The sequence below is a fragment of the Apus apus genome, chromosome 3 (genome assembly GCF_020740795.1).
Source record: "Apus apus isolate bApuApu2 chromosome 3, bApuApu2.pri.cur, whole genome shotgun sequence".
Lineage (NCBI taxonomy): Eukaryota > Metazoa > Chordata > Aves > Apodiformes > Apodidae > Apus > Apus apus.
Window position 1 is genome coordinate 64,369,123 of NC_067284.1, and position 144,179 is coordinate 64,513,301.

The window sequence follows — 144,179 nt, forward strand, 5'->3', positions numbered from 1 at the left end:
ATCACCTTTATCTTCTGCAAGATTCTTGGATACGTGTACTTCAGTATTCACATCAAAATCTGCATGTTATGACAAAATATATAACAACTTAAAAAGCCAGTCTTAATAGGCCTTTCTATGTGATCATTAAAATACAAAGTACAGAACCTGCTGTTAGTAATTGTCTCTATTATCTTTATTTTCATCTGAAACTTGCTGTGTTTGAAAACTGCCTCAGCATAAGCCCCTTCCTAATTCTGCTGTAGTTTATCTCTCTGCTCATTTACAGTTACCTCAGTGGCAGCAGAACACACACAGCATACACCCACTTCTGCCCGACACGTAGAGACACCTACGTATGGAACCACATTCCATGCTTACAGAAACTGGGAAACTGCTAACACGGGAAAATATAAAGGAAAGTTGAAATAAAATACAGCAGCAGTGAAAGAGAAAGGCTAGCAGGGAAGGTGCAGTCACGCTCTGGCTGTGCTGCTGTGCCCACTGCGCGGAACAGCACTGCTCCACCAATCCAGCAGCTGAGAATTTCCCTGCTAGCACATCGGGTGCTCTAGTACCATCTATAAAATTGACTGGAGGTGGGGAAACCACTACAGTGACGCTGCATTGTCCTTGCAACAATGTGAACTTGAAGCCTGACTCCTGCGAAGATCTGCTGACGCAGTTATTTTCGTAGTTCATTCCAGTGTCAGTTCGGTTCGCTGCAAAATCCCGCACGGCTGCGAGGAACAAGTAATAGCCTACAAAAAGCGATGGGTGAAACCACCGTGCCCCGATGTGTCGGCACAGGTCGCACCGCCTGAACGGCCTGTCTCGTTGTTTGCAGAAAAGGGAGGGAAGCTGCACGGCTGCTGCCAGGCACACAGCCCAGGAGCCGAGGCCTGCAGAGCTCCCGGGAAGGCTCTGCCTCATCGCCGGAGCAGACGGGGAAGAAGCCGCATCAGCAGCCGGCCCCTCCGAGGCCACGGGGCACCGAGCGGCGGGGCACCCCCGCGCAGCCGCCGGCCCCTGCTCAGCGCCCGTTCGGGGCGGGTTCCCCGCTGCTCCACCGAGCGCGGCCGGGCGAGCCCCGCGCACCATTCCGTCCTGCTCCTCCTCCTCCAGCCACCGCCCCCGCAGCTCCTCCCGGCCGGCCTCGGGCCGCACCAACCGCCGCCCTCACCGGCCGCCTCGCCCCGCCCACCCCCGCCGGAAGCCGCGGCCCCGCGGCGGCAGGCGGGGCGAGGGGCGGGTTCCGCCCAGCGGGCCCTTGCCGAGCTGGCGCCGCCGCCCGCCCCGCCCGCCACCCCCTCTGCCTCGGTTCCGGCGCGGCGCGGCGCGGGCGGCATGGCGGCGCTCAGCCTCACTGTCAACCCGGGGAGCCCCCCGCTCGGTAAGTGCGGGCCGGGCCGGGCCGGGCCTGCCCTCCCCTCCCCTCCCCTCCCCTCCTTCCCGTCCCCCCGGGGGACCCGGCGCGTTGCTCTCCCCGCCCTGCCCGGTGGGCCGCGCCCGGGGGGCCGCCGTGTTGCATCATGCGTCTCGGCCGGCCCCGCTCCGGCGTGCTGCGGCCTGGGCACGGGCGGCTGGGGCGGCCGGAGGGTCCCCGGGGCACGGGGCCAGCCCTCTCTGGCGGGGCCGGTCCCCGGCGGGCAGGCCGGCGGAGCGGGGGCCGCGTGTCTGCGGAGCAGCGGGCAGCGCTGGTCTCCAGCAGGTTTCTCGTCGGGGGGGTGGGTGGGTGGGTGTTGGGGCGGCGGGGGCAGCTGCCGGTGGCTGGCATTAAGCGACGCTGAGGAAACCCGAGCCGTAGGTCGGCTCCTCGGGTGGCTGACGGTGTCGAGGCGAAGTTTTCAAGGCAGCCCCGGTTCGGGTGGCTTGTCTGTGGGCTCAGCCTCGTTGCTGGTCTCTTTCTGTGTCAGTACGAACCTGCTCCTGAAATCCGGGTCGTCTGGGGAACTGGTTCAGAGTTAGTGCTGCGAAATCATTTGATGCTGTTTTGCTTTTAGAAGTACGAAAATCTCCTTCGTTATACTTTGACAGAATCACAGAAATCTGAAAGCAGCCGTTTGTTTATATGTATACTGTTCCGTTTTGTTACAATATTAAAAATACATTTTTTCCCTATTCTTCATGTTAGTTTATCACATTCTCTTTTATGCTGTTATTCCTAAATGCATTTCAGAGCTCAGTACAGCTTGTGTGATTCCTGATGTAACATATAAAAACATTTTAGATAACATTTCTCCTGGTAGTTGTTTATACTGATTTGCCAGATGTATGTTACAATCTGGGCTATGATTATCATGGGTTAGGGGCTTTGAAGGTCTTTTTTCTTTTGACAGCTGAGGATTGCATAACTGTGTCAGAAATAGTACATATTACAGGTGAAACACTGTAGTAAACGTTTGCATCAAGGAGACGAGTGCACTCGTCTTGCTCATTCCTACTTCATACTATCATCATGGCTGTGCACTGGGAAAAGTGTAGTAGCCTTTAATGTCTTTAGTATTAATCACATAGCTTGGTGTGCACAATACTAGTCATCTTCAAAGCGTTTCCATGCACATTATTAACATACTTAAACGTCTTACAAACATATTGCATAAGGGCTGTCATCCTGACTTTCACAGATGGATGGCTGAGGGATGGGGAGAACCTTGACTTACTGCTGATAAAAGCTTAATGCCACAAGAAGGGTTTACAGCTCAGCAGAGGTGAGAGCTAGGGAATTCCTAGCTCCAGTGCTTTGTATATGGGCCAGTGTATTAATAGCTTACACCATCATCATCTTTGGTAGTCTGGGAATTGTTCTAGGGAAGATAAAGTCCATGGCACTCTATGAAGACTGTAACAGGTTAGATGCCATTTCAAGACCCAGAGTATAGTCCTTTGGCTAGTTTCACTTAAATAATATTTGTCTATGCAAAAGCTTGCTGTCTTTGTTCTGAGCAAAGCAAAAGAACACAAGCTCCTCCACGTAGGCTCAGCAGGCTGAGTCTGGACCAGAGCCAACCCAGAAATACAGCCAAGTTAGCTCAGTGCTTTGAGCTGCTGTCCTGCTAGAGTGCATTAAGATCAGAGCAGGTTTGCATCAAGCTGCTTTTAATATGGACAGAGCTGCATTCCAGTGGATGATGTAGACTAAAAACTTCAATAATTCTTATATTCCTAAAGGTCATCCTGTACTGTTATTGTTGAACTACTTATTCTGAAAACCCTGTGCAAATTTTGTGCACTTTTTCACTGATAGAGTTTCTGGGTTTTAAATGGCTAGTCTTTTCATAAACATTAAATCAGGTTAAAAATAGCCTCATCCCTGTTCAGAAAGTACTGGTATAGTCAGTCATTGATCTCCTTTGAGGCGTATGTCAGGGCTTGGATGGAGAATGTTACTATACTGTTCAGTAATCAAAAGCAATTTGAATATGTTCTCTCTGTATATTAGGAACAGTACTAATTTTTGCAGTACTCTTAGGAAGCAAAATGTTCTGCTGCTGACACTTGCTGAGCTCACTGCAGGTTACTGTATGCTGGACATTATCAGTTTGAAGCTCTAAGGATTGCCAAATTTAAGAAGCCTCTTGCATATGAGCATTGATTTATTCTCTGGGCAGTCAGTCTAACTTGAAGGAGCCAGTTCAGTCTCCTGCTCCTATTTGGAAAGAAAATGTAATTGTTTTGTTGCTACTGTGAAAGATACTGTTCCTGAAAGGAAGTTCAGTCTCTTTTTCTTTTCTTTTTTTTTTTTAAAGGAGCTCTGCTGACAGTGGAGCATGTGAAGAATGATGTTGAAATTTCAGTGGAAGAAGGCAAAGAAACCATCCTCCGTGTGTCTGAGTAAGTGACTTTGCATCTCTCCTTCTAGCTTTGGGTCAGCAGTTTTGAAAATCACATGGCTGTAACATTGACAGTAACCTTTTCAGGTAGGAGGAAGAGAAGAATACAGTTTTATTCATCACTGCATTACTGATGTCTCTATACCACAGACAAAACATTTGCAATATATTCTAGACTTGATCTTTGTGGAAAGAGCTCTGGTATTCTTCCTTGTATGCATGTATGTCTAATTATTCATGCTGTACCAGTCCCTTTATTGTTTAGGTATTTGCCTGTTTGAGGTGCCATGGATTATCAAAAGCAAGGCCATTTGATATTAGGCAAGATTAGTACACAAGATTCCTTGGACTTGTACATATGAAGTGGAATTAATGTAAAGGTTTATGTGGCATCATTTTGTGCTATTTCTTTAGAGTTCCCTTCCAACCCCTAGCATTCTGTGATTCTGTGGGCTCACTCCTGCATATAAGTGAAGGCATGATGTTACCTGACAAAAGGGCTAGTTAACTACGACATACTATCCAGTGTATCCATGTGCATCTTGTAGAAAGCATCTTGGAAATATTTGTAGAAATCTATTGTCTATCCTTGTGAACATGTGCTGCCATTGGGATAAATATTTTTAAGTTTGTGGCACAAAGGTGGCTTTTGTGATCTGAGTAGGGTAGTATATATATCAGAAATGTGGGACTAATGCTCTTGGTTTTTTGGAAGCTGCATTGTCATCTTAGATTCCTTATCAGGTGAGACACCAGGACATCAAGAGGAGATATCCTGATTGGTATCTTAAGTACCACTGACATATCAATGGAAGTCTCTGATGTCTCTTATCTAAAAATAAGGAATGTATTTTCACCCATAAACATTGCAATCCTAAGTTAAAGTACATTAAGACTATAATGAGTTTGAAATTAGTGGTTGTAAGTGTAATTTTTGAATACAAACTTTTTTGAAAGAACAGGGAAAAATGTATTGATAATTGACTTGCTGAGAAACTTGTGTTATATGAGCTATTTTAGTAGAAGATGCTGGTAAAGCCATGAATTCTACAGACATAGTATTCCTCCATGTCTGTAGAATGCTTCTAAAAATAACTGTGTTTTGATGTTGTTTTATGGAGATCTTGACTTGTTCCTCATAAACTAACACCAGTGGAGGTTTTCCACTGTCTTCTAACCTTAGGGAAAGCACTTGTCACTGCGTCCATATTTCTGCAAAAAATCAAAGCATAGGATAATTCACAGTCTTCAATCATAATGATTGTTTTACTGGTTGCAAATACTGCTTTCTGTTTAAAGTGTTAGACTTCAGCTCAGATATGAACTCTTTCCTTACTATGTCTAATTTACATGTTGTCTTTTGCTGTGCCTAATGGTGGCATTGAATTTGCCATTTTTACTTGAAGCAAGGGAAATGTGTCAGATTGCATTGAGACTCATTTGGTAAAGCATTAATAATTTTCAGTGTGTGTTATGCTGATGTGGGATACAGCATACATAACAGGGAGTTAATTGGATGTTTTTGAGTTGCATGAATTTTCCTCTGAAGTAGTCAGATTTTTATTTCATTTTCCTTTTTCACTTTAGGCAGTGTGTGTGTCTGTAAATACTAAAAGATACACATGCACATGTACACTCTCGTGACACGTGGTGATGATCTTGGAATAATATCAGTGTATATTCTTGGCATTGAAGTAACATTTTATTCTTTTAAATAATTGTGTATTACCGTGTTTTCTTCCCACTGCATTGCAGAAGCACTCAGTTGTAATGGCAAATGTCAGAAATATGAAGTCACAGCTTTTCTTCTGCACTTTGGCCATATATGGGTAACTTCTAGATTCATGGTTCCATCAGAGGCAATTTTTTTGTTAGTGTCTTCTCATCTCTGGCATTGGATTGTGTGTGAGAATTTATTCCAAACCTCAATATTGCATTAATTTTCTTTTGCTTGGTTGTACAATAATTTAAAAAATTGATTCTCTATTTTAAAGTATGTTAAAAGCGTATCCGTAACTTGAGTAGCATCAACTAAACTTGTATCTCACCTAATGCTTTCAGTAAATGGATTTCATGGCATAAATTCTGCTGAAGCTATCTTATTTTGACATGACTTGAAATTCACTTGGGATATTTCAGGCTTTGACTTTTTTAATTCTTTTTTTTTTTCAGAAAAGCATTAGTTCTAATGACTTGAATAAGAGAGAATATTTTATTTGCTATTTTTCTAAGTTATATTTTGAAGTGTAGTTAAAATCTGGTGATAAACTTTTCAGCTGACTAGCTGAAACTTAACTCTCAGCTAGTTTTTCTGAAACTTTTATCACTAATTTGACATGCTGAAATTTATTTTAGAGGTTATTTTTGAAGCCTTAGCTTCAAAACTTCATGTCATGAAGCTCATAAAGAAACCACTCTGCTAAATGCTGATGGCTTTACAAAGTGTTTTAGTGTACCTGCATCTTAATAGGTAACAAACCACAGCACAGCTTTCTGTTTGGTGTTGTGAGCACGCATGTGACTCTTAGGTAGGTGTATCTAGCCTCTGCACAGAATCATTCTGGAATTTTTTTTTACAAATTAGTTCAAATAATTATTTATTACTTTTTGGAGATTCTCTGTGTTTCTTCTCCCATTTTGACTTCTGCTTCTTGAATATTTGTCCTTGTATTTAATTATGTGGCATTTTATGTCACTTTCAACAGACACTTCTTGCCTGTAGCATTGCATTGTCCCTGGTTGCTCTTCCTTAGTTCCTGGAGTTAGCAAGCACCAGTTGCCGAGAATAGCCTTAAAGGTTTTTAACTTTTTGAAAGAAAGGAGGTCAATTAGCGCTATGTTTGGATGGAAATAAATATTTTTTTCACAAAAAAACCCCTCTGCTTTTTAAGCACAAGTAAGATTTTACTCAGAGTAACATTGTCATGTTTCATATATGCAGTTTTGCTCGATTAGTCAAGGGTATTTGGTTTAGTATGAACTACTGAAAACAATAAAAACAGATTTCACAGACTTTCTGTGGATGCAGATGTATTAGAAATGTTTTCTTTTTCTTAGCTTGAAAAAGCTTTATTAAAATCGATAGCAGTGTGAAATTATAATAGAACATATGTTAAGCCCTCCAGTGGCTTTTGCTTTTAGTTATATTTTAAGGATCTTCTGTTTACTGTATCCTAGAAGCTTGAAAAGCTAGAAGCAAAAAACCAACAAATTAACGATGTTCTTTAGGTTTTAGGGCTCTTAACCTAATGATACTGGCTGATCCAATTGTGCTAAAAATGGGACTCATTAGAATTTTTGATACATCAAAAACCTTTTGTATCTTTTTCAGAACTTCCATTGATTTTTGCAAGGCTTTTTGAGGGCTATCAAAAATTCTTTTAATTTTATAATGTGTGAAAGGAGGCATAGAACAATGGCAGAACAGAAATGAAACCTTGTTTGAACAAACAAATGTGGCATGCAGTCCATTAAATTGAGTGGAACTTACAGGAACTCTTTGTCAATGCTTGCTTAGAAGCAATTGGAGCTCTGATTTTTGTAATCTACACTCATGTGGGGTTGTGGAGATGAGTATTATCTGGAGACCTGATGCTTGTGATGTATCTTTCTTCCAAAGCTCTCTTGTAAATATTGATGAACACATTTACATTTATTTTAGATTAATTCAAAGCTAGATTTCTGACAGAATGCAGCCCTTTGTAATACTCTATGTGAAGTAGAAAAGGGAGATAATGTGAAGTAGAAAAGGGAGATAGAACCATAGAATAATTTTAGTTGGAAAAGACCTTGAAGATCATCAAGTCCCACCATTAATCCAGCACACTGCCAAGTCCACCACAAAACCACATCCATAAACACCACATCTATGCATCTTGTAAATACCTCCAGGGATGGTGACTCCACCACTTCCCTGGGTAGCCTGTTCTAGTGCCTGACAGCTCTTTCAGTAAAGACATTTTGTCTAACATTCGGTCTAAACCTCCCCTGGCACAGCTTAAGGCCACTTCCTCATGTTCTGTCACTTGTAACTTAAAACACAAAAAGATGCTCTTGGGAGAAGTTTTAATCTCCAGATCTATCGAGAATTTTCGACAACGGAATGGGAAAAACAAACTCAAATTAGTCTTTTACCTGGAGCAAACTGGGCACAAAACAGAAACTCAGGCAGCCAAGTTTGTTCAACACAGCCTCTCTGAAGTGTAAACTGAGAAGAGTGAGTAACAAATGAACAGGTTTTTTTCCTCTGATGCTAGCCCTTAAAGCCAGAGTGGACACCTCATGATTTCTCTGTAGATTCTCTAGGAATCCTTCAAAGTTATCCTTCTTGTATGAAAAGACAACAAATGGTTGATTTCGTTCCTTCTATTCTGGAAGATACGTAGCCTGGGTTAAACTTGCACATTCTGTCAGTTGTGGAGAGAGAGTTTTGTTATTTGAAATAATAATCAAAGTTTAATTTTGTTAATTTCTGTCTATCCAAACAATTATTTTTTTTTTCATGCTTAGAAGCTTATTGTTCCATCCGGTGATGGAAAAAAAAGGACTGATGTATTCTTTTACTAGATATATATATATATTTTTTTTTTTATTATGGTGACCTGGTACCTGTTGCTTCACCCAGAAATTATCTCATGTCTGATTTACATGGTTTGACCATGTGTGTACAATTGAAATTGAACCAGAGGTAGTAATTACTTAGTATACCTTTGTCTTGCATCTTTCTTTTTTTAGGCATGTTTCCTTTACTGATGTGAATTCAATAGCTCGTTATCTGGCTAGAGTTGCTGTTTCTGCTGGGTTGTATGGTTCAAATCTGTTGGAACACACTGAGGTGAGAAGGAATCATGCCTTTTTTTTTCCTTTTCTTCTTCTGGCATGTGATGAAAGTTTTTGGATTTTAGTTTTTAGAATTTGTCTTTTGTTCTGCGTTTTGTTGTTAGACTGAGGTTTCAATTGTGTGGGATGCTGAGGGTTTTGTTTTCTTAATCTTGCTCCTTCTTATAAAGAAGAGTGATAAATCTGAGCTCTGAAATGGTTACTCTTTTCCACTCCTTCAACAGCATCTCCTAATCTGATAGTTCACTAATTCAGTTCTCTTTGGGAAGTGGTACCTGCACTTTGCCCTTCTTAACTTTTTGCAATTCTGTTTCCATCAGTTGCTACCTTGTAATGCTTTGGTATAACATCAAGGAACACCGTAGGACATTGAAATGCAGAATTAGTTTTCACTCTTGTATGATGGACAAAACCCTGACTCTGATTTCAGTCAGTGAAATGTGGCATGACTTTGCCACATAGATGAACTGTTCCCTCATGCAACGTCGTGTATTCTGTAACGCTTCCCTAGTGCTTCCATGAGGGCACCAGAATTTTTGTGGCAAAGAGGGAACTTTTTGGTCTTTGGTCCTTACACAGATTACTAAAAGTGATTAGAAACTGTGGATGTGATAGAAAATGAGAGGGAATTCTTCCTGAGTCTAGCTCAGAATAGTCATATGCTGAATTTTATGTTGGTAGCTGAAACTAACAGATGAATTGAAATTTAATTCCTCTGAAGTTTTGAGGAGGGAAGTGAAGGACTTGATTCAACTCTTTATTACTACTAGTTGCAAGTAGTTGTAGAAATGTTTTGGCCCCTATAGCTGGACTCAAAGCAAGTGTTGCCTTAGTATATTGCTCATAAGGAATTTAAGAAGTTGTAGGTTATCCTGTGGCTATTTAACTTTCTGAACAAAGACCTTGTTTTTAAGTTAAGCCCTGAGACCTTTGCAAACACATTCTCAAATTTAGTTATTTTCTGACAAAAATACTTCTTTTCACTTCTGCATCTTTAAAAAATAAAGTTGTACTTCTGAGAAGTACAGTGGCAGCTGAATTTGTCATGCAAGTATTTTGCAGTGTAACTGCAAATGACTGAACTGAATTCTGTGGTGCTGTAATTACATCTGTGCCTGCCACGTTGGCTTTGGATTGGCTTTGGAAATATTGGAAGGATTCCTGGTGCAGTTTACAGAACACTTGTGCATGAAATAGGGACAGAGTAGAAAAGACAGTCTCTTGCAGGGTTGAGGGATTTAGTTTATAGGCAGGGCTATATTATTAACCAAGAGCCTGATTCCTATTTATTTATTTATTTAATGTACATTTTTAATTTTATATACATTTCCTTTATGGGTGGAAACTTTTGCAGGAGATAGGGGAGGGAAATGAGATGGGAAGGGGTTTGATTACTTCAAATCTTAAAGGAGGTAATGCAGAGGAAATAAGGAGGGGAAAAAAAAATAGTGTGGTTGTCCAGTAGCAGCACCAGGAAGATAAAATAGTCACAATTGTGCTATCTGAATAAATGAAGGATAATGAGGGTTATTATATACTGTGTATGATAAATAAGTATCTAAGAACTCCTGATTACTTTTAACAATGAGAACACCTTCAGTAAAGTCAGGGTTTGTAACAGTTTGACTACATCCTGAAGGAAGCAATGAGATTTAATAATTTAGTATAGTTTTGGGTGAATGTATTTTATTTTAGTTGCTCTTTGAGCATATATTGTGATTTATTGTCCAATATATGTAATGCTAATGTTCCAGTTAATATTTTCTGTTCAGCTATTAAATGGATTGTGTATTACTCGAGATTTTTAACAAGCTTTTTGGTAATTTTTTTAGTAACCCTGACTGTCTTCTGTCTCTTTAAACTAGATTGATCACTGGCTGGAGTTTAGTGCTACAAAACTATCTACTGCCAGCCACTTTCTTTCAGCAGTCCAAGAGCTCAATCACTGTCTGTCTCTGAGAACGTACCTGGTTGGAAACTCTCTGAGTCTCGCAGACTTGTGTGTCTGGGCTGTACTAAAAGGTATCAGGATATGTTCCTGCTTTCTTTGGCTTGTCATCAGTTTCTACCAGGAGCCCTCAAATTTCCTTTTCTGTGCTAGTAGACATTGCATACTATTGTGCATACTGCTTTGCCCTGCACATTGCTAGTGATGGGAACAGTATAGCTTAGGAAACCCTAGAATTTTTAAAAATTATCTTTATATTTAGAAATTTATAGGATGTAATCATAGATGGGATTTTTTAAACTTACTTTGTGTTAATTATGAGTGTCTTTTTAGTACCCGTTTCTTAAATATATAAAAATTTGCTGTGGCCCAAAATTTTTCATTAAATACTGAAATTGTTTTGTAATACAGTGTAAAATTTTATGTCCAAACTTTTCAATTACATCATCTTAGTAGAGGAAATTTATTGGGTTCTTGGTTTGATTTATTGAAAGAGATATATATTACCCTATGAAATACCCTTCAGAGGTTAAAAGAAGCTTTGATTAATTGTTTTTATGGTGTGTTTTTTTTAATTCTCTAAGATGTATGTCTGAAGTTGATAGGTGTCAATCTACTATTCAATATGACCAAATTGATCTTACAAGTAAAATACCTATTCAAGATTGAAGACTAAATCTTTCTGAATTTTTTCGAAGTTGCTGCTCTTAAAAGAAATCTGAAAGGAGTATATTTCTTTCATTTTTTTTCTACTTTCCCCATCAAAATTTTTCTAGTGAAGATGAGTTCCTTGAAAAGTAGATTGTGGGAATACAGCCCCTCAAAAATAAAGGGTACTATTGATGCATGCTTCACTTCTAGTAAAGATAAGAAAACATCAGATGTAGTAGACACACTAGAGGGATATCCTGTATTTCGGTCTTGAAAAAAAAGTTATTAATTTTGAGGTGGGTGATACAATGAAAAATTTATGTTCCCCAGTCACACCCCCCCTTTCATTTTTGATGAATGCAAGAAAGAATTCAGTCTATTTTGGGTTTGAAGAGAGCTTGTTTATTCAATTTGCTTTAGCATGACTTACATCCCTCTGGCTAAATGTCTTTTCAGAAGAGAGCAACAGTAGGTTTTTAAAAATCATAATATTGTTTTAGCCTTAAAAATTGCTGTTGGTAATAATTCCATTTTAATAATTGAATAGCTTGAAAAAATATTTGTTTTCTAACAGATAATAACACATGGCAAGAGCAATTACAGCAAAACAAGGCTCCTGTCCATACAAAGCGATGGTATGGCTTTCTTGAGGTACAGCATGCTTTTCAGTCAGTAGGTGCCAAGTGGGCTTCTGGTACACCAAAGGTTAAAATGGTAAGACTTACTCGGATCTTCTGGAGAGATTAGAATTATTAGTGTAAATGCACAAAAAGATAATTTTTAATTATTATTTTTTTAAGTTAGAGAGTTAAAAGGAATCAGTTTTACCGTATATTTAAGTTTTGTAAATGCTTGGTTAAAAATAAAGCTCTGACTTTCATGTTTAGAAAGGTGTGAGTGATGTAGTCCAGTGCTGAAAGGGAATAATATAAAAATGACATTTCTTATTCAGCACTGCTCTTTGGATATATTGTTTGATTTTTTTAAAGAGGGTTTTGAGATTGCAGTCTTTGGTTATTTGAACTTGTTAATCACATTCAGGTTAAGAACACTAAAATACAAAAAGCTTGGCTAGCAACTCTTGTGTGGAACAAATCAAACAACTTGATGGGACTTTTCAGCCCTGGGTCAAATTTGAAGATACAATAACTTTGAACTGCAGAATTCAACTTGTTTTGTTGTACTTCAAGTAATGTGAAAGTTATAAAGAGGTGAATTTGGAGTAAAACATGGAAGCTATTTGTTGTCTGATTTGAAAGGAGACCTTGGAGCAGAAGCTGTTGTCTAGAGTTTTATACGGGATTATACAACTAATGTCATCTATGATTATATCTCTGTTAATTTTAAGGCAACAGAAAAGAAAGCTGATGTTGGCAAGTTTGTTGAGCTTCCTGGTGCAGAGATGGGAAAGGTCATTGTAAGGTTTCCTCCTGAAGCAAGTGGGTAAGAAATGTAAATACATTGAGAAGGCTCTATTTGTGTTTTTTTAAGAAAAAAAAAAATGCACTTTATTGAGGGTGTTAATCAGCTTATGAGACAAGAGTTTTAAGCCAAAAGAGCATTTAAAGCTTTTGTCCAAATTTATGTTAGAACTGCTTGTTGACTTCTCCTCCGTACCTCATTGCACTGTTGCCTGAACCTGGAATAGGGAGCTTAGTTGCCAGCATGTGACATGGTGCTCCTCAGCAGTGGGATGACAAGATGCAGAAGGACCTCATTTACATGAATAAGGGAGGCATGTGCACTGGGAGGAACTGTGATGTGTAAATACAATCTTTATGAGTTGGGTGAAAAAAACCTCATAGTGCTTCTCAAGATTTGAGAAGGGAAAGATTTTAGATTTGAGAAGGAAAAGATGTATGTATTAGCCTCCCTCCAGGAAGCTTGACACCAAATGTGTTACCAGGGCCTTTGGCCCAGGGGTTCAGACTGTATTTAGTCCCAAAACACAAACTCCTTAAAGACCATGCAGTAGAAATGTCATGAGTCAATTTAATAAATAAAATTTTCAGCTAGCTTTTAATTTTCTGTTTCTTTTTATTGCCCCATGAGCTGTAACATTTCCATGATGGCTTTTCTACATTAAGTTGGCTATTCAGCAGCATATGGCTTCTGTACTAGTGTTTCTTACTCTATTTGTCCAGTATAAACTGTTGCTCAAATATCATGAGCTTTGTATTATGTGCATTTATGTGTGTAACATATATTGTTCTCACATTACTTTAGTAACTTGTAGTGTCTTATGTCTGGCGTTTCACTTAAAAGGCTATTCTTTGGGGACATACATGTTTTTAATTTATTTTGGAAGTGACCTTCATTTGGTGATTTTGGGTTTTATATTTAGTTTAAATTGACAACAGATTTTTAGCTCATGTTAAAAACACACAGCAACCACCATTTCAGAAAATTCCATTCTTCTGAATGTGGTAGGTTCAGATTATCTGGTAGCTACTACTGAGTATCATCAACAGATGGTTTAAATTAGTCTGCAAAACTAAAGATAATTGCAGTCCTATCTTTATATCCATAGTAACACTCTAATTTACAGATTCAGATATTTTTAACAGTTAACTACTACATTTATGGTAGAAAAAAATAAAATCTACTTTAATAAATATATAGTATATCCACTAATGTCCTGGGTTGGTTTTTGTTGTTAGACTTGTGTATTGCTTTCTGTTTTCTTCTTCCCTCACAAAAAAAAAGAGTTGCATATATTTGGTTTTTATTTCCTTTTTAGATATCTGCATATTGGTCATGCCAAAGCTGCCCTGCTAAATCAGCACTACCAAGTTAATTTTAAAGGAAAACTTATTATGAGATTTGATGACACAAATCCAGAAAAAGAGAAAGAAGACTTTGAAAAGGTATGAAATGAGAGCAGGGAAATCCACTTACTGTATAGCTAATTCAAAGGTAAATGACAGATAGATCAGCTCCTGTAAACTGATTTTGCACCAGATTTTTACGGTAGCAGTATTACACTTAAGACTAATGCTTGGAAAAAAATTCTGTCATCTTTACCCTAAGAGGCTTGAAGACCTTTTACTGGTAGCTTATTTCTTCCCTTTCTCCAGTGTTTATTTAGCTGTATGTAGATATGCAACTCTTCCAATACACTGTTGTTTCCATTGTATAAATACTGCTTAGTTCGTAATAAGTAATTTGTTTCAGCTTTCATGTCCTTTCTTTGTCTTTTTTTTGAAGTTGTTTTGAAGTCTGATCTGATATAATTTTAGGCTGCGAATGAAAGAATTAAGTGCCTGCCTCTCTTTTTTTTCATGCATGTCATATTAGTTTTTATGGCTTATCCTTCCTGGACATATCTGGCACAAAGAGGATAGAGGTTTAAGACAACTAGCTTTCCTGAATATTACAGTATACAATTTCACAATTTGCAGGTTATTCTTGAAGATGTTGCAATGCTGCATATCAAACCAGATCAATTTACATATACTTCAGATCACTTTGAAACAATAATGAAATATGCTGAAAAGCTTATTCAAGAAGGGAAGGCGTATGTGGATGATACTCCTGCAGAACAAATGAAAGCAGAGCGTGAGCAAAGAGTGGAATCGAAACACAGAAATAACTGTAAGATATTATAAGCTTCTGTCTTTCTTGCTTATCTTTTTATTGGCATAAAAACTTGATTTTTTTTTTTTTTTTTTTTTTTTTTTAACAAAGATGGATGAAATGACTACTTGCATGTCTCTAAGGTCCTTATAGGAGCATGGAAGTGTTTCATGCTCTGTTCTGCAAGGCTGGGATAAGTGTATATTTAGGCAGGTGCAGTGAACTTGCATAGGTATGAATTCATCACCATTCTTTACCACTTCTAAAAAATGAATAATGTAAAATGTGTGAAAAAAATGAATTCCAGTATCTAAAAAGGGGATATTGCTGTGTTTTGTTACTGTGGAAATAAAGTGTCTGTCTGTATCAACTTTGTAATACCTTAGAATATTATTTCATTGTTTTTAGGTGTTAATAAGAATCTGCAGATGTGGGAAGAAATGAAAAAGGGAACAGAATATGGACAAACTTGTTGCCTACGAGCAAAAATAGATATGAGTAGTAACAATGGATGTATGAGGGATCCAACTCTTTATCGGTGTAAAAACCAGCCTCACCCACGTACTGGAAATACCTACAAGTATGTTTACTTCCTCTCTGTGTGGCCTGTGATTTTTGCACTTTTCAGTGTATTTTCCATTCCCTAGTAAACTTTTAATACTTGGAGCCTGCTAGCATTCTTCAGTCAGAATATATAATGACAGTCTTGACTTTCTGAAACTTCTGCAGGTTACTTTTAAAACCTGTGACCTGGCCGTCATGATCATCAGTGAATATTTTTTCAGTTTTGGTCCATTGTATGTCAGTGAAGAGCTTTGAGTCAAAACATGAATTAAGACTTAGTGGCTGTATCTTGGACAGCAAAACTGTTTGCTTTAGCTCTTGAAGTTTAAAGAGAACTATGGCAATTTTACATTGGTACAATTATATATTTCTGCAAAACGTCCTTGATCTACTGACCTGAGTAGCTGCTTCCATTTTCACAGTAACTGCTCTGTTTCTCTACAATGAAGAGTTACTACATTGTGCATTGAAGTAAGCCTACCCAATTGTTCCAGGCTATGGTTCAGTGCTTATTTGAAACCAATGTTTCCAGCTATACAACTCCCTTTTTGGAAACATTGATTAAGTGTGTGTTTAATAGTAAAGCTATTTCTATGGGTAGGGGTTTGTTTTTAAATGTGAAAGGCTTTGCTCATTATTCAGTCAACCCAAGGGGGTTTTTTTATGTTTAAGGAAAAGAAACTCTGTAAGTCAGCATTTTATGTGGTTGAAAAGCACAGTAGTGGTATAGGGTTTTTTTTTGGTCTTGAATATTAAGCCTATGATCAATCAATTTCTTGAAGACTTTCTTTGTTTTAGAAATGTATTGCCCTCAGGAGCTTTTTATGGACAAGTTGTTGTGTATATGCTGTCTTGATCTGAAAGTTTTCAGGATGATAGATTATAAATATTAGAAAAATATAAATCTAAATTACTCTTAATTTAAATGTTCATATGTGAGAAAAAATGTTTTTGTTTTCTGCCCTGCTAATTGAAGGTCTTTATTCTCAGGGTTTATCCCACATATGACTTTGCCTGCCCCATTGTTGACAGTATTGAAGGTGTCACACATGCATTGAGAACAACTGAATACCATGACAGGGATGAACAATTCTACTGGATCATTGAGGCACTGGGCATAAGGAAACCCTATATATGGGAGTATAGCCGGCTAAACCTCAACAACACTGTGCTGTCGAAGAGAAAGCTTACGTGGTTTGTCAACGAAGGGCTTGTGGATGGATGGTATGTCGTATACTTATAGTTCAGCACTGTTCCTTCAGATACTCATTACTGATGCATGCATCCTCTGTTTTGGACAGTGCTTAGACATCAGAGCAGCATGAATGAAGATTTAAAGCATATTTAAGAACATAAATTAATTACAGTGGCTTCTGTACATAAACCGTGTCTGTTTACTATTGTATAGTAACTGGATACATATGTATTCATATCCCATACTAAACATGAGGTAGCTTATTTTTGGACTCTGACTCTTGCTACAGGTGCTAATTACAAATTTTCCACTCTGAGTCATCAGATACATTCCAGAGCAATGCCAGAAAGGGGCTGGAAATAAGAGCTTCTGGTCCTATCCATCTAGTTAAATCCATCCTATTTCTCTCCCGCCTGTCCTAGCCCTCTTCTTTCTGTTCTTTTTTTCATGTTAACTGGATTTCTACAGACAGTGCTTGGTGGCCTAGTAGCCTAAGTATTTTCCTAGAAAGGGTGAGCTGTGCCTTTATACTTCTGCAAGCAGTTCAGAGCCTAGGGAAGCTCCTTTTTTGTTCCCATAGTGGGCTAGCTGTGGGAGCACAGCATCTGAATTACTTTCCTCATAGTACAGAAGTCCAGTGATGGATGATGCTAAGTCAGAAAACTGTAGGGTTTTTCCTGGGCTTTTTTTAGGTAATTGTGTGCTCAGCCTATGAGAGCATCATTTTACACAAGTTCTTAAGCTGCCTGCTTGTCTTGCTTAGGTGTGCAAAGTATGCTTTTTTTGTTTTTATTTTTCAGTTTTATTGGAAACTTAGATTCCTAGCTTATGCATGGAGCCATTCTGCTAGAGTAATTTTTTTTTTTTTTAATTTTAAATTATTTTTTTTCCCAAAGGTGTAGGTGGTCTTATCGTGACCTCTCCTTCCATAGGCCTCCCTGTTAGGTCCTAAGCAAAGTTTGAGACACTGGTCTCTTTCTGTTTTCTCTTGAGTGGGAAAGAATGAAGCCCTGTTGTTTCAGGTTCTATTATTGAGGTTCCATTATTAAGGAAGTAATGTGATAGGGAAAATACTTTTGCCTTGCCAGTTTTTGAGGGACTTAAGATTTTGTAGTTACAGGTGAAGAGGTACTTCACCAAGAGATGGCTTCTCTCCCTGGGCTGAAGTAGAAAATCTGAATCGTACATTTATATGAGTCAGAGCTTTAGTTTTTTAGTGGAGTCGTCTTATCTAGCTCTTAATTCACACAAGAAAAATACATTGAAGCTGAGCTTTTCATGTGTGGCAGTATTAATAAAGGTTTTGATCGGTCTGACTAATAGGTAGAACTTAGTGTGTGGTACTGATGAAACATCTCTTTCTACTAGGGATGACCCACGATTTCCCACAGTGCGTGGTGTCCTAAGAAGAGGCATGACAGTTGAAGGGCTTAAACAGTTTATTGCTGCTCAGGTAGGTGTTTTCTTCTCTCCTGATTCTTTGAATCTCACTTGGTAAGGACAAGCTTTTGTGAAACTTCAGTTGAAGTACTTGCCACTAGGAGGTTTCTTTTGAAGGTTTGCTGCTTTCATGTGCACTGCTTCAAAAACATTAACATATGTTAGCAGGTTCTGGCAAAATGGGTAGCAGTTTTCTTACTTTAAAAAGTGTTTATTTTGCAAGCTCAGGATGCCTCTCTAAGCTGTTTTAATTAATCTGAACAGTAGAGGATTTGTAGACTTTAAAGGACTTAGTCTAATAGCTGGAATATTTATATTAATGTGCTTTTTTTCCCCCAGGGCTCCTCTCGATCTGTTGTGAATATGGAGTGGGATAAAATTTGGTCCTTTAACAAAAAGGTATGTGCTTATTTGATTCTGATGCTACTCCTGCAGTCCTCTTTCTGGGATATGTAGAGAATCCAGTGTTCATTGGAGTGCTTATCACAAGAAGTAGCAGTTGCAATATGTCGCATCATTTGGCACATTTTCAGGAAAATGGAATGTCCCCTCCTTTCTAACCTGAACTAGCACTAATCCTATTGATTCTCCTATACCAATACTTATTTGCCTTACTTAGTTGTATGGGGAAAGATAATGATATTTGCTGTAAAGTCTGATATGAAAACTGCATTTCATTTTTCTGCTTTCAAGCTGCGAGCTATCTGTAAGAAGGTATTACTTAATGCTTTTTACCTTAGCATATAGCTTACAGTGCTGTAAGCATACATAGCATAAGCTATTGTTTTGCAGCTTCATAGCACAGTCACATTTGCTTATATAACAGGAGCTCTACAAACCCACCGAAAATGCATTATTCCTAGTTCTAAAAGGCTGCCAGTTCCCGGTTTGGCTTGTTTGTTAACATCAACACAAATCTTATCCATTTTGATTCACATTGGCCGCTTTTCCTTTCTGTGGCAAAAGGAGTAACACACTGGGTATACTGCCTACGTAGATCAAGGCAGCGCTGCTGATGTTTCTGACTGAAAGTCAAATAAGGAATATTGCATCTTGACATGGTTAGTGGCTTTTTTGGCAGCGGATGCTTGGACACTATAATAAGGCGAATTGTTACAATGCTGATTGCATATTTTGTGTGATTGTGGAAACACCTGTTATTTTGCATTGGGATTCCTGCTTGGTTTTGCTTAGATAGTACCCAGATCTGATCATTTAAGTAGTTTTTGCTTGTCTGGCATGTGTCTTGCATTTCTTCATGTATTTTGCATTTGGCCTGCTACATACACGAAGGTTTATGAATTGGTTCTTTCTGTTGCTGCATAAATATATTTATGCCTAGGAAATGGACTTTGGGAAAAAATCCACAGTGGATTTTCAGGGCTCATTTTTAATTGGATTTTAAATGGAGTTTCTTAGACCTCTGGCTCAACTCCTAGGACACCACTATATTTATTAGCCAATTTTATTTAAATGTGTCTGTGCAGATAGTTTTCAATCTGCAATATAAGCAAAAACTGTTACATGCAGGCAGTTCTGAGCTCTATGACTTAATCAGTATGAGAACTCATATATTATCCTATAGTTACGCTACTGACGTTTTACCATGTGTTGTCTGAGGAAGGATTGTGAGTTTTAATGAGTAAAATTGAGTAATTTAGCTATCAAAATTATGACATTAAATCACATAATAAGCCTATATTTTGAGATAAAAACACAAATTCTTTTTTAAAGGGTGTGTCTAGCATTTAGGAGTCTGACTTCAGGGATTATGAACTTAGAAATGTGCAACTTCTTAAAACTATATAATTGTATGACCTTATTTGCTAATGTCAGATAATTAGATTCTAAATAGTTTTTTTCTAAAATTGTTTTGTAGTTTTTCACTTGAGCAGGAATAAAATAAGGAGAAAAAAGTCACTATATATTAATAAAAACAGGTGGTTTCCTTTTTTTAAGTTTCCAGTTAAACTGGTATATTCATTTGTTTTGGACCTGGACAGCTGTTTTACTTGAATTACGTTTTTAAGTGCCTCTGAACAGTTTGTCAAATCAGTATTTTGGCTATGAAAAATGCTGTGAAAATCTGTCAGTTGAGTTTGAAAATGGACAATAAAAATGCAGGGAGACATTGTAGCTGTTTCTGGCCAAAATCATGTAGAAATCCTGATGAAGTCAATGTCATGATGTTGCCTTATTATAGTATCTAATGTGTCTGCATTAAAATTGCAGACTTCATTGGTGCTTCCTCTATAGCTAGTTCTGTCCCTGATTCTGCTGGAGTATTGACATGGAAAATGAGTATGGGGTCAGATTTTGTGCTGCTTGAAAAAGAATGAACTGCACTGATAAATTAACACTAAGTTCAACTGCCTAGAGATAGTGGTCCAGATGTAATAGCCGATGTGCGTAGTAAAATTGTATCATAATACATCTCACTGTGTGAGGTATTGGCTCATAATTTTGGTTACTTCTAGTGTCAGTAGTACCCAGTTCATAGTTTGTACTCCAAATATTTCAGTAAAGATGGGAAATAGTGAAGTATTACCGCTGTTTTCTCACTTTTCCCTTCTAGAGTTTTGAAGTAACATAAAGCAAGCACACAAAAATGCAGTAACATGAAGAATACCACTTCGTATTCCTTCTTGGTGGTTTTTGTTTTATACAACATCATATTTCTCTGTCAATGTCGTGTTCATCATCTACCTCATTTGTTTTCTCTAGGTTATAGATCCAGTAGCACCTCGGTACACTGCTTTGCTGAAAGATGCAGTGGTCCCAGTAAATATTCCAGAAGCTCAAGAGGAGATGAAAGAAGTAGCTAAACATCCAAAGGTTCTCACTTTACTCTCTTAATATTCTTGTATGGAAGATCAGTAAGCTTGGAAGTGCTTTGGCTTGTTGCAGTCAGTAAGGAGAGTTCTGATTTTAACTTGCTCGGGCAGCATGAGATAAAACCAAGGTGTACTTTTTTTTTTCCAGAATTGTCAAAAACTGAGAAACTACTGGCAGTGTTTGCTCTGTTAAGATGATGTAGGAAACTGCTTTTGTAAATGTGTAGAGTGTGTTTAGGCAGTGCATTGAAAGGCCTCTTTGGGAGTTTTCAGAGAGATGTTACGAGGATGGAGTGATGCTCAGACTGTTTTTATTATTGTTTGATACTAACTTTCACAGAGAATTTTAAATATAATCTTATATTCCAACTTTATGGGTATAATACAGTAGATACTGCTTATCCATAAGAATGAGGAATGCAGGAGATCTTTTAAAAATAGTTTAGAAAACTAGACTATATAGAGAAGTGTTATATTAACCTATTAATTCTACCAATCTCTGGATTTTTTAATATTACTTTTAGATTCAGACAGGAAATAGTTATTATCAAAAGTTTAGAACTTGCTAAGTCAATACTGTTACTATCCAGTAAACAGAATAATATCCCTTAAGAAGCGGAATGTGTTACTGGTACAGTTATTTTTAGCACTACAATTAGGAGAGATGCTTTCCTTTGACTGTGGCATGTCAAATTGTATTTAAGCTTTACTGAAAGCATACCTTAGATATCATACGTATACTGAAAAACAAGTGAATGTTATTGAGGTTTTGCTTAATTTAATAATTTTTCTTTTGTTGCTCTGAGTGTTCCTGTAGCCATTTTCTGTAACTGAGAGGTGAACATTTAGTTTGCCCTCTTCCCTAAGGCAGATAAACAAGGAAACAGGTTTTGAGCAGAAGCAAGCGAGAATGGTGAATTCTTAAGAGTTAGGAAGTCTGAAGTTTGGTCAGATGCAAGCCAGTGTATTGAAACCTTGATATTAAAAATGCTGCCTCCAATACATGAAATAAATACTGACCAGAAGAAACAAATTTCAAACTCATCAGTTGAAAAAGTCTGAACTCCCAGCTGTCTGCCTTTAAAAAAAAATAATTAAAATACAAAAAATAATAATTTCTATTTTTGAGATGGTTTAAAGCTGATTATTTTTTGTGCTATAAGTGAAGTTTTTCCAATTTCTATCTTTAAGATCTATGGAGCTGAGAGAAGCTCTTTATTTTTTTCTATATTAACTATACTGAAAAGCTAAAATGAGAGTTATGAAATTATTTTTTAAGGGAATGTGCATAGCAAAATGGAAACTTGAGAAAAACTTAATTTAGTTTTTACCTGTAAGATTTTAAAGGTGTATGGACCTTAAGGAAACAAAATATGCTATCAGTTGTGTTGGAACTAGTATTTGATAGAAGAGAGGGTTTTTTGAGTATACTGCCAGAGTATGCAACACTTGTGAATGAGAAACCCAAAAGAATTGTGGAAGAATACTATAGCTTTGCATTTCTGTTATTGTTCATCTTCTATCTTTATCTGTCTTATAAATAAGCAGTGTTTTGGCACTGCGTTAACTTTATTCAGCTTATGTAATAACAGTCTCTCCTTTGACATGAAAATCATTATCCACAGAATGCTGATGTGGGGTTGAAACCTGTGTGGTATGGCTCCAGAGTCCTGATCGAGGGTGCAGATGCAGAGACCTTGACAGAGGGAGAGGTGGTTACATTCATAAATTGGGGCAATATTATCATCACCAAATTAAACAGGTAAGCTGTTTACTGGAAGATAAAATTATTTATTGCCTTTCAGCTTTTTGTTGATATTAGGTAGCTTGTGACACTAAAATATTAATGGTTGTCCATGTTTGTCCATTTTATTATTCATATATAGTACCTACTCTGAAATAGGCCACAAAACTGCATTTTAGCTTAGAGCATATTTGACTGTAGATTCAGGTCTGAAATCGCCCATCAGTTCTGATATTGCATGTCCCTCTTTTCCAGTGTTCTCCATATTCCTCTGGTAATATATCTACTGTGAAAGAGCTTTTTCAGAGGAAAAAACCCATCTGGAATTAGAACTTCCACCCTGTAACAAATACTATTTGCATACTAAAAACCTAAACCTTTCACAGTTTCATTTATAGAACTGTTGAGGTGGGAAAGGAGACCACTAATGTAATCATAGTATTTTTTAAATTATTGTGTTGAGACAGTGGCAGAATGGGGGGAGCTGAGCTAGAGGACATAAATATGTAGAGATTTTTTTTTTTCCCATGTCCTTCATTGTGTCTTGATATTTAAGAAGATCAAATTAAAGGAGCATTTCAACAGGAGTTAATTTACTCTTTATTTCCTTCTTCTCCCACACTTCAAAACTGAACTCTGAACAGTTGTTTTTCAGTTAATCTGTTGGTAGTCTGTAGTATCAAAATGGAACTAACCATTCAGGCTTCACTCTTACAATTTTTGTTTTTCTGTAGAAATTCAAGTGGAAAAATCGTGTCAATTGATGCTAAGTTGAACTTAGAGAATAAGGACTTCAAAAAAACAACTAAGATCACTTGGTTAGCAGAAACTCCACGTGCACCACTCATCCCAACTGTCTGTGTTAATTATGACCATCTGATCACTAAGCCAGTTCTAGGTAAAGATGAAGATTTCAAGCAATATATAAACCGAAATAGCAAGGTAAGTTATCTTTTTATCCCCTTTATTCCCTAAAGTTTAATTTTGGGTTGATTTTTTTTGGTTGGTTGGTTTGGTTCCCCACCCCCCCCATCTTTATTTCTAGTCACTCTTTTTTCTTTTTTTCTTTTTTTCTTTTTTTTTTTTAATTTAAAAATTTAATTTGTCAAAGTAACTAGATGCTGGTGCATCTAGTTTCCGTATTTTCATTTAATATCTTAAAATATTCAAAATTAAAAGTTGACTCATGCTTTTTTCTCATATGTTACCTGGCTTTTACACATCTGGGACCAACAGTTTGAGTTTTTGTCTTGATACTTTCTTATGATATGGCATCTTCTGGCTAGTAGTTGTTCTGCTGTTGCTGGAATTAATTAACATTTCAATACTTCCAAAATAAGAAAGTTACCATTATTTTTCTACAGCTCTACTGCATTTCTTACTATTTCTTGTGCTTTGCTAGATTTGGACTGATTTCTTTTAACACTTACAGCAAGAAGAACTGATGTTAGGTGATCCTTGCCTTAAGGAGTTAAAAAAAGGTGACATCGTACAACTTCAGAGGAGAGGATTCTTTATTTGTGATCAACCCTATGAGCCAGTGAGGTAAGCTATCTGAGAATGGCCTAAGTAGACCTGACAGAATTTTCATTAGCTTTCTGTGTTTTAATGTTTTCAGGTGGATTGGCAAGAGTAATGTTGCCTGCAGATATTTCCCCTTTGCCATGACCTTACTGTGAAATATTCTGTGGACTGGCATGGCTTTTAGCTGGTACATTCCTAATACAAGCTCTAAACCAAGCACTTCTGGTGCAACCCAACTAACATGGATTTAGTAAAGAGGTCATGGTTTCCTTGTGATTTTAAGTATATATATTGAGGGACAATGTTACATTATTTAGTTTTATTTGGGGCTGTTTCCCACAAGAATAAATCAGTCATTTGCCCTATTCAGGTGCACACATACTATTTGATTGTTACAGTTCTTTAGCAAAATATTACACTTCTAAGTTACAGTGCCTTTCAGCATAACATTATAAAGACAACTTGTATGTAACACAGGAATCAATGTAGATCCCAGTTGAGTAAATTTGGGTAACTGCGTCGTGTTCAAAGCTAAACTTGCAGTTGTGCCCGAGCATCTTGTAGAAAAAGTAGATCTGCTACAATGATAATTTCATATGTATCTTGTATTTCCTTTATTATTGTGTTTTCTATAAATCGTTTTGTAGTCCTTACAGCTGTAAAGATGCCCCATGTATTTTGATTTACATCCCTGATGGACACACTAAGGAAATGCCAACATCTGGGTCGAAAGAGAAGACAAAAGCTGAAACCGCAAAGAAAGAGGTGAAGTTGTTATAGAAAAGTGTCATAAAATATATTACTGTACAGATTATCATGCTGAATATTTTAATATGTTTTTTAATTATTATTTTTAAGGCTAGTACAGCTGTAAAAGGAAAATCTGCTTCACTTGTTGGTGATAACTCCACTCCAACCTGTACTGAATCTGAAGATCATCTGGTCATTTACAACAGAGTATCTGCACAGGGTGACATAGTTCGTGACTTGAAAGCTAAGAAGGCAGCAAAGGAAGATATTGATAAAGCTGTGAAACAGTTGCTGGCCTTGAAAGCGGAATACAAAGAGAAGACAGGCCAAGAGTATAAGCCTGGAAAACCTCCAGTACCTGCCACTCAACAGTCTTCAAAGCTTGAGACCTCTGGTACCCTGGACAGTAAAGCTCTGTATGATAAAGTGGCAGAGCAAGGAGAAGTGGTCCGAAAACTAAAAGCTAAGAAAGCACCTAAGGTGGCTGATGAAACTAGTATTTTTTTTTGTTTGGGTTTGCATAGCTCATGGTCCTCTGTCTGTAGAAGTAAATGGGTGCTGTCGATTATAGTGATCATCATCATATGAACTGGGCTCTATTCTGTCAAGACTTATGTTTTCCATACTTACCTTTTAGCTAGATATGTATGACGAAGTTTGTGTTAATATTCATTAAGATGTAAGTAAATTACAGTGTTTCTTAGACTGCTCTTCTGAAATGTTGACAGGATTCATCCCACAGTTTGAGTTCATTGAGTATCCAAATCTGATCCTTGGGGTTGAAATGTCCTGCAGTATTTATTTGATGAAATATGATCTAATTATTCAACTTAATAGGATCAACTCATTATTTAGACCTTTAAAACAAAACAAAAACACCATGCAGAAAGGAAAAAAGAAAGTAAAGATCCAAATAAATAGATATTTTGAAACCTTTTCCTGTGTGGAGCTGAACATAGAAAACATAGCTACTTAGTAGCTGTTTTCTTTCTGTTCTTTCTAATGCAGAGCAAGAAAATTGAAATAACACAGTTTACCTGGTGGCTAAATACTGTTCATAATAGTGTCTTGGCACCATAAAATTAAATGGGAAGGTCTAAACTAATTAACCGTTCTAATTTTATTTAGGACTGTTAAGGTTGTAAATGCGTTAACAGGAGGTACTTTCTTAAGGTAGGAAAGTGGTAGAGAAAACTTACCCGAACAACTCCACTAAATAGATCAGAAAATTGAATAGGTGTGGATAAACTGTAGGTCTTTTGGTGAAAGTACTTAAGGTGCACTTCAGAGTCTTATGTCTCTGTCTTTTTTCCTTCCTTTTTCTGCCCCTTCCTTTCTCTTTCAGGATGAGATAGGTGCTGCCGTGGAAGTCCTTTTATCCCTAAAGGCAGAATATAAACAACAGACAGGCCAAGAGTACAAACCGGGGAGCCCACCTGTGGTCTTTGTCCTTCCTCAGTCTTCTCCTGTTTCTAATCTTCCATCCTCATGTCCAGTAGACAGTAAATCTCTATACAACAAAGTAGCTGAACATGGCGAAGTGGTCCGCAAACTTAAATCGGAGAAAGCTTCAAAGGTGTATTAGCCTTTCCTGTTCTACCTTTGAGAGGCACAATGTTTTCATTTTAGACTAAAGCTTAATTACAGGTTTTGTGAAACTTGAGGAACAAAGTATAAGCAAGTGCTTTCAAATTCCATGAAGTGCTTTCCCAAATTCTCTTAAGCTGCTGATATGACTGACTTTGTGAGTTCCAGGAGATCCTGGAAAATAAACAAGTTCCTTTTTGTAGTGACACAAGATAGTGACAGAATATAGGCAGTAACTTGAAAAAAAGGCTGTAGCTTGAAAAGTAGAATGTCAATAATAGATTTGATAGTAACTTGTTAGTGGCCTGAGAACCGTTCTTAATTCAGAGTCTGAGTATTTGCTGCCATTCTCCAGTGTACAAAGTTACAGACTGCTGTAACTGAAGGGAACTATGCTGCCTAAAAGGGGGGCTTCAGTGGCACAGAAATCAGCCTTTCCATATTCTACCTGACTCAGTCCTTTGATGTGCAACTCGTAGATATTCTGGCTAAAATGTTTTATCACAGAACTCAGTAACGACAACTTATACTAACAAGTTAGCTCTAGAAGTGTTACTACAATAGCTATTTTAGTGCAATTCAAGTAAAGGTTATGTTATCTTACCTACTGTATTGCATCTGTTATTTCTGTCTTTATCTGCAACTGGTGTTTTTCCTTTCTTGCTTCAGGAACAAATAGATGAGGCTGTGAAAATTCTTTTAAATCTAAAAGCTGAATATAAACAAAAGACAGGTCAAGAGTACAAGCCTGGAAATCCACCTTCAGCTTCTCCTTGTATACCCTCTACTACACTTCTGTCTTCTGTATGCTGCAGTAACTTGGCATCCTGTAGCTTAGTGGATGGCAAAGCTCTTTATGATAATGTAGCTGAACAAGGGGAAGTGGTACGCAGACTCAAAGCAGAGAAAGCTTCCAAGGTATAATAGTAGAGTAAGCAATTGTACTTACCGCATTTTGCCACGTGGGGGAAATCTTTCACCAAGTAATGCTCAAACACCCTTGTATCCTGGTCATAGCTTAGCCATCAAACTTGCATGGTCTCACACAAGGCTGCTCTAATCCTGGGTATTTTCTTCACTTCTGAGATGTACATTCTAAATTCAACTGGTGTAGAAAGTCAGACTTCTTACATCTAGATGAATAGGCACAAGCATGGCAGTTGTCAACCTTGCAGAAGTTATTAATGTATTTTACTTTTTCTTGCTGCATTTGGGACAAGTGAAGATAAAACTATCTAGTGTGCTGCAATGATAGCAAGACTTTCAAAACTTGACAAGTTGGGTGATAGTTGTGGAAAAGAACAAAAGATAATAGCCTGTATGTTTTCAGGAGCTGCTGCTTTTTTCCACCTGTATTTCTATCTTGCAGAATTTTTTTTGGTGTTGCATTCTTGGGTTCTTTTTTGTGGTTTTAGTTGGGTTTTTGTTGGTTGGGTTTTTGTTTGTTTCGGGGGGTTTTTTTGGGTTTTTTGTTTGGCTTTTGTGGTGTGTTGTTTTTGTTTTTTTAAAAAGGTCTTTTCTAAAACAGTGTATTGTGTTTTTCAGTGTAGGAGGTGTAATTGCAATTATTAACAGGTTATAGCTGTCCAGGTGGGCTAGGGGAATATTCTGGTACAATGTGACAACTCTCAAACATACTTAGGTTGCCTGGGGAAGAGCTATTACTTGGGTCCTCCCCTAATTATGAAGCACTGTTTACAGCTAGATGGAAATTTTGTTTTCTTAGCCTGAAAATCCATGCTGCTTGTCAGTTTTCTCTTTAATTCTCACCAGTACATCTTGGTATTTGTCCTCCATTTAGGATGAAATAGACGAAGCAGTAAAACTCCTTCTTTCTCTAAAAGCTGACTACAAGGAAAAGACTGGGCAGGACTACAAGCCAGGACATCCACCAGTAACTCAAAGTCCTTTGCCTCAGGCATCAAACACAATATCCAGCGGTCCAGATACACCTGAAGCTAAAGCCTTGTTTAGCAAAGTAGCTCTTCAAGGAGATGAAGTTAGGAAATTGAAATCAGAAAAAGCAGAGAAGGTAAAAACGTGCTGTAATATAAACATGTAATGTATGTGTTTAAATATAAAAATATTTTTTAAATTCAGTGTGATTACAGGTATTAGAAATGTATGTTTAGAATAGGCAGCATTTGAATTCTGAGATTTGAAATGTACCTTAAAAATTGTTTCTGCGAGATACTATCCTTAAAATATTAATGCATTTAAGTATTGGCTTTTGCAGATTTTTCCCTCAACACTGTGTGATGTCCGCAATGCCACACATAGATCCATTTTATTTTGTTGATAGAGCCGTTTTATTCCTGTGATTTTTGGTATAAGTTTCTCTTTTTTTTTTTTTTTGTTTGTTTTGTTTTTCAAGGAGAAGATAGATGCAGCTGTTAAGGAACTTCTTCAGTTGAAGGCCCAGTATAAGTCTGTTGCAGGAGTTGACTATAAGCCAGTTTCTGCTAGTGGCACTGATGACAAAGATAAGAAGAAGAAAGAGAAAGAGAACAAGTCTGAAAAGCAGAGTAAGCAACAGAAGCAAAATGATGGCCCAAAAAAAGAACCTTTGCAAGGACAGAGTGGTAATGAGCTCTCCTCAAATGGATCAGGAGAGGGTCAAGGCCCTAAGAAACAAACAAGGTAAAGACATGATCTTTAATCTATTTGCTAGAAATTTCAACTGCTTAACTGGTCAGTTTTAGGGTTTTACAGGTTTTTCATTTCACTTGAAAGTGTGGATGTTTGCAGAGTAACTGTGTTCATTTTCCTATGTAGGATTGAGCCAAAAGCAAATTACCAAAGTTTATTTAGTGTCAGTTGTAACTCAGCATCCTAATAAGGAAAATTCTGCCTAACCTGTAGGAATTATAAAGCAGTGTGCGTGCTCTGTTACTGTGGGTGCTGTTTCTGTCATTGAGAATTTGCTATGCTTCATTATTTGCTTCTGCAAATGTGCTGCTCTATCTCACTCAGTATAAACCCTGGAGAAAAAAAACCACCACCTTGCGCTTATTTCATTGTACCTGATTTTTCAAAATATTCAGTGGGAGCACCATGAGGTGTATGTAGTCTGGCCCAGAGCAAGGCACTACTGCTGTTGATGGTGGAACTCTCCAGTGAGGATTGCTGTATATACCTTCTCCTGCTTCCACCCTGAAAGTTTAGAAGTCTTTCCACAGCATGTATTATGCAGCACTATTTATTTCCTGTTTCTGTTACATAAATCACGTTAGAGACAGAGATGAAGTTATTTTCTATAGAAATTATGCCAGAAAAACACATTTTTTGGCCTTAAAATGTCTCTGCTTGTAGCGGTACAAAGACTTTCCTCTTGCCTATTGTCATTTGAGTCTGGTGGATATAGCATTCTGTAGAATCTTGTAGTTTTACTTGTTATCTTTATTTTGATGGTAAGCTGAATTTTCTGTCTTGAACAGTGTGACTGACATTGACATGAATGGTAAATTCAAGTTGCATATGTTTCCTGAAATGGCAGCCACTGGCTAGATAAGAAATTTAAAAAATAGAGTAAAACAGCTTACACATAGCACTGGTTAATCTTTGGTTCTTTAATGGAGGTGCTTGGGTTTTTAAATGCATCATTATGAGATTTTTTTGATGCAACTGTGGTGAGAATTCTAAGGATTCAAACAGCAGAAGATAAACTGAGGTGTTTTTGTAAAATACTCATTAGCCAAGGTAAATAAATAACAGCAATTTCTACTATCCAATTCTTACTGAAGCTTGGGAAAAGTTAGCTCAATGAAATAAAATTAAAATATTGTGTTACACGCTTCCTTTTTCTGCCTTCCTCCCCTTCATTCCACCCTTAACCCCCAGAAGAAAAACAAAAAAAGGTTAGGATGTATTTCAGTGCTAAATGCTGTACAGCACAAATCTTGTTCTTTTCTAATTACCTAGGCTGGGTCTAGAAGCTAAAAAAGAAGAAAATCTTGCAGACTGGTTCTCTCAAGTAAGTGCCAGTAGTTCAGTTTGAATTTAAAAATTATTTCTCTTATCAATCAAGATCTGTTTTTGATTTGTATCTTGTCTTGTATTTCTGTTGGTTGTTGTTCAAGTACAAACCAAGTACTTGCTCTTGTCTATTTCGTACATTGCTGTCATGGTCTTAAATAAAAGTGCCTGGGTTGAAGAGCTGAATAAATTTAGGAAGCTGTAAAAAGGATGAGCATCAGCTGTTTCACTCCTTCCCTTATATATCTCTGTGTCTGTAATTAATACATGTATGAATTCCTTTTTCATTAAGAGTGCAAAACTTTAGGAATTTCACAAGCTTGGGAGTATTACTTAACCTCAAGATGATGTGGAACAAAAGTTAGTATCTCTTGCTACTGAATGAGTTTGCTGGCTTTATGAGCTTCAAAACCATCAGAGCAGAGATTATTAGACTAGCCTACTTAGGAAGGATGGTAAATAGGTATCAGTGGTGTATGTTGCCTCTCACTAGTATAATTTTTGTCTATATCTTGAGGAATAAAAATATTTTCTGACATGAGCTGGAGACATTTCTTACAAAAGTTCAGTTTGGTTTCCAGAAATTAGCCTACTGTCTCTTACTTGAATTAATGCAATTTGATTTTAGTTGAGTGTTTACATTATTCAGTTCTATTATTATTGAATGTAATGTTCCTGCCTGAACTTCTCTAAGGGTAGGTAACAAAAGCATTCTCAAAGCACATCTTTGCTAACTTTTTGAGCGCAGACTTTAAAATAGGGGAGTTTTCTTGAATTGCATGCCACACACATGAATTACTGAATGTTCTTTGTGTATGAATTTGAAACTTCAATATCTAAATAATCTTTTGAAAGGTGATCACAAAATCAGAGATGATTGAATACTACGATGTGAGTGGCTGTTACATTCTTCGTCCTTGGGCCTATGCTATTTGGGAAGCTATAAAGAACTTCTTCGATGCAGAGATCAAGAAACTTGGAGTGGAAAACTGTTATTTCCCCATGTTTGTGTCCCAGGCTGCCCTAGAGAAAGAGAAGACTCATATTGCTGACTTTGCTCCTGAGGTACACTTCAAAACGTTGTTTCAATCTGAGTATAAGAAAACACAGCCACTTAGTCTGCAGCTGAGTATGAAGTAAGTTTTTTTCAAACTTGTTTTATTTTAAGTTTGTTTTTTTTTTAATTTCCCCCCCACTTCCTTTAGGTTGCCTGGGTCACAAAATCTGGGAAAACAGACCTGGCTGAACCGATTGCCGTACGTCCCACAAGCGAAACAGGTAGACCTCTTTTCATGCAGTTTGACTATAACGAAACCAGTTACAGGTATAGTGTATCTGATAGACATGAGTCCCTTTTGAAAGTGGAAACCCACTTTTAAGAATGTTTTCTATAACTCCTTATCAGAATTTTCTAAAGCTGCTTCTTACAGCAAGTGTCAAAACACTATACATTCCCTTAAATGGACTTTTCCAGGAAATGGATGCTCTAGAAATTTTTCCATTTATATCCTGAAGACTGACTTGCTTTGACTGAAAAACATGTTTGTTTGTTTTATATTATTTGTAAGAAAATTCCTTCATCTTATAATTCACTTCCATTTTACACCTACTTTAACTATAGCTGTGAAACTAGTTTCTACTAAAATTTCCTCTGAGTAGTGTAAACATTTTAAGACCTAAGGCTGGAGGAGTTGTTAGTTGAATCAGGTATGGTATAGCATCCTGAAATCTTGAGGTCAGTGAATTTCTGTTTGTGAACCTAGATGTATTTACATACTCTAAGCCAGTGACTCAGAGTGCCATTAGATATTGAGCTTTGGATTGTACTTTGACCAGCAGCAAACAAGCTATTTTGCAGAGACATGGGACAAAGTGAAAGTACTTCTCTCAGTGAAAATATTGTGCATTAAGACAAAAAATGTGTTTTAAACAGATTCAAACATTAAAATATAGTTCTCACAGCAGAAAATATTAAGCTTATACGTAGCAAAAAGGAAGGTTTGGCATAAACTAGCAGTACTGTGTAGAGACCCAAAGTTGCTTTCTTTTTACAGTTATGTATCCTGCCTATGCAAAGTGGGTGCAGTCACACAGGGATCTTCCTATCAAGCTTAATCAGTGGTGCAATGTTGTGGTATGTCTGTACACGATCTCTGAGTAACTGTTGTATCATAAGTGCAATGTAGGACAATTATTCTATGTAGATATGGCATGATGAAACTGATCACAGCACATATTTCATAGCAAAAATATGAATGTGGTTCATGTGACTTGTTTTTCTCACTGTTTTTAAGAAAATAATTTATCAATGTATATGGTTGATGATATTAAGTAGAAATCTGTGAATAGTTGACTTTTTATCTTTACTCAGAATTTTCTAATACTTATTTATAAACATTATTTTAAATAATATTGTAACACTTCAATGTTAATTGTGGTGTTCAATTTTTTGCATCCCCTGCACCTTCCTCCAGCGCTGGGAGTTCAAACATCCCCAGCCTTTCCTTCGCACTCGTGAGTTCCTTTGGCAAGAGGGTCACTCAGCATTTGCAACATATGAAGAAGCAGCAGAGGAGGTAAAAAGCAAATGTGCTGCTGCTTTTGCTTTCAGAAAGTTACCTTACTCCATAGCAAGACAAACACATCTTTTCTCTAGGACCTGATAGAAATCCATCACCTTTTCTTTGGGAGCCCTCATGAAAAATGCCAGGCGTGCTAGAACACATTTTTATTCTCAGATATAACTCATGTCTGAGGCTTTAGTCTCTTCAAACAATATGGGGAGTTTCAAGAGTGTGATATATAAAGAATGTTTTCCTTAAAAAATTATTTTCCTTAAAAATCTATTTTCTGTAACAATCTAAATAATGTGTTCATGTGTTAATTGCTAGAAATTTTAGCACTTCCTTTTCCCAAAAGACAGATGTTTCATTGAATATCATGGCATATCTTTATTTATTTAGCACATGTTGAGGCTTCTAGGTGGAAACTAGAAGTCAGTATAACTGGACTGGTATTTCTGCAGTGACTCTTCTTATTTTTGGTCATGGTTTATAGTTGTTGCTATTTGATTCATAGAAAATAACAGCCAAAGTTTAAAGCAATTGAAGAAGAGAATTACAATCTTGGGAAAGTGTTCAGTTTTTAAGATTTTTAGACTGGCAAATAAAGAATATTTAATGATTTAGCAAATGCAAAATGCTGAGTAATTCTTACAACATTACGTTCATCATAGGTGATGCAGATACTTAATCTGTATGCTCAAGTGTATGAAGATCTCCTAGCAATACCTGTTGTGAAAGGAAGGAAGACAGAGAAGGAGAAATTTGCTGGGGGTGATTATACAACCACTGTAGAGGCGTTTATATCTGCCAGTGGAAGAGCTATCCAGGTACTTACCTATTTGAGGAATATTTTTTTAGTAAGTACAGGAAGATGAAAGCCTTAAACTGATGCTTGATAGACTTTCCATTGAGCAGAATTTTCTGTGTGCAACTATTTCAGGGAGCAACGTCACATCATCTAGGGCAGAATTTCTCAAAGATGTTTGAAATTGTATTTGAAGATCCTAAGCAACCAGGAGAAAAACAATTTGCTTATCAGAATTCCTGGGGCCTTACAACTCGAACTATTGGTGTAATGACAATGATTCATGGAGATAACATGGGATTGGTGCTCCCACCTCGAGTAGCCTGTATACAGGTGTGTAAAAATGCCTTAAACTACCATTTTGTTTCCTTTTCTGTCTTGGAATTCATGAGCATTTCCTCCTGGGCCTGTGGAAGATATAACGTAGGATAGGAGCTGTCTTATTACAGAGCATGTATGTTATATAGAAATCATGTGGATATTTGTGGTGGACAAGATCCTGTTAATAGTCCAGTCATTTAACATTTTTATCTCTATCATTTGCATGAAAAGGGAAATGTGTCATTTACTTCTGAGAACTTGAAATAAATTACTGGGAAATAGAGCCACAGTGTAAGCTTTTATAACAACTAGGAGCTAATTATTTTATAACATAGTGTATGTCATGTTATATTGCAGGTTGTAATTATTCCCTGTGGTATCACAAATTCCCTTTCTGAAGAGGACAAAGAGGCTTTGTTGAAGAAATGTAATGAATATCGTAATAGGCTGCTCAGTGTTAATATCCGTGTACGGGCTGATTTAAGAGACAACTATTCACCTGGGTGGAAGTTCAACCACTGGGAACTTAAGGTACATTTCTTTCCAGGAGGTGGTTTGAAGCTTGTATGTGGGGGATATGTATGAGGCATCTTATGTGGGTCTTGTATTCTGAAGGCAAATGTTTTCTCCATTATGAAGAATTGCTGCCTGATAATCAGTGACCACTTTCATTAATAAATGAAGAAAAGCTGTTTCTTTAGGCTTGCTGTGTTTGCTTGGATTTGCATATCATTAATAATTTTTGAACTTCCAAGTCTCCATTTCATATACCTAGAAAATTAAATTAATAGTACAAACTACTTGCATGGTTAAAAATTTGTACTAATACTTAAGTGTCTCCAGGGTCACAATAGTGTCTTCTCTGTTCCACCGTGTGCAAAGAAGATAAATGTGTACAGCATCAATGAAGAAAGGAGAAAATGTTTTAGTTTAAAAATTACCATCTTCCCCTCATATAGTAGTTGAGAACAGTTCTGCTTCATCAAATAGAAGAGGCTTTTGTAAAACAAAAATAGTGAGCAAAATGAAACATTGCATAATGTATTGAGGGATGTTTCAGGATGATATTTTTGCTCTGAATTTGAAATTACTTTCAATATGTTAATATTCAATGCAAGATGATAGAAGCTCCTAGATTGGTTGAAGATTCCTGTTGCATCGGTTCTTGTCCCTCTGTGTTATGTTACATTGTTTTAAATGGAGCTCTAACATCATGAATTCATGTTGGGAGACTTTAAAAATAAAATTGGGTTTATCAAAGGGGCGCAGCATAGGGAAAATTGAATTTTTTTTATAAAATATATTGATTGATGTGTCCAGCATAATAAGTAAACTGTATCCTCAGGCTAATTGCAAGCAAAGTGCACTCATTTCGTTGAGTACTGATAAAGAATTTCATAGAGTAAAATACACAAGTGGTCTGGAGTAAGAAGTACAAGAATTAACACAAAAGCATTTTGTCTTATGTACTTTTCAGTGTAGCAGATTTCTGAAGGTGCCTCCAAAAAGAAACAAATCATTGGTACTTGTTTTATAATGTTTGGTATTAGGTTCCATTGTTCTTTCTTAGGAAGTCTTCCTATGTGTCCATTAGGGCATCCTTCTTTCTCTGGGAAGTATTATAATTAGAAAGCCTAGATACTTTCCACTGAGTTTTCATGATGGAGACAGTGCTTTTGTGTGTCAAAAACTATAATGTTTTGTTTAAATTGCTTTTTAATAACACTTTTGCATAGCTTTTTATGTAGCTTTGCAATAGCAGTAAGTATGCCAGCCTTCAGACAGTTTTTACTGCATTATTTATCTTTTTAGCCCAAATAAGGGGAGGGGAGGTATGGACATAAATAGATTCCAGAGTGCAAAATGCATAGAAAACTGGAGTAAATGTCTTTCATTCTCTGTTCACCTATTGAACACTGTAGGATGTTTTTAGCTTTTTTAGCTTACTGATTAGATTTCCCTTGGAGGAGGAAAAAATACCAACCCCAAGCAACCCACCAAAAATTCATTTCCTGTCAAAGAACCTGTGCAGCCCAGAACACGTGTTAGCAGGATGTAAAGCAGCTAAGTTGTATTCAGTAGGCTCTTAACTGACTAGTAAGGTGGAAACTTTCTATGTCTGATGGTATATAGGAGATGAGAATTTACATGGCTCTTATCACAAAGTTTGTGAAGCATAAAAGCTTTACATAAATAAAGCAACTATGTGTAGTCTAATATGCTATGCAATTAATGTCAATATTAGGGCGATATTTAATGTAACTTTTGCTATTTTCTGTTCATACAGTTGAAAGTTTTCTGTGAAAAGAGAATTAAAAGGTGTTATTGGATGAACTAGAATATTACAATTACTATAGAAGTCTTAATAATTTTGACTTTTAAAATCTGATTTGCCCTAGCTGGGACAACTGTCTTACTGTAGTTTCAGTTGTGCTTTAAGTGTTTTAGTATTTCTTGCATGTTGGCACAGATGCAGTTTCCAAGCTAGTGAAACAAGGTTAAAGCACAGTATAATGCACAAGTCAAGAGAGTAGATGGGAAATCAGAAGTGCTTAAGAGCAGTGGAATATATGCTGATTTTTCCCCAAGAACCTTAGAAGTGATTCCGTATTAAATCTGGGCTTTAGAACACACACACACAAAAACCAACAGAGAGAGAAAATGAACTCTTCTGAGAATGACTTATCATAACTTATAAATTTTTTTAATGAAGGGTGTTCCAGTCAGGGTTGAAGTGGGACCACGAGACATGAAGAGCCAACAGTTTGTAGCTGTTAGAAGAGACACAGGACATAAGGTGACCTTTTCTGAACATGAAGCAGAAGATAGACTGAAGCAGATTTTGGAGGAGATTCATGCTAACCTCTACAACAGGTAAATTGAGAGGTACAGTCAGTGCCTGTGCTCATCACAGATGCAGTATAATGTCCGGGATTCATTCCCAAGAGATGCTTCTGGTAGAGAATTTTGAAAGATACAATGTTGTCCAAGAAACTTCAGTAGTTGAGGTTCTGTGTTCTGAAGTGTATTTTAAGACCCTATATCCCATTGACTTTCATAGGATTATTTTCTTATAAGCAGTCAAATGCTTTTGGAACCGATATTTGCACTTAGCGGAAATGCCAAAATCCTTTGCATGTCTGTAATTTCAAATTGTTGTTCATAAGTACACTGAGAAAGAACAGGGTTCTGATCCAGCACCATGGCAGATGAGTTTTCCTACTTCTGTGGTAATGAAAATTGGATACTAACAGTAACTTGCCTGGTTAAATGAAGCATTTTGATACTTAGAACACAATTTAAAAAAGGAAATCTACATCTCTAGTAATTACCTGTTTCTATCTCCAGCTGGTGACTGTTGAACTGACATGCACAATGGTGTGAATTAACATGGGGAAGTGTGCAGCAGCCTGGGAAACAGCCCATTGGCAATAAATCAAAATTTTTCTCTTTGAGGGCAGAAGTGTTAAAAAGACATAACCTGATTAGGAAGATTCAAATGAATATATAGCTTCTTTGTAACTTTTTGTTTTAACTGACTCTGAAAACTGTTTATTTGGCCTGTGAGGTTGTGCACATAAACATGCCCTAACCACATTTTTTGTCCTTTTTTTAGAGCTTCTGAAGACCTAAAAAGTCATATGGTAGTGGCCAATACTATGGAGGACTTTCAAAAAGAGCTTGATTCAGGAAAGGTAAGGAAATTTAGTTAATTCTGTCCTGGTAAGTGCCTGCACACATTTCTGTCCCTTAAAAATAATCAGCGGCTTGAAATTTCAATGCTTGTAAAAAAATACTGTTGTGGTTTTTATGGAACTCTCCACTCAAAAGCAGATGAAGCTTCTTCTGTAGAGCTGCACAGAAGTAAATTAGCTTTCTCAAAAATTGTGATACATGTTGCTTTCTTCTTTTGATAAAACTCCATATTTACTAAACACGGTGTTTTAGGCTGCCACTGTTCAAAATTTAGTCCTATGCCAGAGGTAACGGGGTGTCCTGAAGTGACTTACACTGCTGCAGTTTGGTGATTTGCATTTGGAGTGCTATGTTTTTTATCAGAAAGTGCTTTTCAGAGAGATGAACGTAAACATTTTATTCAGATTAAGAACAATTTGCAGTCATTCTAATGCAAACAGTGAAAAACACTTGTCAAATCTCGCAATAGGGTCCAAGTAAGAGTTTAAAGTACATGCTATTTACGTCAAGGAAATTTTGCCTTTATGACCTGACTGGAAGCCATTGGGTTCATTGAGAATTACTGCAAGTCAGAAACCTCCTTGGGTGGATAGTAAGAATAACCCATGAACTGGATGATTAAACTCTACTGATCTAGAGATCTGTGAAAAATTTAAAGTTCTGGCAAAGTATTTAAGGGTTAGAGGTGAGATTAAGTCTTCAGCAGAGAATTGAGCTGCTGCTGCTTTTTCAGAGATACAGTGACTGAAGTTCTTAACCTTTAAATTCTGTCAGAAACCTCAGATTGTGGAATTGTGCATGTGTTTAGATTCAAGAAGTAGGATCTCTAGGATCAGTCATTAAAGCTGTATTTTATAAAGAGAGATCGCGAGTTTTTTATGTACATATTAGATATACTCTGAAAATTTCAGAATTTCTGATGGAAAATGTACAAATACCAAGAATTCATAGTTCTAAGTTATTATTGATTAGGCTTGACCTTCCATCACACTTTTTTCTTGCATTTCTTTTGCACATAAATTCAGTTCATAACAAGATTCAGAGGAGGGGATTGATATAGCATGCTTATGAAGGGGAGGATATAGGGTTTTTAGACGTTCTGTGCATAGGTGCTACAATAGTACTGTCTTATTTTCCTCTACAAAACTAAATACAAGTGTGAAATACTGTTTCCAAATAGCTTTGGGCTCTTCCTACTGACTGCAAGGTATCATTTTTCTTGGTGCAAATGTCTCTAAAGTATCTCATGATTCTGGTGGTAGATTTAGAAACCAAAAGTCACTTATTAACTTAATTCTTTCTTCTTAATTGTGCTCTCATAAATGTTCAGCTAGTACTGCTTCTCTCGTGCATTGTGATTTCAAGATGTGTCATCGTGTATCTTTCGCTTCTTGCATTAAACAAGCTCTCTGAATCTCTGCTTGACTGTCTTCAAGACAGATAAGTCTTGAAGTCTTCCAGTTTGAAACAGGAAGATAGAAGCTCTTTAAAAAAAAAAAAAAAGGCTTAAGAGAGACAGTAAAATAGTATAATAAATAAATAAACTGAAATGAAGAGTCATGCTCATTCCAAGAGCAAGAGTGGAATGTGAAGCTACTTCTGTATTTGTACAGTGACATAAATTGTTATCCTTTAATTCTGATTAAATGCTATAGAACCCTCTTTCTTCTCATACTGCAGAGATTCCAGATAATACTCTCTGCCTATGATGAGGGTAAAATGCCTGGTCTTCAGTGTCCAACACTCACTGTTGTGTACAGTTAGACTCTAGAGAGGGCCAAGAGGATTAAACTACTTGTATTGCATTTAGAACTCTAATATAATCTAGTCTATAATGTAGTTAAACTTGGAAATGTGAACAAATATTTTTACACTCTGTACATTCTTGCACCATTTTGGTACTCAGGTTATATAAGTGTATTATAATTATCATGTCTTAATTAAAAATAATATGTACATCATTTTATGACTGTTTCAATCTCTACCTACATGTGTTGTACAGACAAAATTTTAAAACATACATATTCTGTAATTTCTTGAAATTACACTATGTTAATATAGACTACTGTTTAAGAATAAAATTTGTAAGCTAAAGTACTCCCCATTAATTTCTGTTGCTGTTTTCCACTTATTATAATGGCAGTGTAGACTATGAGCTCTTTAAAAATGCAGGCTGCTTCTGTGTTCTTTTTAGTGGCATGCAAAGTTTAGTTGAAATTCTTAAGAATAATTGCATAGATATTTAAACAACATTTAATTTAATTGATAAAAGAATAATGCAAGAACAGTATTGTAGAGTTGTAATGATTCCTTTTTCAGCTGCAAGAAAGTGAAGCTCTAAAGTGAAGTCTAGTAAAAGGTGTGTTCCAGCTCCAGAGAAATTAAGACTTTTACACTAAGAATGTAAATTGGGTAAAAGAAAGCCTCAGATGAACAAACCTTCTTCACAGTTTGGATAGAATTAAAATCACTGTGAAGGCTGAATTTGTAGCTGCTGTTGCTGTTAGCATTACACGGGTGTTCAAATGTGTGTAGGTGGTGTCTTTTGAACAGTAATTTTTTAGTAGTAAACAGAATTTTCACTGTGAAAGTCCTTTAAAAATGAAAAAACTCCCACAACAACAGTAAATGGAATATAAAACTTGGGAAAAGAGATGCTACAATAGCAAAGAATAATACTGAGAAATATGTATGAGATTATCATTTCAATTTTAATGAAACTAAATGAAGAAAATGGCAGGTAAATATGCACCACTTCCTCCTGCCGTCAGGAAAAATGTGCTGTTGGTGAATCTGTTTTTTTGAAATATGTATGCCCTTGCCTTGTTCTGCAAATATGAAAATTTATAGTAATGGAATTAAAATGGAAGTGCTAGTAGGAAAGCATTGGGTTAACTGTATGTAAGCAAGCATTTGTTCTGCAGTCCAAGTTCTAAAATTTTCCTGAAAAAAATGAGTATTTCAGGGGAAAACTTCCCATGGAAGAAAGATATATTGGGTTTAAAAAAAAATTCGGCATCCTGACTTGATTTAAATGCTGCATTGGGTTTGTGTAAGTTTTTCCTTGTTGTACTATGGAGGGATGACTGTGCTCATCTATTTCTCTGATGAGAGAGAGTAATTAAAATTTACTTGTAGCAGCCAGAACATTTCCCACTTTGAGTGTATATGAGATCTTAAAGTTTGGAAATCTTCAGAAACAAGGATGATTTTTTTTCTAGATGAGTAACTTTTTTCTTTTCTCTGCCTCCCTCTCACTCCTTCAGATTGTCCAAATCCCTTTTTGTGGGGAAATTGAGTGCGAGGATTGGATCAAGAAGACCACTGCCAGGTAATAATAACTGAACTGGAGAGTATCTGTGAAGATCAAAATGTTTTGAATATTAAACAGGAATATAGGATGTCTCTAGGTGTATCACTGATGCTCAATCCTCACTCTTGACTCTTGCTGTCCTGCAAAATTCCATGTATTTAGTCCCCTAGTTCTGAAACTTTCAGACTAATCAGCATGCTTATGAGATTTTTATGGATAATACACTTTATTGTACCTTCATTTTTAAATAAAAGTATTTATGAGTATGCTTTTATTTCAGGGATCAAGATCTTGAGCCTGGTGCCCCTTCTATGGGAGCAAAAAGCCTCTGCATACCTTTCCAGCCCCTCCGTGAACTACAGTGTGGGGCAAGATGTGTCTGCGGCAAAAATCCTGCCAAGTTTTACACCCTCTTTGGTCGTAGCTACTAAATTACTTGTGAAAGCACCTTCTCCCTTTATCTGCGAATTGAACTTTTTTTAATGAGACTGAAATAGCCCTCGAATTTAATCAGTTTTGCGACTTTTTAAATGATTCAAAAAACAAAGCCATAAACCATAACTCCCCCTGACTGTCAGTTTTAGGCTAGCAGAAATTCACCGACTTTTCTTTAAACATCTCTAATAATAAACATGTATTGTGAACTGTAAAGTGCTTTGGGGCTTTTTTTCTGTGTCGCTCAGTGGGGTGGATAAGGATCCTTTGCTCCTGTCTCTTTTCCTTTTTGGTGCATATATTTTCTTGTACATTGAGAAAACACCTGAAAGATTGGAGAGCATGTTATAAACCCTTGACAGTACAGTTTAGTGTGCCAGCATAAACGTTATAGAGAAAACATCTGCTTTTAATTTTGCTTTCAAATTTTTCAATTTTCAGTACAGACTTCCTGCTAACTTGTAGGCAAGGTGAACTCTACCCTTTTTGAAAACTCCTTCTGGAGCCAGATGTTTCAAGGAATATTTTCACCCCATTGTAAAACAAGTTTGAAAGGGTATCTTAGGTCAGATGCCATATTGTTAGCAAGATGCAGGTGAATATAATTTCTTGCAAATATTTTTCTAAGCCTTGTTTCTCTTACTTCAGCAATTGGCATTTATAGCTGTCTTACAGTGATACTGCAGTGAGTAATGCAAAGACAATATGAAGAGAGGTATTTTCAGTGCTAAGATTTTTAGGCTATGGTTATATCTATAGCACATTTCATAAACCCCTTTTGCTTTCCCTGCACTTACTGTGTGTTGCTTTAGCAGGGAAGGCTGGATGTTGCAGAGTTACGAAATGATTTTAAAAATAAAATTCCTTCCACTCTGAGCATAGAATGACTTAAAAAAAAAAAAAAAAAAAAAAAGAGAAAGAATCCTGGGACTAAATAACTGTTGGATAACACATGCTTAAAGATCTATATGCTGCATCTTTGAAGGCAGACTTACATACAACCATTTTCCTGGGAACATTTGAGTGAAAACTTGGCAATTAAAAATTGGACCAGTGAGATCTTTCCCAAACTCTTGCTGGGACAATATTGCATAGCTACCTGTTTCCAAGCCCCTATTTTTATGTAGCATCAATAGTCTAAAAGCCTTAAGCATAGAGGTGACTTACAGTGCTATTCCCAGCCCTTCACACTTTTCTGCTTTCTAAAGCATGCAAAATGTTTGCTTTTGCCCACATCTCTGTGGCCAGCCTTCCCCATCAAATTTTGATTACATTTGAACCCATAGCCAGTCAGTTTAGGATCATGCACTTTGTGATAATACCCCAGGTTTTTTGCATTCGTCTGTTTCTGTATTTTCTCATTAGACAAAGTCTCAGGTGTAGTCATAAGCAAAGAATTTGCGGAATGATTTGTCAGTGCATGCCTTCCTCTTTTGTTTTTGGTGGACGTATCAGAAGAGTGGCCCTAAGGTTTTTCTATCCAGGTATGCTGTCTCTAACACTGACTGGAATTATACTTGAGAGCAAGTAAGTAGTAATAGCAGAGCGATGTTTTCCCAGCTGCAAAGGATGGCTAACTAAGACTTCAGAGGTATTGCCTGTATAGCACTCTCGTGCTGGGGAAAGGGGAGAGGCAGTAACCAGCAGCTTCAGTGTACTCGGGCATGAGAGACAGGAGCGTGCCAAGAGTTCTGACAGAGCAAAACAGACTGTTAAGAAGAAATCAGCACTTTCAGCTCCCACTGAAACTCTACAACACCATTATTTTAAAAATTAGATAAGGAAACTGTTCATAGGGCAGAACAAAGGAAAGGCAAAACGAAATGCATTCTCTGCTGCAACCTTATCAGTTTGAACTGCCAACCTTCAACCAGTTGACTGGATCAAATTCATGAGTAAACATGTTGACAACACTGTTCCTAGAAATGAGTTGCTCTCAACCTACAAATGGGTTTGTTTGAAGCCAGAGATTTCACAGAAGGCCAGCCCTTTCCACTCCCCCCCACCCCCTCCCACCCCTTTCTTTTCCTGAGCATGTTTCTTCCTGGTGATAGTAGGGCTTGAAGTGTCTGGAATGTTAATGACTCATCTCTGTGGTGATCTTCCACAGAGAGGCTACAGCCTGTCAGAGACATACCTATGTCAAGCATCCTTTCACCAGAAGCACAATCTGGGCTATCTATAAAGCAATATAGAAACATCCATACTTTTAATTATAGTGGTGTGGAAACTTTAACTTCTAGTAGATTGTGTCTGTTAAAAATAAGTATATGAACCAGAATAATATACCATGTTGATTAAATGATACTACTTTGTGTTTATAAAAGAATTGCAAATCTCTTACCATACCTTAGTTCTTGTATATGGATAAATTTGAGTTAAACAGCATAGTAAGATGGGGTGTAGTGGAACAGCCTTAACATGGTGCTACTGCTTATTAACAAAATAGAGCTCACTTGAGCATTTTATCTCTGCTGCAAAGGGAATGCTTCATTTAGCTCCAGCTCTTGCTTTTGTAATAGAAACCCTATATAAGACATGGCTTTTGAGAGCTCTGAAATTTGACCTTGGTCTGTTTCCATTGAAAGGAGAATAACTCTTTAATTTTTTTTTTTCTCACTTTTCATGCTCTGTTGTTCAGACAATAAAATAATTACATAGTTGAGCATTAATACAAGAAGGAAGAGAAGACCATAGAAATAGCTGGAATAGAAGTAGTATCACAGGTGGAATTTGAAGAGGAAGAGCAAATACCAGTTTCAATGTTGTAATTCCAGTAATTCACCCTTCCAGTGTTAATGGTGTTCTTAACACGTTGGGGGGAACCCTCAAGAGTTGCAGTGTGCAGGTAGACAAATTACCAAATGTTAAAAATTACATCTGTCGCCAGGCAAGGTTTCTAACAAACTGGACTTTAAACATAAATAGTTTGGCTGTTGAAACCCCGTGAGCAAAAAAAAATAAATGAAAATTGGGGGTGGGTGTTTGAGTTTTTAACCTAAAGTGAATTCACCTTGGGAAGTCTTAAGGCCAGCAGGGACAGTTGGTCAGCTCAGGTTATCAGTATTATCATCTTATCTCATCTCTCTGTGGCTGTACTGCATGTAATTTCCTTCCGTTTTGTCTTGTAACTAAGTGTGTGGATATGTGTACACAGATGGGTATCTCAAACAAAAAACAGATCATAAACTTTTCAAGGAAGGTACCTCATCATCCTTATTGCCTAGTGTGCTATTAGCAGCTAGACTTCCTTCACCGTCATCTTTGAGGGCATAAACTGCGCATACGCGCAAGAGTTCAACAGGTACAACAATGAGTGAGGAAAAAAAAAAAAAGCAGAACTGCTTCAGGTTCTTGCTCTGTTCCAGAAATGGCACCAAGTACAAGCTAAGAGTTCTGGAGCTCCTATTTTCCCCTTAACTTCTGATTGTGCTTTCCCCAAATCTGACTCCTCCTTGCAAGCGTATGAGGATCACTTTGGGATTTTGAGACAGGCAGAGTTTTGTTAATGGGAAAGAAAAAAATGTGCTTTGGTTTTATTGTTAAGGTTCAACTGCTCTGTCTACTGGCTACATATTTTAAAAACTTTGCTCCATTTCCATGGCTAGTGCTACAATGTGCTAAAGTGCAAGCAGCTGAGAACTCTGGGTTACTAAAATATAAGATAATTCCTTGTCTTTGAAATTTGCTCTATGGACAACATGGTCCATGTGCCTCACAGGCAGTTCATGTTTAGCATGTTCTTAAAAAATAGCATCCACCCAACAAGGATTTCAGTTGTCTTCCTCCCCAGGCATGTAGTAGTATTTTCTCAGTACTAAAGTTATTGGTGACAGAAATGGCTGAAACAGGCATCAGAGCAAGAGTTTTATGCAAAAGAAATGCCTTCTCTTAAATGCTTAAAATTCTGAACCACCTTCTTGTGATCTCCTGTCTGGGCCTTACTCAGTTTTTAGGACAGTGCCATTGGGTAGCATAGCAAGTGCTGGTGATCCCTGTAGACTTCCTTGGTTTATTTTTGTTTTTGTAAGAAAAAAAAAAAAGTGCCTCCTGAGGGTGGAACGCCTACAGGATGGGAGCCTTGAGGCTGCCTTCACATGACAAATCTTGCTAAACTGCCCTTTAAACTGATTTATTGCTTTACTGCTTCCTATAAAAGCGGCTCCCGCATGTGAGCAGTGCTGACAGGTGGAAGGGCAGAACTGCAGGCAGCAGCTTGCTCCTTGCACAGAACTTCAGAGTAAGGGAAGGAGAGCGAGAGAAATGGGACGCTACACAGGCAGGAGCAGCAGGCTCGTCCTCATGTGCGTGGTGAGCCTTGTGCTGTTTGCTGTTGAGATCTCAGTAGCCTACGTTGGCAATTCTCTTTCCTTAGCTTCAGACGCCTTCGCTGTTCTCTCTCACTTGGTCTCCATGATCATCGGTTTGTTCGGGGTCAGGTTAAGTCGTGTCAGATGGCACAAGGCTAGCACTTTCGGATTCAGCCGGGCAGATGTGCTGGGGGCTTTTGGCAACACCGTCTTTGCCACCGCTCTCATGTTTAGCATCTTCGTCGAGGCAATCAAGAGATTTATCAATCCGCAGAAGACTGAGAACGCACTGCTTGTCCTTATTGTTGGGATTGTAGGTCTGTTCTTCAATGTGTTCAACTATGTTATCTTCCTGGACTGCTGTTATTGTCATGCACGCCATGGAGACACCGAAACAGGTAAAGAACCTAATGCGGTTGCTCAACGTTCCCAGCCCTCTACAATTCTGCTTAATGGCTTTTCTAGAGACTGTTAACTGCTTCTCTGAGATCAGCAAGTAAAACATACTTTTACTTTGTTAGCAGTGGTACTGGTCTTTGTGTCTGAACTCATACATGTTTCCAGCTATCACCACATGTGCTTCTCAGTAAATAATATTCAGGTAGTGTACATGTTGACTTTCCAAGGATTACAGTGATCTACAAGTGAAACTTTCAACCTAATTCACTGGCTAGCCAAACCCAGGACAAGGTGCACTACCACCCTAAAGAGATACCTGTTAGGAAATACCTAATCCTGAAATACCAGTCATGCACAATCTCCACTCTCAATGCTTTAGTAATTTTGCTGTAATTTTTGTCTAAGACATAGCTATCTTTTGAGAGGTGTTCACAGTTTGTACAAAACAAAATAATAGATAAGGGCAAAAGGAGAGCCTCAGCCTTCCTTGATTTGAGGGTAGAAGACAACTTTCTTGGGAATATTTGAATGCTGACCAAAAAACCTGCAAATGCAGAGCTGAAGTATTCTTTGCTGATGTTTGTTAACCTCTGCTTTGAAGAGGGGCAGGAGAGACACAGTGATACTCTACATAAGTTTTTTGCAGGAGGTTCTGTTGAGTGCACAGAGGTTTATTTAGCCTTTCAGTTTCTTTTTTGTATCATAGGATTTCCAGTTTTCTACATTTGGGAGGAGAGGTGGGGGCTCCTTTTTTATTCCTGAAGGAAATATCTAACTTTATTTGACAAAAGATACCTGCATGTGCTCTCTCTCTCTGCACGTATAAATACGCATAAGAGCATATTTCTTAAAAATAGAAATATTTCAGTTGGAATAGGAACCAGACAATTGCAAAGCGTTTACTGGAAATCCTGGGGTGAAAGCTGAGAGAACCCACCTAATAACGTAGCTGCTGTTATGTACTCCTCTAGGTGAGGTAATAAAAAATTTGTTAGCTCACATTTCAGCACCGAATGTGTTTTCTGTAGGACTTGAAGTGGAATAGATTTCTGCTCATTATTTAAAGGTTCAGATCATACTGATTTTTTTACTGCTGTACAGATGCACAACTTATTTTGCTGCTCATTTGTTTAGATGCTCAACTGTTTAAAATTTGAGCTGCTCTTAGACTAAAGTTGTGGTATGTAATTACTAGGGGGATTTAACGGGCTTTTATGTTAGGAACTGTCATCAATTCCTGACAAAGTCTCTGTTTCCAATGGCTTCTTGGAAGACAGCTTCCAATATTGTGCCTCTGGGTGAAATCAGGGACTTGGAACACATCAGCACTTAAAATGAAAGGTATGTAGAGTTTCAGGCAAATAGGGAATTAACTGAAATTTGTGGCAACTCTGTAGGTAAATGCTGTTCTCACTGAATTTCCAGGATCCTGCTCCCAACAGCTTTCTTGGACAACACAGACATCCCTCTCCCTCTGGTAGACTCATGTCCAAATACCTGGCTACACCATTTTGCTTTCAACTGAATTTCAGTTGCATAGCAAGGGATTAATTTTATACCATCCCATAACAGACAAGTATGTAGATTTTTTGGTGGTTTTGCCTCTCTGTTTCTGGTATGGTGAATCTTCTCTGCTTGCTGTAATGCCTACAGGCAAGACAATGGTATTTTATACCATAGAGGGAATGCTCCTTTCTTCTGGACTTGATTTTATAATCCCTATTTAGGTAAATTTTCACATTTATTTAATCTTAATTCTTTCTATATTCAACCTTGGTGGGATTTTTATTACATTTCTTTTAAAAGAAACATTATTCCTTGAATAGCTGTACTCTGAAAAGTGTACTTACATGCTTTATATGTACACTTTATGTATATATTTAAAAACATTTAAAAAGAGGAGTTCCATCTCTCTCTCGCCATGCTATGTATGAGGAAAAGATACTCTTTCCTGGAGATCACAGTCAAGGCAAATTTTCCAGTGCATCAACGCCACTAGCAGAAATTCAAGTGGATGAGCATGGTCTCTGAATCCTGCTGGTGCAATCCAGCTGTCCACAGGCAATACCTTCAGGGAGACCCAAGCAATCTCCTTACATCAGTGATGGTTTGCTGGAGGGTAAAGGTTTGTAGAACAGCCCTCTACTATTTAAGCTTTCCAGCGAAGTGAGAGAGCTGCCTTCAAATCTGTGTTCTTCAAGTAGCAAATGGATCTAAAGCAGCCCTCTCCTCTCTTGTATGTGATTGTTTGCATTGCTTTGAAAAAGGCAAAGCGAAAAGTAAAGACAGCAGTTCAGTCATCCAGTGCTGTCTTGTGGGTGCTGATGACCTAAATCCACTGCAGCAAATTGTTCCACATATATTAGTGCCATGGTAAATCACAACAGCAAATATTTCATCTTATTCCTCCATTGTATGGTCTAACGTCAGGGATGGAAAAACTAGTTGTTGGGTTTCCTGGATGCTGCTCACAGCAGGGGCAGAGCGAGCTGTGCCTACAGCGAGCGTTGTTAGCCAGGTCTGAGATCCAGTGGACGCTGCAGAGTGGTGTTTACAGGTGCCAACCCACCCTTCCATTCTTTTTCCTTGTTCTACGCTCCTCATTGAAATCTCCACTCCTCAGGTTCTCATGTGAGTACAAATGTTCTTACCTAGCATAGGTAAATGTGTTTTCCAAAGCTGCCATTCCTGCTTACCCAGGCAGACCCAAGTTCCCTCCTCCACCCATTGCCTGGGTTTGTTTTGCCTCTCACCTCTTACTCTTTTATCTCCTCTCCCCGCTTCTCTTTTGTCTGGTTCCTGCTACACTTTTGCTCTGTGTCCAACCTCCTAAGTCTTCAACTCCTGCCTTTCCCTATGCCTCTCTCTCTCTCTCTCTCTTGATCGTTCAAATTCCCCTCAGCTAGCTGTGAGTGCCCATGTCCTCCCACCAGGTTAAATTAAGGTCTCTGTCCTCCAGGTTCATCTTTGCACTTGACTCAAGCAGTCTAGTTCCCCATGCTATGTTAGCACTTAGAGAAATCAGCAGGAGTACAGGGAGGATGTGCCCCTGTTCTTTCTTTTGATGCTGGCCCAGAGCAGCTATTACAGTTATAGAAGATTTCTATCCTCTTTAAAGGAGCTGCTTTGTAAAGGTACTTGGGCCACCTGGGCTATTCATAGCAGTGTGGAGGGCAGCACAGACTACTTACTGCTTTGACTTAAAGTCCAGGAAATACTTATTAAAAGATAGAAATACTAAAACTTCCTTAAGAAACTTTTGCCAGAAGTTAAAATTACAAAACATTTTTCTTATTGTTGCTGTTGGAATTGACAGAGCAGCTTTAGGCAGAGTTTTCTGACAATTTTGAGGTCTTGTATCTTATGCAGAAAGTTTTGGCACAAAAATGAGGAATATGGAAAAGTAATAAGCAGCTTAGAGAATTAAACAAAACAAAAAAAAAAGGCTCTCACAATAAATATCAGACAACTTTAATACTGGCCATACCCTTTAAAGTCAGTCATAAAAATACAGAGGCCTGTTGTACTGCAGGCAGAGCTCAACTTACTCTTGCTTGTGTAGTTCAGCGTCTCTTCTACTATTTACATACAACTTTAAACTGGTAGGGGGAGCACAATTTGAAAAGCACCACTTTAGTCTGATTATAGTAATTATCTGTTGTTTGTCTTGAGAAAATTAATAAAGATTTAATGTGGAGAAAACATTTGTCCTGTTGTCTTGTGATCTGTACAGGGAGGTGGGGTGGGAAGTAGGAAATGACAAAGATGCCTCCCAGCCCAACCCACCTGATACGGAGCCACTCATAAAATGGCTGAGGCTGTGAGAAACAGCTCTAGTCTTATCATGAGAGACTGGATGGTCTTCACGAAGTTCAGAACTCATTAAATAAAACATTTTCTGTGTTAGTAGCCAAGTGGGTTGCTTTTATGTTCTGTTAGGTGCAATACAGCAGGCATGTAGACAAGCTTTTCATGTGATAATGCTGTTGGGCCTTGATTCTCCTATCTCACTGAGCACCAGCAGCCTGTCACTCAGATAAGAGGTGGCATGTAAGCTAGCAGTCACAGAAGTGGAAAATATCCTTTCTTTCTCCCCCTGAACCTCGTACAGAGTGCGTTTGTTTATTCTGAGGTTTGCTGGGAAGCATATGTCTTTTTCCAGAGTTTTTAAGTAGGAGAGGTTTGGGGGTATACCTGTGTGAAGGAAGTGAGATGAAGAGAGGTATTAGCTTTAATTGGCTGAGTGACTAGGGAAGCTTTTGTTGCTAGAATATTCTGAACTCAATTTTTATGTCTATTGTTGGAAATATACTGATCCCAGAGGAAGTGAAAACATTGATAGGCAAAAATATGTGGATAAGTGGCTGCTTGACCTGTATCTTAATGCCATAGACCTTCCCAGTGGAGAAGTGATGAGAAGTGTGCAGGTAGTGACACACAATTGTATTTTTAGTGCTCTCAGATTCAACAGGCCAAATAATCTATACTGCAGAAGAGGGAGGTGCTCTGGACATCAGAGATCCAGAGGATTTCAGTTTCTTAGGTTGTCAGGGTGAAGAATTTCATGATCATTTAGTTCATATGCATTTAAGGGAAAAATAAGTTCCCGGGTCTGAAAACGTTTCTGTCTCAAATGTCCTGCTAAGAGTGCCAGACTCTGTCAGTCCAATGGCATGGAGACCTTTCTAAGAAATGGGAAGAAACCCTATGTGTAACACCTGTAACAACAAACTTCTGGCTCACTGTGGTTTTCACACCTGAAAAGCCTGAAAGCTTTTCCTCAATATCCACTTTACTAACTCCACCTCTCCTTTGAGTATATCTTCATGAGGCTGATAGTATTTTTCCCCAAAAGCACCAACTCTTCTGTAAAAATGTCATGCCAGTTCATCAATGCACAGCACTGCAGTTTCCCAACAAACAGTTGCTTCATTCACACAGTACATCCTCATCCTCACAGAGTTATGCTGCCTATGTAGTGCATTGTAGCATCCATCTCCTAAGCACTTGCTGACATATAAATGAAGGCACATATGCCTTATGCATTTATTTCTATAAATCTGAGAGGTGTTAGTGTGTTGGCAGGCAGATAACCAAAGCCCACTCTAACCAAACATTTAGATTTTCTGGCTTTGATTTATACATCATTACTGGACGCTCATATGGAATAAAAAGACCAGAGAAAATCTCAGAGTAATTTTAATTGTTTATCAGATAGCTAAGACTGAACATGTATAATTTCTGAAGGTCATCTTTAGTCCAGTAGCGTGCCAAATAACCATCACCAAATTCTGCCAAAGCTTTTCTGAGCAGCTACACCAAAGGAAACCAGATCTGTGCTAACTTATATTAGTTGAAGCTCTAATTCAGAGTCTTTAAGAAAGAGACAGATGAGAAGAGACTGTGAAAGTTTATTTAGCAACATGCTTCACTAATTTTTTTTCAGATCTGTTTTGAATGCTTTGTTCCTCAAAAGAGGAACATGTCCCCTAGAAGAGGGACATTTTGCTTTGCCCAGTTGTTTTCAGTGAGAAAATTTTGCATCAAAACAAGTAAAAGCAAATGTTTGGGGCTAGTTTTTGGCCTAAATGGAAAATGTGGAACGAAAATAAAGCAAGCAAAGCATTTCTGAATGGTTTATGCAATAGCATAAAGGTAAGATCAAAACTTCTGAACCTAGATTCCAACAATACTAGTACTACCGAACTTTGGGTAACTGCATTCACTCTAGACCTTGAACTAGTTTGGTAGTAAAGGCATAGACAGACTGTCTGATTTACATCACAGTAAGCTGTAAGGAAATAAAAACACTGTAAGATAACTGAGTTCAAAGTAATAAACAGTTTCAAGATAGTTTTTAAGGCTGATAAGTTGTGTACATTAGCTGCAATTGTTTTATTTGGACTGCTGTTCAGCAGAGAGTTTGCTATAGGCACAGGTTTTGTGTCAGCTTCAGACCAGCTGCTGGGATAGAAAATGAAATTTTTGCAGTGTTCTCTGTGTCCAGCCAACCCATGGTCTCTCCCTGGGACAGTTTCAGGGCTGCCCTGGGGAGTCACACCTGCAATTAAAAAAGCCAGGGACATTCACCTCTGCCAAGGACACTGATAAAACTTTCATGCATACTGCTGAACATGCATACTGCTGAAGGGTTAACTTTTAGGCTTCTGCTTGCTGGTTTGAAACAGACCTCATAAATTGAATTCCTAGCTATCCTGCCTTCAGTTCCTGCCAAGAGACCCCATCTTCCTCTTGCAAGAATGGTTCTGAGCAGAATGAGAGGGAGATACAACTAAACCAAGCACACAATGAGGAACAAACCACCTGCAGACAGAATACTCTCATACTAATCACCTTCCACAAAAAGGTCTGTTGGTCTGTGTTTATTTTGTGATTAATTTTGTGGTCATTTTTATCTGTGGTAGAAGCCAATCACATTGTTTCAACCTAGATTTGCTATGAATTTGTCTCAGCATTCCTAATGTAAAGAAAGAAGCTTCACAAGCTTCAAAAGACACTTCAGGGCTGTCACCAGGTCTTCTGTGAATGAAGCTTAAAGGTCCACTTTCATCCCCCACTGCATTTCAGGCTCTTACAGAGAGGGATGCTGCCTTTAAATGTAATGTGCTAAGGGTCACCCTCAGTTTTTTAGTTCAAATGTGATATTTTTCACCCCACAGTATAAAAAAAGAGGCATGACTCCTTTATCACGTAAAGTGATGTGTGGGTGTGTCTTTCTTTCATTCTCTGGTTTCTTCCAGGTAATTTCTAAAATATATTTTGCAAATAATTTTATGATGGGTTAGAAAATAATATCTGCCTAGGTTTTGAGAAGCAGGATGAAGAGTGATCATAATGAATACTTTATTTTCATTATTTTTTTACTATCCAAATTCTATAGCAACAGAAGACTATGAGTGATCTTATTTTCATTCTTCATTCAGCAGTGGAAGAAAATTACCATTATTACTGCTGTTACTGTTATAATATTTCATAATAATACAGATATACCCTATTTTCAATGGCTGTTAATGGCTTCTGTGCAGGGAATAACTAAGTAGATTTTAAAACATCACCTTGGAAATGGATAACTTAAGGAGGGTGTGGCAGAAGTCTGCAAAACTGAGAGTGGCATAGGGAAAGTCAGTAGTCATTGAGTGTTCTGTCTTTAGATACAAAACCAAGGATATATTAAATGGAACTAGCAGGATCCAGGTTCAAATAAAGAGGTTCAAATAAAGTATCACACCTACTTACCCTGCTTCTGCTGTTCCCTAAGCAGCCTTATGGCTGCTTATGGTTCCCTTATGGCCACAGATGGAGGTAGACTGTTGGCTAGAAGTTCTGACTGCCAATGGCTAAGTATTAAAAATTGGTGTGTCAAAAACTTTAAAAACTTGGTACACAGAAATCTTGAAGCTTACAGGAGTGCTTTGCATCTTTGGGGTTCAGAAGTAAGTTGTCTTGTTTGTAGTAATTTTACCAGTTCATAAGTTTTTTACCAATTCCTGCTCCTGATTAGGATGAGGAAACTGCAGGAACAACTTTTCTAGCAGTGTTGTAGCTGAAACTAAAGCTGGCAAATAATTCAGGAAACTACGGTGTTGGACAACCTTTTCTGAACCTCCTAAGAGGGATTTGTTCAACTCCGCATAGTTTGGAATGGAGAGATGGGCATATTTATGTTGATTGTTTTGTTTAATAGTACGTAGCTTGTTCAGGTGATCCCAGTACTGCATGAATGAGTGGAACTGTAAACTGATATCGTTGAATGTCTGCAGTCAGTGCAAAACACACAAGGATGCTAAGCATGCTGCAAAAAAATCAGAAACATGGTTCCTTTCTAAAAGTATTTGAGGTCAAACGTTCTGATACTGGACCAGTGCAAGCAGAACAGTGGTGCCCAAGAGGAGGGAGGAGGCTGAGTGAAAACCCTGGTAACTGGGTTGGTGGCTCCTACCTGCAGGAACAAAACTTTATTTTTGACTATGTGGAAGAAGATCAAGGTGCAAAAGTGCTATGGGGATAACACACATTTTACTCTGAAGATTGAGCTAAAGTAATTATTGAAAGCAATGACTTAGTGAACAAGAATGAGAGGTGTAGCTTTGTTCAGATGACAGCTTTGTGAGTCTTTTGTGGTAGTGGTACCTGGATGAAGAGGACCAGGGAGGCTTGTATGTATGGTGGGGTGAACAAAAGCTTGGATTTCCAAGAGGCTTTCTTAGTAGCCATGGCATGAAAGGAAAGGCTGTTGCATGGAAAAGCAACTGGTCAGAAGATGAGAAACAGAAAGCAGCAGAGAGTGATCCCTGAAAATGGCTGCTATATGTTCAGAAGACAAAAGTGATTCAAATGTGAGGCAGTACTGGGAAAAGAGTAAAGGAAATAGTTAGGACCTTTGCTTTGTCCCTATATGAATCTGTCGCTGATATCTGAATTTGGTCTGTGTTCTGAAGACTGTGCAGGTTTGGATCCCCCATCTCCAGAAGGTGTAGATGGAAACTGGAAATGGTTCAAGGATGAGCCTCTGGTCTAACCCAGCACAGACATTGCTGTCTGTGTCCTGTGCCAGTTTGTGGCTTTCAGACCAATGCTGTGTTGAGAGAAGCAGAGGAAGATGTGTGAGCTTGACAGGCAGAAGAAGGAAGACTCAGTGGATCAGCAGACACAGCTTCAGAGCTGGGGCTCTAAACACATTGTTTCTGACTTCTGTAGTGAGTAATCTCTAATTGTGCTCCATGTCAGAGGACCTAGTCACAGCCTTATTTACTGAAAATAGTGTTTTTAGCACTATTTCTTCAAAATAACTGTGATATTGTTATGTTGTTGAAGTGTGTTCAGGGCTATAACGTTTGGTGTTTTTGCAAAGAGAATTAATACATATTTTGCACAGGAGGATCAATGATGTTTCAGCTACTGATTATACATCTTCCTATAATAAGAACTGTTGGGAATTCTTTTCAGTTCTGTGCAGGTGCAATGAGCTGTACTTCAGTTTATTTTTTAATTGTAAGTGGAGTGCCAGATGCTGTATTTTCTATCATTAATTATAGTAAAGAAGATGTAGTCTGTAACTTTAAAGTTTGTATCTAATAGACAATTTAACTTCTATATCTCTTATATATTTTTCTTCTTTTAGTTCTACTTATGACACACTGCTTTTTATTTGGCATTGTTTAAAAGGTCTCATGTTGATAGATGTAATTACAGAGCTGAAATGTGTGTTGATGTAAATTATGCTCTCTGCTCCCATTATTGTGTTTATGGTAAGGTTCTTTTCGGTACATTTATTTTTATGCATTTGTTAAATTGAATATTGCAAGGTCCTTTCATTGCTTGGGCATTGAATATGTGAAGGACAAGCACAAGAATCTCCAGTTATTTGGGAGTTGTGTGTGTTAATCCTGACAGATTCATGGGAGATTGTCCCCTGAATGGCTACTAAGGTCCATTTCAGAGGTTAAGAAGCCTCTTGGGTTATATGCAAGCAAGGCTTTGGTTTTGTACACAGAATTTAGTAGGCATTGACAGGCCACATTTAAAAGATATATTGAAGCAAGGGATCAAACTCAATTAACAGCAGTAACAATGCAAGTGCTTCAGAGTTAGAATAAAGGAGAAATTTCTGAGGTCTTTAATGAGTTTCTGGTTGTAGACATCAAAACCTTTGGTAGAAGGAACATGATAGTGTTCCCTGATCATGCTGGTTTATTACTGGATAGCAATGTATGCTTTGTAAAGAATGATGAAATGTTTGATGTGGCACTTTAGTGTGAATTGTTACTGAAGCAATACCTCCACCACTGATGTGCCTTTTGCTAATTGAAATACTTCAGACTCTCGCAGGATATAATTTTAAGGACATTATTTTCTTTAGGTCTTAAGTCTTTCATATAAGTTTATTACTCCTAGGTCCAGATCAGATTTTCTTTTTTACCTACTTCGGATGTCAGACACAAAAACAAAATGTGTGCTGGTCAATCTCAACTCCAGCTTGAGGTCACTGAAAATCTGGTGCCATTAGCAGTTGGTATTGACAACTCTAGGGTTGAGAATTACTTGATTTCCCAGCCCATCTTTTGATTATCCAGTGGTTCCCATAATCTCAAAATGTTGTAATGTAGTCTTTCTCTCCTTTTTTCTTTTGCATGCAGAGGCACTGCTTTTCCAGGAACTGTCATACAAAATCAAATCTGCAAAAACAGGACAATGGTTTACTCATTCATGGTGGTTCTTATAGATTATTATTCCACAGGGTAAAAGAATGCATGAAGCTATTTTTCTCACAGACTGCAGACAGATTCATGCTCGCTTTGGTACTCTGCTGCCATACCTTACTGAGGGCCAGCAGCAGGCAATGGTTCGGTAGATGGCACTCTCTCCTTTGGCTTGGTACTTAACCCACCAATAAAGCACCAAAAGACTGTAACGATTGCATCCCTCACTGAAACTTTCAGATGTTTGGATGGTGCGCGGGTACTTTCTGGCGTCCGGGAGACGCCAGGATGGCTGGCTGGCTGGATGCCGAAGCAGGCTCTTCTCCAGCCGCTGTGCCAGGCTTGCGCCTCCCCACGGCCAATTTATTTTTATTATTTATTTATTTTCGTATTTATTTCGTCTTTTATTTATTTCCTATCATCCACCGTTGTTTCTAACGACCCCTGAGCCCCGGGGCGGGGGGAGCTGCGCAGCGGAGAGGCAGGGGGAGTTCCCCACAGCCCCCAGCCCGGGGACGCGGGCAGGGAGTAAGGCGCCTGTGGCGGCAGCGCTCGGTGCCGGTGCCGGTCGGGGGCGGTGGCGGTGCCGGTGGCGGTGGCGGTGGCAGTGGCAGTGGGTGGCAGTGGCGGTGCCGGTGCCGGTGGCAGTGGGTGGCAGCGGCGGTGCCCGTGGCAGTGGCAGTGGGTGGCAGTGGCGGTGCCGGTGCCGGTGGCGGTGGCAGTGGGTGGCAGCGGCGGTGCCGGTGCCGGTGCCGGTGCGACGGGGCGGGGCGGCCGCCCCGTGGGCAGGGCGGCGGGCGGCGCCTGGAGCGGCGGGCGGTGGCGTTAACGGCTCGGGGCGGTGTCACTTGTTGCGGGCCGGTGGCGGGGGCTGCGGGGCGGCTGGGTATGCCTCGGCAGTAGCGCTGGTGGGGACCGGCCATCGCCATGGGGCGGTACTCGGGGAAGACCTGCCGCCTCATCTTCATGCTGGTGCTCACCGTCGGCTTCTTCGTGGCCGAGCTGGTGTCGGGCTACCTGGGCAACTCCATCGCCCTGCTGTCCGACTCCTTCAACATGCTGTCGGACCTCATCTCCCTCTGCGTGGGCCTCTCCACGGGGCGCATCGCCCGCCGCAGCCGCCGCGGCCCCCGCGCCACCTACGGCTACAGCCGGGCCGAGGCGGTGGGAGCCCTCAGCAACGCCGTCTTCCTCACCGCCCTCTGCTTCACCATCTTCGTGGAGGCCATCCTCCGCCTGGCCCGTCCGGAGCCCATCGACGATGCCCAGCTGGTGCTCATCGTTGGCACCCTCGGCCTCGCCGTCAACCTCGTGGGGCTTCTCGTCTTCCAGGACTGGAGGTCCTGCTGCCGCTGCCGCCGCCGCCCCCCGCCCGCCTCGCCGCCCGCCGCCCCTGCGCTGCCGCCCGCCCCCGGCGGGGCCCCGGCCGGGATGGAGGATGAAGCAGGTGCCTTTCGGCTGCATCCTCGCCTCGCCATCCGGCCTTCTCCCCCTTGTGTCCCGCACCTCTCCCCACCCCTCACACCTTTCCCCGTCGCTCTCCGTCCCCTCCCTTCTGCCTCTTAGCTCTTGGGACCCGCCGACCTGCCAAGCCCATCCTCTGGGCCCTTTTGGAGCCCCAAACCTGCCCCTGGGCCCCAGCGAGTTTCCGTGAGCTCGCTCAGACACCCTGCCTCTTTCACCTTGTACTTTACACCCTCGGGAAGGGGGAGGGAGGCATTGCTCAGAGAGCTGCCCAGAAAATGTTTTGGCTTGCTTTTTGTTTAATTTTCTTTTCTTTTTCTTCTTGTCATCTTTGCAATAAGCTGGTTTTGAGAAGGATGATGTCTTTTCTGTTTGTAGAACTTATACACAACACAGCGTTTCTTCTTTGAATGCAGGTGATTCACCAAATGACCAAAAAAGCCCTGAAGAGGGGCCTGAGAGGAAAACACCAAAGAAGTCTGAAGCCTTGAACATCAGAGGTATGGCAGTATACTACTAATATTATATCAACTTTAAACACTTTCTGTTTTCATTTTCAGATTATTTTATTATTTTTTTTAGTATCAGTAAGAAATGGAGCAAAAGCCCAGGATTCATCTGTGTATAAGGGCCTAGTTATCCTTAGCAGAAAGGTTTTGGTTGTATGAAATAGTATAGATATATATAACACAATAGTGTGGTGCTGATTTGGCTCTCTTTGCATTTTGATCTTAGTTCTTTAGAAGAGTGCAGCTGAACTTTTTGGAAAGGAGACAAAGACTCTTGCATTAGGCACACATCACTAGAGGCCTTATAGGAAGGTAAAGCAGGTATCTATGAGGTGCTTCTCTGAGGGTCACTGTAGCAGTTGAGTAGTTTTCAACTTTAAAATGCTTTTGGAGAGAAATCAGAATTTCTTTAAATCCTGAAGGTAACAATGTTTTGTCGTCAGCATGAGGAAAAGGTGCTGAAACTCGTGCTTCAGCACAGTGATTTTCCATGTCCTTGAACTGTGAACCTTGTCCCTGAGAGAGTCTGTCACAGTATCAGCCTTTCTTACCTTGTTATTCGGCAGGTCTCTGAGTATGTGCAAATTGAAACTGAATAGCAACTTCAAGGAATAAACTAGCCAAGTGCCTCTCTTCCTCTCTGTGTAGATGTTTGTATGTATGCACATTTATGTACCTATTCTGAGCAGAGCCCTAAGCAGATACCTTTGAGTATATTAAATGTTGAGTTTGTCCCTCAAGGAAAGAGCTGTCAAGTGTTCAGAAGTATTTTCAGGGTTACAGAGATGTGTCTGTAGAGGAAGACACTCTGGAAATCAAAGCATGTGCTGGAGCCACAACACTTTCCTGAATGTCTAGGAATTGTTACAGGATGTTATGGCATTATAGTGGTAAGAGTACAGGAGCAGGAAAAGAGAAGTGTCACTTCCAGGGATGGAGGAGAAAATATAAGAAATTGCTGAGTATATTTTAGAGGAGGTCTTACTTGCCTGAACAGCAGCGCTTAGGCATAATGGTGCTGGAAACAGTAAAAAATGTCTGAAGGATAAGGAGTTTTACATCAGTTATTTTTAAGATACCAGTCTTTGATTTTTAAAAAGAGACTTCTACTCTAAGTGCTACTTTGACTCTAGTATGTAATCTTTTCAAAGTCTATTTTTACATTCCTTACAAATACTCTTTCCTTCTTCAGCCAGTGTTACAAATATGTGTCTTTCAAATTCTGATTTAAAAATCTATGTTTTTTCTTTGCTGCTGTAAGTTAGTTACATAGCTATATTTACTTCATTGTCACTTGTCAAAAAATTCTGTATATTATAGAAGTGGAGTCTCCCTGAAAAACATGGCTGGACAAAATGGATTGGCAGAGAAATTGGTTCCTTGATTTTTAAAAGTGTTAGGAGCAGAAATACAGACATTCTGCCTGACAGGCTTAATTATAGTAGTGTAAAAGTATTCCTTTTACTTCTTGAGCATATGCACAGTAGTTCAGACTTTCCAACATAAGCTGCTGGAAACTATGCATTACTTGTTGTCATACCATACTGACTCTATTTACTAACAATTATTTTTTTAGTTCTATTTTATAGCTTTTGGGGGTCTATAAGGAAATAGGTTAACTTCTGTCTAGGCTCTCATTGTGTGCTGGGTAACCAAGATGGACTTATTAACAATGTTATTAATGTAAAATAAGTCTTTTCCAAAGTCCATATTCTTAATTCATAATTTATCATAATTCTGACATGCTTACTTTTTTTTTTTTTTTCCCCCTTAATTCAAGATGTTTTCTGAAACTTCTTCCTGGATTTTTTTTGTGCTTTTTTTTTTTTGTTCTGTTTTGTTGTGTTCTTTTTTTTTTTTTTTTTTTTTTTTTTAGCTGTGCTGTCTAGTTAGTTTCCTTGGCAATTGCATCCTGCCTGTCCCTTTTCCTCATGCAATAGCTGATAGCCCATGCTGAATCAGGATTATTTGTAAATGAAAAGGAAACACTGCAACTCTGTTAGGAGTAAAGCCCTGTGGGAGCCTGCCAAATGGGGCAGAATATGCCTGGGTCTAGCAGAAAGAACTGCACTCACTAGAAGTTTGTACTTTCTTATCTGACCCAAGTGATCTGGAGAAACTCCAGTGGTTATTGCCTTCATTTCTTATACTGAAGATAAATGTTCATGCAAAGAGCTGGCAAGAAACAAGAGCACAGACACAGCTCTAGGTCTAATCCAGTGTCCAGCATCATAAAAGAGTCAAAACTCTTTGCTGCATAGTTAATGAGTTTCACAGGGAGCCTTTTTACAGCTTCTCCAGCCCAGAAGGAGTGATTAAATTGGAGTTAAGCTCTTGAAAGTGCTTGTCATAGAGATGTAAAAAGGAGATGGTCCATTGACACAGTCAGCGTAAAATGTATTGACAAAAAATTAACATCATGTATTTGGAAATGTTACAAAGCAGATTTCATTCCAGCCCATGCCTGAGATTGAACAGGAAAGACTGACAAAACTGGAGTGCATTTAAGCAATGACAGGAAGAGAGAAGATTAGGTAAAGTAGTAAAACAGAAAAACAAAAAAAACCCAACCTGACCCAAATGAAGAAAAAAAAGCCACACACCAAAAAAAGGAAGAAAAAAGTAGTTCTTAGATTATTGCAGCTATACAGCAAGAAGACTACTTTGGTCATTACAGTTGAAAGGGCAGCTAAAGATGTGTTATTGCAGGAGGCTGGTTTGTGTCATTACCTTTTGTGCAAAAACTCACCTATAGATGAAAAAAGTGATACCCAGCTTTCCTCTCAATTCAGAGTAGTCCAGGCACATATTAAACCATGGCATCCATGTGAACCAGACTGTGATATTTCTGTGGCCTGAGGGCTAGCAATGTAAGTGGGACGAGGTTTCATATGACCAGTAATCAACCTTCATCCAAAAATTGGGGTTTGAGGGCGTTTGGAGCCATATGAATGGGCTTAGGTTTCACTTAGGTAATTTTTCAGACAGTGTCATAGAAACTGATGGAGGAGAATAACCTACTGGGAGTGGTCTGTGGCTCTGTTAGGTTCTGGGGTAGAACAGATATATTTAGTCATCAATTTTTAATTGAGAATCAGTGTGCCAGGATCTCTTAATAATCTGCAGGCATTTAAGCCAACACATTTTATGTTGCCATGGCATTGCAGTTGGACCACAGTTGCTAGTATAACACTACGTGTTTAATAATGCATCCCACTTAGGCAGCTCTGGTTCAGAGTCAGTATTTCCCTTGCTTTTTTTTTTTCTGAAAGCTGTTACTGAAAACTTTGGTTATGATGCTAGTGCTTGGAATATTGCTTTTTTCATGTCAAGTAGAACAGACTTGGAAAATGCAGCTTTCCTCTCCTCCCCCCAAAAAACCCCTCACCGTACTACTGGAAATTGTGACATTTGTTTCAGGTGTTCTTTTGCATGTTATGGGAGATGCACTTGGATCTGTGGTCGTGGTAGTTGCTGCTACAATCTTCCAAGTACTTCCTCTGGGGGATGCTCCATGTAACTGGCAGTGCTACATTGATCCAAGCCTGACGATAATTATGGTGTTCATCATCTTGTCTTCTGCGTTCCCACTTATCAAGGAGACCTCAACTATTTTGTTGCAGATGGTTCCCAAAGGTGTTAATATGCAAGTATTGAGTAAGTAAAATTTGTTGTTGAAATGCTATTAATTTTAATTATATATTTCAATGTGTATGTTATTTCTGGAATGACATGTTTGGATTATTTACTCATAATAGCTCTAAATTCTCAAGAACTGTGAGAAATGGTCACACGCCTGTGTCCTAGCAACGTGATTCAAACCTCTCTGGATTAGTTAAAGCATGCATTTTGAGAATGTGGTACTTCAACAATACTTAAAAATACCAGGTCTTGAGCTGTTAATGCTTTGTGTGGGGTGTTTGTGAGAGAAACAACACTGAATTACAATATTTCCCAACCCTGCAGCAGCTTCTTCCAAAAGGCTTCCAAACCAGCTTAGAAATTTCCATTAAGGCTGGTTAATTTTGTAGCTCTCTGGTGTTGTTCACACTGGTTAATTGTGGGATAGCACTGGTTATTTCTGGAATTCCACCATACTCAAGGTGTAAAGAAACCAGAAGATGTGGGCTCTTGGCTGAGGAAGCGGTGCTCTAATGTTTCTTCTACCAATGGCTGGTAAATTGCCATTAGAGCATCTGAGGGATGGGGTGAAACCAGAAGAAGAGTGGCCTGTTCATGTGGTCATCTGGAGGCTGAACCAAAAGCAGCTGGGAGTAGACATATTTTACTAAGTATAACTCTTTTTAAATTGGTCATTTGGAGGCTGCTGCTTTCATGTAGGGCTTTTAATGGGAAAGCTAGCAATTAGCCAGTCCCCAAAGCCTCTAATATCTTTCTCTTACGTCTTCCAGCTGACAGACTAGCTCGTGTACCAGGGGTTAGCAGCCTTCATGAGGTGCACGTTTGGGAGCTCGCAGGTGGGAAGAATATTGCTACTCTTCATATCAAGTGCCAAACTCCTACCGATTACCAAGATGCTGCGTATAAAATACGGAAGGTTTTCCATGATGCAGGGGTCCATTCTGTGACAATCCAGCCTGAGTACATTGACCACAAGACCTCCCAGCTCCTGTGCAGCTCTCCCTGCATCTCAGAATCGTGTGACTCTCAGCTGTGCTGCAGTCAGCAGGAGCCCTCCCTGGCTAAAACCAATGGCTATACTGAGAAAAACAACAGTTGCCGTTCTGCTCTGCGTAAAGACAATGGTTCAAGTAAAAGTGATATTGAAATCCCTATTGAGTCCCCACTAGCAGAGGACAGCATTAAAAATGTGAAAAATCGTGGTGTGTCTGATGATAAATCACAGTTGAGCAGTACACGACTTTAGGCAGTTCCCTCTACCCAGCGTAATGTTTTCCCAGAACAAATGTCTCCTGGCTGGGAAGGGGGGCATCAGTGGTTGTAGCTGAAGTTGGTACAGCAAAAGAGTTTTGTGATTAAGCTGTAAACCAAAATACACCTAAAACCCCCTTGTATCTGAAATAAGGACTAATATTTCCAAGAAGGATGTTGCATTTGTCTAAGGTTTTTCTGATACAGCCTAACCCAGTTTCTTACCAAACTATATGTGAATTCCTGTTAGAGTGGATGGGGTGTCTTGTCTGCACTGATGCTTGCAGTTAATGGCCAGTGGCACTGGGAATGAAACTCTGGCCTTTTCTGCTGAAGTGAGCTGTTTACTGAAAGCCTTGTGGCCAGTTCATTATTGTACTGGGCTAAAGTACTGTGTGTAGATGATGTACAGTGGAGGTGCTTTCCTTAAACTGCATTTTTGCACAGACAGTTCATGTTCAACCATAACGCTTGTGCTTCTGGCCAGTGGGGTTTGTGAATAAAATTGAGTGTCTAAGGGAGAGGGGAAGCACTCAGGAATTTTGACTTACATTGTTTTCCTGATTGACTCTTGTATTTAGGGACAGAGCAGAAGCTGGTCTTGCTTCTCTACTAGTAATACTGGAGCATGAGCCTAATTACAGATAAATATGCTAGAGAATTCACTTCTTGTCCTGACATCAAAGAAATACTAACCTTGTCTGTACTGATCCTAGCAAATAGAAATGCAGGCAGTCACCCTATTATCTTTTATCTTGTTAGGTGTAGTGATTGTACAACTCAGTGGTTTTAATTTTTTTTTTTTTTTTTTCTCCTGGCAACAGAAATTATAATAGCCACTGTCTTAATTAATAATTTTGCAGGATGATTGCAATATCTTAAGCACCAAGTGTCTGTTGCTATTCATGCTGAATAAATAAGCTAATGCATTTCTTATGAACAGTTAAAATTCTGCAGTTCTGTTATGAGACACAATTGAATATTTTATTAATTATGAAAGTCTCTAAAGTTTATATTCAGTGTTATTAATTAGAGGAAGCTTTAAAAAATATCACAGGGAATTTTTCCTTCTTTAGTCTTAATTATTGATTTATTTTAAAGGTCTAAGCCTTCCCCTCTGTCCTCCCCTAGCTTCCTCTGCCCAAAAGAGTATTTTAAAGTGTATTTAGTGAAACAGTTCCTTTATCTTTTTGCTGCTTGCCCTTTTATTTTTTTAAGGCATGCAAGGGTTCTCTACGGGAAACAAGATGATGTACCCTGTCACCAGTGTTGGATTTGGGTCAGGTCTGTTCCCTGCATTTTTGGGAGAGGAAACCCATTATCTAATCCATACTAAGTGCAGTACTTAGCTTCACTGCCTATGCAGACCAGATTCAGAAGCTTTCAAATACGTTTTTATGTCAAAAGCAGCCTTTCAATAGTCTTTGTGACCTGGGCAGGCTATTTTATTCCTTTGTTTTGGGTGATGCCTCTATAAAATAGTAGTGTCTTTACCTCAGTGACACCTTAACAGAAAGGGAAAATTGATTCCCTGCCTGGGCTGGGAAAATACCAGGACATCCTTGCAAGGCTGACTAAAAAGCAGCCAACTCCTTATTAATAAGGATGATTACATTAAGTCAATGAATATTAAACTACACAGCAGGGTATATAGCACATTTCTAGATTTGTAGTTACTCCTTTTGAACAGATACTTGGGTTAATATATTTTATAGCCTTCTATTGTAGGTTTGTATTATATAAATTAAAGTACATGTTTGTATAATTTAAAGCTTGGTCCTCCAGTCTCTGATTCTTTTGGCAGCAGCAGAGGTGAAAGCAGCAGGATCTTGCTTGGCAGTTATTGCATGAATTAATATAAACCAGGAAACATTTTAAGAATTGCTCTGTCTTTTAAAAGTGTGTGGCATAAAGTAAGACACCCCTTTCTTCAGTTCTTTTTGTCCTTATTTAAATCTATGATAATGATTAAATGCTGGGGTTTAGATATAAATAACAAATACATTTATAGGCTTTTTGAGAACTGGAATAGGAAGCTCCCAAAATAACAGCCAAGTCTATGGGAGAACATACTTCCCAGATACCTTTTAAAACAAGCACCCTTTCATAATTATGCATTTTTGTCTTAAATCGGGTAATTGTTTTATATATACAGTTTATTATATGATTGAAAGATTGAAAGATGGAATGGCAGTACTGTTTACTCTGCAACTGGAGAAAACTGTATGTGTAACGTTCGGGCATTTGACAAAATGGACCATCTATTTCTTTAACCTTCCAGTGTTTGTTAAAACTTTTGTTATCTATTTCTGAAGTTTTTTAAAGTGTTGTAACCTGGAAATACAATGAAGTAACATTCTTCAGCTTTTATTTTTATTATTTTTTTCTTGGCTGGTTGAATGTACTCATATTGCTGCATGTGAATAAAAAGGAAAATACCAGGGATTATAGAAATCTTAAGGTCTAGAAAACAAGCAGATGAAAATTTCCTTTTTTACTTAATCAAGCAAAACCAGCAGAGCTACATTATTGATGAGGTGAACCTTGCATTTTCTGTGTAGGGACTTACAGCGTATCAGCTTTCATTTCTGAATCAGTATCCTTGCCTTCATTTGAGTCCTGCAGCAACATATTTTTCTCCAGTGCTTTAAGTGTGTTGCAAGTCTTCTGGTTAGCCCCTCTCTACTTCTACAGAAGGCTTCAATCCAATCAGTCTCTATTCTGTATTGGCTTATTTCCCTTCAGTTCTTGGCATATCTGTCCTGATTCTTTTGATGTATGCTCACCTTTTTTTGAAATACAGTGTAGTTCAGTATTTGCCCTTCTCTAAGGGCATTTGTTCTGTAGTCAGTTTTGTAGTGTATTGCACTACCATTAAAAAACTCTCTCTGGCCTCTTCATTTTAATAATCTTAAAAAGTTTAATTGCTTTTTTCTCCTCCAATTCAGTAATGTAAAATCTCTGATGACTGCAGATTGGGTGTGCTACCCTGTCCTCTTCAATCGCTCCCTTCTGATGGCACCATTGTGGCATTCAACATTTGTTGCAGTGGTTGCCCCTACCTGTCCATCACTGTCTGTAGCAAAGGCAATTGCTTAAAACACAGGTGGCTTTCAACCACTTGTCCAGCTTCTGTGGCCCTCTGATCGACAACCAGGACCATGTGTGACCTAGTTATATGAAAATGAAACATTTTCTAGCCTTGGCAGATAGTTCTGGAGCAAGACTGGAATCTGGAATAAATGAACGTGGCATTGAACGCAAAAGCAATTTACTGGCCTTCGTCAGCTGCAGGCCTTTCTTCAAAGCAAATTCAGTTTTTTGTCACCTTTTCAACTGTTACCTTTCAATCAAACATGTCAATTTGATAGTTAATTTTCTGTTCTCCTGTAACTCTTTAAATGCAGATCTTGCCTTTGCTCTTCTATGTAAAGAAAAAGAACTGATGCTATTTTTAGGAGTATTGCATTTGTTTTACGAAGTTTTCAGTTGACTTCCTATTCTTTGTATTCTTTGACCTATTTTGACCTGTAGTGCAAATGTGGTTTTTTTCCTCAACATTTTTCTTATTCTTTGTCTCTTTAATAAAAGCAGTATGGTTTTGCTGGCCTTCTCATCATAGTGATGTGCATAAAATTTAGCTTAGAAATACCTCTTTTATGCACTGGTTTAATTTTTGCGCTCCATTTTATTTCAATTCACCTGCTTTCCGGTTTTGCTATGTGATACACTTTACCATGGCAGACCACTTTTTGACCTGGTTTAGTTCTTCCTACTCTTTCCCCCTCTCTTCCGTGATTATAATACTTACCAGCCTGAATGCTCCTTTTTATGCTGAACTTGGGGGGCAATGTGCTAGCATCTGCATTTTTCCAAAGTGAAGTTCATCACCCAAGGTCTGTGAATGGCTTGATGTGAATTACTCCAAGGACTATTTTAAGTCTTGTGGTCTATGTCAAAATGTGTCTAAGTAGTCATCCTGAGATATAAATATTTATATTTAAATTCTTTATAAATATGCCACTGGAACCAAGTTTTTTTAAAAGGTTGGTTTCTAAGCCTGAGAAGGTATAGTGAAATCACTAAGTTTCATTAGTCATTCATTAACACCCTAGAGGAAAGCTTGGATTATTAATTGGAAAGCAGATAAAAGGGACATTTCTAAAAAGATAATTCAAACACTATGAAGATTTCTATAGGTTCTACTACTGACTCTGTTGTACAGTTGATGCACTTTCTATGTTAAATACTTTTATTTGAACAGTGATACCTTGGTATGAGGATATCACTATATAAAGTTGTTACATTTATGGAGTTGTGTTGCTTAAAAGTTTCCTCCAGTTTTTCTGTTCATTGTGTGATTTAAATAAGGTGCCAAAAGGTAATTTACATGATTGCTGAACCAATGGATGGAAAATCTCACTGTAGTTTTATTAACTCGTAGTGAAAAATTATGTAAAGTTTTATGTACAGGTAATTTTTTATTTATTTTTTTTTTTCAAAATGAAGTTTGGATGTCTTGTAAATAAAGTGTATTTTTAAATAAGCCTCTTTTCCTGAGCTTGATGTGTGGTAGCAATAGAGAGCTTGTGTCAGTTTGGAGAGTCTTAAGACTTTTGTATGAGCGAATTTTGTGCTTAACCTGTGAGTGTGTTAACATCAGGATTAAAACTGCACACTAAAAAGCTCTTTTTTCTTGTCCTAAAGTGTTTTTGTTTTTTTTTTCAACATTCATTAGTCCAAACCTTTTCTCTTTGAAAAGAAGCCCCAGGATCACTTGGGCAGCATTGCTGTGCTTGTTTTAGCGTACAGCCGTTAACAGGTTATAATTACATTGCTTACCATGAGAATTCCAGGGAAGTCACTGGAGCAGCCGTGTAGGTTTGTAGCTGAGCTTGTCTCTGCTAAAGTGTGGTCAAAGTTTCACACCACTCAAGTGTGGTCCCTTGCTCTGATGGGTTTATTTTCTTCTTTTAGCGGGGTAGCTAAAGTGCTTGTTGACTGATGCAGGAAGCTCGTATCTCAGTCAATAGAGACAGCAGGCATTTGAATAATCATGAAGCATTATTGACTACTTCTATATTAGTAGATTAAATATACCTGGGGGTATTCCAGGGCACAGAGACCAATCGGCATGGAAGAGCTCACGTCTGCCTAAGTAAAATATGGTCCACCCCAAAAGAGGGTGGCTCCATGCTGATGGCTAATTGAGTTTAGGTCCTTGACTCTGGGCTGTGCCTGGGAATGGCTTGAAGGAGCAATAATTGCCACAGGCCATGAAATGCTTGAACAGATACTTAATAATATGTATATTATAATCATGGTTCATCCCCAGGCACTCTTTAATTTGCTAGTGTTGGTAAGCCCCAAGTCCCTGAGCCTCTGTGCCGTTTTGTCAGGTACCTGCAGACAGAAAAGGAGATGAAGGTGGTGGTGTTTTTTTGGGATCTGGGGTTGAGAGGTTTCCTCTCTTTCCACACCTACGCTATGTTCTATCAGCGTGCAGGGTGAGCTGGGAGGGGAAAGGCTGCCTGGATCAGCAGTGCAGTCAGCAGATAAGCCTATCATCACGCTGCTTGCGTGGCTCTGGAAACAAAAGGCACCAGGCAAGTGGCATGTTCTTTATGGCATTGCACTTTGCTTTACCTCCCCCCAGCCCTAGGACATTTATTAATTTTATTTTTAAGCATTCACCCATGTTTAATACAGCTCTGTGTGTGTGAACGTGCATATCGCTGACCACCCTGTTGTTAGGAGATGAAAACAGAGCTATGTCAAGAGGCTTTGGGGTATGTATAGGAAAGTGAACCTGCAGGCATTATGCAAGTCACAGAAATGGCACAGCAGGTGCACGGCCTAGCCTACAGAAAGTTTTGTAAGGTATTGTGTAATTCAAGAGAGATAAACCAACCCTTTTTTCAATATGCACCTTAAAAACCAATCTTGTAAAAAGCATTTCATGTGGATGAGCCAGTCCCTCAAGTTTTAAAACAGAAGTATGGTGGGAAATCAGCACGAATGCCATGGCATCTTGCAGAACAGCACTTGCTTTAATTAGCTATTTCTCTTTAAAACTGCCATATGAAGTAGGGATAGTAGCCTTTCTGCATAACACAGTTTCCTTTGCTTTAAATTGTTGGCAGAAAGTGTTTCCTTACAGCACAGTCTGGCTTAAACACCCGGCAGAGTGCAGGGCCTGCTATGTGATAAAACACCAGCTGGCAGCACAGTACCTGCAGCTCTTGTGCTGGCTCTCCCATGTTTCAAACATTTGCACCTAAATGATTTTGGGGACATTGTTGTCATGGGGTCATCTTCCTATTTTTGACCATCTTTGTTGCTGTGTAGTTTCTAAGAGTATAGTCGAGTGTTTGGTCAGCTCTGAATCCTCTGGGTATAGCTTGGTAAATTACAGCAGTGGGAGATAATCAAGAGTCCCCAAAAGAATCATGAGTCTTTGCATGATGTCATGAGGAGCTGCTCCACACCCTTGCTGAGGAACAAAAGAGTCCTGCTTCTCCCTCAGCTTGCAGTGGTGGAGCAGACCTGCTCTCATGCTGCAGCAGGGAGACTTCGTGCATTCCCTGGCACCTGCTGCAGGGAAGGATTTGCTGAAGCTTTTGGAGAGGGAAGAGTGGGAACTTGCACAGCTCCCTCAGCGCAGCCCCCAAAACCCCATTCTCTGAAGAGCAGCTATGCTCTCAAGCACAGTTTCTGAGGCTATCCAGAAGTGAGCAGTGGTGTATATGTCAACTTTCTGCCTCCCTACTCCCAGGTGCTTTTTACATGAAGGGAAGCGACCTACTTGGAAATGTGTTGAGGCTCTTCTGTAATCTGCCTTAATTCCCACTGTCTCCAGATGTGAGCTTTTTCATCTGTTTGCAGTAACTCTCATTTTCCTCTGCTCTTTAGTATCTGAAATATGAAATCTGACCTTAATTGACCATCTGTTTACATTCAAAGTCACTATAAGCCCATCTACCCTTGAAAGTAATACTGGCTCTTCTTCTATGCTAATAGGCCAGCACATTTCATCTGAAAAGAAGGAAAGAAAGAAAGAAAGAAAGAAAGAAAGAAAGAAAGAAAGAAAGAAAGAAAGAAAGAAAGAAAGAAAGAAAGAAAGAAAGAAAGAAAGAAAGAAAGAAAGAAAGCAAGCAAAGGCAGAGATCCCAAGGTATAGTCCTCCTAAGTGCTATGAAGTTCAATGAATTAGACTTTTTCTGTATTGAAAGGAAGGATAGTACATCTCCAAGAAGCCAGCTTGTCATTTTGGGGTTAGTGGTTGGGCTGATGTGAAGGCTCTCTCCAAAGCCTGCCTTCTGCAGACTGAGCATCACTGGCCTTGCCACTCTTTCAGCTCTGCCAGCCCAAGAGGGAAAAGATTCAGCTCCTGAAGAAGGAACATGGGAGAAAATTATCTGATAGTGGAACTGAGCACAAGTGTGCTGGCTGCAAGTTCTGGCTATTTTCACCAGCTGAAAATTTGCCCCTATGCTCTGGTCTTCTCCATGTGGCAGGGAACTGGGCTGCTGGCACAGCAAGGAGGGTTACACAGCAACTCAGTGGTCTCCTTAAGGGGAGGAAGAATTGTTTTTCTGGCTACAATGGGGAGCTCCAGGGGCCATGGATAAGTAAGGCAGTGACCGCCAGTCCTGCTGACATTGGTGCTTGTTCCTGTACACACACACACACACACACATATATATACTATTTCTGGCAAAAGTCAAAGGCTTCTGGAAATTATGTTTTATTTTAGCCCCCTAACTAACACTGATGTTACGTTTCCTTCTGAAAGACAAACACTGTCTCTCTTAAGCACATTGTGTCCTGGCCAAAGAGTAATCATGTGAGGCAGCAGCAATGGGAGACCAAGGGGAACAAAGAGGAGCCTGGATCATAGAGCTCTTTCAAAGTAGTTGTTCACTCAGCCAAGGAGTTCGGCAGCTTGCCTGTGCCTTCTTTGAATCCAGCATCTCTCCTACAGCCCTGTGTCTGCCTCTGCATGGGTAAGGGTAGCCTTCTTTGTATGGGATACACACACAAAGCCAAAAACAGTCTAGGCAAATGTGGCCTCAGGACTAGGAGCTTTGAGGAAGAGAGGGATGGAGCACATCTCTCAGAGGATGGAGGTTGTTTCCACAGCAAGTGCCAGCAGAAGCTCTGCTGACTGAAGGGCAGTTAGCAGAGAGGGTCTGATGCAATGGAGAAAGGTCTTATGTTTACACACACAGACAAATGTCATGTACTTAGTTTTACAAGCATACACACATTACATGCATACATATATGCTGACATATATATGAGTGTATGATACTGACTACATATGACCACATTTATTTCCATCAGCAAATGAAAATTCTTTTATTTAGTCATAGTGCCATACAAGTACTGCTAGCTGGATATCCCTGATATATTCTGTCTGGTACACCCTTCTTGCTTATCACTTTGAAATGGGAACAATTGAGTATGTAAAAATTTCATAGTTGCCCTTTAAATACTTGAGCATCTGCTTGGCAGAAACTGACAGGATATAGTGGCAAGGTTTTGTCTGTATTTGGAATATTTTCTATACCATTAATGATCTCTGCTGTGTGGATTCCAGTTGTGTGAGGCAGCTTTCTGCGAGGTATTGAAGTTGTGCAAAGGGCAGAGGCACAGTAAATGGACTTTCCTTGTGAGAGTCACAGTGCTTCTCCCTGCTGTGGTCGATGTGGGCAGAGAGAAGTACAAAAATGGTCTTTACAAGTTAGCTAGACTTGCACAGGGAGAAAAGAAGCAGGCGTAGATGGCAAAAATACAACCATTCCTCTGGGGAAAGTCCTCCTGCTGGTTTGTTCAGAGCAGAGTGCTTCTCAGCTGGTAACAGCAGCCATGCTCCAACCAGCTCTTATCGCCCCTCCTCAAGCATGCTGGGTCCTGCTCCACCCTAACTCTATCTGGGGGCTCCAAACTCTAGTCTGTCCAGTCCCTTTGATTATTTTCCTTTCACTTGCTCTTCCCAGATGATTTCTCACTTGTCAAGCAGTGCCTCCCTAATCTTTTTTCTTCTTTGACCATCTGTCCAGGGCTGCCAATCTCTCTTGCCGGCATGCTGCTGGCAACCTGGCGTTTGCTGTCTTTCTCTTTGGAGTCCTCTTTAGCTTAGTCCTGGGAAACATCGAAAAGGCAGTTGTTCAGAATAGCCAGGTCTAGGGCTTGAAAGGGCAACCAGCTTGAAAAATAACTTGTTCTTTACAGAACTGCTGCTTAATTTTATACCTAGACCTGGAGGTTGAAAATACACTGCTGGCTGATTTGATCTTTTTCAATTCTTACTATAAAGTGGTGTGTTAGAGGTCAGAAAGTTTGAAGACATGAACACTCAACTCTGACTGATTTTAAGCAGTTTAGAGTAAGGGATCAATACAAAGGATAGCCTGCAAAATTGCTACTTAGGGAAATACTTGTGAACCCTCAAAGATTTTGTGGGACGCCATATAACTCCAGGGGTACAAGAAGAATTTGTCTAGACAATTTCCCACAGCCTCCTTCAGGGTTTCTCAGTGACTCCTGGGACAAAGCTCCCTCCAGCCACTGAGTGTTATCCCTTTGGCAAAGACTGCAGATATCCTCAAGACCATCCTGGAGGTTCCTGCCCAGTGCAGCATGGACAAACTGCCTCTTTTTTAAGTCTGGTTTTTGTCTTATTGGAGGCCGGGCTGGCTAGACTGCAGCCAGACAAGGCTGCCAGGACACTGACCGGCTCTCAGCCCATTCCTTTCAGCCTTTCCTACCTTAGTCTGCTGCCTCCCAGCAGCAGTGCTCAGAAGAAGCCAGAGCATCCTTCTGACGCCTGATATTTCTCAAGACATCATAAGCATTTTAGAGAGCTTGGGTTGAATACAAAATAAGGCGGGACATGCTTGTGTTTGTCTCTTGCTGTCAATTTATTGTTTGGGCTGGGGAAAGAAAGAGGGTGTTTTGGGTTCAGTTACAATAAAGATTTATATGTGCTCTTTACTCGGCATTATGTGCTTTAGCATAAACCTCCTGACCCCTAGGGAACTGCTGCTGTCATAGTAATAAGCAAACATTATAAGTTAATGCTTATAATAACATTTCATATGGTAAAAGATTACCAGGGTTTACAACTTTGAACCTGTTATCCCTATACCAGATGAATACAATTGTATTTACAGAAGCGATTACAAGGGCACTTGTCTTGAGATAGGCAACTTTTCTTGTATAAATGATTAAACAATTCTGACTGATTAGATTGCCGTCACACCTTTTAAGGAAAGAAATCTAACAGATCTTGGGCAAAGATTCCAGGCACTCAGCCTTTTAGTCTGATTAGTTTAAAATGAAGCTGGGCTGATCTGAAAGACTGTTGATCCTCCCTTCACTGTGACAGTGAATATTGCAAGAGCTGTGGGACTGTACCTCATGAACCTCATGAACCTCATGAACCTACTCATACTTGGTTTGCCTGGCCAAACCAATGCCTTTCTCATCTAAGACTTTTTTTTCTTTTTTTAATCTGCTGCTCCTCTCTAGGCTTTCAATGATAAGAGTGTGATAGTAAGGCTGAATTTTGCCCAGCTGAGCATTGTAAAGAAACCCTCTGAAGTCTTGTCTGACTATATACTGAGGAGTAAATGTTAAAAAATGTCAATCTCTATAGAAATATCCTAACGTTTATTGCTCTTAATATTACTAATTTTTCCTTTATTAGGAGAGCACCTGAGAACAGGTGAAGGTCGGAGCCCTGTTTTCCCAGACATAATAAAAAAAAAAAAATGAGTGGCCCTTCTGAGCCTGAAGAGTTAGACCAAGTTCTGAAACTTCCTGCTAATTTGGGGATTTTTTAAATGTGAGTTTTGCTTCTAGCAGAGTTTGGTGTGAAAAGCCAGTCTAGCTATGATGAAAAGGGTGTCAGGAGCATGTGCAACTTTTGATTTTTGCTTGCTTTGTCTTGACATCAGATTTAGTGATGGTGAGTCCAGTTATGAGTTAGTACATCAGGATTTATGGATGTAGATATATTTTAATCAGTGAACTCATTGATTTCAGTTGTTCTATAAATAGCCTTGGCTTAGTGCAGAGACTAAGAAGTTAATGAGTCCATTCTTCAGCTCTGATGTGAGTGCTCGGTCTGGCTTCCAGTCCTGGTATCTATGTCAAGCTTTGTGCTTCACCTGTAGATTTAAAAAGGAAGTTACTTGGGTCTTGCTCCCAGGCCTGTGGCAGTCAAGGGATGATACTCTTACGTAGATTTTGGGTTGTCAATATAATTCACTTAATGCTTTCCAAGAAATATTTCATCAATTCCCATGTGAAAAGCTAACACAAGCAGCCTTTAGTTTTATGGAAATCATGCTGAATTGGAGTTGTCTGGGTTATAGGTGCTAATCTGCCTGAACCAGTTCCCTGTTTTCTTATCTGCTTACCACACTGTTTAGCCAGAAATCTACTTTGCATGCTATATGCAGAACAATTTAAGCATTTCTTTTAAACAATGTGGGCTTCTTAATGAGCTAGTAATGAGCTACATAGCCTTCCTTTTGAAAGTACTCACCTCTTCTTTTACACTGCCTGGAGGCCCTTCTGGGTCTGACTCTGGGTTTGGAATTGCACACTCAGGAATCCCAGTGCTGCTGTTGGAAGTTTCTAAGGGACCTTGAGCTCTCCTTGAGCTTCAGTAGGACAGCAAAGAGCATCAACCAGGCATACAACTATACCAAAGCTGGAAAGCTTCTTCAAAGGTAAAACAAAAGAAAAACCTTAAAATGAAGAGTGTGGCAACTCTCTGATGACTTGTTTCTCTGATTTAATGGCATTTGTTGAAGATGAGCCTGTGAAAATAGCTGGCAACTTAGCCCTTATGTGTCAGAGTAACACTTGAAGGGTGTTTTGTGAAGACTGCAGGTTTTCTAAACAATAAAAATCTATGCTACTCCTCTTTTCAGTACAGGAATGACTGGTATAGGGAGTCCTGATGCAGGGCGGCAACAAGAAGTCAGCGGGACTTGTCTGGTGTGGGTCGACTTGGCTAACACAAGGACAGGCTGTCTCTGGAAAACTGAGCTGCTTCACACCAATAACCAAAATGGCAGTGCTCTCAGGGGTCTGGAGGCACATATGGGAGCAAAACAGTGAGGAGACCTCTGACTCAAGCAGAGCCCCTCCATGTGTGCCAGCACTTCAGTAGGATGAAATATTTTTTGATGGTGAGTTTCACAGGCAATGAACACACCTGTTGGACATAAACTCTTGCCAACAATATTTTAATTCTTTTGTCTTTTTTGTTTTCTCTTTCTTGCCTTTCACATCTCCGACGTCAGGAGCTAGTCTTTTTATGTCTGTTTCACCAGCCACAGTTTCCTGGAGAATCCTCTGCAGTTTCCCCATCCCATTTCCAGTTCCCTCCTCTCACCTTCTCACTTCCAAGTTCATCTAGTCACAGTCTTCTAAGTATTGGCTTCCCAACTTTGACAGTTACAGACTTGGTCAGCGTAAGCAGTATATACAAGTTTTTAGATTTATAAATAAGCTCAAGGAACATGCTGGGGTCGTAGGTGGAAATCCTACAGCTCCAGCCTCTCACACCAGGGAGCAAGACTTGTCATGCCACAATTCCCAACAACCTTGTTTTATAGAATGGTGCTAAACAACTCTCTGCCAAACAGTGATGGAATCCATTTGGCCACATGGCCTTTTGTCCTCTAGTCAGAGTCCAATTCAGTGCTCTCTTTAAGACATTTAAAGTAGCTTGCTTAGACTTCAGATTTATTTCTGGAGAATGGAAGGTGACTGATACCTCTCCTCCCCATTCCACACCTGTATAAAAAATCCCCTGGGGAAAGTGAGATGAAATAGAGAAATCAAGTGGAAGTCATACTAAACCGTGGGAAGAGCAAATGCTGAGTCAGCCTTCTTCACCTTTAGACTTGAAGACCAGCATAAGCTCCAGAGCTGTGATGTAAGAGTCTGCCTCTAGGTGTTGCTTTCTTTGCCTAGACATAAGCCAGAGATGAAAACCTGATAAATACTGTACTGAGTTAAATTTTTCACTTGCACTGGCTTCATATTGATCTTGCAAATGGAATTAATCCTTAGTAAGAAGTCTAATCTGAAGTGCAATAGACTTAAAATTCTAGTGAGCTTACAATGCACTGGTCAAAGTTAAAGTTTATGATGACTCGTGTACTTCTGGTATCAACAGGGGGTTGGTTCTTGAGTCACTAATAATTAGTAATGATTCATAGAAGAGGCAGAAAGTGGTGGTCAAAGGTGAGATGAATCATGCTGCCAGTGGAGCTCCATTTTGCTAGCAATCCATGTGTTCCTAAGCCTTGGGCCTTTCCCCTTTCAGATGAATAGCCGTTCTCTGAAGAGCAGCTGTGAGAATGGCTTCGGAGGAGTCTGTATTTTTAACTGCCGATGTTTTCTGGGCAAAGCTTCCTGCTCTTGTTTAAAACTAGCATTGTCTCTCCTCATTGCCAGTCCTAAATATACTCATGGTTCTGTATCTTTATACATTAACCTCACACAGAGGGAGATCTTTAATGCCTGGACAGGATGCAGCAGGTTGTGAGGTACCCAGGACCACAATAGCTGTTGTCCCCCTACAAGAGATGCATTTTCATCTCTTTATTAAAAGTACTGCAGGCCTTCTCGTCTAAATCGTGTCCCTACCTAGAAAAGTTGGACCAGATGATCCTTGAAGTTCCTTCTGACCTGTAATTCTCGGATTCCATGGTTCAAATTGTCCTCTCTCACATTGCCATCTGCAGTACTTTAGCTATGGATAAGCTCCTTTCTGCAAAGGCAGCATTAGGTCTTTGCTAACATCGGTTGAATTCAAAGTCTGTTGAAGATCCAAATTCACTGAAGTTCTTATGGGAAGTCAAATATCACTGTCCCAGGGATCAGGAGGCAACTCTATGGGTTTTTGGATGTGGGAGGGACCACTTGCTGGTCTTACTCATCTTTCAGTTCAAGTCAGTATTTGAGGGAGAAGATACATTAGTTTAAAGCACAGGCAGGTTAATGTGCGCCAAGATCCTCTCCCAAAACAGCAGCATCCATACGTACTCAGCACAAACAGTCCCAAAGTAATAAATCCAAATATTTCAAGATGTTGGATAAAAGCAGATGAAACAGCATAGGGGAGGAGACATGTGCTGGCTGATTGTAAACTGACTGGCACATTATCTCATGGTCTTTCTCATACAAGTCTTCCTCATATGAGGAAAAAATAATGAATAAACTAGTGACCTTACACACCACCTTCACCCAAAGGATGCAGCAAAGCACAAAGAAGCATGTAAAGGAAGAGCTTTGAACAGTACTGATCTTTCTTCCCTTTACCCCAGCAGATGGTTTAAAACCTATTTAGTGAAATTTCTCCTGCAGAAAAAATATCCTTTAGGGAGTTAATTTACAGTATTATGAAAAATACCACATATTTGTCTAGCAAGCAGAAACATATGAGATTACTTAATAAAATATTTAGTAAGCTACTGTGATTATTAGTGTGAAATACTGAAAAAGGATGGTGTTAAAACAAAGGAAAGCAATGCTGTGACTCATTCTCAGATGAACACAACAAATTTCAGGTCTGAAAATCTGAAGACATCGATAAGTCAAGATCATCTTTATTAAACTAGGTCTTTTGTCTCGGAGATTGCTTGAGGGAATAAATTTTCTTTTTCCTTTAGGAGACAGTTTTTTTGTTTGTTTGTTTGTTTTTGTTTTGTTTTCAGATGTCTGTCCATTTCCACTGAACTCTGATGAGGTGTGGAGCTAAAAACATTTTCATGACACATTTCTAAATTATATTATTAAAGTTTGGGAGACATAAACAGTCCTAGCAAGGTTATTTTACATTTGATTACAGCAAACTAATGATCCTTGCTGATAGACTTCTTTACAGCTATTGTTTTCCTTATCCTAATTTCTGTGAAGATAGGAGATTTCTATTCAGTCTCTACCCTGGAATGTTAACAGTCTGCTTGAGCTGAGTTGTTTAGGGATTAAATATGTCTGATTTGTGATAATGTGAGTGAGACTCTGTGTGCAGGGAAGACTGGATTTTAGGAAGGGGTTTCCAGAGGAAGACTGAGGTCTGCCACAGTAAAAGTGGGAAAAATACTCAAAGTATAAGAGTAAGTATTAGAAAGCTAAACAGAATAAAGTAAAATTTATTTCACAGTCTGGGTACTATCTAAGGAAAAACATATTAAAAATATTAGATAAAGGCTACTCCATTTCCTCTCATCTGAGCCAGGAGAAAACTTGGCTGTTTCAAAAGACCCAGCACAATTATGAGTTTAAAGATAAACCAGACCAATCCACCATCCCAAAACCAGTCCCTCTAATCAAAGGTACTTAAAATATTTTCTTAAAGTCTGTTAAAATTAATTTTTAAACATTTATTCCCCAGTGTGCACGACAGTCCTTGTTTCTTCTGTGTTCTGTAAACTAGAAAATTGTAGATTAGTTGTTGTCATCATTTTGTGCTACCAACAATTGGCACAAAGGTAGCAATACCTGTGACCCAGGCATCCACACAGGTTTGGCATTTGAGGCATTTTAAATAAATGTGACATATATGGCAAGTAAAGAGAAGATCACTGAAGGTAATTAACACAGTTTGAACCCGGTAACTCTCATAACTGTAATGAGCAAGAATTTTCCATTGCACTTTCTCCTCTATAATGGACTTATCTGTTTTTCTATGTAGATGGCTGAAGAATTGCTGGCCAGATGTGAGATACGGCATCATTTCCCTGCGAGGAGTGGGATGTCCTGGATACAACTTATGTACATCTTTTGATCGCAGGACAAGCCAACACCACTGAGTCCTTCATGGAAGCTTAGAGGTCAATCATTTAGCTCCTCTTTCTGCAGCTGCCGGACACTTGCCTACATCAAATTTCTCTACTGTAGTTCCAGGGCTAGTTTCAAGTGGAAGTGATTTTCCTTGCAGAAACTGTTCATTACTTGACTAGATAAATGCTTAGAAAGGATGGACAATTACTTTACCATTGGCAGTGGATATGGTGTAGGAATCTGCAGAGTTGTTTGTTTTTTTTTTTTTTTAAAGTTACAGTTTGCTGAAAACCAGCAATAAAACAGAGGAAGAACGAGAGACTCTTTCTACCAAATAGCAAGATGCCAGGACAAAACCTCTGCCTATACAGCAGTTTTCAGATTCAAATGACGCAGCTCCTGGAGCACATTTGTGCAAGTTATCAGAGCAGACTGGTGACAATGAGTTTGCTTTTCTGCTATCAGCCTTTCCTGGTAGCTGCTGCATTCACCTTATGGTTTGAGTTCACATAGGAGGAGGCTACAACCCTTTAAGAATTTGCTCTTTTTATGTAAAGATGAGTTGTATACTCTGAACTCTCTTAATCTCTGGTTGCTATAAATGGTTGTATGTCCTTGGCACAGATGTTGCTTTTGCAAACAAAGCCTATTCAGTGATCACCTTGATCGAAGACACCAGCCTCTGGACTATGTGCATCCACAGGCTCTTTTTGTATTCCTAGGACAGAGATCATCCCTGGGGTATCAGTACCATCCCCTCAGCCCATTCCTGTGTCCCATTTGTGTCATTCCCCAGTGCCCTGAGTGATATTAAACTCTTATTGTATAGAAAAACAAGAAATTGCTCAAGGGTCAGTCTCAGTGCTCACAACAGGTCCATTCATCTTGTTTTACAGCTGCTTTCCACCAGAGCTTCTGAGCACAGTTCCTGAGCAATCAGTAACAATAGTAGAGTTGCTAGCAGATTTTATGGAGTGTCTGGCATTTCATATCTCAGTGAAAACCCCTTGTTTAGGAATGAGTTACTATCTGCCTTCAAATTATTTTTTGAAATTTTTTTCATTTATCTGTTTGTAAAGGTATTTTGTTGTTTTGACATGATTTGTGCTTCTCAGTTTAGAGTGTTGCACGCTTGGGTATATTATGAGTGTGGATTTAGGGAATAAAGGCCATTACCTTGTGTTAGAAAGAGAACAGACAGAGAGGAGGAGAAAGGCAGGGCATCTGCCCCATGGATGGATGAGAAAACTGGTGCTCAGTGAGCTTGTGCTTTGCTAAAGACTCCAGCTGCAGAAACTGCACTGCTGGCAGGAGGGGCTTTCAGCTCCTCCTCTACCTGGGACCTCTCAAGGTGGGCTGCAGGCAGGGAAGGGATGCATGGGACATACAACACTTGTATAGAAGAATGTGGGCATCAGCTATGGGCCACAGGCGGCCTTGATCTCGACAAACTACAGCTGTGCCCTTGGCAGTTACAGAAAAACGTTTGTGGGAAAAGAAGGCATGAGAGAGATACAGATGTGTGTTGACATTCTTGTAAGAAAATGTAAGAAACTTGTAACCTATCACAAAGTGAGATAGAACACATGAACAGAAGCTGTTAACCAATGGGAAGGAAGCGTAAGGCGCGGGGACAGGAGAAAAAGGTCTAAGAATGTGTGCGATGTAACCTGTTAATAAAGGCTGATACTTGTGACCATCATGGTGTCCCGGTCCCTTGCTCTGCTGCAGAAGAACACTGCTTCTTGGCACCTGCAAGGGTACAGGCACAGGGGAGGGGGAAGGATGACTTAGCCTCCTGGATATGCTTGCTTCATCTTGTTCAGTGGCTTTTTTGGCCAGCAGGTCAAGGGAGGTGATTCTCCCCATCTACTCTTCTATCAGGAGACCCCACCTGGAGTATTGTGTCCAGTTCTGGAAGCCCCAACACAGGCAGGACATGGAGCTGTTGGAACAAGTCCAGAGGAGGACCATAAAAATGATCCAAGGGCTGAAGGACCTCTCCCATGAAGACAGGCTGAGAGAGTTGGGGTTGGTCAGCCTGGAGAAGAGAAGGCTCTGGGGAGACCTCAAAGCAGCCTTCCAGTACCTGAAGAGACTACAGGAAAGCTGGGCAGGGACTTTACAAGGGCTTGTAGTGATTGGACAAGAGCTAATGGCTTTAAACTGGAAGAGGGGAGGTTTAGGCTAGACATAAGAAATTCTTTCCTGTGAGGGTGGTGAGACACTGGCACAGGTGGCCCAGAGAAGTTGTGGGTGCTACATTCCTGAAACTGTTCAAGGCCAGGTTGAATGGGGCTTTGATCAACCTGGTCTAGTGGGAGGTGTCCCTGCCCATGCAGGGGGTTGGAACTAGATGATCTTTAAGGTCCCTTCCAACCCAAACTGTTCTATGATTTTGTCCCTCACCAGAAGCACTAGAAACCTCCCAAATGTTTGAATCTTGTGAGATTCAGGTGTGATTCATTGCACTTGAGTGTGGGTGTGAGGTGAGCAAGCTGCTTATGGGCAGTTTAGCCTCCATAAACTAGAATACCTGGGCTCTTGTGGGCTGGACACTCAGGCAGTGAAACAAATTTTTGTCTTCTCAAAGGTGACTGGAGATTTTACCACTGTACTTTATTCCTGGGTTGTAGCAATCTTTTATTCTGAGGTTAATTTGAATTGCAGATGTAAACTGGCTTGAAGAACTGAGTTGAATAATCCATTCCCATAAATCAAGCAATAAATATGCATTGGGCAACTGAGCTGTTGCTGCACCATTAACACTCCACAACAGCATGAAGGCATTTGGGTGCTCGTAATAGCACGGCTTGACTGACAGGGTTTTGGATGCTCATAAAGAGATGTGCCTTCTGTGCAGCTGTACCCTATGGAAACGAGCCCTCTTGTGGGCACTGGAAAAATTAACCAGTGTTACTGCTTGGCAATGCAGGAAGCGTAATGAAGGATTGAATGAAGTAACTGCCCAATATTGGGGAAAAAAAAAACCCAAACCACACACAATCAAAAAGAGAAATGGCCACATTTTCTTAAACTTCATGACTAAAAAATACATTAAATTGAATATGATTGTTATGAGAAGTGATAAATATCACACAAATGCTCATTCAGTGACTTGCAAAATTATAGAAAGCACTTTTATTTAGATTTTTTTGTTGAAATGATGAGGTTGTTTTGTGTATTATCGCACATATCATCTCTTTTGGAGAAAAAAAGAAAAGAAAATTTGTAAAACACCTTCTGAATGTTCACAAAATAAATCCATTGTAATTTCTCCCTCAAGGACATGGCATAAATATTTTATTTTTAAATTTTTCTGTCGAAGAAATGCAAATAATTTGCAACCAAGGAAGAAATCGGGCTTTGTGCTCTAACAAGCACTATAGGCAGCCTGCTTTTGGACCAGAGACATCACGATTATCATTACTCATTGTTGGCACATCTTGGTAAGAGCAAAGCATAAGAGAACTTGCTGAAGACACCATGTGTTCTGCTTGGGAGTGGAAATGTGTGAAATGCCTAGATAGTGTCTGATGTGGTTCTGGGGTGTCAGTTGTTTGTAGCTGCCATGAAGCAATAACTTGTAATTAACTTTTTCTTGTTGCTGCAGCTGTGATAAATCTTTGCAGAACAGACTGTGGCAGCCTCTGCAGTAAGCTCCTCACTGTGTGACCTAGCAATGTATCAGTGCATACTTTCCTGTAGGTTCAAGAGCACAGTCCTGTGTTGCCAGAAGTGCTCCCTTGTGTAAGTATAAACCGGGCAACTTGAGGGTAAATCTCCAGGTGACCCTATTCCCATCACTGGAGAGTAGCCCCTGTCATCAACCCCTTGCTCAGCTCAGCAATGGAAGGGGTGGCCCTAGAGAGTTCCTTATGGGTTTGTGATGTATCTCCTTTCATCCTCTCCTGTATCTAACTCTGGTGGTTCCTTCCCCAGGTCTTCCATCCCACAGCTGCTCTGTGCTTCCCACTCCCTGAGGTACAGACAGGAAGCAGTGGAGCCTGCTCCACCAGGTGAGCCAGGAGAACCAACTCCTCTTCCTGACCCAATGGAAGTTTCTGCTTCAACCTAGATGGGTGCCTGGCCAAGGTTGGACCTCTTGGAGATGTTTATCTCCAAGTCATGCAGCCACTTCATTAAGAGCTCTATTCAAGGTAAAAGTTTCAAATGTTTTTATTTTCAAATGTGTCAGTTTTCAGTCTTTTCTCAAGCTTTAAGATGAAAAGTCAGGGCCGCAAAAGGTGACGTTCATGTGTTGGTCAGACAGATGGTGGCAACTTCATTCCCTGTGTGTGGCTACACAGGTCTGTACCAACAAGTTGTGCTACTCTTGAATTGCACTTGTCCATGCTGCTGCTCCACTGTAGCTCTGGTAGAGGAGAACCATCTTTAGATCTATATTGCAGCTTCCATGTATACAAGTGATTTTATTCACCAAATATATATTTCTGCCTTGATATTGGAAGGTGCCCCCTTTACGTTTTGATAGGAATTTTCTGATTTGAAGGCTAATACAGTGATGTTTTTTCTTTTCTATTTCCAAGCTGCAAGACATAGATAAAGATAAGTGTATGCTGGGGGAAGAACAGGCAAGAAAAAAGAAATGAGGGGGAAAAGAAAGGCAGTGCTTTGACATCAGGCTGGGGCCGAAGGATGTCACTATAGTCTCATGTTCCCTGGAACTATAAAACAGTTTTGAAAAGGGAGGATAGTAACACGGTTTTAGTTCAAAGTGAAGCTGGCTCTACCTTTGTCAGATGAGAGAATTCCACAGTTAGGTACTGTGTGTTAAATGCTTTGGAACAGAGCCGCTTGAAGCTCTGACAACAGTTGCAGCTTTCCTTGGTGTTGCAAACTATGCTTGTGGCATTTTAGTTTGGGATCAAATAACGACTGAACTAAAGGAGTTTGTCATGTTCATAGTTTGCTTAACAAAAGCATGAAACCACTGAAATGTACGGAATTAGCTTATTCTGGGTATTTATTCCAGAATAACTGGGTTGCTTGTTCGTACCAGTCTTGTATTAAATTCAAGTGTCTGTGGAAAACTACTCGTTTTGCAAAGAACAGCTAAAATATTCCATCAAGTTTTGAATTCAACACACCGGTAAGACTCATGAGAGCAGTTCCAGTGAGTGGGCCTGGTGGAATTCCCCACTTGCTTGTCTTTGTAAGGAGGATGCTTTTTTTTTTTTTTTAAAAAAAATATTAGTTCTTCTCTCCTAGTCTGTGGGTGTTTCCCAAGGTGCAATGGAAACAATGTTCATGACTATCTTGCCTGTACTTCCTGGGAACCATTTTTCTAGAGATTGCACTGCATTCAGCTGCTTATAGAAATCCTATAAAAGGATACTCCCTCTCACAGAGAGCAAAAACAATGTGAGTTCAGGCAGCAGTGAGTCTTATTGCGGGGCAGGGTCACAGCTTCTTCCCATCTCCATTCAGGAGCATATTGCAGTGATGATTTCAAGTAGAATGTGGCTTGAAGGAGGAGCTTAAAATTGTTTTTTTTCAGAGATTCCTTTGCTGTATTAGGAGAGCTTATATTTTGGCTGTATGTGGTTGTTCTATTAATATAAAATTAATGTGAAAACTTAGTAGCAACCTTTTCCTTTTCACTAGAAGGAACTGGATCAGATTCATACTTGAAGCTGTCTGTGGGTAGCTCTGCTGTTTTCCTTAGAAGTGGGTGTAATTTGCAGAAATTATTTCTGTATTTGGGATTCTGTCCTGGTTTAAATATTAAAGGTAAATCTCCAAAACCAGAGAACAGAATTGATCTCTATTAACCCCCCTCCATCCTCCCAAGGGGAGACAGAAGGAGAATAAGGCAGAGAGACTTAAACTTTGGAAATTGAAACCAGAAGCAAATTTACTGTAACACAAGGTAAAACGGTAAAACGTGGGGGAAGGACAGGTAAGTGTTTATATACAAAACCAAACTTGATAATGGCAGGGATATGGGAAAAGCAGGGCTGCTCCAGGAGAGAGGTTAACGGCTCCTCCCAGCACCTGATGCAGTTGGATCCTGGAGCGAGCACATGGGAAACCAAAGGCAGCTGCCTTGGCAAGGAGAAAGGAGCAGGAAGGGAGAAAGGCCTGGCTTCGGGCTCTCTGGGCTTTTACAGATTGTGGCAGGAAGTGGGCAGGAATACTGACCCCTTCCAGTCTGTCAGGGTCCTAAGAATCCCCTCTATAGGCGTCCAACACCGTGCTGGGTTCTCCCAAACTGTAACAGATTCAAATTCAAGGAAATGAAATCCTAGTGCCCCGTGTTGTGCAAATAAAAGGAATATCAGTGAAATTTACAATGCATTGCCTGCTCATCCTAAGACTTACAAAATTTGACTTCTATACAACCTATGTTTGCAAACTTCTGTAGTAGTACTAATTGCCCCACCATACTATGCAATCAACATTAATATGTTAATGTAATGACATATTTGCATGAAATAAGGTACATGGGCTAATGATGCCCAATCTCTGTTTTTTCAGCATTTGAGTTGCATATAATGTACAGGGAGTGAAAGCAATTTGTGCAATTATGTAGATATTCTAAGCAATCGGACCTGACAGACCATGGGGTTTGGAGCAGTGCTGTTATATGCCTCACATGTATTCCTAGGCAGGTGGTTGACTCCAGCAACTCAAAGAATCCATAGATCACCCCAAAATACATCACCCACAGAGTTTCCCTGCTGCTGGGAGTTTTTGTTGGGTTGTTGATTTATTTATTTATTTATTTATTAGTATTATTTTTAAAGGTTATACCCTTGCAATGAAATTGGAGTGCAGCCTTGTTATTGGCAACCACAAAGACCCGTGCACTGCCTTCTAAAATTATGTCAACAGTGTAGACATCAAATGGTCCCAGGCTCCCAGGCTATAAACAGAACCTGATGTGGGGATTTTGAACCACTGGTGAAGTTTTGGCTTGAAGTACAAAAACCAGTTTAGTTCCACATTTTCTCTTAGAAGTCTTGGTAAATATTTTCATTGAACAACAGTGTACCTTTGCAAGGGCGAGGATGAAAAGCTCTAATACATTCTGAGAACAGGTGACAATGCAGTCTTTGAAGGCTTCACAGCACTCAAATTGAGTATTGGAAGAACCAGATTTCTAAGATTTGAAAATGGCAGGCTCAAGACAGGGCACTTTGCATGAGCAGCTGTGAAGGTAGCTGAAACAATTCCAGGGAACAGACTTAATTTGGGTTAAGTTTTAGCTGAGTAAGGCATGACTAAGGATTTTTAACAGAGCATTTTTAGAGTGTGTTGAAAACATCTATTTCCCTTGAAGGAGACGAAACACTTGCAGGTTTTTCACTAGTTCTAAACTAAAGCTCATGGTCTCACCCTTAGCTTGTGTGGTGGGAAACTGCATGCAATGCACTTTGGAAACTTTGCTAGGATTTAGTCATCAGTGAATTGAACTTCTTAGATCATTAAACATTTGGCTGTTCTGCCATCTCAGTATAAAACTGGGTGCCTGCTTTTCATGTCAGCTGGGGTGAGAATGTTGGACAGCAGAATACAGAATTAATTGGCAAATTAGCATAGGTTGAATTACACGTATGAAAGCTGTAAGTAATTTAGATAGGAAGGGTGGAAGTGTTTACTGGGGGATTCACCAGAGTGGAGAGTGGGCATGGGTTATAGTTGCATGGTGGCAGGAGGATGTTCAGAAAAGTGGTTTGTAAGCTGGAGAACAGGTGGCATTCATGCCATGTTACATGGCATCATCAAAACTGTGTAACAGGTTTATTTATTTATTTATTTATTTATTCCCAGTGGCTTTGTGTTTTGGAGCTAGGCATAATACAGAAGATTACTTTCACTGATTTCAAGTGTACCTTAGGACCTATTGATTAAGGGTGTGATTGTATTAGTTTACCTGGGGTCAGAATTTTTAGTAGGGCCTGTAGTGATAGGACAAGGGTTACTGGTTTTAAACTCAAATAGGGTAGCTTCAGACTAAATAAGGAACTGATTTTTTGTGAGGAGGGTGGGGAAATACTGGAATAGGTTGCTCAGAGAGATGGTAGAAGCTCCATCTCTGGGACTGTGAGCAACCTGATCTAGTTGAAGATGTCCCTGCTCACTGCAGGAGGGCTGGACTAGATGACCTTTAAAGGAACCCTACAACCCAAACGATTCTATTATTCTACTTAGGAACCTTTTTATTGAGAAAGGTATTAGTGATCTTCTGTATAGTTAGCAGATGCGACTCAGAAGGTGGTTACACAGTTGAAGAATGAGCAAAGGTTATAATTTCTTCTTAGTCCCAGGGCTTGTTTTTAGTCTTTGTATGACAATATAGATATTTTTCTTTCAAGTCTGCAAGTCTACCCATAACCACAATGCAGTAACTCTCCACCTATTGCCCATGGAGACTGTTATTCTGCACTTACATGTTGACATAAAAGATAAGTGGAAAGCATTCCCAGGCCATTTAAGAAACATTTCAGCAGCAGGTACAAAACTGTAAGGTGAGGGGTATTTTGATGTTTATGGTGCTGAAGTGATTACGTTTTAGTCTTCTTATTGTTTTGGGGACAGTCCTGATAAAATTGAGTGTTAGCAATAAATAATATAATTTGTAAAGTAGACCCTGGGGCATGTGAGCTCTTTTTATGCATTTGGTTGGATATAATCGATGTGTGTAGACTTGTAGTTGTGTGTGCTGTGTTTTTGCTGTAGAAACTGTTTTCTTTTTATGTAACATCTGCTTGAGGTGTATGTGCAAGTATGTTTCAGAAAATCAGTTTTATGTCTATTTTCACTTTCAACTTCTGGGAAGTTTTGTGCTACACTAGTTGCATAAGATGGTATGTTCTTCAGTTATTTTTGGGAGATAACATCAATATCTTAACTTTCTGAAACCTCCACATTTTGCATGTGGAGTTTTGAAGGACATTTGTGAATGCAATTGCTTCAAAGATTCAGCATGGAAATTAAAAACCAAATTTCTGTCCTAGTAGTTTGAAATGAAGTATCTTCTATTTATTTAGTATGGTGTTGCCAAGTTACCTTAATTTCTCAACTGGAAGCATCTGAGATGAAAATAGTTTTGGAGGAGGAGAATGGTTTGGAAGTTACACTTCTAAATATTTCTATAAGTGATTATTTTTTTCTGTTATTTTCACCTATAGATGGAGTAAAGAGGTACAGGTATGGTAAAAGATTTTAAGATCTCCCATGATTTTTTATTTTGAGAACTGCTGAATTTGATGTGTAGCGATAGGGATAACGTTGACCTAAGCAGAGTAGATAACTATCTTGCTGGGGTGGTACCTCAGGATCTTCCCTGGTGTTAAGGTGTACCACAGTGTTCCCCAGTATGGATTTGTCAGAAAGCTTTGAAAACTGCTTTTGGTTTCCAAATGTCCAGCAGCTTATCTGGGAACACTCACTTGGTATGTCTGTTTTCACTGCGCAGAGAAACAAACAGGATTTCTTCTAAGACCACACTGAGCTGACACTGTGCTTTTGGTTTGGGGACGCATCTCAAGTAGCTCTTCTCTGGTGTTCTCTGAGGAAACTGGGTGAGAAAGGAGAAAAAAAGGCCAATTGCTTTGTCTTTTATAGCCAAGTTGTGGGTTTTTTGGTGGTTTGGGTGTTGGTGTTTGTTGTTGTGTGTTTTTTTTTTTCTTAAAAAAAAAAAGACACGGTTTTTTTGTTCCAATATTCCAAAGCTATGTTGATTTGTTTTTGAAGTAGAACATTTTCCAATGAATTAGAAGCGCTGGGAAAAGTTAGATTACACGTCATGTGTATTAATGAGATCTCTCTTATGTTTTCGGTTAAACTATGCCCTTCTAATGTTACATTATATCAAGAAGAGGAATGATCTGCTATAGAAATGATCATATTAATTTGCCAGGTATGATCACACTGCTTTTTTGTTACGTAGCATAGATGTCCAGCTCACTGCCAGCACTTGGGTCTCTAGCTTGGTGTCACTTTGCATGCTGCAGAACATGAGGCACACAGGGTCCAATGGATGGATAATGGCATTTTAATGGGGGGAAAAGGTTAATTGTCAACTGCAGTGTGACCACAGCCTTCCTAGAAATATTGCTGGATGTAGTATGGTTCAGAAAACTGGGATGTTTTGTATAATTTTGTAGGACAATTGCATGCAGTTGTAACTAGCACCAAGTTAAAGTTTCATCCTTCTTGGGTTTGCATGGCAAGCTGTGCGTGAGTCCTTGTTATCACTCTCTGCAACTACCTGAAAGGAGGTTGTAATGAGCTGGGTGTTGGTCTCTTCTCCCAGGAAATAAATGATAGGACAAGAGGAAATGGCCTTGTGTTGAACCAGGGGAGGTTTAGATTGGCTGTTAGAAAAAATATCTGTACTGAAAGGGCTGTCATGCACTGGAACAGTGGTGGAGTCACCATCCCTGGAAGTATTTACAAGACGTAGATGTGGTGCTGAGGGACATGGTTCAGTGGTGGACTTGGCAGTGTGCTGGATTAATGGCTGGACTTGATGATCTTCAAGATCTTTTCCATCCAAAACAATTCTATGAATTTATATTGTGCCACTGTAAGTTGAGAGATGCTTGAGCTAGCCTGCTGCTGTTGTTGCCCCCATTATAGGTAAAGTGTACAGTTCTGACTTGAACAATAAGTAATCAGTTTTGAACATTAAGTATGACATTCTGTAGTGCAAAGGAAAAGGGGATTAAAACCATGATGTTGTTAACAGGAGTGTGACAAGTACAGAAGTTTCTCTGGAAACTAGAAAAATTGCTCTTAGGACATTCTTCTGTTGGGGTTTGGAGAAACTGGGAGTATGTTAAGTGTGTGTATGTATGTGTAAATATATATATAAATATTTCCTCACAGTCTTAAGGGGAGGAATTAGAAGAAAATCGAAGTGAAACACAAATGGACAGAGTTGTTACAGAAACAATTCCCTATGCTGAGCAAGTGAAAAGCATTTTCATACTTTTATGTTGGGTTTGGAACAATTCATTTTTGGAACTTTCCTTTTTTAAGTAGGCAATATTTGACATGATTTTGCTGTTCATTTTATAAAATATGATCTATTTAAAGTATATTTCAGTAAAATTCTTTAAAAATGTTTTTAAAGCACAAGTATGAATACAAAATCGACATAAAATGAGAGTGTTGACATTTTTTATTCAGGTGGCTGGTTTTGTCCACATATGAATAAGTGTATACATACATACATAAAAGGTTAATGGATACTCTGGATTTTCCAGTATCCCACTGTACAATTTTCAAGCATATTTTAAGGCTCAGCACGTCTCTCACATTCTGTCCCAAAGCCATAGAGCAGTCTTTGTCCAAGGATGTGTATACATTTATGGAGGGTGTGAGCTTTTTTACAATTTCCTTGGCAACCTAACAATATTTACACCACTGCAATTTTATGAAGTAATAAACATTTGCTGCTCAGCTGATTAGGGCACCCCTGCTTTTCTCTTCCTTTGAGCTGTGACTTGGTTAACCTAGATAACATTTTTTAATTGTCTTTTGCTGAGCATATGCATGGACAAAGGACCTGTTGGATCTTGGTAAATTTTTTTTGTTTGTTTCTTGGAAATGCAAGCAAGAATTCTTTGTGGTCCCATAAAATTTTGTCAGTGGTGCTTACAAAAAACAGGGAAGATTCTCCTGGCAAAATACTAATTCTGTGGGTTTTCTTGCTGCTATTTTGTACTTCCTACAAGAAATCTTCCTGAGTGCTTTGAAGTCTTTTCCCTAATTTGCTAAGGACTACTGAAGTGCTTAATTCACGTAGCTTTTCTGCTTTTCCGAATGAACTCTGAAATCTAAAGGATTTTGTGGACATTTGTATCTCAGCACATAATCAAAACATATATTAAATTAGATAGAGGATGGTGTCTTTTTCCAGCTTGGACAAGGAGTGATGTGTGGTTTCAGAAGAGCTTTTCAGCACCAGGTGCCCCAAGGCTGTGAAGTTTTCTCTTTCACCTTTCCTAGCTAGGACCCAAGATGGATCACCAGCAAGAGTCACCTTCCTCCTCTGCAGGGTGGCACTTCTGTTTCTAGTCCCCCAGTGGAAACTGGAAATATTAGGCAAGCGTGGAAATGTAAATAATAATGATGATGATAATAATAGTAATAAAAAAATATTGGTTTAGAAATTGGAAAATTACTAGTCAGTGGAGAATTTATTCTATTTTCCTAACTGCTAACCTTCCTCCTGTGGCCTGGGAATGCTGGTTTTTTAAAACAAAAATTTAAAGGCTTAACGTAAACTTGCATTGTAACATAGCAAAAAGCTCCAGAAGTTCATGGTTCTGCTGTGGTTGTTGGTTTGTTCCTGTGTCAGTATGTATTATCGACCACATGGGATCAACATGTCCTGAACTTCTCGACCCCTTTTCTTCATGTTCACTTTATGCTCTGAAGGAAACAGTGTTAAGTTGTACTTTCTGGAGGGGAAATATTTAATTATCTAAGACACACAAAAAGTAAGGGCTACCTCAGCTGGCAGAAGAATGATAACGGGGGTTGCAGGATGCCACATAAACACAAATATCAAATAACATTCCTAAATAGAAAGGCGGACTGCAATAGTTGTCATGGCCAAATGGACGAAGGCGAGTGGCCGCAGGAGGGCACCAAAACCTCAGGGATGGAGGTGCACTGCAGCCTCCAGGATGAGGATCACGGGCTGCTGAAGGTGCTCTGCATACCACACGTTTAAAAGCAAAATCTGCCAATGACATTAGGTAGTCAGAGGGGTAAACATGTCCCGCAGTCATAATAGTAGACGGACTCAAATTCATGGGTCATTCTTTAATTATCTATATTGTGTCTATCCAGATTGGATTGTAAGGTCCTTGGAGCAGGGACTTGTCTAAACTATCTATTGCTCTGCACACCTATGACACTGTGTGAATAACTAACTGCTGTAATTATCATGCCTGTACAGCACCCTCACTTGATATTGCTACTGGGCTGTTACCATCAGAATGTGACTGTGTCAACCAGACTGTAACCTTGAATCTACAGCCCTCATTCCTGAACACGTTCTATTGCTTTTTAAATGTTGTAGAAAGAAACCTAAATTTTATCCGTTACATTTTCATTAAATACTTCCCGGGTGAGAAGGACCAAACAGCCTGGGGACCAATGCTTCCCAGTGGTAAACAGCTGGGAAAAAGAAATTCTAAATATTAAAACCACTTCAATTAGATGTAAAAGGAAATGTGAAACCTTGCCAAGGTTTTACATTTAATTTCACCATCTTCCAAGGTGCTCATCAGAAGATGAAGTTTCTAGGGGTCATGGCCTCTTGCAGGTGCTGATCTCCCTCAAGGTACTGTTATGATGATGTGTTGGATTGGACATGTTGGCTCTTGAGAATGGTCCAAATTAGAAGCTGTGGGCAATACCTGTCTCACCTGGCTCTAGAAGAGCTGCCTGGGATGTTCTCCACCCCTTGTCTTGCCTCCCAAAGTGATGGAGTCCTTTGAGTATACACTGACCTTATCAGCTTGGTGCCTTACAGAGTTAACACATGAGGAACACATTATTTTCTTTTGCAGACAAGAGCAAGTAAAAGATCATGAAGCCATAAGGAACAGAGGTAGAGTGGGCCAAAAGCACTACCAAAGCTCAGCTTCTGCTGCCTGAGCTTTTAGGTTACACTTAGGAGCCTCTTCTGTATATTTCCTTCCCAGTACTCTTAGCTCCTCCTTGCAGAGGAGCCAGCTCTTTTGCAAAGGTTTAATTTTCCCAGACGGGGGTCCTGAGCTCTTGCAGAGGGGTAATGGGGGACTACTAGTTACTAAAGGTGGCTGTGAACAGAGGAAATATGCAAAAGCTACCTTATAACTAGAATGTGCAGACATCAGAAAGGATTAAAGTTGTAGAAAACCAACACAGGAGTGTGTGTGCTTGTGTGTCTGAAGTTTCATCCCATGCTTTCAGGGAAAGGGTGATGTTTGCTGCTGAAAGTGCACTGATGCCTACAGGAGCTGACCTGGCTGGGTCAGGGCTGCAGTTCAGAGCTTGAAAACAGCATCTAGAGCAGCAGTCAAGCCACTCACACTGGAAGGGGTAATTTGGGGCTGCTGGTCACAGCTACCTTGGTTATTTCCTTTATTTCCAGTGACAAGTGCAACACTTCAACCGCCCCTTAAAAGAAGAAAACAGCCCAGGTCACCCTCTTCTCAGCTAAGCACTTTATTAGGTTCCTTTTTCTTTCCCTCATGAGTTTTACCTTCTTGGCTATCCACTGAGGTACTTTCCAGAGGTGAAATGAACTAGGATCTCACCTGGTTTATTCACTGTTTGGTGAGGAGCAGCCTGGGGGGGTGTGTGTGTGTGTGTGTGTGTGTGTGTGTGTGTGTGTGTGTGTGTGTATGCCAGGTGTCCACACCCCTTTGGGGCTGAAGAGGCCCTGGGCATGTGTGGTGTTACGTCTCACCACCTAGGGCTTAGCATGGGCATTTTTTGCACCACAGGTCTGGGCAGAGGGCTCTATTCTGGCACCAAGGAGACCATGCCCTACACTTGAGATATGGACTCAGATGCTACATCTCTTCAGTTGCACTGCAACTGCACAATGCTGTACTGCACTTCAGTTTTGGGCTGAAGAGGTCATATGTACATATAAGCATTTGATTAAAAACGTGGGTGAGTCTGTTGCTGCAAATTCATACCAAATAGGGTTTGTCACATGGATATGCTTTAGCTTTTCTTAACTCTCCTGGGAAGCATGTTGGTTTTGTTCCCATTTTAAAAATGACGGCTAATTTACTTTCTCCTGAGGGCTACAGCAGATCATAGCTATGTGGAGAACAGAGCTGCGTGCTGTCCTCAGGCTGTGCTGCCCCATTTTGGTGTCCTCTCTGTGTTCAGGCCAGAGACCAAGCTCTGCAGGTCTTCCAAGCACATCTGCAGCTCTGTTGAACTCAACGGGATCAGATGCTTAGGAGAGCAGAATTTAGTCCTAAACATGCAAAAGATTTAAATGGAGGATTTGAGACACCAAAATAAGAGAGGGTTTTCTGAGAAGTAACAAAAGGTTGTAAAATTGCTAAGGGATTAAGTTGTTTGGATCACTGTTCCAGATCTATTAAAAAAGGTATAAATTAATTTCAATTCTTAGTGGATTTCAAGCTGCCAATTTCTGAGCTTTCACAACCTTTGATGTGATTCCAGCTTTCTATGATGTAAGTGGATTATTTTTTTCCTTAATTCTGAAGAGGTCATTTCCCTCCCAACCCCCTCCAGAAAAACATTGCAGCACTCAGACTAACCAAACACTGATTTTGGCTTGTTGTGAATATTGACTGACTCTCTGCAGTGGTTTATTCTTTTGTCTACCTCTTTCAAGACTTGAGTGTAAGATGAAGATACCAATGGTAAACTGCTATTTTAAATAACAATGATCCTAAACCACAAAGTGGCTCATACACTCTAGTTCCAAACTGTATATATAAAGAACAGTTAATCCATCCTATAAACACAGCCAAGTTTAGGGTAGAATATAGCAGCTTTTTAGCATGCAGAGCAGCAAAACACAATTTAGGCTACAGCATGAGGAATAGTTTATCCAACTGAAACCAAAAGGGAAATGTAGACAGGAAGAATGCAATTATGTACCTGGACTTATTCCAAGACACCTGAACTGACATTGCTGCTCTAGCTGAAACAGCCCCTGAACCCTTAAATCACAGCAAACATTTAAGATTGTCCACTTTGTGCTGTGGCAGGGACCTCCAGGGGTATCAGAGTCTTCCCTGTTGATGTGGATAAGCAGGTTTAGAGGAAGACACCTGCCTGTTGACTTATCAGTGTTAATGCTTGTACATTTCTAGCACAGTAATAGCTCTGACAATAATACACTGTGTGAGAATTGCTGAAATTACAGCTTAGACAAGATGGCTGAAGGTATTGATGTATATTTGGAAGCAAAAATAATACAGTTTTTAACAAAGAGCTGCAAGGACAAACTTTTTTTTTTTTTCCATTTTGGACAAGTTGTACTTCCTTATGTGGCATCTAGCACCTTTTAACTGGCAACCAATGCCCTGAAGGGTCTGATGGAGCAAGGAGATGCAGAAAGCTTCCTTTGGGCACTAAGGAAGAATGGCTATTCTGTGATGATGCAATGAGGGGATGGACCTCCTTTTCTGGTGACTGGCACATGCTACAGAGTATTGGACCATGAGCAGTAACTTGGCTGTTGTGAAACTTAAGGGTGGTTTCATTTTACAAAGGAGCATACTCCTGCAGGTTAAGCTCTTGGAGCAGGCCATCTCCTTTGCCTTGTGTGGCACTAAGTGTGTATTAGCACAGCAGAGACAGGGAGAATTTGGGCATATGCTCCTCTGGCTTCTCTGGTATGATCTCAGGTGCAGGTGTGCTGAGGATCACCTGGTGCTGCTCTGGCAGCTTTCATTTTTAGAGACCTCTGTGCTATAAGCAGCATCTTTAAGTTTTATGCATCAATTGCAAATTTTGCTCTCATGAGCAAAACAGTGGATTGTAAGTTTAGATGTTAGCTCTAAAAAATGCCTTGACAGAAGGTTTTAATGAGCACTCATAACCAGTCTCATTATTACTTGAGACTCACAAGTGAATTTTCTTTGATTGCTTTTTCTTTTCCTCAGGAGAATTCAGTACACAGACTGTGAAACTGGTTCTGGATAAAATATGCCTAATTTTGGGGGTGGCTAGACACTTTTTCTCTGGTGTAAGGAAAATGTTTTCTCTGCATAAGCATTTAATGAAAGAACTCAAAAGTTGAATAGATACAATTAATTTGTATTAGGCTAGACCTAATTTTTAGAAACAATTGAAATATACATTTTTGTGCTGGAGATGTGTCCAGCAGTTAGTTACCTTCAGGATGTTTTTCCTTGGGAAAAGGGTTGTTTAACCTAACATCCAGTACTCACTAGATGGCACTATTTTATTGCGAGTGTATCTGTTGATTGTGCTGCAGCGGAGTTTATTACTCTGTGAGGAAAGTTAGTGCTCAGATAGTTTATAGAATCACATCATAGAATGGTTTGGGTTGGAAGGGACCTTAAGGACAATATGGTTCTAACCCATCTTCATGGGCAGGGATGCATCCCACTGGACAAAAATACTGGTAAGCAAAACCAACATCTTACATAGGATCTGATTGTTGTAATTTTAATATAAAAATGGGTCCAAAGCAAAATATTGAAGTAACACGTGGCTAAAGGTTTTAGCCTGGAATCTGGAAACAAAGTCCACAGCTGAAGCTTGAAGTCACATCAACTGAACGAAAATCAGGTAATGTTTTTGGGAGATGTATACAAACTTTGAACCCTCACAACACTCCTTAGCCTTTGGTGTGGGCAGTCCTGGTAGCTGTGAAAGAACATGACACCAGAGACAAGGCAACCTTATAGACAGTCATGTATAATAATACTCTGTATACTCTCAGACACTAACACACTGTCATCACTGGGCCCTGTATTTGGCCTAAAATACACATAATAAACATACCCTGCCTGACTTCATAACTTCAATGCTCTAATCTGTGAAATGATAATTTATCTTTACTTTCCTTCTTATAGGATTAGGCAGTAAATTGTAGGTGCACTCAAGTTTGCCTGTTTTTTTGGCTGGGCCCTCATTACTGCTATTACTGTGAGTGATGCTACCTTTTCATAATGTATTATGGTCCCAAAGCAGCAATGAGCTATAAAGGAATCTGTGTTCCAGGATACTACTGGTGTGTTTTTTACAGTCTAAGTAGATATTAATTTGAATAATATGAAGATTCCTCTTGCAGAGCGGCAGACACTAGTGGTCTAAATTTAGTTGTTACACCCTGTATACCTGAACACAGAATGACTTTGAGTTGCTCATTACTCTGTTGCACACATTTACTGCTAGCATCACTTGTGGGGCCATGGAGGATGAGAGTGAGACCCAGTTTTTTTGGTTGTGTGTGTTTTCTTTTATTTTTCTTTTTTGCCCCTTCATTGTGACACAGAAAAGCTTTTGGTAGCTCGGGATTACCAAATCACATTCATTTTCAGTTCTTCCAGGGTCTGAAACTGGCAATCCATCAGTCATGGACAAAAGCAGAGCCACCAAAGCACTCCTGAGAGCCAGACTGCAAGCATTCCTGTGGAGGCCAAGGTCTGTCTTCCCTCTCACCAAAACATTTCAACTTGTTTTTGTTCACTAGATGGCACAAATGCATAAGAGATTGATTTGGATACATTTTCGCCACAGTTTTACAGTTGATGTTGGAAATGTGTTCAGGGTAATTTTGAATGTTTTTCAAGAACGATTTGGTCTCCAAAGTTCATTCTTGAAGGAAGACCCATACTCATATGTTCACTGGGGACAAGACAGTGCACCAAGCCTTAGCCAACTGAGCAATGCTTCTTCCAGTACTTTGATACAACCAGATGCCTTCATATCCTTTGTTTTCATTACCACCCTTCCTACCTTTGTGGTCTTTTTCCAGGTCATAGAACTGGGCGAAGACAAATTTTCACTAGAACGTCACTAGCATGAAGATGATAATGCTAATTTTTCTCAATTGGAGAGGCAAAATGCTCGGGGAAAAAACTTTAAATAACACTTTAAAATCCAATTTAAAACTCCACTGTATTACATATAGATAATTAATTATTGGGACTTTATCCCCCCCCACACACATTCAGAAGTAGAATTGTTTTTTAAAAACAAAAAGTACAGATTTACCAGGGAGATGTGTTTCTTGTCTCTTCTTTTCTTGTGTACTTCTGACAAGAGAGAACTTCAAATGGAAAATGATCAGCTGAAAATAAAGAGAAATTTAATCTTCTATATCAGTGAGGAAGCTGGATATATCAGGGAGACAAAATTGTTTGTAGAATTTTTAAAACGGAAAAAAAAAGTTAAATACTGAAAAAATCCCATCAATTCCAATAACGAAGGAAAAAAGTGAAGGAAGACCCCAATGAGATAGCTGGAATGGTGTAACCTGGACAGCATTGAAAGAGATACACAACAGGTGGCAGCTGTGTCATTCCTCACCTAAGGTTTGGCTGGAGGGAGGAAGCAGAGGCCAAGCCAGTGGCACAGTGACTGGAGCTGACTTGCCTCCCACCAGCCATGTTGCTGCTCTCAGAGCTGCACTGGAGATGGAACTTTAAAGACTTAATTCATTGTTTGAGGTTCCTTTTCTGACTTTGCAATATAGGTTGGCTTTGTACACATGCTTTGAGAAAGTGCTAGCAGAAATCCCATAAGATCTGTGTCCACTACTCCTTTCTCTGAGGATCTAATTTTATACTTAAGATTTCCAGAATTTCACCAGGTATATGTACATATATTTTATTTTCTGGCTTGATAAATTCTTTCTGTTAAATGGTAAGGAACTCTTGGGTTTCTCTCCCTACCCTCCTCTGCTTAACTCTGAGGATAATAAAAGTAATTTTAAAGTCAAGGGTGAGTGCAGGACCTGCTGAATCATGAGGTTTGTGCTGTGATTACTAAGGGAGCAGGCAGTGGCAGAAAGCCACCTCAACCATTAAAATACAAGTGGACTACTGAAGTTAGGGAGGGCTCAGGCTTTGAAAACAGGTAACTTAAACATTTTCTTTCCAAGCATCTGTAAATTGTTAGTCTGATTTATTTTGATTTAAAAAAAAATGGTTTTTAGCAGACTGACAGCTTATTTTAATTCTCAGCCATTGAATTAGATGCTGCACCATTGCTTTTGTTGGAGAAAGGCTCCCCCTGCTCATCAGGTATACTTGGGTCCTTCAGCAATGAGTACTGTTTTTCCTGCCTCTGTGGACTGTACCTTTTTACTCGTCTTTAATCCCATCTGATAAAGTCCTTGGGGTAGTTTGCTACCCCTCTTGAGACTCTGGTGTGGTTTTCAGTCCTACTTAAACTGTCATTAGCTTGCTCCCTAGGCCAGTCAGATGTAGCAGTGTCTTGGTTTAAAGTAATGTTGCCAAACACTATAGCAAAATTCTATCTCCATGCATGGAAGCAGCCAACAAAAAAAAAGTCAGGATTTAAAGCACCCCTTTTGCTGTTGTTTCTCCTCCATCTTTGGCATTTTGCTTATGTTGCAGGGGTTACTGTCTGTTCAGTGAAATTATTTCCTGTCTTTTCCTGTAAATTCCAAACTCAACTCAAAGAAGCATTTTCACCTCTAATTTCAAAAAGTTTTATGAAAAAAAGTGTGTTGGATTATATCTTCACCATTCATTTTGGTAGCTAATAGTGACTGGAGCTCAAATAAATGTCTGTGATGCTGAGTTTGGTGCTCTGACAGTTGAAATAGCTGGACTTTTAAAAAATTTATTTTATTTTTTTAATTCTTTTTACTCCACAGCTGACTGGGGACTTCCAGATAGTTCAGATCTGTGCTGTACTATGATCTTTCTAGCAAATACATCTAACCCTTAAACTTTATTAAAAATTAAATCTGAATTTAACTAGACTAATTTCTACCTGAAATCATAGGAAGTAAAAGAAGAGTTAAGTGTTTCTATAGAGAATAACGTTCACCTATAAATAAATTTCAAGTAATCTGAAACTGCTGAGTTTTCCTTGTTTTCAGGTCACCATAGGATTTAATATTGTTTTATCCCAACCTATAAAGGTCTTCCTTAACATATGAAAACCTTCCAGTTTACTTGAAAGCAGTAGTAAGTTCAGCAGTTTTGAATGAATTAGTTATTTTGTTAGGTTCCAGGGTTTACTCATCTCTAATAAAAGCCTGGAACCAGCTTCCTCTTCTTAGTATCACAAAGGTCTTTATGGGCAAGTTTCTTGTTGATCATGGTCAGCAGATAGCACACATATCTTCCAATAAGTGACTTTATCTCTGAGTGTTTTGAGGTTTGGACGTTATAGTAACCAGCATGTATTCATGCCTCTAGATTCAGGCCTCTGTTCTTCAGGCTTTCCTTCATGCTTCAACTTGTAAACAACATGATCAACACAGTTACATGGGTTTCATCAGGATCAGCATGATGAGCATCTTGCTGGGTCTCGGGAAGCATTTAGTCAATGTGTAAGAAAGCAAACATCTCCCTTCATCTCTGTCCATCTCCTTTGAACATTTAACAATATATACACGGACAGTTTCCTGAGCAATCTTCCAAGGCAATGGCTATCCCAGACCTTCCCCTGGCCTCCCATGTTGTGACATGTCCTGAGCCGTAGAACTAACAAAGTATTAAAAAATTCTATTCTAAACCAGAAATATAACTAGTACAAGAAAAACCAACTAGGAACCCATGGGAAAAAAAAAATAAAGTGAGAGAAAAATATAAACATAGGCTGAAAATGTGTCTCCTGTTTGAATTCTTAACACTATCATTTGTACTTTGAGGGTCCTCAACATTGAGGGATTGTAACGAATTAATTTCCATGGAAAGTGTTGAATGACTAGGCATAAAACAAATATATCAGAAGCACTTGTCCAGCCTGAAAAGTTTAGGTCTGGATAACTTCAGTCACCTCTTTTATACAGAAGTTGGACTGAATATTTTGCAAAATCAGGTTTTGCTATGTTATTGTGATTACTTTTTTCTTACTTCCCTCTCTTTCAATTAGGATATTTCAGTAGCTTTGACTTATGTACCTGCTAAGCATTTTTTAAAAAAAAAAATTTTTTTTTTAAAACCAATTTTTTTGGAAGCACAGAGTTTGATTTATGCATAGTTCTGGGTGAAGTGTGATATGGCTATGAATCAGGTAATGCAGCTCTATAAACTACCAAATGTTTTACTGTGTTATACTGAGAAACTGTACCTTTGCAGTAAGTGGTGGATGAAACAACACCTCATCAAATCAGAGGGGATCCTAGAAGTTCCATAGGGAGTGTGAGTGACTTTCCCACATCTGAAGTGGCTGGTTCTTCCGTTCTATCAGGCTCCAGTCAGCCATTCCAGCAGTAATGGCCTTGCTGGCCTCTGATGCACTGACAAGACTGTATAACTTAATAGTTCAGGGAAACCCGGAGTAGTTGCTGCAATTTGTTCTTCCAACTTAACTAATGGCTTGTGAAGTTGGAAATTCATGCCCCAAGTGTGATGGATTTTGTTTGGAAGTTGATCCCAGTGGATAATCTGTTTAAAAGGGTTCCTAGAGATCAAACATGCCCAGGGAAATGCATTTAAAGCAAGGCTCATGTCAATATAAGGGGCCAGCACAGAGATGTGAGAAAGAATCATTACATGATAAAAAGACTTGTGTATTTAGTGTGTGCACAGTCAAGCTGAATGATTTTTTTAAAGTTGCCTTCTTCCTCTTCCCCCCCCCCCCCTTTTTTTTTCTTTTACTTTTATACATCTTTCTTTGAGCTGTCTTTGCACTCTGTCTTTCTCTTTTGGTCAAGAAAGAAGACATAGGACTGCCCTACAATGGGAATTCAAGAGGAAAAGGTCAGACATTCTCAGCCCACAAAAAAGGGCTTATCAGTCAGTTGTCAGACCATGAGGCCAGAGCACCCAATGTTGAAGAAGTCTGAAACAGATAAACACCTCACAGCTCTTCTGTAGCAAGTGCATGGAGGACATGGAAGGGAAGAGAGCTAGCTGCCCTTTCAGGTCTGAGGGAGTGTCATCATTCAGAAACCTTTTGATAAACTGTCTTGCAGTTCCAGCAAAAACAGTACAAAGACAACTGTTTGCAGGGTTAGGAATTTTGGATCAGCAAAGGGAAGGGACGCATGGGGATGGTGGAGAGTAAGGAATGCAGCTAAAGTGTTTTAGAAGAGCTATTCTTACTCTCTTCTGTGCTGGTAATTGTTTAAATAACTGCTCTTCTGGTAGAAGAGTTTTGCCATGTATGTCTTCACAATATCACCACCAAGCAAGCAAACCAAAAAGTATGTCTCTGTGGGAACGTACACGTGAAGCAGTGGTTGCAGTCAGCAGATCTCAAAAGGTATTGGCGCTCCAAAGCTAGTCCATAGTATGTAGGACTTGAATAGAAGCTGGGTAACTCAAATCAAAGATGCAAGCAATGTGAATAATTAACTCCAGGGAGGTTCACATCTGTATCTGAAATGTTCCAACTGCTCACTCCATGTATATGACAGGCTGAACCATAATGCTGGATCCAAGCAGATACAATCTGGGAAAATTGAAGGCAAAATGTAATCTTCCTTACTGCCTGCCACCTCCTTAAAGAGAACAAAGAAAACTGCAAATGTGAACTCTATGAGTATTATGGACATTTGTGCTTTTAATATGGATGCTATAGGTACAGTTCTTTTTAAAGAAAATAATCAGAGAGCTGAGAAATGTTAAGCTTAAGTCAGAGGGAGACTTGAAATCCATTTAGATAGGTACTGTAGAATAGAATTCCATATTAAGGGCAGTTGGCCCTATATTTATTTCTAGATAATATTTATTTCTAGGTGATATTTTTTATATTGGGAGCAGAGGCCTGTTGGCTGGAGTCAGACCTTGTATGACTTAGTCCAAGACGTCATTTCCTGGGTTCATTAGGAATCATTAGGTGTCTTGTAACACCTAAGATTAATTAGGGTTTAGGCAGCAAACACAAAGCTGAGGCTAGATTCTGGTCTTGTTTTGTTGAAGTATCTGTTATGGCACAAGGAGAAGGGTTTGGGTTAATCCAGAGATGGACTAAAGATGCTGCTGGTCTTGAATCTGGACACAGATATAAAAGCTTCAGTGCAGGGTGGGTGGAGGGCTACTTGGACCAGGATAAATATTTCAAGATGATGAATAAACAAAGAATAGATATTTTGATTGCATTCCGTTTCTGTTATCAGCTGCCAATTCTTTACAGTCCGCACCCTAACTCTCAAGACTCAAGCCAGACTGCACAACTGTTGTAAACCTCCTTCTGACATTCTCAGCTCTGACAATTATCAGTCTTCATCAGTTTGCATTGCTGAGCCTCATCTTCCTCTTTGACTACAGCTGAAAGTATTACTGAATCACTGCTCATCCAGGTAACATCTCTAATGAAGTGTTGAAGTGAACAACAGATCTGATACTGGTGGTGGAGAGGGAAATCATAGAATGGTTTGGGTTGGAAGGCACCTTTAAAATCAACTAGTTCCAACCCCCTGCCATAGGTAGTGACACCTTCCACTAGACCAGGTTGCTTTGAGCTCCATACAACCTGGCCTGGAACCCTCCCAGGGATGGGGCATTCACAGCTTCCCTGGGCAACCTGTGCCAGTGTCTCACCAACCTCACAGGAAGGAATTTCTTATGTCTAGCCTAAATCTCCCCTCTTCCAGTTTAAAGCCATTAGCTCTTGTGCTATCACTACAAGCCCTTGTAAAAAGTCCCTCCCCAGCTTTCTTGTAGCCCCTTCAGATACTGGAAGGCTGCTAGAAGGTCTCCCTGGAGCCTTCTGATCTCCAGGCTGACCAACCCCAACTCTCTTAGCCTGTCTTCATAGGAGAGGTACTCCAGCCCTCTGAACATCTTCGTGGCTCTCCTCTGGACTCACTCCAACACCTCCTTGTCTTTCCTGTGTTGAGGCCTCCAGAACTGGACACAGTACTCCAGGTGGGGTCTTCTGAGAGTGCAGTAGAGGGGTAGAATCACCTCCCTTGACGTACTGGCCAGGCTTCTTTTGATGCAGCCCAGGACACAGTTGGCTTTCTGGGCTGCAAATGCACATTGCCAAGAGGACCACGTTATACTGACTCATAGTGAGCTGAGGTGTGCTTCTTCCTAATCTCCACTGCTGCTTTGGATGACCAACATAGTTGTCTTCTCACATAACGTTTTTTTCTAGTGTTGTTGCTGCCTAAGCCAATAGTAGAATTATAGGCAGTGTTTCTGCCTAGAAAAACAAAAAAAATAAAAAGGAGGTGGGGTGGGTGGAGAAAAGAAAAAAATAGAAAGGAAGAAATGGAGAATACCGAATATGAAAAGTCTTCATGAGTGTTTTGGGTTTCTGGACTGTATCTTCAAGCATGTCTCTGAGTTGATTTGCAGGCAGAGAGAAGCCTGTGCTCTAAAGCAAATGTGAGCCAGCTGTAAACTGAGAGCTGTGGCTATGTTTGGGCAGTGCTGAACCTGGGGTAGTCCCAACCAGCAGGTCTGGTGTTCACTGCTGGGCTAACCATGATGGAATGATTTAACATTTGGAGCTAGCAGGCTTAGAGAGTGCAGGCAGCATTGCCTTACTTGGGCCCACAAAACATGGTGCAGATACACCCTGTTGAAATTGCCACAGACACACTCCCTTGTACCTGTCCTTTCTTTGCTGCTACACACACCTTTCTGCTGCCCTTTGGGTCCTGAAGTCGCTGGCATCAGTCTGGAAGAGGGATTAGTGTCTCGTCAGTGTCCTAAGTCCTGTGCATGGAGGGCTAGGATGGTGGTGTTGAAGGCTTTTTCCTTTTACTCCAGGGTACATTTGGTGCTATTTTTAGATTTGTGTTCTGACATACTTAACACTTATGGTTTTTTTTCCTTTGGTCTGCACCCCAATATTGCACCAGGATTTGCTGTTTGGAATGTCTTAGCTACTTGTATTTTTGTTAATTTTATTCCTTCTTATAGTAGTTTTATACATTTCCTGAGCCTGCAGTTATTTGATTGGTGAGATGTTTACATCCCCAGGGCCTCCAGTGCTGATTTGTGCCCCTTACCAATCATCCCATGCCTTTACTCATCTACACTGTGATCTGTGTTCTCACTTTCAAGCCTTCTGCTGCCATGCTTTGCCTTTATTTACCTAAATTATATTGTTATTCTAATTTATTCATTGATACAGAAGAGCTACTTGTCACCACTGCCTCTATAAAAATGATGGTCGTACAACATAATTAAAGATAAGCAAAATTAAATAGATAAAGCAATTTCCTCCTGGTCATTAAGAAAAAAAAATTGCTTTTGTAAGGGGACAAAACTTGAAAGCATGCTCTAGGGTGGCTGAGACAAATCCAGACGAGGCTTGCAGAGTTAGTAGGTAGCCTGCAGTCTGTTAGTAGCCATAACAAAACTGTATTTACTGAGTTTTGATGAAGAGGAGTATGAGTGACTGGTGGGATTGTTAACTGTACCTTGCATGGTCTTTGCCCATCTCTGATGAGGCAGGAGCTTCAGCTACCTGATAACTGATTTTTCCACTTTCTTCTGAATGATCCAGGAGAATCCTGCAGCTCTCCATAACCTCATGGGTTACAAGACATGAGGCAGTGCTGCTCACTGTTGTGACTCAGAGAAATATGAGAATTCAGGTTTTCTTGCTCCAAATGATTTGCTTCTTGTGAACGGAAATTAATCAATTGGTATTTGCTGTGTCACAAGACTTTTTTTGCTAAAACTCCTCATTGTAGAAATTAAGGGACATTTTTCAGGCATGGGTACACACATAATTGACAGAAAGCAGTGGAGAACTGTGTCTGGGTTGTGTACAGAGCTATAAATGTGCAAGACTCAGGTTTTCCATCTCAAGGTACATTTTATTTCATTATGTAGGAAGCAGCAAGATCTGTGGTTGTTTTTTTTATTTTTTTATTTCTAGACGTTACAAGGGGACACTTAATTAGTTTGCACAATCCCTAGGAAATATCTCACTTTCACAAGGGAAGAATAACTTGTGACAGCCTCTGCACACTCCAGTTGGGAGAGTTTTTCTCTGTTCTCTCTTTTCTTTCTCAGGTGTGTGCCTATTTTTCGTATTTGGGACAGTTCCATTTCTCTTCTCAATCAGGCACTCAACCATTTTGCCTAATTATATCTGATGTTTTACTCATAGTATTAGGCTCTTCTTCAGAGGAAATGAGAAACAGATTGTTTCCTTGGCAGCGGAGAACAACAAATGTGCTGCATTGAATAGCTGCTAGATGAAAAAGGACCACAATCTGCCTCCATGCCAACAAGTGCTAAAGACACTGACAGACAGGAGGCAGCTCTTAAAGATATTCCCAGCTTCCTTGACATCTAAAAATGCTCTGAAGTAAAGTTAAGGTCACTTTTCTAAGATGAGATTCTGGGTCTCTGACTAGGCAGAGAGTGTTGAAAAATATCCCGCATATTTTTAACATTTATTTCAGTGAAGTTTCATTAAAAAGAATAGTAAAATGCTGTGCTTTTGTAAAGTTGAAAGATAACATTTTATTACATTGACATAAGTTTGTATTTTGGCTTTTTTTTGTAGGCAAATTTTATTTCTGTATCAAACTTGTTGCAATTAAAAATAATGAATCTTCCCATCTGAAAACAAATATATGGATATTAAAATTTAATAAAAAAGCAAAATTAAATATTTTGTGTTGCAAAGCAAGTTATTTTAGTGGACTTGAACATATTACGTTGTTTTGTTGTTGCTGGAAATTTTGCCTTCGAAACAATGTGGGATTTGTATTTTTTTCTACTTGGTACAATTCCCCCTTCCCTACCTCCCCTACCCTCTACTCTGGAGTGAGACTCCAGAATTTGGCTAGTTTTGTGATTTTAATGGTGCCTATGCCATCTATATGTGTTACTTTCTTATTTCTTCAGGTGTTTCAGATTCCTCTTATCCCTATTACAAAGTTTTTTATTAAGAATGTGAATTAAAGTAGGTGAATGTTCCTGACTTTTCATAGAGAAGGCAGGCACAAGTCCAACGTTTGATTTACTCCCTTCAACATTTGTGGATACTGACTGTTAGATCAGAGTCACTAAATTGGGTGAGTAAGCAGAAAAAACTGTAACAAAAAGTCCTTACCTCGACTTTGTGTAATTCCACTCTATACAGATTGTCAGGATTTCTTCCCAGCACTGTGTCTGATTACTTCTGGGAACTTTCAGCAATTTTTCGTGGTGAGGATCAAACAAATAGGAAGTCAGAAGTTCTTCACTGCTGCTCAGTGCATACATCCTGTTCCGCTCTAAAAATCTTTTGGTGGACTGGATTTGACAAAATCCTATGTAATCCAGTTTTCTGTGTAATCTGCTCTAGGGAATCCTGCTCTAGTGGGGGGTTGGACTAGATGATCTTCAGAGGTCCCATCTAGGTCCCATGCAACCCCTGCCTTTCTGTGATTCTGTGAAATCTTTTATCTAGCTCTTGTCATGGTGTGCATTAGGCAGCCTGTCTTTTCTGGCATTACTGCTTTCTTCTTCTGCTGCTGCTGCTGCTTAATTTCAGTCAGAAAGATGAAAGGTGAAACTCACGATGATTGCATGTTATGCTGGCAAAACAGATAGCTTTCATGTGACTTGATAACCGTTCTGCTTACAATGGGCTCTGTTTGATACCTTCATAACATACATAGGGAATAGTGTTTCATATTTTAAGGAATCTGCAATCATAGTTGGGAGTGGACCAGCCTACTGAAGAGCCTGTGGAATTAGTCTCATCACCTCAGGAGAGGTGATGATAGAGGTCTCTTCATTCGAAATGATTTCTTATTAACTTGATGAAAGGCAGCAGAAAATAATTATTATTCCTATTGTACTAGTAAGGTCCCCAAATATTTTGTTAATGCAACAAGTTTGAGTCTGAATCTCATCACTGCAATCATGCTGATTTTCAAGAATATGTAGTTCTTGGTTATTTCATCTGTGATTTTTTGTTTGTTTGTTTTGTTTTGTTTGTTTTTCTTCTTTGTGTTAAGCGTCTTCACTATTTTAACCTCCAGTGCCAGCTCCCTACCCAAGACAGGATTATTTATATCTATCTAATTTTCCCATCTGATTTCCTAACCACAAATTTCTGATCTTTTTATTGGCTACTGAGCCATTGCATTACTGCATCTGTGCAGACAGACTTCCTTCTGCTCTTTTTTGCTGGAGGTCAGACATAGTACTATTTTGCATCTTGCCTTTCACTTAAACAGATAAATCCTAGTCTTCCATCATTATATTCTAGCACTGTGCAAATAAGAGGCTCATAAACATTGTCTGTCTTTCACTTACCAGCCAGAAAGCCTCATCAAATACATCTTGTACATGTTACCATTATCAGTCAGAGCTCTTTGTCTCCAGCTAGATCATGAATTTCAGCTTTGAATCATCCCTACCAGTCTGTCTTATTAGAAATAGGAGGAAAAACAATTTTTAGTTCATCTGTGTAAAAATGCTGAGTTTTTGGCTGGAAATGGAAAACAGACATCAAGACAGAAAATATTACACTGCAGATTCTCAAAGCCTTGCATCAACCTCCTTTGGGTTGTGGCATAGTGTTGCAGTGGTTATCTCTGGGATATCTCATCCAGACAATGGCTGCTGAGTGTGCTCTGTGACTGCCTACCTTGCCTCTGAGAGGTGGACACTCAGGTGCACCATGGCAAAGTAAAGTCTGGCTTAAACTGCTGTTTGGAATATTGACAGCTATGACTACGTGGCCCTTAAGAGGCTGGAACAGTAAATCATAATCAGGGTATTTTAGTTTTTGTTCCTAAAGTATTTATTGAAAAGTTGTCTTCTATGGCTTTCTTTTCCATTTTCTTCCTGGGTCTATTTCTATTACTACTTTGGAGACATAACACATTGCCTTTGCAGAATGAGGGGCTTATATTCCCAGCTCTTCACATCTATTGGGTTTTCTAGGTGAAAGACATCGAGGTGCTGGAGTGTGTCCAAAGAAGGGCAATGAAGCTGGTGAAGGGCCTTGAGAACAAGTCTTATGGAAAGTAGATGAAGGAACTGGGGCTGTTTAGTCTGAAGAAAAGGAGTCTGAAGGGAGACCTCATCACCCTCTACAACTACTTGAAAGGGTGTTGTAAAGTTGTAGGTGATGATCTCTTCTCACAAGTAACTGATGATAGAACAAGAGGAAATGGCCTTAAGCTGCACCGGGGGAGGTTTAGACTAGACATTAGGAAGAACTTTTTCACTGAAAGGGTTGTCAGACATTGGAACATGCTGACCAGGGAGGTGGTTGAGTCACCATCCCTGGATGTATTTAAAAGTCATCTAGATGTGGTGCTTGGGAATATGGCTTAGTCTGGACTTGGTAGAATAGAGTTAATGGTTGGACTTGATGATCTTAAAGGTATTTTCCAACCTAAGTGGTTCTGTGATTCTATGAGTTGCAAATGCATGCAAGGGGATCTGAGACTGTGGCAATACTATTGGTTCCTCTTCCTCTCCAGCTTCTCTGCTCCCTCTCCACCTCCTGAATAGCAAGGACTGAGTCCACCGCTGTGAAAGCATGCAGGGTCTCTGAGGACATGACAGTGCAGGCACCTGCAAGGACAGTACTAGATTTCACCACTACTTTATAGTATGGTAAAGGTAAAGAGAATAGTCTCCCATAATGCTTTTGAGGTCAGCTATGTTGTGGAAAGAAAAGAAACGTTTATAAGATCTTGAGATTTTTTGGTATAGTGATTGCATCCTATAAGCAATGCTCACTTCTTCACAAAGTTTTCTCTGACACCAGCTTGGGACAGCCAGTGAAGCATTTCAGCTTGTAAACAAAGGATGTAGAATGGAGAGAAAACTAAGGTAACACTGAAGTCTCAATTACAAATGGACAAAGTGTGTGACATTACAAGCACAGAAAAAAATTCTGGAATTATTAACCTTTTAAAGTGTAGCTGTAGGGACTCATTCTTAATTGCTACCTCACCTTTCCTTTTTTTTTTTTTCTTTTCTTTTGGTGTTATATTTTAAAGTTATTATGATTTGCAGTCAATCCATCTCAGAAAGAAGCCTTCTAAAATGTGTCTTTTATTGTTCCATACAGCCCTTGCCTTCCTACCAGCTCAAATAATGTCAGCTTATTCACACAGTTGAAGCTGGCATTTTGACACATGTACACATCATTTTCATCTGCTTCCTGGGGATGACTCTTAATACTTGAGGTTTCTTTTAACACTAAAAAGCCTCTGGCTTTGTACAAGGCTGCATTCCTAAACAGTATACCAACTCTGAGGTTCAGCCAATGTTCGCTTTGTGAGAGAACTTTTTAGTATCAAAAGGAAGACAGTCCTCCTATATTTCACATAGGGAGATGCTATTTGCCATTTAAAAAAAAAAAAAAAAAAAAGCAGTAATGATAATGATGGATGAAGTTGCTATTTCAGGGGAAGAGTCATAATTGCAGTTGAATCATGACTGTGGGCTGAGGAACAGATAGGCACACCGTGTTTTGCAGAGTCAGGCATGTGATTAAGAATACATCTTTGTGCTTTGCCCTTTATGAAAATGGGAGTGACTGGTGGTGAGAATATGTTTCATTTTTATTGGAGAGCTACTTGATACATTCAGCTTCAGGGGATACTGTTAGCTAGTTTAAGTCTAGACTTCTACAGTGATGATTTAACTTCACTGACTTATCAGCAAAGGATATGGCCCAGTACACAGGAAAGATATGTTTCTTGTTGATGGCCCTCCAAGGCTGATCTGTAATAGAAGTGACTATTCCACTGTCAGTGCTCCATCTAACCAGGCACTCATGCTCATCCCTTGCCTTGACACTAGTGATAATGCAGCAACCTGATCTGGCTAAAAATGTTTACTTTTTTGGGGGGTAGAGTTCCCATTTTGTTGGCTCAGCTGATTGATCTGGCTGATTACAGGGCCACACTTGGTGGAATTTTTGCAGATAAGGCAACAATAACACTCATAGGGTAAAGGCAAGGCACTGTCTTCAGCGGCATCTTACAGATAGGTTTAAGACATCTGTGAAAATGCCCCATTAGATGTATAGTTGCAAACTGGGACCTTGCTCTTGCTGAAGTAAGCAGTAAAATCCCCATGTGTTAGGACTGGGCTCTGAATGAATAAATCTGATAATGCTACAGAAAAAATGTCTTGTCATCTGTGTAGAACATGTGTATTGCAGGGGTGAGGAGAACAAGATACAGACACAATCCATTTATTATTTTTTATACCATTACTCTTCCCAATGCTGAGGGATTAAATAAATTACAGATAATATATGTTCTGGAGATTGAAGCATGTGGCACATGGAGCATGTGGAACACCTTAATGAGCTGGGGAACAAGGAGTCCAGAGTGAATAAGGGAAACATCTTTCCTTATTTCTTGGATTCTGATCTTCAAAAGCATGTGTTATTGTAAGTGGCATGATCTAGCAAGAACAATGATCACTGGAAAAATGGTGCCATTAAAGACAATTTTAAGTTCAGGGTTTAATGTGTTATTTTAAAAGATTGTTCTCATGGACTGTCAACTCTTAATTTTTAGGAACTAAGAAGAAATCTTTCCAAAGTTATACGAGGATATGTTATTTTTACCCAGGATAAACATGACATGAGCACTTTCCTGCAGGAATGATAGCACTTATTTGTCTTATACTGTGCAGTTTATCTGTTTTTACAGCAATCCAAATAGATTCAGAGGAGTGGATGGCTGATCCATTTGTTTTCTCCCTGCACAAGATGCGTGTCAAATGTTTTGCACTTTAGCAAATGTTGTGCAATCAATCTCATTCAAAGACATGCAGCCCACAACTGTGCCGACATGAAGAAAGAAGGTGCAGCTTTGTTGTTATGAATCACTTCGTGAAGACCAGCCAATCCAAACAGATTTTATTTGGGTGTAAGGCTTTTTCTTGGTAATATTGCCAAGACAGCTTCATGCTCAATTAAAAACAAAACATGCTGAAGCCCTAAACCTTTTAGCAATTCCAGATCTGCTAATGATGTCAAATTGGGCAGTTGCCCTCCAAGGAGACATCATTTATTAGAGAGGCTGACATCAGCGAGAGACAACGGTCTGCTGTCAAAGTTCTCTACTGGGACACAGGAGAACTAAACTCAGTTTTCACCTTTCCTGTGCAACCTTTGTGTGACCTTGATGAAACCGCTTCTCTCTCTGACTTGACATCATGGTACTTACGGAGTTTAGGGCATACTCATACGCTGTATGTAGCTTCTGAAAAGTGCTTCGAGTGCTATGTGGGAAGCTTGTCATTGTTAGTAATGTGCTTTTGCAATTTAGAAGGTAGTTTAATACTGGGTTTTATGTTCGTGTAACATTTCACTGGCTGTAATGTACTGAAATATATCAAGCTCCACACAACACAGTAACTGTGGAAGACCACTGGGATCAAGCAGACTTGTGCCTCTTTCCCAGGGCTTTCTATTTTCTGTTTTCAAGCACTAGTTTGCCTTAATTTAGGCAATTCAAACAGAAGTACCAAAAGTGTGTCTTCATGCCAAATACTGACTGCCATCTAATAATGCTCTCAGATTGTCATTGGTTACAAATTTTCAGGTGTTTCAAATGTTAAAATTAGGAAAACGAAGTTGCTGGCAACCAAAACTGGGAAGAGGGGTAGTCTGCGCCTTTTCTGATCTACTTGGGTCACTCTAGAGATTGCAGTTCCTACCAAATTTCATTATTTTAGGGTACCCATTGTCTCAGTCAGTGTCTGCCCCAAAAGGATTTTGTGCTTCCACAACTGCTTTTGAGAACCAACTTAATTTTTTGCTTAAAAATGGTAAAGTCTTCTGCCAAATGGCTGTCGGAACAATTACATTGGAACTAAAAATGGAAGGAAAAAACACTGTGTCAGGTCAACCTGAAATGAAAGACTTGCAGTTTCTTGGTGAGATCAGTTCTCATCCATCACATTTTTGTAATTAAATAGTTTTTCCATGAAAACTAAAATCTGTCAAGAGAAATATTTTTGCAGTGAAATTAAATGTAGGTAAATTTGGTCTCAAAATGTTGCTTCAATATGGAAAATGAATTAGTTCCATTTTGGTCTTTTCCAAAATTATTACTTTTTTGGCTGTTCTTGTGACACTAAGGAGAGCTCAGAAATTTCAGAAGACAGTCTTGTGAACTCATAGACTAATTTCCTGCGAAAGAATGGAAACACATGATAACAGTAGGGTAGTTGCTCTCTCCCAGAGTTTACTGCCATCATGCACTGAGTATCTGTACTTATGTTCAGCGGTAACTTTTTTACAGTGGAAGTCCCACTGAAACCAGTGGGAGCAGTATATTATATAAGAATGAGGACTGCTGAACGGGTAGGAAGTATGAGGAGTTAGTCCTAGCTCCAGGGAAATATCTGAGGCTGCCATCTGCTTAATGGCAGAATGCAGATTTAGTTGGAGCTTTCTGGATATTTTTAACTACTTCCCCTCAGACTACTATGTAAATTTTCCCCTTCTGAAAAGTTTCTCCTGGATTTCCAGAGTGTTGCCACACCTGGCAGTGGCCAACCTACTGCAGTTCCTAATTGCAGCGTGCATAATCCTACCTGTTAGTGGGATGCACAACTGGATGCATGTCTTTTTGCCTGTGTTTTCTTCATGGCTTGTGTGGAAGAGCAACAAGCAACCACCTGCTGTGTGTAAGGTCCCTTCCTTGCCACTGAATGAGCTGGTCGTCTTGCTACTTCAGATAATCTTTCTCTGCTCCTGACAGAGAAAAGTAACAAAGTCAGTAGATGACAGGCCTAGAAATAGCCACCTAATATGTGGTAGTCTGGGAGCTCAACTTGTATTTTCGACTTTGTTTTGATTGCAAAGCATCCTGTCTTATTTGCAATAGTGATAAAAGGAAATGTTGTCTTCCTATTGCAAGACAGAGTTGTTTTTGTTGCGTTGGACAAAGAAGAGAGCTTTTTATATGGATTACTTCTGCCTTTGTTTTGGTATGATATGTTGAACCTAAGAACTTTTATAAATAATGATTCTCTTCCCAAGACAAGTGTCTTATAGTAGGATAAACTGCTATCCACTTTTCTTACTCTTCATAGCACTGACTGCTGCTAAATTCCAGCTGAGGAACAGGCAAAAGTGTGTCTTGGAGCTTCACAGCAGGTAATAGACTCTCTCACACCAAACCTCATAGGTTATAGGTATAAGAGTCTCTTACAGGTTAGCTCAACCATGTTAGCATTGATTGTTCCACAGACTTGTGAAATGGATTTAGTGGGCTCTGTCTTGCTACCAGCATTCATGTCCTAGAGATCACGGCTTCACTGGCCACTGAGAGTTATGCTTGCTAGCAGCCTGGTGGTGTGACTGAAAAGGAGACAATGCTCTACTTTGGAGGTGGACAGTCCAAGCCATGAACCTGCAACATTGGCTAGACAAGTGAGGGATATTTGCAGAGCCACAGCATACTGTAACTTGGTGTACAACTCCATTGAATTCAAATAGACTAGAAAAACTCAGCTCCTGCCTATGAGTTACCTTTACAAAGCCTCCAGTGGTGAGGAGAGGAAAAGGAGAACTGGAAGACTCAGTACTGCAGGTTGAATGAACAAATTAGAGACTAGAACATGTGTTTGCTTAGCCTCATTCAGTGCAGTGTTTGCCATAGGTTCTGCTTCAATTCCAACAAAATAATATATTTGCAAAAGCTAATGTGGGTCAGAGGATGAAAAAGATAAGTGAAACTAATGACACATGGGGGGGAAGAAACTGGATGCAAAGTAGGAATGCAGTGTTTGGACAAGAAATGTTGCTGTACTAAGCCAAAGGAAAAGGCTCAAGATCAATCAGCCAGAAGAAATGCTAAAGTTAGCATGTGTGGCTTACTATAAATTGGGGTAATCTGAAACAGATATTCTCTGAAGAATACTTCCAATGTTTCCTGGCTCTGCTCCAGCTACTTCAAAGCCCTGTTATCAGTGAATTGTGGTCCCAGTGTTAGGAAAGCTGGGCGATGTTCTAATGAAATGTCAGCTTCAGATCACAGTTTCCTCTCATTTCTGTGAAAAGAGGTCAAATTAGCAAAAACACTGCCCACACACCGTCTCTGTCACAGCCCTCTGTGGCCCACTTTGTTAATGCTTGAGCTAATCCTTAGGATAGGGAACAAAGTTGCTTTGAAACGGTAGGCTATTTGATTTAGGAAGCAAAGTTTAAAATAATATCCCAGCAGTATGTGTTGCCAAAAATCTGCTAGGCTGTAACATTCATTAGAGACACTCAGAACAATTAAGGGAAGCTTTTAACTCCCCTTCTCCACTTCAGGAGTCTTCCCACATTGTGAGATCTCTTATGGCACTGGGTAAGCCTGTATCTTGCTATCTGGGTGCTAATTAGTACAAGGTTTGATTGGTTGATTGGGGTGAATGGATATCTTCTGTTGTGTTCTCTAGAAGCACCAACATATGACACTTCTTATCTAAACAGTACTCATGCTGCTCTTTGCTTCTCAGGGGTCTGAAGGGCAGAGTTAGGAAAGGCTTATTGTTTTATTTTATGTAATGTGTCTGTTTCACGAATTTAGGTGTTGCTTACGTTAAAGTACTGAGATTGCTTGATCTGCCTGGATTCAATCTTGTTACTTCAGAAATGGCTTTGCCAAGCAGGTCATGTGTAAGAAACCTTGTAGAAGTTAGATATTGCAGTCAACAATCTGTCTGAGATGATTAAACTGGATCACTTCAGTCTGGCTGTTGAATTTCAGTGGAACTTGATCAGACATTTGTAGCGAAGATGGTTTATCTTGTAAGACTTTAGTTTTATTCCTGATCACCCTCACACTTCAGCAACCCAGACCAGGAATTTGCCAGATTTTTGAACTAACATGGTACAACACAGTGTATCAGCTAAGGATCCACAGAATCACAGTGTGTAACTGTTGCTAGCCATCTAAATCAGGAATCCCCTGGTACTCCCTGCAGAGTGCAGTCTCATCTTGGCCCAGTGAATCTATAGATATATTCCTCCTCTGCCACAGTTTGACTACATCCTCTATACCAAAAACTTTTCAGTGTCTGATAGGTAAACACAATGGCATTACCTGAGCTCAATCACACTGAATGGGACTGAAGCTGGATTTCCATGATTCATGCCCACTAAGCTCTCCTTGATGCTGTATCCCGTGGCAGAAGCAGAAGGAAAGATATAATTAAAATCCATTCAATATGTTGTTTTAAAACTAACTCCAAAGACACAGGCTTTTAAGACATGATGAAAAGGATGAAAAGATGACAGTGTGTTCAATGTGTTTATTTTTGCTAGCTCTGGGAGTAATAATAACTGACAGACAGAAGCATTTGCTTCACTGATCACAGATGTAACTGTAGTAGTAACACAGGTGACCCTTATAAAGCCCTCCATGAACTTTTAGCCCCACAACAGTCTAGATCCTTCATGGTGTCTTCTCCCACACCACCAGGCAAGCACAGGCCATCCCTGAGGAGGCATGAGCACACACATGTAGGTTAGGCATGGTATTGTATGTCTCACAAGTTTTTTACCTTCATTATGATGTTCTAATCTGAAAACTTCCTCCCTATAAAGATGTGAAAATTGCAACATTCTTTTTCATCAACTGTTCTTCAGAGCCACAGACTAGGTTCAGATGAGATATGAAAGTCTGCTGTTACACCAGAACATCTGAAAAGGCATGTAACAGATGAGGAGAAAGAGTAGTATTACTCAGCTGGAATAATGAATCATGCTCAAGAGTGTCTAAAATATTCAAATAATATACTGTTTTCCTGTGGGAAAGGATAAATGAAATAAAATACTACAAGTGAGAGATGTTAGATGTTTTGGGTATTGCACTAATAAAATACGCTTGGATGCTTAGCTGAATATGCCATACAGACCAATATGGAACCAGGTAGAACGAGAGTAAGAAAGCTGCAGTCACTGGCAGACTGTGGATTTGGAAATGCCTGGTAAAAGCAGCCTTTTCACATACTTTATTGCTAGTGGCAAGTCAGTGCTGACTCTGGTCTTTTTTCTTACTTTTGACTCATGGCTCCCACTTCTTGTAGAACTGCACAAAGTAATTGCTGTGCTGATCGAGCAACGGTGTTTCCAGCATGATCTAAAGAGTAATCTTTTTGAGATTAGGTTGCTTGTCTTTCAAGGCTTGTTTTGCTTTTTTGATCACTCGTTATTTTAAACGGGGAAAAAAAAAGAAACAAAGAAAAAAAAGAGGTCATGAAAGAGCTCAGGGCCAGCTATGACAATTAAGTGACTTCCAAAGGTTAACCTTTTTTCTCTTTGTAAGTAATTTCTGAACACGCAGCTATTCAGTTTGTTCAGTTATTGTGAGTCGCTTCATTTCAGTTTTGGAAGTTGATAATGAACTATTTTTTCTGTGTTCAGGTAGTCTGAATAGTGGGGTATGACTAGACTGCAGTTTTGCTGACTGAAATGCTAATAAATGGGAGGAAAAAATTCAGTGTTTTTGGGATGACTGCTTTAACTCTCGCATGCAAAACCTTTTCTGAGCAAACAGCTGCAAAACTTTTCACCAGACTTTTCATTTCCAGAAAATAGTCTTATGTACTACAAGTCACTTATTTATAGAAGTTGAAAACTACTAAAATGGTTTCTGAGTGCTATAGAAGTCATTCACTTCAAACCAAAGTTCAAATAGCTCATTTGGTGAGAGTGAGCCATCATCACATTTCACTGGGGGTAGAAGATGTTCCTTTTGTTTAACATATAGTGGTTGCAGTCTCATGAATATCTAATCCCTAGGGATTTGAGCTTCTTAGAAACAGATCTTCCTCCAAATCTGTTCTCTCCTATTCCCAGAAACTCATCCAAAGAAGTAGAGTTAATGTAATTGAATAAATAACTGTGTGTATGGAACAGATTCATCTCAAGCCAGGTCTCAAATTTATCATAACAGTTCTTCCCTGAGGTACAGCAGGAGAAAAGAAAATTCAGAGCTCCGCTGATGGAAACAATTTTTGAAGAGAAGGAGTCTCACTGTCACAATAAGTGAAGGCAGACTAGTTGTTAGATTTTAAAGTGTATGTCCTTTTCATAGCCTCACGATTTTTTTTATATTTCTGGTCAGTTTCCATTTAACTCCAACACAAGTGTAGCAGACAATAGGCTTTTTTTCTAGATTTGATGTGAAAATTAAAAAATGCCTTTTTGATTCTGGCAGAATTTGGATTTCAGGAGTGGCAGAGACATTTCTTTTCTTTAGGCTTTGTGGTGGGCTTGAATCTTCCTAAAGGCAACCCTGTCTGACCCCCTTCAAAGTTTCATGACCCACTTTAAAGTTTCAAAGGCCCACTTTTCTTCTTTAAAACGCTTCTTCCTTACACTGTTAAGGGACTGGTCATCTACTGTGTCAGGGAGGACATCTGAGGGTAGTACTGCTTGTGGTCCAACCTGTGAAGTACTCTCTGCAGCTGAAGTAAGGACAAAAGAATTTTGGGATCATGCAGCAGGACTATTGCCTTAGGCCGACCCAGGAAGCATTGGACTCAGGCTGGCAGCAGTTAGTGATTCCAGCAGGACCAGCTGCAGAGAAACTGATTAATGATCGTGGGGCTCACCATTTAGTTCTTAACAGTAATAGAGTACATAGTTCCATGTTACTGCAAAGGAGGCCCTGGGTAAAATTATGCTGCTGCAGGCTTTAATTTAAAAAAAAAAAGAAAGTCTAAGAAACCATGGATACATTATCTCTTCAAGAAGCAGGGGCATCTCTCCTTGCCTCTCCCATCCTGGGGTCTGACCTTCCTTCCTCAGACCTGTCTTTAATGTCACTTACTGAGAGTTACAAAGTGCAGCACTACTGAGAAAGGTCTCAGGAGTGAAGCCTGCCTCTCATCAAGGATGGGTTCTGAGAGCCTCCAGCAGACCCTGACTTCCTCTCTAATCTTTTGAAAAAGATTATGCGAAGAAGAGATGGTGACTGCATCTATATGTTCAGGGAGGGAGGAGGAGGAACATTTCCAAGCAAAGGGTTGAGTAAGTCTCTCTGTTAGCCTGATGCATCCTTCCACTAGCTGACTGGAGGGGAGCATCAGACTAAGAGAATTACTGAACTCTTAGCTGGTAGGATCCCTGCATACCTGGGAAGACACAATTTCCAGTCTAATGCTTATAACCTCTCTGGGATATTGCAGACAACTTTTTCTTCTCTTTTTAATTTTCTTGATATTTAGAGAAATTTGCAGAAAGCTAGTTTGCTTCGAATGAAGGAAAGTTAAAGTTGTGAGAAAAAAGATTAAAACCAAGGAAATTCTGAATACTGGTGTTATTCCAGCAACTATAACTGTGCAGTCTTAGATCTCTTACACATTTCATAGTTTTCATCAGCAACAGAAAATTATCTTTCCACTTAGATTTAAGTGGAAAGAGGTAAATTAAAGAAATACATAATCCCAGTTTTATACTTAAGATGATCAGAGGTTGTCTGTCAGAGGTGGGGCCAAATTAGCAGAAGACGTAAACGTTTAATAAGGGAACAGTAATATGAAAAATTCTCATGGCTCCTTTTATTGCTAAATCAGCAAGATTAAACTTACAGGTATAATTTGTTTTGGATATCCTGTGCATGATGGGAGGCCAGTGTTTCACAGTGGACAGAGCACTGCTAGGTGGAATTGAAGGTAGAAGCTCTTACCACTAGCATTGTTCTGCTTGTGAGCATTGGTCCTTTTGCAAGAAGGTGCTTTCCATAGATTCCTCCGGTTTACCTTTCCTAAAATGGGGGAAAACAGCTTTTTCTCTGATTTAAAAAACACTTTGAAATGTAACATGGGGTAAGAGGTTTTGTCCATAGGCTTATTTGATTTAGAAAAAACATAAGGGAGAAAGCCACTTTGTTCTTCCACTGCTTGTAGCTTTTGCCCTCTTTTCTGAGGATGGCAGCAACTGTGACTAACTGTGACAGTGCTTTTTGAAGTGACAGGCCTTGTGCCTGTCTTATCAGCAGAGAATCCCAAACATGCTTAATATGATTTGAACTTCTGAGTAGCCTCATGAAGCCAAGCACAATGTTGCTGTTATGGTAAGGCCAAGATTTTTGTGCTCACTTTTTTCCTTAAATAGGACTGGAAAAACTGCATGAAGAGCCTTTATTTCATTTGTCTCCTTTTTCCGTTTTAGACCAAGCCAGAGGCAGACCTTAATGAAAGTCCAGACTCTTTTAAAAAGGTAATTGATTCTGTGTATATTTTTGTGTGTGGGGGGGGGTTACAGTACATACAATTAATGTGACTCAGGCTCAGAGTCAAAAGTCTGGGTTGACTATGACTGGTCTTCTAATTTCCTCCATACTAAGCCACCCATCCTTTCTCTGAGTCATTCTTCTGCAGACAACTTCAAGTTTAAAATAGAAAGTAGAAACATATACCAAGAGAAATGACTGGTGAGAATGCTTCAGGCACAGCTTGTTTAAATTTAATGAGCTGATCTAACAACAGCTATCTCAAGGGGACCCTGTTCTAAAGTCTGCAACAGATGTCCCTTAAGTTAAGATATTCATAAATAATTCAGACCATGGAACATCTGCAAACATATATGGCATGAACACATCATGAGCTGGTAAACATAGCCATTGTTGGTGTCAAACAATCCTTTTGTGCACACTTGCTGCAGGTGTCTTTCATAGAGTCTTCCATAGTGCAGCCTGGTCATGCAATGCCCTGGGAGTATGAGCAAGGGCTACCAAGCAACAGCAGTGGCATTTGTTATGCACACAGGCCTTTTCAGAGAGTACAGCTGCCTTGCTAGAGGTCTTTGACACTCATCAGTAGGCACAGGTTGCAAATGAGACTTTAACCAGATGCATTTGAAGGGAAAGCTGAAGACCTGAGATATACAGAAGTAGCAGAATATGTCATTCACTCTACTGACTCTCTAGTCCTTATAGTGGTATGATGAATCCCTTTCAAAGACAGGTCTGGGGGAGATGTCTATAAAATAGTAGATAATTTATCAGAGTAGTGAGCTACCTACTCCTCCTGGTTATTTAAAATCTATGCAGTTAAAATACGAACACTCAAAAACCGGGGCTGAGTAAAGCTGAGATCATAGCATATATGAATGAAAAGAACACACAATCTATCATCAATGCATTTGGAAGGAGTTGAGAGAGTCTATTCTGATTGCATATTTCTCCCTTGTGTAATCCCTTTTATGCTCCAGTCTAAAGCTCATGGTGTCCACACCCTGCACTCTTTTAATGTCCACCAGACTTGTAAATATTTTTTAATACTACTTACGTATTTGTAGTGTATAAGAGACTAAGTAATAGAAAGGGACAAACAGATTGGATTGTAACATAGAAAGGAATAATATGATTGTCCATTGAAATTAATATGGAGTTTCAGTCTGGATTTACCACCTTTTCCCTTGACTGGGTCTTCAATTTTGAGCAAAATCTTTAACTAAAAGAAAGTTGAATATGAGTTCATAAAGATGTCTAGCCTGTAATATTCTTGGAATTCAGTTTTGCCACCCAACAAATGTAGGAAAGTATTGCCAGGAGTAGAGAGAGTCCTCTATGTGAAAGACATGGAACATCAATTCACAAAAAAGTTTTAAATGTTTGATAAATGTTAAAATGTAAAATGTAAAAATGTTAAATGTCTTTAACATTTAAAATGGAAGATGTAGTCTCTGTACATCTCAATTTCCACCTTTGTAAAAAGGGGTGATATTAATGCCAATTCACAGAAACCATAATAATCAGTTGTAACTCCCAGAGATGTTAATATATCATGGTAATAGACACAAGAGAAGATCCTCAAACATCCCATTGAAGTCAGCTGGTGTTTTGTGTTTAACTGTGTTTAATTGTGTTAAAGACAATATTTCTCTGAGGACAAGAGGCTGATAGAAAGTGGTGTCTCTATGCTACGTGTCACCATAGAAGTTTCAGGTGTTAAGCCAAAGCAGCCAATATTACTCAGTAAGTGAAAAGGAGACTGGGTAATGCTTTTGGACAAGGCCAGGTGACAAACAGTTGCAGTTTCCATTTAAAGATAACTTCCCTCAGCCAGCTATCAGTGTAATCAACGCATCTCAACGCAGCTTGTGTTTTCCTGAAGAAAAGTGTACAAAAGCTAAGGAGGAACTCCCCCAAAATGGCTATTACATGTAGCTGTTTTCTGTAAAGGTCAGCACTGGGGCTTGATCCCTGTAAGGATCCCAAAATTGAGGATAGTTGTCTGGAATCTTATATGACTTGTTTAAAATCTAGGACCTGAAAAAACTGGTTTAGACAGCTTGTGTTAAGCCAGGAAAGGAGATAAATCCTGGATTAGGCTTAACCAGATAAAACTGATGAATTGATGCTTTTATAAAGGAATGAAGTTGTACTGAAAAGATCTAGTCTTGATTGCTTTTTTGTTTGGTTGGTTGTTTTTTTTCTTCCTTGAAATTGCAAACTAAACACACTTGTTTGTTTCAGATTTCCTGTTTCAGCATCGACATTCAGACAACTAGAAACTCTACAAAATGTTTTCTAATGATGCTAACCATCAGCTAACCTAGGTGACTCCTTGGGAAAAAAACAGGCAATTAAGAATGTACCTATAATATTCACTTTGAAAACTTCTATAGCTGTATTGTAAAACTTCTGGAAGCATTTGTCAATATGAATTATTTGTGAAAGAAGTACAAGAGAATGAAATATGAAGGAATGAGATTGTATGACTTACCCAGTTAAAAACAGTGGCTAGTTTACTCCTCAAAAGGGGGATCAATATTTTGTGTTTCAGTCAATGTCACTTACAGTTGCTCTCAGGTCAAATAGCTCATAAAGCATATACAAGACAGAGCCAAAAATACTTTTATGCCTTAAATCAGATTCTTTGCTATGTTTCTGTGATAAATAAGATGGAATACTGGAGCCAAGGAGGAAATTTTGAAGCCCTAATATTTCATTAAAATAATTGTGGGTTTGTGCTATCCAGGATATCTTTCTGTCTCTGATAAAGATCAACTGTTTATGTTTCTTTGAGCAGAAAAAGCTTTTCAGAGGAAAGGAAAGAAAAATATGAGAAAGAAATGAAAATATATTTCTAAAACCCACAGCTTCTAAGGAATCTCAGTGACAATCTTGGTATTAAAATCCTGACTAAGCAGCCTTTCAAGTATGGGTAATTTTTTTACTTGTGGAAGTGTTCTTATAAAGTGCTTGCACCTAAGGCTCTTGCAACAGTATTTGCTGACTTCGCTGAAGTGTCACAGGTTGACTTTCATGACCATAATTTTGTATATACAGCATAGTAATAAATATAACTTAAGCTTTAAAGCATTATATTGAGGCAGGAAATTATGCAGTGACAACTTCCCTAACTCGCCAGTTGAAGACACCTGGGATAAAGAAGAAGAGCAGTTTCACAGAGAAAAGCAATTTTTGCAGAAAAATATTTCCATTCAAAACTCCATGAAAAGGGAAAATTTGTATTATCCAGCCTGGAATTGCTAGAGTACCCTGAAACTAAAGTACTGTAATTTTCTAGAAAAGCATGCAATGGTTCAAATGGCTGCAGGAACAACCACTTTTTTGGTCTTTCTCTGAAAAAAAAAAGCGCCTCTTCTCTCTGTACAACAATGCCTCCCAACACTGCTGTTGACTTAATTAACCTCCCTCCTTCCTAAAACATGAAAGTGTTTCTTGGAGGTCCAGGAGAAGAAGCTCTACTACTATCTTTTGAAATCTGGTGTTAAGCATCTTTGAAAGTGACACAATGAGATTTGTAATGGCGTTTGCTGCTGTGTTGTGCTTGCCTGCACCCCTGGGGTGAAGCTCAGGTAGACTTGCAGCCTTTCAAGACTCCAAAAGGGTGTTTGGTGTTCATGCAACTTGGTTCCATCTGCATTGGAGGGCAGAAACAGCAGCCTTTTGTCAACACCAGGAGCAACCAGTCCCTTCTTAACTGCATCTACTACTGTATCTGTGGTTCATGATATTGATGTGTTTTGTATCTGGCTGCACAAGAGTTGCAACACATTCAGGACTTAATAACCAGCATTTCACCTGTTGTTAGGAGTTTGTACTTGCTCTTTATAATGCAACACGTTTCATCAAGATGTTCTGTGTTTTAAGTTCAAGCCTTACAAGAACCCGACACAAGATAGCTCCATTTGTTGCTGCTTTTACTCATCCAAACAGTACTTTTTTGGGTTTTTTTGCCTGTGTGTGCTGGAATGACATGACAGAGCCTGTTTAGAGCCAAAAGGATTAGAGTAGAGGCAAAATCTTCAGCACAGATTTTCACACTGAAGTTAAACATGAATCGTGTACGACCCAAAATACTGTTTAAATAAGCTTATGTAACACTGTCATTTTTCTTAAATGATTTAATTTAGTGACAGAGGAACTATCAGCTGGTTTACACTATAGGTCTAGCTTGTCTGGTTCCCTTTATTTTAGCCTTCATTTCACTGGGGGAAGAACTTGTGAGCTAATGTGAAACTAAATTGTGGTGAAAAAAGTTAGGACTTGCATTTTTTTTTTTTTTTTAAATGCCAGTTGTCTGATAAAAAACTCTCTCATTATTTTCACATTATTTGCTAATTTGGATTTTATAATATGTTGTGCCATTTCTCCCATGAAATAGCACTCTTTTAGCAGTCAAAAGAAAGCATGAGAATTTCTGTCCTGAGCAAGTGCATGGGCAACTTTCTTCCAATTCTTTCATGTAGTGTTGGTGTAGATAGTGGAAGATGCAAATTTTAATTGATTTATATTTTTTATATTTTTTATTATTATTATTACCCATGTGAAATTAAGTTGGACTTGGACTTTCTTGGTCCTAGCTCTTGTGTAGTATAAGAAATGTGCTTAATGAAAACTAAAGTTATGAAGCCATCTAAAATAAAAAGGAGACTGATGACCTTTGGACAAAAGTAGGTAATTTCTATTGACTATTCTGCAGTCAGTACTATCAATGTGAGCTATTATCAATGATATTTCATATGCAGCATATACTCAATCTATGTACTGTAAGAGCCTGAAGCTGCTACACTGAAGACAGTGAGACGCAAGATAAAAGTGTGTGGAAGACTTCCCCACAGTAGTTTTCTCATAGTTTTCTGAATGCTTAGAAGAATAGACTTGATATAAATACATCTAGATTCATAAATTTTGTATTTGTGTGTGTATATATATATATAATTGATAAAAAAGTACTAATTTCAAATTGAAGAGACAGAAATATGTATTTGTTTTGAAAAGAGGAAAAAAAAAGAGAATGTTTCTGTAAAGGTTTTATGCTGCCATTTCCAGCAGTACATCTAGGGACATCCTGAAGATAATTTTTATGTATGATCTTTTGAAAAATGAATGGCTAAGCTGTGTCATATATCCGTGCAACTAAACAAAAAAAGACAACTTTGTGTAATTTAGCGCCAAAAAAATGATTGGAAGATGTGGTCAGCACAGTTTTATGGCTTTTAGGCCGTAGTGCTTCTTTCAGTTCATTCTGTTCCAACAACTCAATGAGAGCACTGTCCATGCCCTGGATGGCTTTATTAAATTAAAGCTGCTTCCCAAGGTCTTGGGTCCCTGTGGTGGAATCACGCAGTGCAGACATGTGCATCCGCTGAACTCAAGCAGTATTTGCTGCCAGCTCAGCAGCTTAAGGTCACATAAGTACTTTCTAAGAGGAAGAAATCACTCCAAAGAATTATCTGCTGGCCTGGATCCTTCGGACAAGAAAACTGCTAGCTTTCTCAACACCCACGCTTCTGCCAGGGCTTTTGTACGCATTGCTTTATCTTGTGTTTACAAGTTGCATCCCTCTGGGTGCAAGCTACAGCTTATATCTGCATTCTGCCAGCAGATCTTTAGATGGCAAGGCTCTAGGTCTGAGTGTCTCACCTCATCCTTGGGAGCCCTCAGTGAGCAATAAAGCTATGAAGTGATAAGTGCTTCTTGCAAAGCAAGACAGCATGCAATAAACATTGTTCTTCCCATTTAACATTTGGTTCCCTCAATATGTATTGTTCTGGCTTCCTATATGACACCAAAGGACAGGAGGTAAGGTGAAGATTAGATAAGATTTAATAAAAGACCTGAAACAGGATGTGTTAGTAAAATTGATATAGTTACCTTATTTTAAAGAAGTAATCACACTTCGCTGTAACTTCATTAAATGTTGGCCTAAAGCAATTTCAAGCTTAAATGAAATAATCTCTCAAAGAGTTTAACATACTTTGGATTCACACAGGTTGTAAGTTTTTATTCTTCTAAGTGGCCCTATCTAGACAACAGTAAAAATGTTTACTCCAGCACCCACTAGCTCCTAAATAACTCAATTTGCCCCATGAAAATTAAGAGCAGCGCTAATTAAGAATAATTGCATGACATTAGGTTTTAGTAATAGAATGAAAAACAGAATGACCCATTGCCTGGTTGACTGACTGTTTAACTGCATGCTATTCAAATTTTGAGTCTTGCAGACTTGGTGATAAAGAAGCAGATTTTCACTCGATCATCAAAAAACATTTTTGACCTAGGGTCAAATTTTAACTCTCTTCCACTTCCTGCTGCAATGCTGAGCTCTTCAAAATAAAAAAAAACGTGTTGCCAACATTAAAAAAGCAAATTTATACATGCTCTTTTCTGTCAACATTCTCAGAAATAGCTTAACTGTTTGTGGTCAAACTTAGCATAAACTGTTGTCTAAAGCAAAAGCCAGGTGGAGAAAGCTGAATCCTAAAAAATGAGAAAATTGTGTAACTGGCAAAAAACCCCACCCAATCCTTTGAAGCAGAAATGCTCAGATAGTCTCATTTCTGCTTTATCCCAGATAGACTGTCTAAAACCATGCTTTTAGCTACTGGTACAGCTAACGACAGTAGTGGTGTATGCTCTGCCAAGAGAGGGAGAGAGCTGGGACTGTGCAGAGTTCTGGTGAGAGTGGCAGATGTAAAGCTGAGGAGGAAAAAAGGTTAGTAGTCAGAACTCTGGATCATCCACCAATGGTTAACCCAAACACCAGCCCTGAGCAAGGGCTTGGCTGTGGCTTCATGTCCAAATTGCTGCAGGGAGAGGAGAGATCTCTGAGTGTTGATCTGCTGAAAGACTGTTTTGCTTCTGTCCTGTGGCAGGATGACTCTGTCTTTCCAGCCTGTGATGTTTTAGTCTTTCTATTTAAGGTGAAAAACCTCAGAAACTGTATGTTTTCTTTAAAGTCTCTTAGTGTCTTCAGTCTGAGAGGATGCAGTTATTATTTATATACACCAGCCCTTTGTTCTTGTTTAGGCTGCTGTCTGAAATTATTCATTGAGTTCACGTCCCTGAAATTGGAGTAAGATTTGTGGCATGGTATCCATGCTACAACACATCCCCAGCTGGAGTTCACTCAGGCATAGTTTCCAAGAACTTGAGGCTTCCTGAGGGAAAGAGGTTGTGATAGGAAGGATGCTGCAATTTTCATTATCCCAGACTCCAAGACAGGCACCTCAAAGTATTGAAGGCTACTTTTCCCCTGAGACATGTACAGAAATGCCTCGATGAAATGTGAGCTATTCTCATCTTACACAATATGAGCTCACTTGAGCAAAGCAAAGTAGCGTTACACAATTTCATTACAGCATGTGGAGAGTACTAGAAAAATCTGCTCTTTGGATGCCAGGAAGGCATCGGTTGTAGGGTGCTACTATCAAAAACGTGCTATAGACATCCTTGTGGGGGCCTATGAGGCTGGTAAAGCTCCCTATGCTGTGCATGACATGAAATCAAATGCTGATGGTGCCAGTTGTGGGTGCTGCAGAGAATGGCAGAGGTGGTAAAAGGTGGTGAGGCAGAGAGGACAACCTGGTTCGTCTGGGCTGCTGGTGGCTTTGAGCCTATTCAAAGAAAACTCCTGAGCACAGCAGGTTGTGTAACAGGGAAGCTGGGTAAGGACTTTTTCACAAGGGCTTGTAGTGAGAGGACAAGAAGTAATGGATCAAAACTGGAAGACGGGAGATTTAGGTTGGATATTAGGAGGAAATTCTTTAGTGTGAGGATGGTGGGACACAGGAACAGGTTTCCCGAGGAAGCTGTGGAAGCCCCATCTCTGGAAGTGTTCAAGACCGGGTTGGATGTAGCCCTGAGCAACCTGGTCTAGTGGGAGGTGTCCTTGCCCATACAGGGAGGGTGGAACTAGATGATCTTTCAGGTCTCTTCCAATCCAAACCATTCTATGATTTGGGATTGGTGTCTATTTTTGCAGGAGTGGAACCATCTTTCAGCAGGGCTCCAAAAAAGTGTAAGAGGTCACAGTGGCATGAAGCAATGCAATCTGAGCATTTGGGTGTCTGACAGAAAAGGAATGGAGAGGCATGGGTGATAGGGTTTCTCTTTGGATACTTGCTGGACCAGAGCTTGGCAGTTCACATTTGTTTTCACAAAGTATAGGGGAGTTGGGAAAAGGGACACAAGCTTTATGCTAAGGTCTGGCAAAAATGCTTTGGAGTGGGAGTGGTATAAAAAATACTTTATTTCTATGGCTTAATAACAAGACCTTCCTGTTATAATTGAGGTAGAAATCATAATTAGCTCAATCAGGAGGAAATAACATTTCTTTAACCAACAAGACAAAAGCTTTACAGAAACCAATCACTTGATATTAAACATTCCAAAGAAGTTCACCTTTTAGAAATAAATTTCCAGCTTTTAAAATTATGATGGTATTTAATCTCTGGTGTTCGATGTTAAATGGAGACATCATTTCTCCATATCTTTATAGTATCTGGGGCATCATTATCAAATGGGTCTGTTTCTGCTACAGTTCTGCAGAGACTACAGGAGCCCTGTTCCTTCCAAGATTTTTATTAATGGTTTTGGAAGAAGTGCCTATGCCAAGATAAAAATCTGTGTTGACACAATGGTTGTTGGAGTGACTGTTCCTGGGACAGTCAGATTGAGAAGCTTAAGTGCAAGCTTTTTTCAAGTAACATTCATTAAACTCACTACAGGAATAAGCAAAATTCCCTGCCTTGTTTTTTACAGAATGCAGACTGAATGACCTAAAGGGACTAATTGGCTTCAAAACACAATTAGTCATATTGCTTGTGTGAGTAAAATAGGCATTAGCAGACACACCCATGGGTATCTGCATAATTGGTTTAAAATCACTTTAGGCAACCAAAAATATGAGATTCAGGAACATTTAAGTTTAAGGGGATAAGTTTCCTTAGATTGTCAGTGGGAAGAAACATATGCCTCAAGAGGCACTGCAGAGCACCTAAGTGAGCTGGCTAGAAACACAGTATTGTTCATCATCTCCAGAGATTCCTTGAAGCCAAGGAACACCCTTATACAGCATATTGTATTTTAAACTACCAAAGTTTTACTACCAGTATTTTAGCATTTATAGTGTTTTTTGGCATCACTAGACAACTTTCTCATTGAGAGGGTAATAAAAGATGGGAATCTCTGTTTTGATTTTCTCTTGATATTTTGAGTGAACATTGTAGGAATGGCAAACCTCATACCTCATGTTTAATTTTGGCATGAATTTAGGCATGGGGTGCTATTATAGTCAGCAATAATATGGTGTGACATATAATATTGCCAAGTCTTGGAAGTAACAAAATATCAAATGTTCATGTCCCATGAAATTACATATTTTAACAACCTGTAGAACACAGAAATCTTGTGGTGTTTTCTTTTTCTCTTTTCTATTTTTTTTTTATAATGCAAAGATGGAGTGTGCATCTGAAACAGTATGTAATTACATTCTGTCTGTTGGGATATTAGCACTAGCATAAAACTACTCCCCAACAGGCTCAAGGGTAGAAAAGGGTACCATGAATGTGTAATAGCAAACAAAACCAGGAGAAGTGTATGAATATCAGATGGTAACTCTTCTAGAAATCCCTTACTTACAGTCTTTCATACTGTTAAAAATGAGATATTTAAAGAATCATCTAATGCTCTAGAACATTAGATTTTTATACCTTACCTTGTATAACAACAAGAGTAAGTGGTAATGACTCATTAAGTTATTTAGTTCTTCATAAAAGACCAACTTTTCTTTGACTTCATGACCTCCCTTACAAGCAAATTCCACAAGATGATTCCAGCATGTGGCCACAAAGTAGTTGTGTCAAAATTTATTGCCTTGTAATTCACCAATAATCTCCTTGTTCTTTTCCTGAGCAGAAAATAAATATGAGGAAGATGGACCAGTTTTTGCTTTCTTTGATGCTATAGGCCTTATTTAAAATCTAGGATCTAGGCCTTTTTATGTAGGTATAATCTCCTGGATAACAAAATGGTTATAATTTAGCTTGGTTTGCTACCTTAAAGATTTAATGCTTTAACTGTGAATTTTGTTCCAAAATGTGAATCAACATCCTTCCACACAGTCTATTTTTGTCCTTTGGTCTTTCTTTTATATCTTCATGAAGGAAGTGTGATTTTCCAGAGTCTTTCACAGAGCAGCAGTACATACAGTGTTACAAGCAATAGGCTTGTAGCATATAAACTGCCTGGCTTCAAGCTAGAGCATGAGTTAATGGTGAGGGCACTCACTTGAAAGGTGGGAGGCATGACTGTCTCCAGCTCTTCCACTGGCTTCTCTTACTGCTGCCAAGTCCTTCCATCCCTGTGTCTTTGTTTTTTCTCTCTCTGTTTTGTATTTTGGTTACATTTAAAATTATTTTCAGATGGAGGATTATCTCTCACTGTGTTTGTGGAACGTCTAGCACAAGAGAACTGCAATGCTGACTGCAGTCTCTAGGCACTACCTTAACATAAATAAGAGGGAGGGAGAGAGTCTCATTCTTTCCAAGGTACTCTGATTTTCCTGTCTGCAGCCCAAAAGCAGAATGCAAAATTACAACTTTTGATTGCTAAGGACCCACCTTTTCCTTGGTGTTTTCACCTAGTTGCTACCATGACATTGAACTGACTTTGTAATTATGTCAGTTTCCCAGATCCTAATGAAAAGATTTGAGTAAGCTGATCAGGTGTTTAAGGTAAAGATATGGTAGGAAACAGGTGTCCAGTGTAGGACACATCAAGCTTACACCATTCAGTAAGATGCTGAGATCTATACGGCAAAGTCCGGAGCCATATGGGGATGACGAGGTTAATAACCTCTGCAATGGTAAATCACCACTAGCTCTGCAGTCTTTGCAGGTCACGGTGTATATGGCCCTTTATTGTCCTTGGAATAATTCTAGGGATGCTAAAATCCCTATACTTTTCATGATGGAGAGTTTATACTATTTACTTCATTTTGTCCAGACCTTCTACTTGGTAGCAATTTTTATGCCAGCTTTCTGTGTCCATCTAGTTTGCAAAACTCTTTGAGATTTTGTTTTCTGTTCTCAGGTAACCCAGCAGAAAATCTGTCTTTTTTGTCAATTATCTGTTACACCAATAGAAATTATTATTTTTTTTTCCCTCTCAAATGGAGACCCACTTGAGACTTCTGCTGCATTAAAAATGAGATTTTGTGACAAAGCAATGGACATAATTTACTCATTTACTACTATATATGTAGTTGTTAGGTTATACTGGAAAACTGAAGTTCATACATGGGTCCTAAGTCTTTCTGGTTTGCCCTGTGAGGTGCAATGTTGCCAGAGTTGCCACAACAGTTGGTACTGCTGCCCTATGGTCCCTCCTCCACCGCCATCATTGCAAGCATCAGAGCTTCACTGCCTTTTGTCTGGCTTCTACTGTGGGACTGACTTTTGAGACAACTTTCTTCATGGTCTTTAACCTGACACAAAGGGTTTGGGGCTTTTACCTTTTGTAAATGAATTATATTTACCTTAAATCTCTTCCGTTTCTCAGGATCACTGTCCTTCGTTGGAGTCTAATCAAAGAAGCAAACTTTGTCTAAAAGACAAAGGTCCTGAGAATCCTGGAGGAAACTGATTCTGTGACACAACCCAGTAACAAAACCAAGGGAACAGTCATCCTTTGCTTTATTTTATTTAGTTACCAGAGTTTAACAAGGGAGTGATTTTGGCTGGAATATGAAAGCAACTAAGCTCTGCTGCACTAATTGTGCTGGCTTCGACATTGGTGGAAGATGTGGTCCACCCAGAATAGCAGTCTTCCCCAATATGTACTGTCCTGCTTACTCCACAGGAACACACTGCAGAGCTGTGTACTGTTTGTCCTGAGGTCTTTGAAATGTGAATCACTCCAGGACAGCCTCTCCCAGGCTAGACTAGGAAAGCTTATTATCACTGATTTACAAGCCTTTAGAGATCAAAATTGGCCAGGTCAACATTTCCTCCCTTCGCCTTTAAAACCACAACAGAGCGTCTGTCTGCTTTTGAAAGTGAAAATTCTTTCCAGAGTGATTTTATTCTTTTGCACTTCTACTGATAAAAAATTCACTAATTTTTCCCTATTGTTTCAAAACAGCTTGCAATTAATGAGGTTGTTGGTTGTTTGTTTTTTTTTTAATAATTGATTTTTTTTGTTGTTGCTTGTACAGCAGCATCTTCATTGATTTAATCTGAGCTCTGGCACTAACAGACTTAATTCTCGGGCAGTTCTGTAACATGTATGTGTATTGAAGACAAAAGAAACAATTGTCATGTCCAGAATGAAATTAGGGCAGCCACCAACAACCACAAGGGATTCATAACATGGGCCACTTAAATGCTCTTGCAGTGGTAATGGTCACGGTCTTTCTATTGAGAGAATGCTCATTTTCTTTTTATTAGGTTAGGTGCTCATCTACAAAAAGTAATCTGCTGTTTCATACCTTAGCTTATTAATAGAAAGATTAGGAAAGTGCACATAAGCATGTTACTGGGCTAACAAGATTGCTGGCTTGTAGTACTTGTAAAATAGATTACCTCTCTTGACTGGTAACGGAAAAGTGTTTTTCCACAGTACTGGAATCACACACAGGGGTTTCTAGGGACATGTGGTGGGACAGACGCCAGCACTGGCCAACGGCACAGCCCATGTGGGGCCTCAGTGCAGAGGTCTCTGCTGCTTCCTGCTTTGCTCTCGTGGTGCGAGTCCCTGTGTCTGTGCGCCCTTGGATGCAATAGCAGCTCTTGCACTTTGTAAAACTCCTGGGCTTGAATATCCTGCACTCTTAAGCATTACTGATGACACAATCCCAGTGTAAAGAAGGGTTAGTCATTCAAATACTGACTCTCTAAACTCTAGGGTTCATGCTAAAAAAATTCTAGAAAAGCACAGAAATCATTGCGAAAGACGACAACATGAAGGAGCTCTTTTGGATGAGGGAAGGAATCCTCTGTTTTGGTGACAACCTACACATAAATTCTTAGTCTGCTGTTTCTTTAACTTACTAGAGTTATCAGACAACTGCCAGATGAGGTATTACACTTTCTGAGACAACAGTGCACTCCTTCACTGTATGAAAGAGTACAGTTGGGATTCATGTTACCATTTCTGTGTCTGTGTTGGGGCAGAAAACAATTTCACACAGTTAGAGCTTCTCCTGTGAGCTGTTTCAGGGCACAACCTTCCTTATTGGCTGAGCTGAGCTACACACCCACTTTCAGTAGTGTATGCAAGGTTTGCAGATAGTGTAACATAAGACATGGATCTTGAATAGACCTATAAGTACAACCAAGACCTCAGGGCTGTCAGAAACCATATGAGTATCAGCTCTAAATGAAGGGCACCCTTCTTTGTTGCTTTGTGTAATGCAACCATAAAGACAGGCATGTAGGTGTGCATGTATCCTTAGGGGGAAGTGATAGAAGCAGCATATGGCAATTGGCAGTTATGTTGCTTGGTACACGAAGAGAATATGCAGATAGCAGGAAACAGTACCTATATCAGCAAGCTAGGATTTGGGTTTCAGGCTGTGGAAAGTGGTTGAACTTAAGTATTTAGTCTAAAATGTAAGCTGGATCAGAACAGCACTTCTGTGGTTCAATTATAAACCTGTGTATACAGTACACTATGCTAAACTGATACGGTACACTGTGCTAAGTTGCATATCAACAACGTGTATATGAACAAACTACCTTCTGATTAGTTCTCCAGTTTTTCTGCATAATCAAAGAGTTCATTCTGGCACCCTCAGCCATTTTTTCACCCTTCTAACCACATCAAGAGCATTCCTAGCATTTTCCCTAGGAGGTTACAATCATTTCAATCATAACTTGAGTAAAAAATCTTGGCATTTATCAACAAGTTTATAAAATCTTCACCTGGAATGTCTCTTTTTTTTTTTGCTAATGAAAAACACCTGACTGCATAAAAGCATTAATTGATGTAAAAGTGCTGGCAACACAGAATGCAAACAGCAGATTTGTTCTTGAGAACTTTGCCCATGCCATGACTTTACTACTTTGTCTTCTGTACACTAAACAGCTAAACACAGTGGGCTACACAAGGTTGCCCCTTCTTATGGCAAGCTACAAGGAGACAGTGTTTGAAAGAGGCTGCTAACATCCTCTCTCCCTCTGTGGGAAGAAAAGAGAAGGATACATGAGTGAAAATGGAGAAGAATGATCTGGAAGGTAAAAGAGAAGATGAAGACATGTGGAAGTTGTCCCAACACAAAGTGGGAGATAATGGCATTCATTTGGAGACTGCCACTCCACACCTGCTAAGAACAGGAAGCTTTTGCAAAATTTGTTCTTTATTCCAAAAAATCCAAACATATTGAAAGAGGCATGTATAATGGTGATGTCAGTGTGTATAATTTTACTACCCTATTCTATCATCCTAAGACCAACTGCTGAAAATTGTCACAGAGTTTGGTTTTGGAATGAGAATTAACTTTGGAAAGACATTTGTACATTTCCAGTGTCAAATACCAAAACCACATTGCACCTCGTCATGTAAATGCATAGATCACATTTAAGAGAAGTCAGAATTAAGCCCTTTTGCTAATTGCTAGTTGTTAATTCACCAGCTGTGGTACCTTCATTTCTGAAGAAGCAGAATGGGAATCCTTGAGATGGGGGCTTGTTAGTACAGGAACATTCAGAAGAGATGTTAATGGGGAGGTGCAGAGGTGTTTTATTGACTCAGAATACTACCTGCACCAGGAAGGTTGCATTAACTTTCTCCAACCACACAAATACTTGAGGTTGAGACTGCTAAAGGCAATGAAAAGATTTAGGCCTATGACCAAAGTTAACAGCTGGAAACCCTCAGATGCACTCAGTTTCTAATGCATTGGTGAGGTAGGATAAGGCAGGAGAGAACTCAGGAGGAATTATCTGCTGTTATTGAAACTAAAAACACAGGAAAAATCCAGGCAGTGGAATGTGATTTGGGACAATGGCTGCTTCCTGAACTGTGTGCTGTGTGGAGCCCCTGCCTGTGGTGACCTGACCTGCTCTTCCTGAACTGGTAAGTGTCTGAGAAGGGCTGCAGAAGTCAGGTTGTACTTCAAAAGGATTTGTGGTAGCACGCACAAGTTCACGTGCCCACCTAATTCCACCCAAAGTGAACTGCCCTTCAGAGGTAACCTCTGAGCAGCGGAATAGTGTCAGATTGTCCAGCACTCATGGTTATGCAGGGAAATGTGAAAGGGACTCTAAATACAGCACTAAGTATGTTAGAGAGGTTTACAATGCCAGTGAACCATGAGCTTTGCAGTGCAGAACATGCCTAGCCCAGTCCCATTCCCTCAGTTCCTTCCTGCTTGGGCCCCTTCCCAAGAAAATAACAATCACAACATCAATCAGTCCACCTGTAGTTGGCAACACATAACCCAAACACCTGCATGCCAGGCACAGCTGGATGTTTGCTGCTATTCACCCAACATAGTGCAAGCCACGTACTGATTGTTTGATCAAGGTGGTTTGGGAGAAGGGAGTGTTGGAGAATAATTTGCAGCAAAATTAAGAAGCTGTGTTTTCCCTGGCTGCTTTCATTTCCCTCTTCTCTTTGAAATGCTCCTTATTTTTTAACAACACTTGCTTTGGGCATGTGCTCGTGGTGAACCTGGGGAATTTGTTTTGTTAAAACAAGGCATGCATGCCTGCTAGCCAGATTTTCCTCTGCTAGTGTAAACTCAGAAGCATAGTATAAGCTTTTCGAGATAGAGAAGAGTCTTTGGAAGTGGTTCATGGTTAAGAGTAACAGGAATATATTCCTGCACAGATAAGCAAGTTGTACAAAGTGACATCTGAGGGACGTGGGAAAAGGCAACAGAACAGTGAGGATGTGCAAATGGAATGAGTGCTTCAGTGGAGCCTCAGATTTAAGAATGTGGATGAAACAGTAGCTGGACACAGGAAACTGGAGAAAATTGGTGAAATGGGATGTGACTCTCCGTGCAGTAAAGGTATGGCTGAAAAGAGTGACAGGCCATTTGGCAGAGCTTCTGAAGGAAAAAAATTACAATAAAGAAAAGAGAAAGAATAGTACAGGGAGATGTATAAAGTAAAATCTATAATGACGTGGCATGGAAAGGACAGTCTGAGGAAGTGGTTGGACTAAACACCACTTCTGAGGTCATTTCCAGCCTGAATGGTTCTGTGGAAGCAAGCAAACCTACAAACAATTAACACAATAACAATATAACAATTAATTATTATATTTGGGTTTTGATAACACTTGGAAGCTTCATGGTGTCAACCATGACTGTTGTAGGATGCAGAATATGCAGAGATGCTTATGCCCTATGCAGAACATAGACCTATGCGTAGGTTCTTACCTCTTGTTTTATATATCTACTTTGTCTCACTAAGTTTGAAGGACATTAATGTCTTTGCCTCTTTGTAGTCAAGTAAACAGAGAATGATAAAAAATTTAGAAGGTGTGTTCCTGAACTAGTAAGCAAAGTAATCAACTTTCGCTTAGTAAGAAACTCGGTTGACAGTTTTCCAAAGTGTCTGGGACAAAATTGTCCCTGTCAGGGAAAAGTTTTCAAAGTTCAGCAAAATGTCACCTAAATAGAGTAGCCACGTGTTTAAGTGTGCACCTATCGGGCAATTTTATTTAGTTATTCAAACAAGAAGGCCTGCTTCTGAAAGCCTGTCACTTCATGGTTTGTGAGCATTGGCTTATCTAAAAAAAATATTAATGTGTGATCAGATCTGGACAATACAAAAAGCCCCACAAAACTCGCCGCAAGCCAGCCTTGTTGGGGTTTCATTTTTTTCTGCAGTAGAAAAAAGTGCTGTTGTTGGACAGGATGAAGTGATTGGCATTGATTTTTTTAGTATCCCACTTGCACACATTTTTCTGACATGGGAAATGTGGCGGTGGACCTTTTTCCTGTGGAAAACCCATTCTTCTGATTCTCTTTTTCCATCTCCTCTCTATAGTTTTCCTAAATTGTAATGGGACAGCTATTGAACTAGTGTAAAGAGTCACAGCACTGAACATAGATTGCACCTTACAGCTGAGGATCTCTCCTAACTTTCCATGTATGGAAGCTCTTTCTCACAACTAGTAGCAGTGTCTTTTTGGATTGAGGAGTAATAAAGGCCCTCTCTCCAAGTACTTCAGCTCACAGTGAACTGTGCTATAATTTTATGTCTGCTTGTCTAGTCTGATTTGAGTGGTGTCTATAACTGTTTTTTCCTAGAAGCAAAAATCACTGAACTGCTATGGGAAAAGGCTCAGGCTTCTTGAAATACATTTGGGAGCTTGCAGATGCTTCAGACTTCAACATTCCCAAAGATTAATAGCTATTTCTGTGGTTTTCAGCATACTTCCAAGGCAAAAGGAATTGAATCATCTAGAAAGTGACCAGCCAAAAAATCTAGAGCATGGTGGAAAGGTCCCTAAAATATCTGGTGTTCACAGTAGTTGTTTGGCTTTTCTGGCATCACTTAAATAAGATGGTTCTCATTATAATCTACTCTTACATTAGGTGGCTGCTTTTCACCCAGGCTGTAACAACTCACTTTGTTTTGAATCCCAATATACTTGCTGATTTGTTTAGATCCCCAATTGCAGTATTAGAGTATATGATAATCGTACAATTCATGCAGTGTTTTTAAAAGTAAGTTTCTAGATTCTGTGTGTGTGAAATAAAAGCTTCGAATGTGGCACAGGTATTCCTGAGAGACTCAGAAACCAATAGGCAAACAAAAAGAATCACATGCCTTTGTATGTGGTCACATAATTTGTAAGTTAAACACACACAAAGTTCCCTTCTTCCTCTTTTCTCTTGCTTTTGTTTGCTCTCTCCAGATCAGTTTGTTTTCTGCTGAGGTATCCATTTGTTTATTCACCTTTTCAGGACACATCATTCACAAGGGTGCTGGAGATTCCTGTAAGAGAAATGAGAACTACAAAACATGTTATTGATGTTGCTTATCACCTGAAAAGGACAACCCAAAATTGCTCTGTGGTCATTTAGGTGTTATGCAATGGGGGCTGAATGCATCTTTGTTCCAAATACCAAAAGCACAAAAATAACACTTCCTGAGAGCTAAAGAACAAAATACTGCCCTTGGAAACACATATCTGTCTAAATCTTGAAGCCCTTCTCATTGCATCCAATTCTGGAGGAATATTTTTAGCCGTTGAACTTAGCCCTTCAAAATATCTTGTGGTTTCTTCCAGGGCAGAGCTGAATAAAATACTCTTTTCACAAACAACAAAAGTATGGTTCGGATCTCCTGCAGAGTTTAGAAGTTCAGAGCACAAAAAACCCATCTCAGGGTCCACCTTCCCATACACAACCAGCAATGGTTTCCACAGATGCAATCTAGGGCATGAATCTTGGAAGGGTCCATGCCAGTACTGCTCTCTGCAGCAGCTTTAGAGCAGAAGGACTGATGTTTATAGCCCTCATGTCTCAGACACCTCTGTTTGGACTAGGACAGAATCCGGGCCCAAAAGGATCACGTGTGCTTACACACACAAACATACACCCACCTGTCTCCCCCATGCACATACATGCACCAGGGGCATCCAAGTTTGTGAACGTTTTTCTCTGCTGCCTTAATTAAATCAATACTGTTTATTATGTGGATCTGTTTTCTTTCTTTCAACATCTCTGTTTTTAGGCTATAATTCCTTTATATCTTCATTGTTTTTGAGTAATTGGACTAAGTGTTTCCCAGCTTAACTTTTTAGCAAGTGGCAGGAGTCCCAGCAGCTGTGTCACAGGGCCAGGGCTTCAGTATTTCCAGAGCCACACATTTGTCCAGGATATTTATGTCCTATTTAGCTTGGTTACTAGAACTAGGATTTTAAGAGTTGAAAAAATATAATTAGTGTGTGGGTTGTTTTTATTTATTTATTTTTTCATTTTTTTTAGGCATAGAGTTACTTCTCATAAATCTGGGTTTAGTCCTTTAGCAGTGATGGGTTTGATGCTGCAGCAAGAAGCTTAGGCAATTAAGTGCCAAATCTCTCTCCCCAAAAGCCTTATCCTAGAATAGGAACACCACCTGACCAGAATGTGATGCAGCTGGGAGATGCCCCAAAGTCTTTACCTTGCAACCACCTGTCCAGGCTGTGCTGAGGGCTGTAAACAGACCCCCCTTTATTTTTTAACCCAAGCAAAAGCCAAATCAAACTTGTGTAATAATCTTTTTGTATCACTTTATTTTGGGCAGGGCAAGCAGTTTATAGAGATAGGAGCAATACCTTAAATCAGGTGGTGAACAGGTAACCTGTGTGTCTTTGCAGATACTAGTCATGGAGCCTAATATGTGAATCCTGCCAGTTTTTGACAACACACCCGCTCTTAAACAGTAACCTATCTGCTTGACAGGACCAGGCCCAAAACATTTCCAGGACAGCCATCTCTAAGTATATATGCTGTATGTGTATGCACTCTAAATTGTTGATGCCCCTTTGTTGTTTTGCCAAAATTCATTCTTGGTACAAAACCAGTTGTATTTTGGTGATGTTTATTAAAAACCTCTATAATACTGTTACCGTTGGAGGATTCTCAGTGGAACGATACTTGCAAGACTATATGATTTTACATTATTGACTTTTATACTTCTTAGGATCACCTACCCTGACAATTAATAACACTTCTGTCTAGCCAAGGGGGAGCTCTGGGTTCGTTCACAGTCAACCTGCAAAACAAAGAGTGAATTATATGTGATTTTGGTATGTGAAGTTCTTGCAGAATCAGCTGTTGGGTGGATATTCAGCTTTGCCTGTGCAGTTTTCTATACAGGACATGTATTTGCAAAGTCCCTCATATCCTTTTTATCACGCGTAATTATTGCCAAAATGTATGTATTCCTCATATCAAAATAATATCAACTTCAAAGAGGTGAAGGTTTCACTCACAAAATGAAATAACAAAGGAGAAAAGGATGTTCAACTTAAGACTAAGGCTGTTTCTAGGGAACTAATGCACTTGAAGAGAGCTCCAGACCCTCAAGGCTGGCCGTAAGCCCAGGTGGCATCCTGACTTGCACGCAGCTCTGTACACCAGCTCCCATACTGCGGTGTGCTTTAAAAAAAAAAAAAACTTAAAAAAAAATAATATCTGGGCTTGTGGACTGTAAAGGAATCAGGGTAAGCTTTAGTCAGAGACCCAGCCTGGACAGTTTGGGACCAAGGACCTGTTGGGGGAAAAGCATACGGAAGGGGCTGTACAGAGTGCAGCCCCTTCTCTATCTAGTAACAGGTTTTGAAATGTGGGGCTTGACAAGACCTATGTGCCTAATTCCTCCTGACACGTAGATCTGGCTCTGCCTGACTTTCTGGCTTTCCACTTCCCCTGGCAGCTTGAAGTGGTTCTCTGCTAGTGTGCACAGCTTTTCCAGTCTCAAGAGGATGGTGCAGCTTTGCACTGTGCTTATGTCTGCACCCAAACAGGATCCTCAAAACAGACTCTTCAGCTAAACTCTTTGGGAAGATTGTGCTGCTCACAAAATGCCCATGAAGGCTACTACTTTTAATTCATTAACAGGAAAACTCCCCTCCCTTGCCTTAATATCCACTTTCTTCTTTAATTTTTCAATAAGGCAATAGGGATAACAATCATGCAAGATATTTAGTTTAAATTCTTTCAACCTTCCCTCATCACACTGCTTGTGAGGGTGTCTTACTGACCAGGCTAAGCTGGAAACAATTCCTTCATCTCGTCCTGAAGCTGTGTTAATATGACAAAATTTCAATAGACCAGCATGACAGGATGATTTTATGACTTAAGGTCATTAGAAAGGAGAGTGGAGTCATGGATTTTTGTCTGGGTTCCAGGGACTCTTAGTGTATTTTATGTCAACAAGTATTAGATAGAAGGCAGAAGTCATCCAGGGGAGACTGATGACTAGTTTTAGACAGCTGTTAGTTCAGTGTATTGACACTGAACAGATCACTAGCTAAAGTACTTCAGTTTCTGATTCTATTTTCTTTAGCCTGCTCTGTGTTGAAAGCTTCTATGTATTGCCCATCACTTGGGAATTCTGCTATGGAAGCCATAAACCTAAAAGACATCACATCTCCTAGGTTTAAAGTACTTAGCTCTTTTATTATATATGCCCCTTGATCCCTTCTGCCTAGCTTTGATAAAGTCTGTACTGTTGGCATTTATTTATTTAGGGACATTATTTGCAGTAGTAATATTTGAAACATATATATTGTAAACTTGCCAAGCAGTGCTGGCGTGAGGAACGGGCAATGGAGATAAAGGGGAAAGTAAGTAGCTTGAGAAAGAGGCTTTGAGCTTAGTCCTACTTCTAGCTTTCCTTCTACCTTGCTTAATTTCCTTACAAATACTTCTTCTTTCTGGACTTCGCTTTACTCATCTGTTAAAGATTATGAGACCTCCTCTACAGGGGTGTTGTGCAGCTTAATAAGCATTAACTGGAAGCCCTTCACTCCATGAATGTTGAAAGGGATATGAACTGTTTTCCAAAGAGATTAAAAAAAACCCATATCCTATTCCCTTTCTGTCTCTCTTTCCTTCATATTCCTGCTCATCTTTTACTCTGGTCCAAGCTCCACAGTAAACCAAGTGTACTCATTAAGAGAGAAGAAAACTGACATAAATAAAGCAAATAGCATCTGTTGGATTTCTGAGCTGAAGTGGCTTAATGGGCAGCTAACGTAAGGCAGCAAAGGCAACAAGTGGGGCTCCACAGCTATGAGTCAGAGTTGGGAGAGGAATGATTTGGAAAAGGAAGAAGAGAAGGTGGAGTGAGGCCTTCCCTATGTTATCTAACCTCATCCTGGCTATAAGATATTAGACTAATTTTAAATATAACACAAAAATAATTTCAGATTTCCCTCCTGGGTGTTTCTTCCAACTCTGTCTGCAGTGTCTTGCTATTTGGCCACTCTCAGAGAGACACTACATTAGAAAAAAGAAGCATTATACTGGAAAGTATGACCAGGTATAAAGACTACCAGACAAATAAAATAATCTTTTCTCACTACTCAATACTGTTAAAAGCCTAAGGCCACACTTCAAGACAGACAAACCAGATAAAGTGGAAAGAAAGGCAAGGAGAATATTAGATGTCTAAAACTATGACTTGAGAAGAGACTTTGGAAGAATTAGGTTAGATAGCAAAGAACTTTATAACAATCTCCAAAGATGCAAATGGCAAGAAGAATGGAAAAAATCCAGTCCCATGTGTTCTGTGGAAGGGACAGAAAATTGACTACATTTTCAGAAAAAATATTTAGGTTAGAGATTAAAGAATAGGTTTTCATGTTAAGTACCGTCGAGCCTGTGGGCCTCTTGCTCAAGGACACCATGGATTCTCTTCATTTGACGATGTTAAAGAACAGGTTAGACTAACATTTCTCACTCACTTGTAATGCATCACAGGTAGAACATGCACAAAAGGCAGCCAGTTTTGTATTGGTGGTCAGAGCTGACAACTCCTTGCTTTGTATTTCATCTTCCTCCCTCTTGTTAATGGTGCATCCAGAGATCAGGTAAATATTCAGGTTTTCTTGGCATCATTCTTCTTTTTAGATCAGTTGGAAGAAATTATCCTCCCAAGACTCATTTACAGAATTGCAGAATCATAGAACACCTCAGGCTGGAAGGGCCCTCAAGAGGTCTGTAGTCCATCCTCCTGCTCACAGGAGGTCACGGCCAGCTTTGAGGTCAGAGCAAGGCTTTATCCAGCTGAATACTGGATGAAGACCACGACGTACCTGGGCGACCTGGACAGTTTATTGGAATCTTTCTTTTGATGGTCTTAACAGTGGATACACTGAAGGGCTGAGCAGTGGGAAATAATCCCTGCCCACAGTAATTGGCATCCTGTTTGTGGTCTGCTAAGATCTCCAGCCCCTTTTCAGCACAGCTGCTTCTCAACCAGCCTGTAGAGTTGCAAGGGGCTCCTCCTGTGATGTTGAACTCTGCATATTCTCTCCTTGAATTTCATAACATTCCTTTTGGCCCATTTCTCCATCCCATTTCTGTCCTTCTAAATGGCAACTCTTCCCTCAAGACTATCAACTGTTCTTCCCACTCCAGTGTCATCTGCAGCCTTGGTGAGGGCGTGCTCCATCACCCACTCCAGTTCATTGGCAAAGATGTTAAACACAATACAACACCCAAACAATAATGTTCTTTCTAGTCTCCTGTAATCAGGACCACCTTGTAGTTACTACATATACTTCCAGTAAGAATAGGTGCCAGTTAAGATGTGTCAATTGTACTCCAGGCAGGTGGCAGCTGTGGAAAAAAAAGAAACTTTTACTACTTAACCAGATATATTAAAACTATGGAAAAATGGCTGACTGAAGTAATCAGCCTCAGTGGTGGCCTGGTAAACACAACACATACCTTCTGAATTGGATCTACACTGTGCACTTTTCTTTCTAGCCTTGTGCTTTACTTACCATTGCCAATTAAGAGGTAGTTTTCCTATGTTGCATCAGTAGAGAATGCACTGCTTGATCAATTACCCCCAAGTGAACTGAAACGCAATAGCTGATAGCCAACATTTTTATATTGTTACATTTGTTTAGTTTTGTGTGCATGTGTCTGTAGGCACATTATGGTAGAAAGCCCTTAATGAGAACAGTTTGTTGATCTTCTGAATTCTGTGTGTGTACTTGTTCTTATTAAGCAGGCATTCTGGTCTACAGAAACAATCAAAACCACCTGTATTTCCTTTGAACTGGAGCCTGGCTTTCAACTGGGCATCCTAGTGGTGTAATACCTCATCATATGCACAGTAGGAAAAGCACTTATACATTTCACTCCCTCCGTGTGTATCCAGTGAAAATTTGCCAGGCACGTAATCACGCACGTGTCATTACAAGGGAGCAAAACTGGTTTAGTCAGTCTTTATTTATTTTTAAACGAGGTGCTCAAAATTCATGGCAGGGCCTGGGCAAGGGGCAAAGAGCAGTGCGGCCGTGTGAGTGACCATCCAGAGGTCCAGTAACCAACCTCATGAAGTTCAACAAGGTCAAGTGCAAGGTCCTGCAGCTGGGTTGGCACAACCCCAGGCACAAATACAGGCTGGGAGGAGAATGGCTAGAGACAAGTCCTGAGGAGAAGGACTTGGGGGTGGTAGTAGATGAGAAGCTCAACATAAGCCACCAGCGTGTGATGGAGCCAG

The 144,179-nt window shown here is 39.5% G+C and overlaps 3 protein-coding genes across 6 annotated transcripts; all 3 read left to right on the forward strand.

The window, feature by feature from the left end:
- Nucleotides 1-1,221: 1,221 nt before the first annotated feature.
- EPRS1 (glutamyl-prolyl-tRNA synthetase 1) lies at nucleotides 1,222-41,789 on the forward strand. 4 transcript variants are annotated; one of them, XM_051614512.1, is made up of 35 exons: nucleotides 1,222-1,372; nucleotides 3,729-3,813; nucleotides 8,547-8,646; nucleotides 10,517-10,673; nucleotides 11,825-11,964; nucleotides 12,599-12,693; nucleotides 13,991-14,117; nucleotides 14,652-14,844; nucleotides 15,235-15,406; nucleotides 16,381-16,614; nucleotides 17,954-18,038; nucleotides 18,365-18,424; nucleotides 18,719-18,739; nucleotides 20,750-20,860; nucleotides 22,485-22,621; nucleotides 23,338-23,545; nucleotides 24,036-24,148; nucleotides 24,775-24,892; nucleotides 24,986-25,357; nucleotides 26,223-26,453; nucleotides 27,134-27,382; nucleotides 28,266-28,496; nucleotides 28,839-29,104; nucleotides 30,386-30,437; nucleotides 31,295-31,504; nucleotides 31,645-31,717; nucleotides 32,494-32,573; nucleotides 32,914-33,015; nucleotides 33,675-33,830; nucleotides 33,944-34,141; nucleotides 34,487-34,660; nucleotides 36,843-37,003; nucleotides 37,746-37,824; nucleotides 41,092-41,156; nucleotides 41,419-41,789. In XM_051614512.1, exons 1-35 carry the CDS (start codon nucleotides 1,327-1,329, stop codon nucleotides 41,567-41,569), a joined length of 5,052 nt encoding a protein of 1,683 aa, XP_051470472.1. In that variant the 5' UTR covers nucleotides 1,222-1,326; the 3' UTR covers nucleotides 41,570-41,789. The 4 variants fall into 4 exon arrangements, with proteins under 4 accessions (XP_051470472.1, XP_051470473.1, XP_051470474.1 ...); XM_051614513.1 differs by lacking the exon at nucleotides 18,719-18,739; XM_051614514.1 differs by lacking the exons at nucleotides 26,223-26,453; nucleotides 27,134-27,382 and having other exon boundaries at nucleotides 1,223-1,372.
- Nucleotides 41,790-45,474: 3,685 nt separating this feature from the next.
- Nucleotides 45,475-47,011, forward strand: LOC127382762 (zinc transporter 10-like). Its single transcript, XM_051614777.1, has one exon. The coding sequence runs from the start codon at nucleotides 45,837-45,839 to the stop codon at nucleotides 46,356-46,358; it is 522 nt and encodes a 173-aa protein (XP_051470737.1). The 5' UTR covers nucleotides 45,475-45,836; the 3' UTR covers nucleotides 46,359-47,011.
- Nucleotides 47,012-57,346: 10,335 nt separating this feature from the next.
- On the forward strand, nucleotides 57,347-68,074 carry LOC127382761 (zinc transporter 10-like). Its single transcript, XM_051614776.1, has 4 exons — nucleotides 57,347-57,949; nucleotides 58,383-58,466; nucleotides 61,896-62,132; nucleotides 62,888-68,074. The coding sequence occupies exons 1-4, from the start codon at nucleotides 57,430-57,432 to the stop codon at nucleotides 63,361-63,363; spliced, it is 1,317 nt and encodes a 438-aa protein (XP_051470736.1). The 5' UTR covers nucleotides 57,347-57,429; the 3' UTR covers nucleotides 63,364-68,074.
- The last annotated feature ends 76,105 nt before the right edge of the window (nucleotides 68,075-144,179 follow it).

Excerpts from the sequence above, each read along its gene's own strand:
- EPRS1 (XM_051614512.1), top strand. The coding sequence starts at position 1,327 with ATGGCGGCGCTCAGCCTCACTGTCAACCCGGGGAGCCCCCCGCTCG. Across the intron at positions 11,965-12,598 it reads GTACACCAAAGGTTAAAATG|GCAACAGAAAAGAAAGCTGA; the intron begins GTAAGACTTACT and ends GTTAATTTTAAG. Across the intron at positions 37,825-41,091 it reads AAGAGCTTGATTCAGGAAAG|ATTGTCCAAATCCCTTTTTG; the intron begins GTAAGGAAATTT and ends TCACTCCTTCAG.
- LOC127382762 (XM_051614777.1), top strand. The coding sequence starts at position 45,837 with ATGGGACGCTACACAGGCAGGAGCAGCAGGCTCGTCCTCATGTGCGTG.
- LOC127382761 (XM_051614776.1), top strand. The coding sequence starts at position 57,430 with ATGGGGCGGTACTCGGGGAAGACCTGCCGCCTCATCTTCATGCTGGTG. Across the intron at positions 58,467-61,895 it reads TGAAGCCTTGAACATCAGAG|GTGTTCTTTTGCATGTTATG; the intron begins GTATGGCAGTAT and ends CATTTGTTTCAG. Across the intron at positions 62,133-62,887 it reads TGTTAATATGCAAGTATTGA|CTGACAGACTAGCTCGTGTA; the intron begins GTAAGTAAAATT and ends TACGTCTTCCAG.